The sequence below is a fragment of the Callospermophilus lateralis genome, chromosome 1, assembly GCF_048772815.1.
Source record: "Callospermophilus lateralis isolate mCalLat2 chromosome 1, mCalLat2.hap1, whole genome shotgun sequence".
In the NCBI taxonomy this organism is placed as follows: Eukaryota; Metazoa; Chordata; class Mammalia; order Rodentia; family Sciuridae; genus Callospermophilus; species Callospermophilus lateralis.
The window spans coordinates 145,695,748-145,815,578 of record NC_135305.1 but is presented as its reverse complement, the minus strand read 5'-3'; the positions used below and the strand labels follow the sequence as shown (position 1 = coordinate 145,815,578).

The 119,831-nt window shown below is 50.8% G+C and overlaps 2 protein-coding genes and 2 non-coding genes across 5 annotated transcripts; 2 read left to right on the top strand and 2 right to left on the bottom strand.

The window, feature by feature from the left end:
* Nucleotides 1–14,353: 14,353 nt before the first annotated feature.
* Nucleotides 14,354–27,998, top strand: Dao (D-amino acid oxidase). 2 transcript variants are annotated; one of them, XM_077105230.1, is made up of 10 exons: nt 14,354–14,547; nt 16,982–17,096; nt 19,361–19,437; nt 19,767–19,832; nt 22,465–22,519; nt 23,525–23,629; nt 24,668–24,750; nt 25,471–25,588; nt 26,447–26,545; nt 27,785–27,998. In XM_077105230.1, the coding sequence occupies exons 1-10, from the start codon at nt 14,354–14,356 to the stop codon at nt 27,914–27,916; spliced, it is 1,044 nt and encodes a 347-aa protein (XP_076961345.1). In that variant the 3' UTR covers nt 27,917–27,998. The 2 variants fall into 2 exon arrangements, with proteins under 2 accessions (XP_076961345.1, XP_076961347.1); XM_077105232.1 differs by having other exon boundaries at nt 22,465–22,526; nt 23,535–23,629.
* Nucleotides 15,412–15,487, top strand: Trnav-cac (transfer RNA valine (anticodon CAC)). Its single transcript has one exon. It is a non-coding gene; the product is annotated as a tRNA-Val (tRNA).
* Nucleotides 27,999–34,230: 6,232 nt separating the features above from the next.
* On the bottom strand, nt 34,231–119,026 carry Svop (SV2 related protein). Its single transcript, XM_077105228.1, has 16 exons — nt 118,819–119,026; nt 99,389–99,549; nt 93,478–93,563; nt 92,039–92,137; nt 86,760–86,831; nt 76,032–76,156; nt 55,589–55,652; nt 52,879–53,004; nt 51,026–51,154; nt 49,576–49,649; nt 47,572–47,648; nt 43,427–43,534; nt 40,154–40,265; nt 39,233–39,314; nt 37,346–37,435; nt 34,231–35,738 (listed from the first exon to the last, which is right to left on the bottom strand). Exons 1-16 carry the CDS (start codon nt 118,851–118,853, stop codon nt 35,532–35,534), a joined length of 1,647 nt encoding a protein of 548 aa, XP_076961343.1. The 5' UTR covers nt 118,854–119,026; the 3' UTR covers nt 34,231–35,531.
* Trnaa-ugc (transfer RNA alanine (anticodon UGC)) lies at nt 78,979–79,051 on the bottom strand. Its single transcript has one exon. It is a non-coding gene; the product is annotated as a tRNA-Ala (tRNA).
* Nucleotides 119,027–119,831: the final 805 nt, after the last annotated feature.

The window sequence follows — 119,831 nt, the reverse complement described above, 5'->3', positions numbered from 1 at the left end:
CAGCGCCCCCAGCAACATCTAGCTGATTGGCTCCTCCGCGGTGAAGCTCATTGGGCTGTTTCCCTGCCCTTTCAGGCCACGGAGCTGCTCATTGGGGGACTTTTTGGCTCCGCCCATGCGACCCAGCCAATCAGCCTCAAGAGCAAGAGGATTGTGGGAGGTGTGGAGGCTGGTGGTTGGGGAGTGTGGCTTGTGGGAAGCCGGTGGTGGCAGTTGGGCTCTGAGGGTTTTTTCCTGAGGAGCTGTTTTGTTTGGCGTGTGTGGTTCTAAAAATAAAGTTAGTTTCTTTTGACTAGTGGCTCCTGAATTGTGCCCAGCCAGACTGCAGCACTGAGAAGGTCGTGTGACAAGGAACTGAAGCCTCTTGTCAATGACCAGCACTAATCTACCAGCCATATGAGAGGCCCACCTTGAGAGCAGATCCCAGCCCCAGGCAGCTGTTAGAAGAGACCACAGACACAGATCCACCTTGACTGAAAACTTACTAGAGACAGTAAGCAGAATCCACTCTGCTAAGTTGCTCCAGGTTCCAGACCCACAGAAAATGTATGGTACCTGGTACTGAACCCAGAGACGCTTAGCCACTGAACCACACCCCCAGCCCTTTTGTTGTTATTTCCAGACAAGTTCTCAATAAGTTGCTTCAGGCCGCTTTAATTTTCTGGGGCTGTCCTCAAACTTGCAATCCTCCTGCCTCGGCCTCTCCCCAGTCACCGGGGCTCTATTGTTTTAAAATGCTAAATTTTAAGTGTAAAAACGCAGGTCAGCAAACAGCATAGGAAAAGAGGATCCCATCTTGGGGAGAGAAACATGAAGAGTTATAAAACTCTAGCAAAGAAAAAGCAGACATATTCGGAGAGAGGGAGAGGCTTTGCTGAGTGGAGAGACTCACTGTTGTAGATTTAGCAATCTCTCTAAATTAAATTAAATGCATTTCCAGTCAAAATCTCAACCTTTTGTGGGGTGGGTGCCTTTGGACGAGGGATGACTTACTAGTTGACATTTGCATCTGGTGGCAATCACCATTTCCTCTTAATTGAGCCATAGAAGAAAAGCTCTAGTTATTTGATTTTTTTTCAGTGATAATTTTTCATCTGATTTTTTTCAACTGATGTCGATCTCCCATCCCCATTCATTCTGCACTTGAGATTTCCAGAAAGGATCCACTGAGATCCTGAGGACTCTGCTGGATGGAGCTGGAAGTTGACATCAGGCACACATGACACTTGGGCCTGTCTTATTTCTGTTTGCTTTGACTAAGTCAATTTCTGATCATTAACACAGTTTCTTAAATGTATAAGAGATTTAAGGCTGTCCTTTGATTTTTGGTAACTCATGCAGAACTGGGATTATTGCTACCATGAAATAACAAATTTGGTTGGTAATTTAGTCATGTCATTTGATGTTTTATAGCTGAATAATGTGACCCGTCAATAAATTACACACACACACACACACACACACACACACACACACATTTTGTGGTACTCTTCACACTGGAATTGGAATTTAAATGCATTTTTGGAAGATTATAAGGAGAGCCTGATCAGTTTAAAGGTGACGTTGTAAAATGTGGAAGAATTTTTGCTACTTTTTTTTACAAAAAGAAAATTGAAAGTTCTCTCAGCCTTTCTTTGATTCATGTTTCAGATATAATGTTGTATTGCGTATTTGTGAAGAGCCCATCTTTCCTGAGATAAAGCTCTGCCTCTCACCTTACGCCACATTTGAATGGCTCCAAAATAGGCTAGACTTCAGCTCCTTTAAAGTTGTGTTCAAAAGGTTGACTTTCATTGTAAAGATGACTGTGATCTTAAACAGAGAATATGATACATAACTAAGTGAAGGTTCAAGATATAAACTCATTTTTCTTGGTTCATAGCTATTACGCAAACTTAATATGTTTCTGCTCTGTTAATTTCATTTTGTATTTTCCTTGTAATTTTTATAACTGCTGCAGTTAGTGCTTTGCAGAGGTTCTGCTTCTAAAGGAAAAACGGCCTGAGTTAATTTGAGCTAATAAGCCATCACCTACAGGACAGATATTATATAATGCTGACTTCCATAATCCTAATGACCCCAATTAAATGAAAGGGGTAACTGTAAAATTACAGACATGGAAGTTATAACCTGTCACTCCCTCTTTAAGACTGGTGAAACTGGCTTGCTGGTGTTTAAAACCAAAAATTGGCAGACCAAAGTCTAGGAAGTAAAAGGGCCAAGGAAAAAGCAGCCAGCATTTTAGCCCTTGCCCTCTAAGGTCAGCCAGCACACAGAGAAGGACCAGACCCCTTTCTGGACCTGCAGCTCTGGTGAGTCACCCCATCTGCTGGTCAAGGAGATTGAGAGGACCCTAGAGAACAGGAAGCCAACCAGTGCACATTCTGCAAAGAAGAGGGTCACTGGAGAGGGAAATGTCCCTGATGCTTCCAAGAGGAACCACATATGGTCAGCGGGACCCTGACACATCCTGGCAGATGGCACCACTGCTAGAGGAAAGCAAAAGGACCCAAGAGGCTTCACATATGTCCCCAAGAAGAATGATCTCTCAAGACTCTCAGCTGACTCTTAAGAGTAGATAGGAATAAAGTGAGTTTTGACCAACTCAGACTTAAATATCTGGCAGGAGAGCATAGTCTGAGCACAGTGCTACGTGGACATTTAAAAGGAAAAGGAGCTTTTTAAAATTTAACTTAAGATGTACACTTGTGTCAGCCCTACCAAAAGTAAAGAAAGCTGGAGGCTAGAAAGGAAGGGTTCTTGTGTGAGACGGCCTATTAATCATGATCACAAAGAGCTCTAGAGTTCAAGTTTGTCCTGAGTTCATTTGAGTCCAATCTCCTAGACCTACAAATCTTTCTAACCTCCTACATTGGTAAACTTGACCTGTTTTCCACTGGTATGATTTTGAGTTACTGCCCTCATGGTTTTTATAGACGGGCTGAAATACTAATTGCATTTGTGCTAACTGTTTACGAGAAAAGTAATGCTTTGCTGTCTTATTTATTCTTAGCATGATCCCTGTCCTATGTATGTCTTGTCCAGTCACTGGCCATCTGCCACTGGGGACCTCTGGGCTGCTCTGATGTTGAATGCCTTTAACTGTCCATGCCCCACTTGATAGAGAACAAGGACTTTGGGTTGCTTCCCCCAACTTTGACCGCTTTCATCAGGAAGCAGTTGGAGATGTTGTTGCCCATTTTTTCCCCATAGAAATGGAATGCAGAGATTGACAGTGGGAATGGTACCTGGAGTCCACTTTATGCTTTGACTGTAGCCCTTCTGCTCTGCCTTTGTAGCTTATTTTTAAAATGGATATGTTTCTTTCTCTTCCTCTCTTCCCCTCCGTAATCTCAGGGAAAACAGGATCACCTTTCTTCCCCATCCTAGGCAGATTTATCTGTCCCCGAGCACCCACCCACCATAGGAACAAAGTCATCCAGACTGTGGGGATGGCACCAGGAGATCTCAGAAACGACTCTCTCCCAAATTAACACGTGAATCACCACTCCAGACAGAGAACAGGTGGAATGTAGCCTTTGACTCACCTCTTTTTTTTTTTTTTTTTAAAGAGAGAGGGAGAGAGAGAGAGAGAATTTTAATATTTATTTTTTAGTTCTCGGCAGACACAACATCTTTGTTTGTATGTGGTGCTGAGGATCGAACCCGGGCCGCACGCATGCCAGGCGAGCGCGCTACCGCTTGAGCCACATCCCCAGCCCCTTGACTCACCTCTTTAAAAGCTCCCTATTCCTGCTGATGGGCAGGATCACAGCCTCTAAGACAGGAGTCACCTGTGTTCCTTCTTTGCTAGCAAAGCAATGAACTTCCTTTTCCTTTTTCTCAAAACCCTGTCATTGTTATTGGATGGACATCAGGGACAAGGACTGAGGTTTCTGCAACATGGCCAAGATGCTGAGGCTGGCTTTGAACTTGTGATCCTCCTGCCTCAGCCTCCTGAGCCACCAGGATTACAGCATGACCCACCGCGCCCAGCTTGCAATCTTCTTTATATCTTCTGCATTATATAAACTAACAGAGGCTGCTGTCATACTTAAAAAATTCATAATAAAGCTAATTTCATATGAGAGAGAGAGAGAGAGAGAGAGAGAGAGAGAGAGAGAAAGAAAGAACTTGGGACCTCAACCCCCCTCTCCAACCTGGGGTTCTGATTTCCATAGAGGATTCTCCAAGACTTGGCCCTGGCCTGAGTGTATTTCAGAGCTCCAGGAGGTGAGGAGTTTGTGTTTTTCACCAACCAGCCAGCAAGGGATCCAAATGGCCTTTGACTGGTCAAATAAACAGAGATTGCTTCCAAAGATCTGGGGCCTCCTGCTGTGATGGTCAATGAACCCTGAACTTGAGGGTGGTAGAGGGCTTGCTCTCCCCTGGCTCTCTGAGTGGGCCCCACACCCCTGGGGGACATGGCACACATCCCTTTCTCTATTTGCTTTCCTTCCTTCCTTCCTTCCTTCCTTCCTTCCTTCCTTCCTTCTTTCTTTCTTTCTTTCTTTCTTTCTTTCTTTCTTTCTTTCCTTCTTTCTCTGTCAGTCTCCCTAACTATAAAATGGATGGGTTCAACCAGGTCAGAATTCCTCACTCTGATAAAGATAAGGGGCCAGGTGCAGATGTGCACACTGAGGCTGAGGCAGGAGGACCTCAAGTTGGAGGCCAGCCTCCACAACTTATTGAAGCCCTAAGCAACTCAGTGAGACTCTGTCTATAAAGTAAACTACAAAAAAGGGCTGGGGAAGTGGCTCAGTGGTTGAGTACCCCTGTGTTCAATCCCCACTACAAAAAAAAGAAAAAGAAAAAAAGAAAAAAGAAAAAAGAAAAAGAAAAAAAAAAGAAAGAAAAGAAAAGAAAAGGAATGTAAGGGGATATCTGATATCCTGAGGTTTGGGTTGAGATAACAGTAAGCATGTCCTAAGTTCATTTTCCCAAATTAAATAACAGTACTGTACATGCCTTTTTGCACTCAGCTCAGGGCTTTCTGAAGCCACAGCCCCCCTCCAGGCCTGCAGCATAGGCACAGGTGACGGAGGCCACTCTGCATTCTTGGTTAAGCTCTTGGTCATGGTGACAAAGTGACCCAGCCGTGAATTCTGGCCAACTGGGGAAGAGACAACAGGTACAATCCTGGGTAATCTATTTGCTGGATCCGACAAGCCTGACCTGGATCGATAGCTGGGCCTCTGCTTCCACACAGTGGGGCTGGGAGCAAGGTCTGTCTGTGTCTCTGTCTCCTTCCTTCTGTCTTTCCCTTCCCTCCTTCTTCCTTCCCTCTCTCTTTTTGTCAAGTACATTAATCTTACTTTTAAACATGAAGTCGATACATTTTTGGACGTGCACACACTCCTGTAATCAACACTCAGGTTAAGAGACCTGTTTCCAGCATCTCAGAACATTTTCTCCCTCCTCTCTCAGACATAGTCACTTTCCCACACCCCCTATCATGGTCAGTTGGCTTTTCAAAAATAAAAAATAAAAAAATGGGAACATACGGTCTGGGCTTTTAGATGCCTGGCTTCTCCTCCCTGTAAGACTGACACTCGTTCTGGTTGTTGTATTTTCTTTTTCATCACTATGTAATATTCCTCCATGAGACTGTTTGAAAACACCACTGTTTGGCTGATAAACATTTGACTTTGCTTCTGGTTTGAGGCTAGGGATTTGTTTTTTCCATTGCTGGGGATTTAACCCAGGGATGTTCTACCACGGAGCTTCACCCCCAGCACTATCAATTTTTTATTTTGAAGGAGGGTCTCACTATGTTGCCCAGACTGGCCTTGAACTTTCTTTAATCCTCCTTTCCTAGACTCCCCAGTTTCTAGGATTACACGCTTACACTACTGTGACTGGAAGGAAACATTTTTTTCCCTTGGGAATTCTGCAGATTGAACCCAGAGCCTCACGCACATTAGGCAAGCACTCTACACCTGATCTACATCCCCAGCCCAGGGACATTCTTATACAAGCCTTTTGACCAATCTGTGTCTTCATTCTCTTGGGCATCTATAAAAGAGTGAGATGCCCGTCTTAGGGCAGGAGGATGTTTGGCTTTAGTGAATATTGTGGACACATTTCTGGTTTTCAGCACTGATGTGGGCATGATAATAACAGCATCTACCTTACAGGGCTGTTTTGATATTAAATGAGATCAGCCAGATAAGTATATAGAACTGGTACATGGAAATCACAAGACAAGCTGGGCATGGTGGCACACCTGTCATCCCAGTGGTTCAGGAGGCTGAGGCAGGAGGATTCCAAGTTCAAAGCCAGCCTCAGCAACCTAGCAAGACCCTTAAGCAATTTAGCAAGAAAGACCTTGTCTCAAAAACTAAAAAGGGCTGGGGATGTGGCTCAGCAGTTAAGCACCCTTGGGTTCAATCCTGGTACCAAAAAAATTTTTTTCACAAAATATAATGTGACTAGGAAGTGAGTGGGAAAATATGAAAAAAAAATATGGCTAACTTCTGTGAACTTCTAAGTGCTTCAAGATGTATGAGAGGCACGAGGAACTTGGACCAGGATCATTTGTAAAAATGATACATGGTCGGCTGGGGCTGTAGCTCGGTGGTAGAGCGTCTGCCTTGCACCTGTTAGGCACTGGGTTCGATCCTCAGCACCACGTAAAAATAGATAAATAAAGATATTGTGTCCATCTACCACTAAATAAGTCAATAAATAGATAGATTGATAAAATAAATGTTTAAAAAATACAATAAATATCATACATAGTCGGCTGGGGCTGGAGCTCAGTGGTAAAGTGCTTGTCTAGCAACTGTGAGGCACTGGGTTTGATCCTCAGCACCAGATAAAAATAAATAAGTAAAAATAAGGGTTTAAAAAATACAAGAACAGCTGGATCCAGGGTCCTAAACATGGACCTGAGGAACTTCCGGATCCGGGGGCCTAAACATGGACGCCTGAGGAACTTCCGAATCCTAGAGTCTCAACATGGATGTGCACCAAAGGAACTTCAGGATCCTAGAGCCTAAACATGGACGTGCAACTGAGGAACTTCCGGATCTGGGGGCCTAAACATGGAGGACTGAGGAACTTCCGGATCCAAGAGCCCACAGATGGACATGCACCTGAAGAAATTTCAGATCCGGGGGCCTAAACATGGACGCCTGAAGCATTTCTGAATCCCAGAGCCTAAATATGGATGCCTGAGGAACTTCCAGATCCTAGAGCCTAAACATGGACGTGCACCTGAGGCACTTCCGGATGCTTAGGCCTAAACATGGACTTGTGCCCGAGGAACTTCAGGATGCTATGGCCTAAACACGGATGTGCGCCTGAAGAACTGCCGGATCCGGGAGCCTAAATATGGACATGCATCCATTGAACTTCCGGATCCTGGGGCTTAAACATGGACGTGCGCCTGAGTTCCGGGGACCTAAACATGGATGCCTGAGGAACTTCCGGATCCGAGGGCCTAAACATGGATGTGTCCCTGGAACTTCTGGGTCCTTGTGCCTATAAAGGGCAGGGCGTGACTCTCAGAAGGGATGTGGCCCATGAAGGGGAGCCGAGTATGGGGACTGTTGGGGGGCAGGCTGAGCTGTCACACCCTGAACTTGAATGTGACGGTGGCCTCACTTCCCAGCCTTCCCCTGGGTGTCACTTCCTCCCCTTCCAGGCAGTGCCGGGGAGGAAGTGAGACCAGGGGCAGGGGCCGGACCCTGAGGAGGGACACCGTCTTTCTCCTCGCTTAGCCAGGCGCCCAGCCTGGCTGGAGACAGGGACGTCTTGTGACACTGGCTGCCTCTTGCATCCCTGCCCCAGGACCTCAGGGACCACAGATGGGGACAGTCGTTGATTCTCCCCTGGCTGCTGACTCTTAGCCCCAGGGTCTGCCCAGGGAGAGCTCTGTCTCCCAGAGGGTCAGGGGGCCCCTGTGACCTGCTGCTCTTTACCCACTGTCATCCTGGGCGAGCACAGGTCAGGACGCCAGACACTACTGACAGTGACATCTCCTAGAAGGGCGGCTGGGGACTTTGCTTCTGTCCCCAGGCCTCGGACCCGAATGATCCCCCCCAGAGACAGAAAATAACCCCACACTGCCCAAGACTTATTTTTAAGCTTTGGATTCTGAAATTTTCCTGCTGCCACCTTCTTTGTGAAGCCAGTTTTCAACAGAGACAACATTCCAGGGGAACAAAACAAAACAAAACAAAACATGGAGTCAGTCAAACCAAGCCGACACATCTGGTCCTCCAAGACAAATCTGGATCGGAAGGAGAACAGCCATTCTCAACTGGCAAAATCATGAAGTTCCCTTGTCCTTATTTTGTGTAAGCAAGATAAATAATCTGATGTTAACTCATCAAATTATTTTTGATGAGTGCTTGGCTCATAGGAAAACTGATTCTGTTTTATGGAATGAAGTGTTACCTGATTTTAAAATTTAAAATGAAGCCAATTAGGATTGTTAAATTACACTGTCACTGTCATAATTCTGTTCTTCTTCTCCTTTTTTTTTTTTTTTAGAGAGAGAGAGAATTTTTTTTAATATTTATTTGTTAGTTTTCAGCGGACATAACATCTTTGTTTGTATGTGGTGCTGAGGATGGAACCGGGCCGCACGCATGCCAGGCGAGCAGGCTACTGCTTGAGCCACATCCCTAGCCCCATAATTCTGTTCTTTGATAGCAGAAATAAATAAACATTTTTTTTTTTTTATTTTAATACAAGAACAATGATACATGGTGCAGGTGCTGGGGACACAGCTCAGTTGGTAGAGTGCCTGCCTCCCATGCACAAGGCCCTGGGTTCAGTCCCCGGCACCACCACACACACACACACACACACAGGATACATGGTGTTGTAAAAAAACATTCAAATGAGAAGTGAACGGTGGGCTTTACCCCGTCCTTTTTTTTCCTTTACTAGGCACTGAGTGTCCCGCGTGCCTTTTCTTAACGTCCTCTTGCCCCTGTTTTGGGTGCTGCTGGAGGTCAGGAGCCTGGACCAGCCCAGCTGGCCGGGGGAGGCCTCCGCAGGTCTCGCGGCCTCTCTGCGCCTCAGTCTCGCCCTCTGCGCGTGGAGCAAGGTGCCCGAGGAGCCCTGCGCTCCCCCAGTGCCAGCTCCGCCGGCGTCTCTGGGATACAGAGCCCAGACAGGCGTCCCCTCCAGTCCCTCCTTAGTGCTGTCTCTCCGGCGTCCCAGAATGGCACGGCCCTGGCCAGCCTGCCCGGGAGCCCCTGTCCTGGGCCTCTGGGGCTGCCAAGCTACCACCCCCACCCTACAGGCCGGGCCCACAGTGGCCCAGGGAACAACCCTCCTCCCTCTGCCAGGGTGGCAGCAGGAAGAGAGGATCGTCTCCAGCTGGCCCGGAAGACAGAGCTCCCTGTGCCCATCAGTCTTCCAAGAATGCCCCCCACGCAGCCCTCCCCCAGGCCTGTCCACAGGGGCTTGGGATCAGCCAGAAAAGTCAGGGACTTCTGTGAGACTGGGAGCGAGGGAGGCGTGTTCTCCCTGCCAGGCTGGGTCCAGTCCCCCGGAGCAGGCCCACCCCTTGCACAGTGTCCCATCCACGGCTCCGGACTTTGACCTTGCACTCCTGTCCTCCCCGGCAGGCGGGCAGACAACCCAGAATCCTGCAGGAACTAGAACCTGCACCCCCAGGCGCTGCCTCGGTTCTCCAGAAGTCTGTGGCACGTGGGGTGAGTGACAGGTGCACCTTGGAGCTGGGGGTTGGGCGGGGGGCGGAGGGATCTAATGTCCCAGTGTCAACAGACCAGACTCAACAGCAGCGCCTGACGCAGGAAGGGACAGAGCGCTTTGGGCCAGCATCTCCCAGAGGTGGAGCTCGAGCCTTGGAGTTGGGCTGGGATTGCAGGTAAGGAGACTCCCCTCCCGGGCTTCGGTTTCCTCATCCGGAACACAGGGCCTTACTCAGCTCTATCTAGCAGGACGGATCTGAACATTAGAGGAGGTGACTATAAAATGCTCAGGGTAGAATCAGGCGCTTAGCAAGTACTCAATTAATGATCCTTATTATTATTATTGTCTTTGGGAGGGGGAGTGGGTAGGCTGGTTCCATTTTGTGGTGGTTATTGCTGGGTTTTTTTTTTTTGTGTGTGTGTGTGTGGGGGGGTACCAGGGATTGAACCTGAGTTCAGGGCAGTTAACCCCAGAGCCACATCCCCAGCCCTTTTTAAAAAATATGTTTTTTTGAGAAGGAGTCTTGCTAAATCACTCAGGGCCTCTTTACTTTGCTGAGGCTGGCTTTGAATTTGTGATCTTCCTGCCTCAGGCTTCTGAGCTGCTGGGATAACAGGCGTGCGCCACCGTGTCCGTCTTTTTTATTTTATATTTTTAATAGCTTCGGTTCCATTTTAAAGATAAACTCTGAAAATACCAGTCTCATAAGACACAGCCACGTGGCCAACCTGGAAGAGCCGACTTGTGCTCACTCGTGTACCTCACCCATGACTCTGATTTTCACAGGACCGATCTTTCATGTTCATGAGCATGTAGCCACCAAAGGCAGAAGCTGCCTCAGAGGGCTTTCTAGGACAGGAGGGAGGTCTTCTGCAAACAAAGCCGAGACTGAGAGGCAAGCAGCAAGTGTCAAGTGCCAGCTGCCTAAATATTTCTATGACACAGGCAGAAAGCCCAGCTAGACCTGGGTCAGATCTGAATGCATTTCATGCAGGCGGTGTGACCTTGGGTGAATGTCTTCCCCTCTCTGAATCTCTGTCCCTCCTGTAGAATAAAGATGATACTAAGCCACGTCCCCAGTCCTTTATATATATATATTTTTAGAATCTGGGTCTCACTAAGTTGCTTAGGGCCTCACTAAGTTGCTGAGGCTGGCTTTGAACTCGCAATCCTCCCGCCTCAGCCTCCCCAGCTGCTGGGATGACAGGTGTGTGCCACAAGCCCGACCCACCTCTTGGAGTTGTCCAGAGGATTAAGGGGCTTGGGTCTGCACTGTGTCTTCATGTGTCTGGCAAGAAGTAGAATCCAAATTATGTTGGTTCTCCTATGGGTCTGTCCTTGCACAGGCATTATAATCAAGTGCACAGGCACACATGCACACACACACACACACACACACACACACAATAACTCCAGCTGCTTCACTTTCCTGGTTGAAGGAATTGGCATAAAATAGGGGAGAAATTCGACACTGTTAAAAAAGCACCAGCAAAACAGCAAGAAATGGTTGACTTCACATCCGATCTCAGCACCAAGTCCAGAAGTTCATTTCCTGGGGTTTCACCTGAGGCTGGGTCTGTAGGATCCTGTAGTCTGGGTCCCAAGTCTCATGAGAATCTCAGGCATTTCTGTTCACCCTCCACGCTGGAGGCTGCTGTCATCTGGTTCAAACTGGACTCATGGTGTGCATTGCTTCCTAAAGACAATTACCTTGGGATCTGTTTTGTCTTTGATTCTCACGGGCACACTATAAACCCCATCATGTTGCACTTCAGGGTTTTGCAGATGCAGGACTCTGAAACATGAGCTGTTTCTCCTCGCCTGCTCCACCTTGCAATTTTCTGAATAGCCGGACTTGCCAGCCGCGCAGCAGCAGTGTGTTACAGTGCTCAAAGACAGGAGTCAGGCTGGCCTGGCTTGTCACCAACGGGGTTTCTCAGGCCGTGAGCTCGCTTGACTGAATGTGTCACAAGGACCATACTAGATAAAGCACTTCAGATTCTTAGCACAAGCCAGGTGCCATGGCGCACGCCTGTCATCCCAGAGGCTCTGGAGGCTGAGGCAGGAGGATCGAAGTTCAAGGGCAGCCTCAGCAACTTAGCAAGACACTAAGCAACTTTGTGAGAACCTGTCTCTAAATAAAAATATAAAAAGGACTGGGGGTGGGGCTCAGTGGTTAAGTGCTCCTGGGTTCAATCCCCTGTATCAGAAAATAGAAAAAAAATATATATATATTTTTTAAGGATGCAGGGAACGGAAAACATAGTAGTAGGCCTCCATTTCCCCAACTGCAGAAGCTCGATGAGCTCATCTTTAAAGTTTTGCACAGGAGAAACCACCCTGCGCTGTGTTTGACCCTCTTGACCCTGGGCCTGTTCTTCCAGAAGGTTCTGGAAGCTGCCCGTGGTATTGCCCCTGATCCCGGTGTTGCTCTGGGTCCTCTCTTCTCTTTGCCCTACTTCAGTCCAAAGTCTCTTCATTTCCCAGGAGCCTCTGAAGCCTCCTCTAGCACCTCCCTTCCCCCCCTCACACGTTCCTATTTTATAAACAGCCCCTTTTTTTTCTCAGCCCTTTGCTGATTTCCTAGGCAGAGTGAGATGGAGAAAGGGCAGCTCTAGAGAGAGCAGACCTAGGATCCCAGCCCAGCTTGCCCAGGGCTCCCTGGACTGTGCTGCCTTTAGCACCGCAGGTGTGCATCCTGGGAACACCTGAGTCCTGGGCAAACCCAAAAGGTCGCGCATTCTCACTCCTATGGGTGACTTGCCCATAATCTGATAGCGGGTGTGTGCCGGGGCGGGGCTGCAAACCTGAAGGTGTCTGACCATGGCTCTGAGTTGTTACGGCCACCTCCCTTCCCCCCAACCTCAGATTTATCACAAGGAATTTGGAAATTGAAAGAAAGTTCCTTTACTCCTGAGCCTTTTTGTTATTAATGTACAAAAGCGGTCAGCTCTCCAGCGATTACGGAGGAATGGTCAGAAGGCCCAGAAAGGGGGAGGAACTTGGCAAAGGTAACTCAGCAGGCGACACGGCAGGTGGCACAGCAGGCTGGAAGTGAAGCCAAGTCGGATGCCTCTTTCTTCCTCTGGTCTCCTCTATGGCCAATGTTTTCTTTCCTCTGTTGTTGTCCCAGGGCTAGGGGACAGAGAGCGCCTGCTCTGTGTGAGGGCCTACTCTGTGTGTCAGGCACCATACCTAGAACTTCTGCAGAGGTTCCCATTTAACCCTCAGCACAACCCAGGAGATCGGGGTCACCCTTATTTTGCAGATGAGGTCAGCCATGTCTGAGGAAAAGAGGGTGCAGGGGAGACACAGCCACCGTGATAAGGTCTGTCCCCCCACTCCCTCCATCAGCCCCTGTGTCCAAGCTCAGGCTCCAAGCTGGAGGGAGAACCGTCTAGAATGACTCCTCTCTGTTTGTTGATTCTGTCTCCAATTTGGCTTCTGAAAGCCCGCAGGAGTCCAGTTCTTGCGGGTTGGAGTCATTTCCCCTCTTTTACAAAACTAGGCCATATTGGGAACTTCCTGCTATTCAGGGCCACAGGCTGAGCGGCCAGAGCCAAGGACCCCAGGAGGCCGGTTGGGAAGAAAGAGAGGGAGAGTGGACTTTGGCCCTCCTGAACACAAACAGTCCTCTTGTTCTGCCTCAGCAGAAGCTGACAGAGCAGTTCAAGGTCAAAAGCTAAACTTCAGCGGGGCCAGCCGGCCAAGCACCGCGAGTCAGGCTGAGTCTCAGGCCAGTCCGACCCTGGCCTGATGGACTCAGAGCCGCGCATGCGCACAGCCGGTGTTCACTCGGGTGGGACTCCAAACCCAGCAACACCACTCCTTGGCTGTGTGACTCCAGGTGAGTCACTTCCTCCTCCTGCGCCTGGGTTTCCTCATCTGTAAAATGGGACTAAGTAGCAACAGCTTCCATCTCAGGAGACTGTTGGGAAGCTCAGGTGACACGGTGCACGTGAAACCCTCAGCGCTGGGCTGGTGCCTGGCAGGTGCTTCACGAAGGTCACTAAATCACTTCTGCCCTGGGCACCAAAGTCTCATCTGAGGTACGGATGACTGAAACTTGAAGGAAGCCCACGGAGCATCTTGCCTGGGGTTAAAGGCAGGTAGGTGGCAGAGCTGAGGCCGAAGACTTGAAGCCAGACCCCACTGCGCTAACCTCTAGGCCACCCAGGACACTGTCATCCAGGGGCTCTGCCAGGCCCTTTGTATTCCCAGCCAAGGGATGGGACACCTGGCAGGCTTCCCAGAGAAAGCCCCACCACTTTCCGGCTTTTTGACCTCGAGCAAAGGCCCTTCCCCTCCATGCCTCAAAACCACGTGAAAAATGTGAAAATTGATCATCCTGCATCTTTGCGTCTTGATTACTGAGGATATTAGGGCTTGGCAGGCCTGAGTCACACGGGTGGCACATGCCTGTAACTCCAGGGACTCAGGAGGCTGAGGCAGGAGGATTGTGAGTTTGAGGCCAGCCTCAGCAGGTAAGGAAGACTCTGTCTCAAAATAAAATAATAAATAAATCAAAAGGACTGGGGCTCAGTGGTGACGTGCCCCTGGGTTCAATCCCCAGCACCAGACAAAGGAAAGGGCTTGGTGGCGCCGGGTGCCTTCCGAGCCTTCAGGAGACTGCGATCGAGGATGGCGAGCCTCACCCTTCCTTCTCGCAGGCGGCACGATGCGCGTGGTGGTGATTGGTGCCGGGGTCATCGGACTCTCCACCGCCCTCTGCATCCACCAGCGCTACCACTCGGACCTGCAGCCGCTGGACATGAAGGTCTACGCGGACCGCTTCACCCCGCACACCACCACCGACGTGGCAGCCGGGCTCATCCAGCCCTACGTCTCCCCGCCTGACGACCCCCGGGAAATGTGAGTGAGGATCCCAGAGGGTGGTCTGGGGGACCACAGGGGTGAGTCTGCACTCCCTGTCAGGGTGCCCATCACGGAGAATAAGTACCCTTGGAAGCTCTGATCCGGCATGACATAAAGAAAATACCTATGAACTGGGCAAACCCACGTATTCTGAGGCAAAGACAGAGGATAGTTGAATCAAGGAGTTTGAGACCAGCCTGGGAAACATAATGAGACCCTCTCTCATGTGCTCAAAAAAAGAAAGAAAGAAAGAAAGTGCCAGGTGCTGTAGCGCTTGCCTGTAATCCCAGCATCTTGGGAGGCTGAGAGAGGAGGATTGCAAGTTGGAGGCCAGCCTTAGCAACTTAGTGAGGCCATGTCTCAAAATGAAAACTAAAAAGATCTGGGGATGTGGCACAGTGGTAAAGTGCTCCTGGGTTCAATCTCAAGTTTAAAAAAAGAAGGAAAAGAAAAGGAAAGGAAATACTCAAGGATATTCCCTCTTCTCTAAACCACATACTGTGTGCTAGGAGGCTTTTGTCTCCATTCATTCCTGAGGTAGGGTCAGTGTCACTACCATATGCATTGACGAATCCAGAAAATTTCTGAGCAGGTGGATCAATGCAAAGGTCATAACTGGGCACTGTGGCACACGGTGGTAATCCCAGTAACTCGGGAGGCTGAGGCAGGAGGATCACAGGTACGAGGCCAGCCTCGGCAACTTACTGAGGCCCTAAGCAACTTAGCAGGACCCTATCTCAAAATAAAAAGGAGATGTGGTTCAGTAGTACAGTGCTCTGGGTTCAATCTCTAACACAGAAGAAGAAGGAGAAGGAGGAGTTGCAAAGGTCATTATATCTCTTTAGAAAGTACCATCCATGGGCTGGGGATGTGGCTCAGTTGGTAGAGTGCTTGCTTCACATGCACAAGGCCCTGGGTTCAATCCCCAGCACCAGAAAACAAAACAAAACAAACAAACAAAACACCACCACCTGCCCCAACAAGTGGACAACCCCTCCCCCTGCAGTGAATAATGTCTCAAACAAACCAATAAAATATTCTCTTGTGGATTCCAAAACCAGAGTTCCTGGTCAGTGGGCAGCAATTCAAGAGATCCTTCCCTCTCAGGGCTTTGCCAACCACTGACATGGCCCTTCCAAGGGCTTCTAAGGTCACTGCCAAGGTGACCTCCAGTGTTACCATTCTCATGGGCCAGTGTTGTGCAGAGTCTCCAGCCAACACACAGTCACATGGCCCCAGTACACGCAAGTGAATCTAGAAGCTGTAGTTGATTTTTAAACTTTATTTCTTATTCCAATTTGTTCTATACGACAGCAGAATGCATGACATTTCATATTGTACATATAGAGGACAATTTTTCACATCTCCGCTTATATACAAAGTATATTCACACCATTTGTGTCTTCAGACATGTACCTAGGGTAATGATGTCCATCTCATTCCACCATCTTTTTTACCCCCATGCCCCCTCCCACCCCTCTGCCCTATCTGGAGTTCGTCTATTCCTCCCATGCTCCCCCTCCCAACCCCACTATGAATCAGCCTCCTTATATCAGAGAAGATGTTCGGCATTTGTTTTTTGGGGGATTGGCTAACTCCATTTAGCATGATAGTCTCCAGCTTCATCCATTTACCTGCAAATGCCAAAATTTCATTCTTCTTTAAGACTGAGTAATATTCCGTGGTGCATAAAGCCACACTTTCTTTGTCCATTCATCCACTGAAGGGCATCTAAGTTGGCTCCACAGTTTAGCTATTGTGAATTTTGCTGCTATAAACATGGATATGGCTGTGTCCCTGTAGTATGCTGTTTTTAAGTCCTTTGGGTAGAGTAGAAGCTGTAATTGAGCTGTGTGCCCAGGGTGAGGAGAGAAGGCACGTGGGGATAGCAAGCTGATGTCTTCACAATGGGGGGGGGTCTCGGGGCCAGTCTGTATCATCGTCCCCCGAAACCAGGTCAGAGCCTCCTTCATGGGAACTCATCAGCTCTGTGAGCCCCAGGCAGAGATGCCCATCCCCTTCCTGCCTCTTCTCTGTCCCTTACTGGAGTGGAGGCTCAGCCTGTCTTCCCAGCGGCTCTGGAGGCTGAGGCAGGAGGATTGCAAGTTCAAAGCCAGGCTCTAACTTGGCGAGTCCCTGAGCAACTTAGTGAGACCCTGTCTTAAAATAAAACAGAAAGGGCTGGGATGTGGCTCAGTGGTGAAGCGCCCCTGGGTTTAATCCCTGGTACTAAAAAAAGAGAGGGAGACTCCATCCCATTAGTGGGGGAGATATCGGAAGAAGCGTAGACATTGGAGCAGCGCAGGCTTGTACCTAGTAGGTGTCTGGATTTTGGATGCCTCTCCACCACCTCATCATACCCCCGCTGACCTCTGAGAGTTATCGCCCAGCTCAGGACATCAGGTGACACTCCTCTGGGTGACCCTTGCAGGGACTGGAACCAGCAGACCTTTGACTACCTCCTGAGCCAAATCCATTCTCCCACTGCTGACCAAATGGGCCTGGCCTTAATCTCGGGCTACAACCTCTTCCGTGAAGCTGTTCCGGTGAGTGAGGAGTCCTAACTACAGATTCCAGGAGGCTGAGTCAAGGCAGCAGTCTTGGGTTCAAGCTGCGTCCACTTTATTTTAATTCATAATCAAAAAAATAATTTTTGGGGGGTGGGGGGAGAGCAATGGAGTCTGGCTCTGCTGCCCAGGCTGGCCTCAAATTCCTGGGCTCAAGTGATTTTCCTGCCTCAGCCTCCCAGGTAGCACGAACCTCAGGCATGTGCCACTGTGCCTGTCTCTAAAAATGCTTTTTAAAAAGCACAAACAGAATCTAACAGGCTCCAAGGGCACATGCCTATCATTCCAGCTACTCAGGAGGCTGAGGCAGGAGGACTGGTGGAGCCTGGGAGTTTGGGGCCAGCCTGGCACAGACAGGATGTAAGAAAGGAAGGAGGGAGGGAGGAGATACATATGTGTGTGGACGTGTGTGTGTATTATATATATAATATATAATTTATATATGTACATGTAAAACTTTTGTTCCACATTTTGTTATTAAATTGGCAGATACCCAAATCTCTGATGAACACGTGGATCTAGCTTTTGATTGGTACGGGCAAAATTTACATGTTCCAAAGTCATGATGTCATGTGTCCCCTGAAGTCTGGGGTCTCTACGATGTGATAGCAAAATCGGCGCCAGGCCCTGTCCTAACTCTTTGACAACCAGTGGCTCCTTTAATTTTTATAATAATGGGGAGTCAGCTGCGGACAAGAGGCTCAGAGAAATGGAGTGGTTCACCCGGAGCCACAGAACTTTTGAGAGAGAGTGCTAGGGTTTGAACCCAGGGGGTCTGTGACCGCGGGATGCCCACAGAGGGACAGCAAAGCCGTTCGGGATGGGCTCGGGCTGTTTGGAGAGGGTGAGGTGGCTCAGGCCCAGCCCTGGGAGCTAGCTCCCTCGTTACTCATTCTCCAAGTCTGTGCTACAGATCATTCGCCTCCTTATCTCTGGTGCTAGGATAATTGGCCTTGCGCTCTCTCTTTCCTGTCATGGGGCCAAGAGAAATGATTGTCCCAAACAAGAAAACGGAGTCTCCAGTCATTCGAGAGATAAGGTGGCAAATCTGGGGTTTCCACCCGGGAGGCCTGGTCCCATGTGCCCTCTGCCTTCTACTCTCACCCTCTGTGACTGTCTCTGGTGCCCCTGTTTCTCCCCCATTTATGACCTCTCCTCTGTCACTCACCTCCAGCCTCACCCTTACCCTGAGTGGAGTGGTTAAGAACCTGACTGTGGGCTCTGGATAACGGCTTGGTGGGTAGAGCGCTTGCCCCAAATGCACAAGGCCCTGGGTTCAGTCCCCAGCACCACACACACCAAAAACAAAACAATATCAACAACAACAACAAAGAGAACAATTTCCGGGTGCGGTGGCACACACCTGTCATCCCAGAGGCCCAGGAGGCTGAGGCAGGAGGACGGCGCATTCAAAGCCGGCCTCAGCAACTTAGTGAGGCCCTGAGCAACTCAGCGAGACTCTGTCTCTAAATCAACTACAAAAAAAAAAAAATAATAATAAGGCTGGGGGTGTGGCTCCGTGGTCAAGTGCCCTGAGTTCCATCCCTGGTACCCGCAGCCCCAAAAGCAAGAACCTGAACTCCAGAGTCAGATTGTGTGGGCTGAGGTCTCAGCTTCACCACTTACTACCTGTGTGAGCCTGGGCGAGCTCTGAGCCTCCATCCGTCCCTCTGTGGGATAGGAAGAGCATCCAGCTTTTCCCCGGCTGCGACTAAAGGACCCAACCAGAATAATGGCAGAGCAGGAAAGTTGACTTGGGGGCACTTACGGGTTCAGAGGTCCCGGTAGACAGCAGGCTGCATTCCTCTGGGCTCGAGGTGTGGCAGGACATCATGGCCGAGGGAGCAACACAGGTGACGGTCAGGAAGCAGAGAGAGACGGATTCCACTCTCCAGGTACAATATGTATTCCCCATAGCCACGTCCCCAGTGAGTCACCGCCCCCAGCCACGCCCCACCTGCCACCGGCCACCACTGACTCCATCAGGGATGACTCACTGGTTAGGTCAAGGCTGGGACCCCATCATTTCTCCTCCAAACCTTTGACGTCATCTCACACCTGAGCTTTGAGGACTCCACATCTGGACCGTGACCCCACCTCCGGGGCTGGCTGTAAAGATGAACTGGATCTCTCCGCGGGAAACTCGTGGGACCGAGCCTCGCACACAGGACTGCCTAAGGCTTCGTTATTTCTTTCTTACCGACTGTCACCAATCCTTGTCCCTCTTCTCTCCTGCTCTTAAGGACCCTGTCTGGAAAGACATAGTTCTGGGATTTCGGAAGCTGACCCCCAGAGAGCTGGACATGTTCCCTGATTATGGGTAAGGGTACCCCCTGGTCTCCTTCACAGAGGCCTCCAATCCCACCGCCTCCGGATCCTCCCCTCTCCCCACCCTGTGCCTGAATCCCCTCTACCAATGGCGCATCCCATCTCCATTTTTATATTCCAACGTCAGGGATGGCCTTTTCTGATAGAAAATAACTCTTTTCATTGAGCTCGAAAATCGCTCCCTCCCCCAGCCCCATGAGTGTCACCCCGTGATTCTTGGGGACCCACGGAACAATACTGACCCCACCTCCACTGGTCAGCCTTCCAGTCTAACTGGGGTTCTGACTTGCTGTTTCCTTTGGCCGGCGGCGGGGACTCCAGCTATGGCTGGTTCAACACCAGCCTGATCCTGGATGGCAGGACCTACCTCAAGTGGCTGACGGAAAGGTAAGGTCAGACCTCAGGCCGGCGGGCGCCTGCCAGGGACCCTGCTGGGGGACAGCAGTGTCATGGGGTTCCTGGAGGTAGAGACCGATTCCCCAGCTGAAGAAAACCCTTAGGCCAGGTGTGGGCGCTGTCCTTGGTTCTGATCACCACTGTCCTGGAGACCGTGGCTCTGCACCTGGCTGGGCACTGGAAACACCCGGGCGGCTTGTTAAAGCATTTATTTATTAACTACTTCATGGAAAGTTCTAGTACATTCCCCTACGTTTCTCAGGCATATTGACACCATTTTTCTTTTCTTTTTTTAATACAGTGAATTCGAGCCCAGGGACACTTTACCACTGAGCTACATTTTCAGTTCCTTCTTTCTTCCTTTTTAAAATTTCAAGACAGGGTCTCCATGAGGGTCTCACTAAATTGCTGAGGCTAGCCTTGAACTTGTGATCCTCCTGCCTCAGCCTCTCCAGGCAGGGTTGACATGTGTGTGCCACCATGCGATGCCGCAGTCTCTGGCTGGGCACAAATCACGAGTCTCCACACAGCTTGTAGATTCAAACAGCAATTCTTTATTCCCGAACTCACACCGGCCGTCTACAAACACGCTCTGGGGGAATCCACGTTCTCTGCCCAAATCCACTTCTCATGGGCTTCTGTCTCCCAAAATATACTGTCTGACCCTAAGCACTCAAGAGGAACTCAGCAGCAGGATACGCCCTATTCTAAAGGGGGAACACCCTAATCTCCTATTATGCTAAACCGCCCTATTCTAAAGGGGGAACACCCTAAACACGGATCCTGCCCTGGTCCTTGAGCAAGGTCACCTTTCAGAAGTCCTTCCACTAGACAGCATGGGAGTAAGCTGGCAAGGAATTTGTCATACCTACTTGGCTGATGGCTCCCAGCAATGCATGACTATGTTTACAACCTAAGACGCCTTCCCTCTCTCTCTCCCTGTCTCCCCTCTCACAGCTTTGGTCGGTGTCTCTAGAATGTTAACTAATATGGGTAATAATGGAATAATGGATCTCCCTGTTTCTTTCCTGACGTTAATAGCAATCTCATGGTGTTCCAAACTAGCAAACACTCGCTTGAGGAATACATCCACATTTATATTCACATATATTCATATTAAGAAAGATTTCATGTATTCCCTATAGTTTACTATTTTACTGAGTTTTTTTTTTTTTTAATTCTGGAACGAATGGTGACTTGTACCAAATAATTGGGGGAGATTCCTAAAAATATACATTTCAGGGGCTGGGGATGTGGCTCAAGCGGTAGCGCGCTCGCCTGGCATGCGCGCGGCCCGGGTTCGATCCTCAGCACCACATACAAACAAAGATGTGGTGTCTGCTGAAAACTAAAAAATAAATATTAAAAATTCTCTCTCTGTCTCTCCTCCCCCATCTCTCACTCTCTCTTTAAAAAAAAATTAAATTACATTACATTTCAGGATCCTACTTTACACTCATTGCATCAGAAACCCTGGAGTGGGGTTCAGAATGTATTTCACGAATTTCCCTGGGCCGGGTGTGGTGGGGCACACCTGTAATCTCGGCGACTCCAGAGGCTGAGGCAAGAAGATTGCAGCAATTTAGTGAGGCCCTCATCCCAGAATAAAAACTAAAAAGGGTTAAGGACGTAGCTCAGTGGTAGAACACCCCTGGGTCCAATCCCAAGTTCCAAAACAGGAAAGATGATTCTAGTTTCCAGCCAGGCTTGGGGACCATTGGCATGGTCACTTCTCCTAACCTGGGGACACTTATGATCCCCATTCAGCCTCTTCCAGAAGAAAATGCTTCCAATTTTTCCTTTTTTTTTTTTTTTAAAGTGATCTGTTGCTACAGTGTAGCTCTATGTCTTTATTTTTTATTTTATTTTTTTGTGGTGCCGAGGATCGTACCTCACCTGTGTGAAGCAGGTCTCTACCACTGAGCCACGACCTCAGCCCCCACTTTTCCTGTCTTGAAGGAAATATGCAGATGAAATCATCCCAGGGTCATCCTTCAGCTTAAGGATGGCTCACGCCCTGTTCTTTGGACAGCTTCACTACACTGCGGGTAGTGACAGATATTTTTCCTCAGGGACATTTCTGTCGTGTTGTGTGTTGCTGGGCCTTGAACCCAGGGCCTCACACATGCTAGGCCACCGCTCTGCCACTGAGCCACATCCCAGACCTCCTCTGGGACATTTCAAGGGAGGGGTGGGTGTCCCCAGCCTCCTCCCTCCTTGTGTCCTGCTTTTGTCAAAGGGGCATTTGGCACTGGCCCGACTCTGCCCCTCGTCCACCCCAAATCTCATCCCCCTGATGTCTCCAAGCCATGGCGGCCGGCAGAGAGCAAGGAGGGAGGAGGCTGAGCCCAGCCCTCACTGCCTGACTCACTGTAGAACCTTCAGGAAGAGCCTCTCCCTCCGCCATCCACCCAGCCAGGGACTTGGGCCGTGTCACAAGACCTGGTTTCCCAGGGGACGATTCCTGGCCCCCTCGTCCAGCACGGTGCTGGTGATCTAATTGGCCCTATTCTCAAAGAGCATCCGGTGGGACTCGTGTCCACAGACGTGTTCCCACCCCGCCCTCTGGGAGGCGGGCAGAGAACTGAATTCTAGCTGTTTCTGACCCGTGTGGTCGTCCCAGGCTGACTGAGAGGGGCGTGCAGTTCTTCCTGCGGAAGGTGGCGTCTTTGGAGGAGGTGAGCCGTGGGGGGAACCGGTGGGTGTGGGAGGGAAGAGGCCTCTGCTTCCTGCGGCTGGGCTGGGGGCCCCTTGACAGACTCCCAGAGTCCCCTGAGGCCCGTCCCCGATGCTAGTCCTTCTCTGAACCCCAGGAGACTCCATTCTGAGATTCAAGGAGGAATCTGCCCGGACATTAGTGGCAGGAATAAAGAACAGTGGAATCCTGGCGGCCAGGAGGTGGAGCCTCAGTGAGCTTCAGGGCTAGAGTGGGATCGGCTGCCCTCCCCTTCCAAGTGCAGGCGCTCGGTCGCTTCCTACGACACTGAGGTTGATGTTTCTGAATAGTCCAGGCCCTCAGCTGGGACCCGGATCAAAGGAACAGCACCACTGGGGATGACGGTGGAAGCAGCCGCCATCACCAGGCAATGACTGAGCACCAAGAGTGCTGGGCGACCCCACTCAGCCCTGGCACTCAACGCCTGGCACGTGAAAGGTGCTTAGTACATGCGGCTATCAGGACTGAGCACTAGTACTCAGTACTTGCGTTCTATAGTGAGGACCTTCCTGCTCTGGGCTGGGCCCTGATGGACCTTTGCGATCCATGGTCAGGGCTGAGCTGGGGTGCTCACTGCACTGTGTGTCCTTGACTGGACAGAGCTGGGGTTTCTAGCATCTTTCTGCAAACACCTTGGCGCCATAGGAGGCCAGATGGGAAGGAGTCAGAAGGAGAAGGGAGACATCGGCTTCCTTCTGCCTTCCTTTAGGGCTCCCAGAGGTCTCCCCACTCCACAGCCCCCGGCGCCCAGCTCCTTTATACCCAGAGCTGCCTGGGATCTCAGCAGCCTGTCCTCTGTGATGGGGGCAGCTGCGATAAAGGGACATTTCTGAGGTCACACTGTGGGTAAATGGCAGAAAGGAGATGCTGGGGCCACTCTTCCCCAGCTGTGGGTGGGAGGAGGGAGGAAGGCAGAGACAGGGTGCCAGGGTCCTCATCACCCCCCCACCCTGTTGGTTGCTGCCAGGTGGCAAGAGGAGGCGTGGATGTGATCATCAACTGCACCGGGGTGTGGGCTGGGGCGCTGCAGCCAGACCCCCTGCTGCAGCCAGGCCGGGGGCAGGTCATTCGGGTGAGTGTGAGAGTGAGACGCCCAGCTTCCGCTGACGGGACGATTGTTGTGCATCTTATTTCATCTCCACAGCTAGTGCAGGAGTGGGGAACGTGCGCCGGAGTGACCCAGACTTGGGGGAACTGGCGTGGTAAAGGAGAAGGGCCATCCTGCCTTCTCCACCCTGAATGCTCTTTCGGGATTTCTCTTTCTTTCCTCCTCCTCCTCCTCCTCCTCCTCCTTTGCCATACTAAGGATTGAACTCAGGGGTGCTCTACCACTGAGCTATACACAAGCCCTTTTTATTTTGAGAGAGAAAATTTTGATAAGTCTCTCAGGGTCTCACTAATTTGCTGAGGCTGGCCTCCAACTTGTGATCCTCGTGCCTCAGCCTCCTAAATTTCTGGGATTATAGGCATGCACCACAGGTGTGCCCAATGGACAATGTCTTCTTCATGGCAAAGCACGTGTGGATATGTTTGTAGGAACAGCTGCTTATGCCTGTATTGTAATAAAAATAGCAAATAGTTATGCAATGCGTACTAAGTGCCAGACATAGATCTAAGCACAGTGCTTAGATTATCCTTACCACCACCGTGGCCATCTTACAGAAGCAGCAGCTGAGGCACAGAGGGCTCAAGTGCAGGCCAGAGTTCACATGTGGTAAATGAGAGGTGGAACTGGGATTAGAACTCGGGCCACCTGGTTGAAGAGCCCGGGGACTGGTCATGGTCTCAAGCTGCCTCTCCCTGTGTGCGGGGCTGCCTGGGTGTAAGTGCAGAGTGTACATTCGTGAGTGTGCGGGTGCATGTTCTCCGGGTGACAAGGCTCTTCCTCGACACACAGGTAAGCACACTTTAGGGAGCAGGGCAGCTGTCAATCAGGGTGGGTCTGCTGCAAGGGACAAGCAGTTGGGTGCAGCCTGGGGCCAGGAGGTTTGTGGAGGGGGCGGGATCAGCCCAGCTACTCTAGTTGGAACTTCTGGTCACAGCCAGAAGCCATTCAAGGAAGCCCTTTGATCCTGCTCCCCTGACAGATGTCTCTGTTCCGAATCACCAGGTGGAAGCCCCGTGGATGAAGCACTTCATTATCACCCATGACCCAGAGAGAGGCATCTACAAGACCCCGTACATCATCCCAGGGTAATGATCGGCCTGCTCTAGGGCGGAGGAGGCGCCTTGCTGAGTGGGGCAGTGCCCTGTGAGTGGGACCTGGCAATCAAACCCCTGGAAGGCAGGGCTCGGCCTCACTCCGTCCGGCTCTTTCCAGGGTTCCTTGGATGACCCTAGTGGCGAGGCAGGGACCAAGGTGCTGGATAGGATGACAGTGGGATTAGGAGGGGTGTAAATGGGCAATACTGAAAACAGGAGGGGTGACTGGGGTCGATTGCAAGGACAGCATCCAGGGTGGAGGGGAGGATGTTAGTGAAGACGTGGCCGCGTGATGGCATGACACTTTTTGGTGGTGGCATGGCGTGACAGCGTTGTCCTGGTGGGAGAGGCAGTGCTGATGGGGGTTGTGTTGCTTGGCGTCGGGATGGTGGAGCGGTGACGATCGTGGGGTGATGGGGGGTGGCGTGGTATTGACGAGGACATCAGTCCTGTGAGTGGCGGTGATCGCGTGCGGGGATGAGTGGGTGCTGATGGAGATGACAACCAGCAATGACGTTGACAAGGGGCAGAAATGACAATTGCAAGGCAGTGCTCGTCGTGTCGGTAATGGTGGGGGCAAAGCATTGAATGGGGTTGATGGTGATGACCGTGGTGATTTGGGTGGTGACGATGGTGGTAGTGACTTAGAAACGAGGGCAGGAGGAGGAAGCTCACGACGCCCCATCTCCCCCCCCCCTCATTTTAATCCAGGAGCCAGACGGTCACTCTGGGCGGCATCTTCCAGCTGGGGAACTGGACGGAGCTGATCGATACCCAGGACCACGACACCATTTGGGAAGGCTGCTGCAGACTGGAGCCCACGCTGAAGGTCAGGTGGGGACAGGCCTCGGTGCCCTAGACCAGGCTCCTGGTTATTAAGACACTCGGAGACGGGAAGAGAGCCAGGCGGGTGGCGCACCCTGGAATCCCAGCGACTCGGGAGGCTGAGGCAGGAGGATCGCCAGTTCAAAGCCAGCCTCGGCAATTTAGCGAGGCCCTAAGCAACTTAGCGAGGCCCTGTCTCAAAAGAAAAAAGAAAAAAAGGGCTGGGGACGTGGCTCAGTGGTAAAGCACCCTGGGCTCAATACCCCGTACCCCCCCCCAAATAAATAGATAAATAATGAGAATAATAATAAGAGGAAGATGGGAAGACAGCACCCCTGGAACAAGGGCAGACAAGTGGACAGATGAGTTCCAGCAAGGGACTGTGGGACGCACCGGGATTTGACGATGTCTAGGGAAGTCCTGGCTTCAGGCCAATGAAGTCCAAATGGCCGTGGCTGAGAATTGTCTCCTCCTGAGGGGACACTGCCCAAGTGACCTCGTCTGTCTGCACAAGGAGCAGACGGGCCTGTTACAGCAAGCTCAGTTGTCCCATTGCCTACTAGTGGTGACAAGGGCTGTGACAGTGACAAAGATGGGGATGGAGGTGGCGGTGGGTGTTGATAGGGACGAAAGTGCAAAGAACGGTGATGAGGATGGTGACGAAGTGGGGACTGTGGGTGATATCAGGGCAGCGCTTGGTGGTGTCGGTGGCACTGAATGGAGACGGAGTGACAGTTGGCACCGGTGGCCGCAGCGATGGTGACGGTGGCGATGATGGCAGTGGTGGTTCGTTAGGTGGCCTAACAATGGCAGCAGGACAGGAAACCAGGCAGAGGTGAGCAGCTGGCACTTTTCCTTCCAGAACGCGAGACTCGTCGGTGTGGGTGCTGGCTTCCGGCCTGCGCGCCCCCGGATCCGGCTAGAGAGGGACCGGCTCCCTGGGGGACCTGCAGACACAGAGGTATAGTGTGCGCTCCTGGCAGGGACAGCAGCCCTGGGGCTCCTAAGAGGACTCTGCTGTTTCCAGGGAAAAGTCCCCCACGGCCTGAGGTCAGGGGCATGGCGGGGACGTCTCTCTGCCTATAATGGGGACACTGAGGCTTAGAATGGTCGAGGGCCTGTACGGGCTTCCTCGATGGCAGCGCCTCGGCTTGCTGGAGTCTGTGGCTGAGCAGAACAGGTGTCAGTCCCTAGAGGCCAGCCGGTGACACGAACAACCCTACAGTCCTCTGGGATCGGGACAGTTTGCCCCATGCTTAAGATGAGGAAATTGGAGCTCTGGGAGGTGCAGCCTCCTGACCCCGTCCCACGGCTGGTGAGGAGCCGGGCTGCGTGTGATTTGAACTTGACTCTAGGGACATCTCCCGATACCCATTTTGTCATTGCCCTGTCCTCTCTCTGGGGTCACTGTCACAGGGAAGGTTTAATGAAACCATGGGGGTTGTCCCAGGCTGAAGGGACGGTCCTGAGCAGGTGGCGGCTGGCTGCCACCAGCAAAGCCACCTCCCTATGAAGTCATGCTTCCTTCCCACCCCAGGCATACGGCGTGTGTCTGTGTCTGAGGGTCGTGTGCGTGTCGAGGGTCACATGTGTAGATACACAGATGGAGGGGTCACGTGTGTGTGCATGGAGGGGTGAAGTGGGTGGAGGTCTCTGTGTGTAAAGGCTTGTGTCTGCGGAGAGGTTGTAAATATACAGAGACGTTGTGTGTCCTGTGTGTGGGGGGGTCAGACATGGAGTTTCATTTCCTGTTGATGATTTCCTTCCTGGGTCCCCAGAGGGGATCAGCACATCACCCCGTACCCCTGCTTTTTCTCATGGTGGGTTGAAGAGCTTGTCTGTCGACGGGGAGGGTTCATCCATCCCGAGCAGGATGGGAGCAGATGGTGACTCAGGGTGCTTCCGACACTTGGATGTGGGGATCTCGCACCTCAGGTCTGGATGGGATTCTGCTTTTCCTGTACAAAGCAGGCCCACCCTCTAAGCAGAAGACAAGTCGGGGTTGACCTGCAGCTCCGCAGCGATCCCCTTCTGCTTTCCCAGGAGCCCAGCATCCCACCAAAGCCTCGGGAGAAGCTCCTACATCGGCTTTGCCAAGGCCTCCTGAGAAAACTCGAGTCTGCCAGGGCACTTGGGTGTCCTTAACTGTGCCACAACCACCCCCGTCACACTTAGTGACCTTCCCTCTCGCCTCTCCCAGGTCATCCACAACTATGGCCACGGAGGCCAAGGGATCACCATTCACTGGGGCTGTGCCCTGGAGGCAGCCAAGCTCTTTGGCAAGATCCTGGAGGAAAGGAAGTTGTCCAGGAGGCCACCCTCCCACCTCTGAGGACCACCTTCCCCCCAAGGACCCCCTGTTCCCCTTGGCCAACTAATCATGGCTCCTGGATTGGCTCTTGCTTACAACCTGCTCGTCCCACCCTGGATTCTTGCAGCAAAGAAGGCCGAGGTGACAGGAAAACACAAGGTCCAGTCCTGGAGGAGAGTCCAGCCTGGACGGGCGCCCCCTCTGGTCACTGAGGCCTCTCTGCTGCCTCTGGGTCTGATGCTGTGAAGGACATTTGAGGCTATTACTCCACAAGTCCCCAGAAGAAAGGACAGCTCAGAAAACTAAAGAGACCAGCTTCATGGAACCCCAGAAAATAGAGGCTAGCTGAGATGAATTCACTTGATTATTAACATTAACATATTAAAGTTTCTGGGAAAAGTCCTCCTGCAAAAACATTTACCTGACTCTGTTTAACCCAGTACCTCCTGAACCCGTCTGGCTATGAAATCCAGAACACTCACGAGTCCTGAGACCACACTTGAAGAAATGATGTAGCAGATGTTGCTGTAGGAGGTTTAGGTAGGACTGGGGTGTGGAGGAGCCAGAGGAGGTGAAGCAGGGAACTGGTAGCGCAGGACTCCACTGGCATCAGCTGTCCACAGAGTAGCCCCATGATCACAGGTAACCACTAAGGGGGCCACTGGGAGGATATCCCACAAGGAACCCCTTTATCGACTAAGCTCACCAAGCACCTTCCTTGTTTGTGTGCAGATTTAGCCTCTGGTTTATCTTGGGTCTAGCACCCTTGAGATGAAAAAGAGGCTGCTGGATGGCTTTTAAAGCCTTAAATGAACCTAGGAGACTAAATTAGTCAGGGTTCCCCAGAGGGACAGAACCCAAAGCATGGATGGACAGACAGATGAACGGATGGATGATGGATATGGATGGATGATGGATGGATGGAGGGATGGATGGATGGATGATGGATGGTAGATGGTAGATATGATGGATGGATAGATGGATAGATGAATGGATTAGATATATGGATGGATGGACAGATGGATGGACGGATGGATGGACGGATGGATGGATGGGTTGGTAGACAAACGAGAGGGGATTTGTTAAGGGAATTGGCTCCTGTGATTCTGGAGGCTGGGCCGTCCCATGACCTGCACACTAGGACTCTCAGATACTCATAGCACATTTCAGTCCAAATCTGAGATCTTCAGCACCAGAGAAAACGGTGGCCAAAGGTCTGAGGCACTGGGGCCTACTGGTGTCGGTCTAGAGTTCAAATGCCTGAAAGCCTGGGGTCCTGATGTCCCATGGCAGAAGAGCTTCCCAGGCCCGAGAGAGACAGAGACCGGAGAGAGGGAGAGACCAAGGAGGGGGGAGGGAGAGAGGGAAACATTTCCTCTGCCTCTTGTTCTATCAGGCGCCACTGTCCTGCATGGTCCTGTCACGCTCAGGGCTGACCTCCCCCACTGAGTCCAACACCTCACACCTTGGTCTCCTCTGGAAACACCCTGCGCTCTAGGTGTTTCTTAATCCAGTCCTGTGGATTCCTAAAGTCAACCATCACAGAGACCCTCCGCATCTTCTTCCCTAATTACCTCGTCCACCTCAGAGGTTGGCTTTTCACCTGTCTGGGTCTGTGGGAAAGCCCAGAGCCTAGGAAGCTTTGGGCATCTTGGATCAGTGGTACCCTGTGTGTTGCGGGGAGGTCTCCACTGGTCCATGGGATGCTACCCCAAGCTCTGCCCATGCCATCAGCGCCAGTCCCTTCCCATGTCATTTCACGGGGTTCTGCATGAGGCATTCTGCTGGACCATCCTAAGCCAAATTGGGTGAGACTGCCAAGTGGTAGGAGCTCTATCCTAACGACAGTGATTTTTATTTCAATAGCTGAAACCTACTGCCTCCCCACTGGGTAGCGGTCTCTGTGCTCAGCTCCTGTGCCCATAATTCTTCAATCCTCACAAATGCCCCGTGGGTAGCTCTTATCCCCACTTCGTAGGTTAGAGACCGAGGCACAGGAAGGAGCCCAAGGTCAAGAGTTGGGAAGGAGAAGAATGAAGATTCAGGCCTCCAAACTATGGCTCTGGTATCTCACTTTCAACCAGCACACAATAGTGAATTCCAAGTTGAGGAGAACATGGACAGTTACTGGGGACGTAGATCAGTGTAGGGCACCTGCCTAGCCTGCATGAGGCCCTGGGTTCAATCCGCAGCATCACAAAACAAAACAAAACCCCACAGTTACGGAGGCATTGGTTGGCTGGGCCTCTTGCCCAACTCTCTCAGCAAACACACTGAAAAGGAAGTAAATCTCCCCTCCTCAGAACCACATTTGGGACAAGACTAGGGGACTCCAGCAAGGCTCCCCAGAAAGGGGCGCTCCATGGCACTTAGAATGAGATTCAGAACTTAAGTGATTTCTTTCCCCAAGTTGAAATTCTTCAGGGAAAGTGACCCCAACTATTCAAGGCTACCTGGTCCATCACAGCGATCGAGGGCCAGCATGCCACGTATGAGGCCAGCAAAGTCCACGTTCAGACCCAGGTGACCCTCCTGTTCTGTTCTGTTCTGGGTTTTGTTTTGTAAGTGGTAAGAACTTCTTGGAAATAATGGCTTCCTCATGATTCTGTCCTAAAATGCAGAATAGGAAGGAGCATGAAGGAATTCTGTAACCTACGAGGTCCTAGAGATTGTGTCAACGTGGATTTCTGTAGTTTACCTAAAACTCCTCTCTTTCCCTTAAGGTGATCTTTCAGGGATTGTTAGCAGCTTGATGAATTTTTAAAAGATTATTCCTTCTTCATTGTCTTAACACGTTGGTTGAAAACCAGTTGCCATAAATGTGTAGGTTTATCTGGGGACTCTGAGTTCTATCCGACTTCCCTGTGTACTACACTGCCTTGATTACTGTAGCTTTGTAGTGCATTTTAAAATTGGGGAGTACGAGTCCTCTAGCTTTGTTCTTTTTCAAGCTTTTTTTTTTTCCTTTTTCTTCTCCTTCCCTTTCCTTCCTTCTCATTTCCCTTTTCTTTTCTTTGTGGTTATTATGGGTCTTTTGCATAGTTATGTGAGTTGTATAGTCAGCTTGCCAATTTCTGTAAAAACACCAGCTAAGATTTGATTGTGTTGAAGCTATAGAAAATTCAATGAATGTTGATTGATATCTTAAAACTTTTCAGTCTTCTCATGCGTGAACAGAGAATATCTATCCATTTTTTCGATGTTTCTTTCAGCAGTGTTTTGTAGTTGGAATGTCTTCCAATCCTTTTGTTACATTTGCTGTCCTCTTTGATGCTATTGGGAGTGGAATTGTGTTCTTACTGATAGATCTGGAAAGCATGCTGTTCAGCTGGCACGGTCACGCATACCTGTAATCCTAACCACTCGGGAGGCTGAGGCAGGAGGATCCCAAGATCAAGGCCAGCCTCAGCAACTTAGCAAAGCCAAGAATAAAAAATAAGAGGGGACTGGGATGTAGCTCATAGGTAGAGCACCCCTGGGTCAAAAAAGATAAGAGAAAAGGAAGTGCTCTGGCATGGGCAGGTGGGGCGTGTGAAGGAGCTCATCCTGTAATATCCTTGACTAATCAAGGATGGTTTTATGTGATGTTTAAGGTGCTCAAGGGTAGAAGGTAGTAAGTGACCACCAGGGAAGCCACTTTGTGGGGTCAGAAGGTGTTTCATGATGTCTTAGAGCTTCTGGGTTTGCAGCCTCGGTGCCTCCTCCGTCCAGTCGGGCCCAGGTCACATTTCTACAATGGTGTTTGGGCCTGTTCTCCTACCTCACTGCATCTCATTAAGATAAGGACCATGGCTGGGCTCAGTGGTGCACGCCTGTAATCCTAGTGGCTCAGGAGGCTGAGGCAGGAGGATCACAAGTTCAAAGCCAGCCTCAGCAACTTAGCGAGGCTCTAAGCAACTTAGTAAGATCCTGTCTCTAAGTAAAATATAAAAAGGGCTGAGGGGACCTGGCTCAGGAGTTAAGTGCCTCTGGGTTCAATCCCTGGTACCAAAAGGAAAAAAAAAGACAAGGACCATGTGCTATCATTTTTCGTCCTTGGTGTTGAGTTTCACATCCGGTTCCTGGAAGTTACTCCACACACAATGACCCTGTGCATGACATGATCCACAAGAGACTTTAATAACAGAACCAAGTTGGTATGTTGTTGTGGGTTTCAGACATCTGGCGGCTGCCTGTGATACTCTGATGAAAGGGCAGGCTGCAGCTGCCACATCAGTCTCTCTTGACTCCACTCCCTGCACCCAACTAAAATCAGCCCCAGGACCAATGCTCACATGGGCCAATCACCTTCTTTTCTCCAGAATTCAGAAGTGGGACACCCAGCAGCTGAGCCAGTGTCTGCAGAGCTCAGTTGTGAGGACAGGGAGTCCCAGGGAGCAGAAGCCACAGGCACAGTTAGGCACGCACAGCAGGCACGAGGAGATGGAAGTCAGTCTGCAGAGAGGGAGCTGCCTGGGCCTGGGGGCTCCCAGTTCTCCATTCCATCGCATGAGACCAGACCACACTTGACCACTTGCTTCCGATTCTACTTCCTGGGAAAATAAATTTGATGGCTGGCACTTTGACAGCTATCTTGTGACCACGAGGTTTCACACATAGGGTCTAATGGATAACATGCAGGGAATGACGGGGAGGAAAGGCACAAAGCAGCTGGGTCCTTGATGAGCTGCTGAAGCTTCCCTGGACTCTGCCTGATTTTGAGACTGTTGTTGAGCTGGTACTTGTGCCAAACGGTGTGCCAGTCCTTTGATGTCTATTAGTAACAACTAGGGGAAACTTTGTCATCATTCAAAGACTTATAGTGATTAACATTATTACAATATTGAATATCCCCAGGTGGGGTGGCGCACACCTGTAATCCCAACAGCTCAGGAGGCTGAGGCAGGAGGATCATGAGTTCAAAGCCAGCCTCGACAACTTAGCAAGGCCCGAAGCAACTCAGTGAGACCCTGTCTCTAAATAAAATATGAAAAAGGGCTGGGGATGCACCTCAGTGGATAAGCTCCCCTCAGTTCAATCTCTGACACACACACACACACACACACACACACGCACACACAATCTACACTCCTTTCAAAGCTGACCCCTAGATACTCTTTCATGTCACTGCCAGCAATGCCAAGGTCATTTATGTACCCTTGAGAATGCTTGAAATAAGAATCAAAGACCCTGGTTATGTTGAACGTTTTCTGACATTTTCTGGAATCCTTTCTAAAGTGGAGAGAAACAAATGACATTTCCATTAATGGAAACAGGAGCTTTTGAGAGAATTGTTTAAAATTAGATACAAACATCTTCAGCTTCCGGCCCTATGTATTTCAGAGACTTACGACTACTGTGACATTTCTCATATCATTCAATAACATTGATTTTTTTTTAAAGGGCAAGCCAATTAGACGGTAAAGAATTTTAAACTTTCTTTCTCTCAAGTAGAAAACTGATTCCTTCAACATAGTCCCTAGAAAATATTTCCTGCCTACCAAATACTCCTTCCCAGTCCCCAACTTACTGGATTATTTGAGGGGGAAGAAGGAGATGTGTTCCACTGGCAGTATCTGAGCAGCTGGAAGGCAAAAAGCAAAAAATAAAAAAATAAAAAATAAAAAAAATAAAACAAAACCAGAGGCTCAGGAGGCTGAGGCAGGAGGATCACGAGTTCAAAGCCAGCCTCAGCAAAAGCGAGGCCCTCAGCAACTCAGTGAGACCCTGTCTCTAAGTAAAATACAAAATAGGGCTGGGGATGGGGCTCAGTGATTGAGTGCCCCTGAGTTCAATCCCTGGTACCCATACCCCACCCCTGCAAAAAAATAAAATAAAAAGAAAGATTGTATTACCTAGGAGAACTCAGATGTCCAGAAATCACTAGCGCTCTAGCTACTTGGAGTTCAAGAAAATGTGGATGTCAGAAAGAGAGAGAGAGATAACGGTAGATCTGCCAAGCTGTGTGCTGTCGGACAGCCTGGACTGGGGGGGATTGCAGCCTATTTCTAAGGACTGGGGAGTGTTTGCAGCCCACCTAGGACCTGAGCCTGAAGAAGGCTCCACATCCTTAGAACCCAGGGTCATGCCCAACACACTCCCAGCCCGATGGTGCAGGTCAATCGTGCAACTTCCCCCTCTTTTTGGAAGAGTTCATCCTATCAAAACGCTGAGATTTCCTCGGATGGACAGAGTTCCCAAGACTGTCAAACTGAACGGCCACTGGGACACCATGACAAATGAGCAGGCTGGGAGCTCCGCCTCGTCCGTCACCGACGTGTTTTAATAGGAGATGAACGCACACATTGGGCTCCCTTGACATCGAGCAACGGGTGGGTCCTCTCTGGCCTCGGAGGGGATCCGGCAGCCTCCTCCCTCCGTAGTCCTCCGCCTTCTCCGTGGGGAAAAGGCTCCTGTCCACCAATCCTGGGAGGGATGCAGCCGGCTTCCTCTGAAGGCCAACACCTAGCCCCCAACGGCCTCCTTCCTCCTCCTCTGAAAATGCTCACTCTTCCCACATCCGGGCCTTCCTGCTCTTCCCGCTCCAGGATCCCCGCGGGGGGTGCCACAGGTGGGAGCCCAGGAGCTGCCTCTGTGTGGTCTGGACCAGCACAGCCCTCAACGGGGGGTGCCCACAAACAGGAAGGAAGGAGCATGTGCGCGACAGGGATTCCCGCTCCCCTGACCCCGACCCAGGCATGTCCTTTTGGTTCCCCTGCCCACTCAGCCCTCTACTTAGGTGCAAAATCCAACCTTGAAACCTGAGTGAGCCACTTCCTCTCCCCAGGAGGCACCACTCAGGCTGGCCCAGGGGGAGACCCGTACAGAACGCCCGAGCGTGGCCTTTGCTGCTGCTACAGGGGTGAGTCCTGTTTGGGCTTCGAGCTTGAATTTCTCCTCCTTTGAGCCTCAGCCCCCAATTTCTGGGCTGGGAGTGGGATCACAGCTTTCTGAGTTTGTCGTCGGGTGCAAACCTTGCTCTTCCCAGGGACACGTCCGGATGTCCTGGAGCCAGAGACACGATTCCAGAGGTGGCCACGTGGGGACACCGGGCTCGGATCCCAATGCAGGTGCACCAGCCAGCCTCCACTGGGCAGACCCCGGGGAGTCAGGGGGACCCCTGCTGACGGGCAAGAGAGCATTTCCCCAGTCTAAGAACAAGCCGCTCAGGCCACACACCTAGGTCACCTGTCATCTCAAAGAAGAAAGCCTGGGGCGGGGGGTGTAGGAGACACCTACTGAACAGGTCCAGTTGGTGGATGGCAAGTGTCACAGGGGTCTGGGCCTGGACGGTATCTACAGAGATCTTTTGGTGGTGGTTCACTGAAGGTGTGACAGGGTGACTCTGGGTGGCATTTGCTTGGCTGCCAGGACCCCCAGACTCACCTACGAGTGGCAGTTTTCCCATGCAGACCCACAGGTCGTTGGTAAGCCTTCCAAAAAAAACCTACACAGAAGCCCAAGAGCAGAGCCTCCCCATCCCGGGCGGCCTCAGTGAACACGGCAAACGGAGTCGAGACACAAAACCCTGTTAGTCCAGCCGTCTTCTCGGGTGAGTTCCCGACGTCGGCAGTGACCACGAGCAGCCCGGCTGGGCTCCGCCAGCTCTCCCGGCTCTGAAGCTTCCAAGACAGCAGCTCAGCTTCCCCAGCGGTCACTATTCCTGAGAGCCAGAGTTCGACCTGGCGACACCTGCACCGTGTGTCCCTCTGCCAACCATCTCCTGGCCCCACTCCCGGTGGCTAGACTCCTGGAGTCCTCGGCCTTTGGTCTCGATGGGCAGAAAACAGGAAGCCACGGCGGCCAGGAGGCAGCAGCCACTGTACACGGCCAGCGTCAGGTACACGGAGGACTCCAGCATCACCTGGGGAGGGAGACGCAGGTGGGTGAGAACATCCCCTCTGGCTGGCCATGGTGGCCCATGCCTGGCATCCCAGTGGCTCGGGAGGCTGAGGCAGGAGGATCCTGAGTTAAAGCCAGCCTCAGCAACTTAGTAAGGCCCTAAGCAACCTAGTGAGACTGTCTCTAAATAAAATATCCAAAAGTCTGGGGGGATGTGGCTCCGTGGTTAAGCACCCCAGGGTTCCATAGAAAGGAAGGATGGAAGGAAAGAAGGAAAGGATGGAGAGAGGAAGGAATCGTCACAGGCACTCTACAAAACAGCCCTGGGAGCTGAGCACTTTACCCCCATTTTACAGAGGAGAAAACTGAGGCTCAAAGAGGGTAAAAGCATACCGAGGGTTATACAGATAATAGGGATGGGGCTGGGATTTGAACTTGAGCACATCAAGCCCAAGAGTCTGGACTCCTCATAATTCTGCTCTGGCCTGTGCCAAGTTCCCAGCTTTACAACACACGGCAGGCCACGTGGCACGGCTGACTCCTGTTTCCTCATCTGCGGAATGGGCAAAAGGGCACTATCACGTGAGTGAGAGGACAGCTGGGAGCACCTGGCACTCTGCAGCCCCATGGCAGGTTCACAGCCAACATCAGCTAGGAGTGACGGGCAGTGGCCAGCAACAGCACCAGAGAAATACTGGGCTAACACATGTGTTGGAATTCCATTTATTTCAACCATCCAGAATAGGCGAATCCACAGAGACAGAGGGCAGAAGGAGAACTGATAAGGACTGGGGAAGGAGAGAATGGAGGGAATGGCTGTTTGAAGGGCAGAGGGCTGAGTGTGGTGGCGCCTGTCAATAATCCCAGCAACATGGGAGGCTGAGGTAGGAGGATTGCAAGTTTGAGGCCAGCCTCAGCAACTTAGCAAGGCCCTGAGCAATTTAGCAAGACTCTGTCTCAGAATAAAAAGAAAATAAAAAGGGCTGGGGAAGTGGCCAGGTGGTTAAGTGTCCCTGTGTTCAATCCCTGGCACCAAAATAAATAAATAAATAAATAATTTTAATTACAGGACTTTTATCTCAATTAAAACAGAAAAAAATGTTGGATATTCAAAAAGCAATAGACTTAGTGAGATCCCCAAAACTAAACAGAAATGCTTAGAGGCACACAGAGTTGCGAAATTGTGTAAGTATCCCTTATAATTCAGTTTTGAAAAGAGAGATTAGGACATTAGTTTCCCACGTTGATCCAGTTATTTTTCATCCCCAAAATTGGGGGGGAGGGTAGGTTGGTTGACTTTGCTGGCCTCACACTCCTGGGCTCAGGCCACCCTCCTGCCTCACACCAGGGCACTGATGCCCAGCTTATCGAAACTGCTTGGGGTCAAACCATCTGGCACTTGAAGGGTCTCCTGCTCAGAAGGACCTGAATTCCACTGTGGCCCTGTCTGGGTCCCAGCTGTGTGACCTCGGCGACTCCTCTGTCCCTCTGTGCCTCTGCCTTCCCACCTGCACACAGGCGGGTGGCAGGCCCACTCTCGTGAAGTGAACGCTGAGGGCTCGGAGGGACAGGGGCTGCTCACTGTGCCCTGGGCTCTGGAGCCCCCCCCTGCCCTCGGGTGACACCCACCTGAGCGATGAAGGGCGTGATGAGCGCGCCCACCCTGGCCATGCCGCTGCAGGTGCCCAGGCCCAGCGCCCGCGTCGCCGTGGGGTAGACCTGGAACGGAACCAAACGTGGGCTCAGGAAGATGAGAGATTCCCTCCGTCCCCTGCAGCTCAGGACCCATGTGACCACCCCCACGGGCAGGCCTGAAGTCCAGACACGCCCTCCAGGTGTTGCTGACACAGTTAAGGGGTGCGAGACTGGGGGCAGGGGCATCGCACCCCACAGTGGGCAGCAAGTTCAGCCAAGGCAGAGGCCCAGGGGTGGATGTGGGCAAGAACCCAGTCCAGGGCTCCTCCTGCCCCGGGAGGCCCCCAGAGACTCCTCTGTACCCACAGGGTCCCACCTGCGACTTCTCCCGAGTTCCCCTTAAGGGTCTGACCGTGGGCTTTCAAGGAATTTCACAAAGAGAGACGAGAGTGCTACACAGCTTCTGTTTACCCCCCGGGGTGGCCACGTGCACAGCTGTCCCTGGACCAAGAGAGGGGGACATGCATCTTTCAGGCCAAGATCGTCAGAAGGGGACACGTCCTCTCCACTGGCTTCCTCTGTCTCCGGGAAGACTCCAGGACCCTGGGGCAGGCAGGTTCCCGACCTCAGCACCCTCGGGGGTTAGGATGGGTCCTCCTCTCTCATGGGGACCCTGCTGTGCAGGGAGCTCAGCATCATCTCTGGCCTCTGATCCTGGCCCCAAGTTACAACAACCCCATGCATCTCCAGATGGTGCCAAATATCCCCTGGGGGACAAAGTCACTTGATCACTGCAGGATGGAAAGCTGCTCCCCAACCTAGATCACGCATACTGGACGGCTTCACAGATGAGGAACTCTTTTCACATCAACCGATTCCATGTTGGGGGTTATTTGTTACAGTTTCGCTGGGCAGTGCGGGTCAGATGGTCTTTGGCATCCATGCCAAAGAGCACAGAGCAGCCATGGACAGAGGTCCCTTGCCTGAGGATGGGTTAGAGCCCTTCCAAGTTGAAAACTCAACAATGCGCTTAATACACCTGACCTACCGAACACCACAGCGTGGGTGCTACTGAATAGCACAGGGCTTTCACTCCGTCCTAAAGCTGAACATTTAGAAATCAGGAATCATCTGTGCGGCTGGGGGTGTAGCCCAGGGGTAGACCGCTTGCTTAGCACATGCAAAGCCCTGGGCTCAATCCCTGATAACACACACACACACACACACACACACAGTGAATCATCTGTACATGAAAGGGTTTGGTGTGTCACAATCAAACTTGATTACCGGACACTGAGATTTAAATGTCAACTGTCTCCTTCCATTAAAAATCCCACCCAGCCTCAGCAATTTAGCAAGACCCCATCTCAAAGTAAAAATAAAAAGCCCTGGGGATGTGGCTTGGGGGTTAAGTGCCCCTGGGTTCAATCCCTGGTACTCCCCCACCAAAAAAAAAAAAAAAAAAAAAAAATTTCCACGCACCTCTCTCTTCACCCAACCAGCTTTGGGTAGTGACAGTCCCCTGGGCACCTGCACCTCACTGTACACTCTGGGGCGTTGGTTCCCCTAGGCTCTGTGCCACACCCGTGTAACCAGTCCCTTTATTAAACTCTTCTCAGTGACCGGTAGCCCAATGGGACTGCTCACACGCACCCACAGAGACAGCTTAGAAAGAGTTGTCCCCAGGGAGGAGAATGTGGGGCCCTTTCTCTGTGTTTACACAGGTAGGTGACATCTGGATTCTGCTGCTGAGCAGGTGTTTTTATGAAGGGTTTCCCAGTTGCCCTTTGGACCCCAGGACACATTCCTCGGGAGCATGCCAGGTGGCAGTTTATGGGGTCCACCGACCCCACCCCAGTCGTTCCCAGACCCTTCTCCTACCTCAGGTGTGTAAACATAGGCTGCTTGGAAGCCTCCGGAAATGAACGCTCTTGCAATAAAGAGTAACAGGGTGAGCACGTTTCTGGGGAAAGGAAAAAAAAGCAGGTGGTCAGGTATTTGTGTGTAGTGTGTGTGCACGCGTACACACACACACACACACACACACACACACCTGCCCCTCAGCAAAATCCTACCTTTCCAGGTGGAATTTAAACCCTGCAGATGGGCAAAGGTCACCTCCATCGAACGCACACGTAGACACACAGGGTAGTGACAGTCCCCCTGGGTATACATATTCCAGGACCCTCTCCAGGGTGCCAGGCTGAGACATGGGGACGTCTGTAGTGCCCGGTTTGGGGGCGAGACTGGATACAAATAATCAGCCCAGAGAGGAACTTAGGGGGTCAGGAATGGAGCCAGGAGCCAGCTGAGCAGGGAACGGACACGGGTATTCAGTATTTATAGGACAATCCTGATTCCCAACCCTGGGCGGTCCCACTCCATGTCCCGGAAGGCCAACACTTCCTGGTCCCAGCTGCATCTCGCCCGGCTTTCCATGGTCCATAGATCCCTCCTGGGGCTTGGTCTGGGCTCTCTCAGGTCACGAGAAGGCACCGACCGCTTCTAGAGGCTGAGGTTGTTGGGATTCAGGAAAATGGAGAAATGCCCGATTATCAGACTGGGTTTACTTGAAACGGGGTCAGTTCCATTGAACCAAGGGACGCTCTGAATCCCTGCGTAAGTGTGACAGCTCTGTGCGTGATCTCACTGGGAGAGGAGGGGAAAGCCTGGATTTGATGCTATCTGAGCAAATCCGGGGTAAAGGTCCCTGCTCCCCTCACCCCCGTCACAGACCCCAGCCTCGAGCCTGGTGCTCTGGGCAGCTGCCGGGCAGCCGTGAGTCTCCCTCTGGGAACTCACCTCCCGACACAGATGGACAGCAGGAGGCTACAGAAGGAGAAGATGGCGAAGCACAGGGCCATGGTCTTCTTGCGGCCCAGGCGGTCGATGATCCACAGAGTCACCAGGACGCCTGCCGGGGAGCAGGGGCATGGTGGGCAGCCTCTGCTGTGGATCCCAATGACCCTCCCTGCCATGCACACCCTGGTCCTCCCCTCCCCGTGAGAGTGGTCCAGAGCTAGTGGCTGGCTTCTAAGGACAGAAGAGGGGAGGGGAGGCCACTGCTGGGGTCAGGGTTCCCGAGACTGGCTTCGTCTTGCTGGCATCCCCCGCCCCCTCTCTCCCCGGCCTCTTCTCGCGTCCTTGGCTTGTTGCAGAAGGTGACCTGACAAAGAACCAGAGGTGACCTCCAGACAGCAGCCAGAGGATTTCGATGACAAGGGCCACGTGCAAGCAGAGTCTGGCCCAGATGGGCTTTCAGATGAGACCACAGCCCTGGCCGACTCCTTAACTGCAGCAGTGGGAGATGGGCCAAAGCAGAGGACCCAAAGGAAGCCACGACCCCCAGACGCTGACCCACTCAAGTGACTGGGAGATAATAAGTGTGGTGTTCTAAGCCACTAAACTTTGTGACACTTTGTGGCATGACAATAGGTAATACAGGTGCCAAAGAGAACTGGAATGGTAACGTTCACTGAATCCAGGCAGCAGAATGCTCAGGCTGGGAGTAAGAAACACCGCGGTTCTAAGGCGGCATCTGTCTCTTAACTTGCCCCGTGGTCTTGGGCTATTCCCTGGTCTACTCTGAACCTCAGTTTCTTCATCTGTTAAATGAGACTAAAAAAACTAACCCCCCCCAAAAAAACCCTACCTTTCCTAAATCAGTAGAGGCCATATTGCATAGTGATCATTATTACTACTAATGATTATGTTTGGGGGAAATACTTCTTGTTAGATCTATTATCATATTTAATCATCTAAAGAGCTCTCTAAATAAACACTACCAATAGTCCCATTTTTTACATTCAATAGTTGATTAATAGGGTGGTCAGGAACTGTGCTAGGAGGTTGGGATGTACCAATGCATTAAAAAAACATATAAAGCAATAAATAAGGAAAGAAGAATCTGCATTTCAGAGAGAAATCACAAGAACGGTGAGTGCTGAAAGTCATGGAAATGTCACACGCTGAACACCACAGAGTGGTGATTGGCAGGGCTGAGCCTTAACCTGTGAGCCTTCAATCTCACCTATTACGCCCTATGAGGAAAGGGTTTTAGGAAAGTGGGGGCGTCGCAGGGTTAGACTCTGGACCCTGCGCAGGGACGCAGTTCTTAGCTTTGCCAGCTGTGGGACACTCAGCGTCCTGGCTGGGTCTTCCCAGAAGTGGACGGTGGGACAAGGATGCAGGTGCCAGGGGCAGACTCAGGAGGTTGTTCACACAGGCACCAGGAGGACCGTGGGCAGGGGGATGAGGGAAGATGACCAAGAAGGTCTGTTTCAAGCAAGTCACTCCCGTGCCCGGCCATCAGAGCCGAGTTCCACCGGAGGACCTGGAGCCAACAGGACCCGCCCCGTGGACCCTCCTGCCTGGTGGGCAAGGCAGCCGGGTGTATACCCCAAGCCCTGCGGCCACTGTTGGAAGGCTGCTCCTGGGCATCAACTCTGCTCTTCCAGTTGCCCCCTTTGAGATACGGAGGCTTTTCACTGAGGTACAGCCCTGAGGCGCAGAGATGCAGAGACTGGTCGCCGTGAGCTGTAGGAACCATCTCCACTACAGTGGTCAAGCGTCATCACTTCTCCAAGTCTCAGCGTCTTCCCTCGTAAAATGGGATTAATTATACTACTTCACAAGATGACTGAGCTCGTATAGTAAAGCATTTGGCACCATTCCTGGTTTACAGTAAGTACTCGCGGTGGCGCATGCCTGTCATCCCAGAGGCTCGGGAGGCCGAGGCAGGAGGATCTCGAGTTCAAAGCCAGCCTCAGCAATAGCGAGGCACTGAGCAACTCAGTGAGACCCTGTCTCTAAATAAAATGCAAAATAGGGCTGGGATGTGGCTCAGTGTTTAAGTGCCCCTGAGTTCAATCCCTGGTACTTAAAAAAAAAAATTGATATTCTTAGTGTTGCAATTACTATTCCTCTTGAAGGAAAAAAGATACCTAACCTTTGTATCACGTGCGTTTTGCATTTCGGACGCCACTCCGTCCTTTCCCATCTTCCTGGTGTTGGTGGGCAATTCTCCCTGGGTCTCTTGTATCTCTGCATATCTCAGGAGCAGAGCCCTGGTTTCAAAGTGGACTATCATTTCACACCGTCATTGCAAGGTTGTCTGTATACAGCAAACAGCCTTGGAAGGTTCAGGTACTGTCTCCTTGTGGTGCAGAGGGCAGCTACGTTCACTAAGTAATATAATAAAGATGATGTCTCCCTTTGGAGCAAAGGATGGACAGACATCCAGCAGCCCATTATAAAAGATTTGGGTTTGGGGTTCCTCAAGGCCATGTTTGGGATATGGTTTGAACATGTCCCAAAGGTTCATTGTTGGGAGCTTGGCCCTCAGTGTGGTGATGTTGAGAGGTGGCGGGACCTTGAGGAGTGGGGTCCAGTGGGAAGCTGCTACTGCCCCTGCCCAGTGCCTTTTGCTTCTTGTCTTGCTCTGTCATCTCTCCCTCTCTCATGTGCTTCCACCACTGTCATATCACCCACCAAAGCTAACCCAATGCTGGAACCTGGTACTTAAGCTCCAGAACCTTGAGCTAAATAGACCTCTTTTCTTTATAAAGTAGCCAGTCTCCGGTAGTTTGTTACAGTAATGACAAATGGACTCACACACTCAGCCATGTTGCAAATCTATTGCATGTATAGCATCCCATTGGCTCTTCTTCATCATGGGTGTGGGACTTGGGGCAAGAGGAACTGATACAATGTGTCACTCATGTTGCTTTCTTCCAGGAGATTCCTGTCTTCTGCTAGCATGCATGAACCTGGGCAGCTTAACTGGTCAGGCTTCAAAGAATTTCTTTCTGGTTTTTTTTTTTTTTTTCCCCAGTGCTGGGGATTGAACCCAGGATCTCCCGTGTGCCACGAAGCCAAATCTCCACCCCTTTAAAAAATCTCAGCCCATCACAGTTCTTGACTGCTTGTAGCTAAGGGTTGAAAAAAAAAAAAAAAATCCCTGGCTTCCCTAGAAACGGGGACTTGCTTCTGGGTGGCAGAGGTGGCGCCCCCAGCTGAGTGGATGCCATGGTGTCAGGCGTCCCTGCCCGGCCGCACCCGGCCTAGGGCCCTCACCTGGGAACTCAGACAGGGTGGTCCACAGCAGGTCCATGTAGTCCTCCTCACTCAGGTACTCGCAGGCCAGACTGCACTGGGCTTCTACAGCCTTCTTGCGGCTGGAGACTAGGGAAAGAGGGGGACAGGGAGAGTCCTGTTGAGTCTTGGCTGGTCCCAGAGTCAGGCCAGTAACACTTGGTAAAAGCCTAGCAGATGCCCCCCCACCCCGTGACTAAAATCAGGAGGAAGCTTGGCGTCTCCCCTTCCTTAGTGTCGTCCCCTTTATTACCTTAAGCTGTGTCACCTGCTCAGCTGTCAACCTGTCAGATCCCTTAAGCAGCTCACAGCTGGAAACTAGCACAACAAGGCGGGTCAGCCCTGAGTTCCTCACTTACCTGGTCCCCCGTCAAGACCAGGCAAGACTCATGGCCTCCTGCTTCAGACACCAGCAGAGGTGCCTAGAGGTCTTCAGTCCTGGTCTCACGGGGACATGAGCCCACTCCCAGCCAGGGCGTTGATACCATGGACAGGAACCTGCCCCTTCCAGGGCCAGGTGAGCCTCTAGCAGCAAGTGGGAATCGCCCTCCCTCCCAAGGGACAAAGCCTCCTTCAGAACCAGAACTGAGGACAATCCGCCAGAACATAATTAATGAGTAATTAAGACAGCTTAATGACGAGACCTCTGGCCCTGACCCAGTTCTTCCTCTATTTAAACTAAAGCTCCTGTCAGTACCCGAGGACATGGCTGAGCTGCGGGGTTGCACTTTGCTCTCCCAATGTGACCACACTGATCCAAGTTCTTCTCCTTCTTTCCACCATGATTTTTTCCTGCTTGGTTTTGGGGAGCAAGTAGCCAGACCTGATTAGTTGGGACCCCTGAACCAGGCCTCTGGCAACAACTCTGTGCTAAAGGCTTTTCTGCAGAGCTAATAAAAGCCAATTAGATCTTTTTTATTTTGATTTTTGGTGCCAAGGTGGGGTGCAAAAGGCAGCCAGTGTCCACAGATGATCCGGTGGGTTGGTGGAGAAGATGGGGGCTGGCTGGAAGGGAAAGGCAATTAAATGCTAATACCTTCAGGACACCTCCCCTTCCTCCAACACACAGTCATGAATGAATGTCCCCAGGGCCACTCCCTTCCTGTCTGTACCCCTGGGAGGCTCCTTCCCCACCTTTTGGTCAAGAAGGCCAGATAAGAGGAGGATGGGACATAAGAAACAGGAAATCTGAAATCTGTAACAGGGACAGGACTTCCCCACTCCCCGGCACAGTTCTGGGTCCCAGCCCATCTCCAGAGGAGGCTACTACCTCTGTTCTGTCCTTTCAATAAAACTTTTTGCTCTTCCCTCAATATTTCTGTGTGTTCAATCTTCAACACAGGACAGGGTTGTTGGGGAGGTCAGGAGTGGGAATGGACTCAGATGTTGATTGAGCCTCCACACAAGAATCAGAAGGAGGGATTGGACTCAGGAGCACTTTACCCCTGAGATATACCCCCAGTCCTATTTGGAGGTAGGGTCTTGCTAAGTTGCTTAGGGCATTCCTAAATTACTGAGGCTGACCTCCAATTTGTGATCCTCCTGCCTCAGCCTCCTGAGTCGCTGAGATTACAAGTGTGCAACTGACTCTACCCTGCAATTAGATCTTGATTTAAAAATTGTTTTTTTTTTTGTGTGTGTGTGTGTTGCTGGAGATTGGAGCCCCGGCTCCTACCCTCCAGACCTCCATGGGACCCCACTGTCTAATCAAATCCTTCCACCAATAAGAAAAAATCTTGTTGTTGTTCTGAGACTTGAACCCAGGTCCTTGTGCATGCTAAACCCAAGCTCTACCACTGAGCTACAATAAACAACACCATTAACCAGGATTATGGAAGCTTAGTATCAGAAAGAGAACTGGGAAAGCTCTGAAGACAATTAGGAACCTGATTCTGTGGGTGGATGTACTTCCTGGGCTCCTCAGGGGATTGACAAAGGTCAATTTTAACCACAGGTGATATTCACCTCAAGGGCAGTTGGGAAAGGTTAATCGGGAGGCCACGAGGCCAAGCTGCCCCAGCGCACTGGGATCCTAGTAGCAAAAAGAAACACAGCGGAACCAATCAGCAACCATCCGCTCCCGCCATCGGCTCACGGTAACCAATCGCCGTCCTGGTCAAGCTCCTGTGAGCGCCTGAGGTTACGTAAAGGGGAGGTCTTGCTCTGGCCCGCCCCCTGCCCCGGCCCCTGCACCGGCCCTGTGCACCTGCCCCCCCCCCCCGCACCTGCCCCTGTGCAACTGCCCCCTGCACCTGCCTCCTGCACCTGCCTCCTGCACCTGCCCCGTGCACCTGCCCCCTGCACCTGCCCCGTGCACCTGCCCCCTGCACCTGCCCCGTGCACCTGCCCCCTGCACCTGCCCCCTGCACCTGCCCCGTGCACCTGCCCGGTGCACCTGCTCCGGCACCAGCCCCGCTGACCTGGCTGCTTAGAGTCAAACTGAACTTTGAAAGGGGTCGGTTTTGAGTCACAGCAGCCAATAGGAAAGGGCCTAGGGGACTGACAAGGACATTCCCGGGTTTTAACCCTCTCGGGAAAGTGACTTTAGACAACCAATCTGCTTTCCATTCCACTTTTGGTTCTCTCAGCCCTTTTCTACCCGGGGGCGCCTCCTGGGCGCTGTCCATGGGGATACCCTTTCATGGGGTTTTCCCCAACTCTACACCAAGAAAAGCAGATTAGATCTTTTTCATTCTTAGTTTTGTTACTGGGGATTAAACACAGGGGCACTTTACCACTGAGCCACATCCCCAGTCCTTTTTGTTTTTTTTAAAGATAAAATCTTACTAAGTTGCCTAGGACCTCCATAAATTACTGAGGCTGTCCTCCAACGTGTGATCCTCCTGCCCCAGCCTCCTGAGTCGCTGGGATTGCAGATGTGCACCACCATGCTCAGCAATTAGATCTTTAATTTTATTTAAAAAACAAAAATTGTGTGTGTGCGTGTGTGTGTGTATGAGTATGTGTGTGTTGCCAAAAATTGAACGGAGGGCCTCAGGCATGCTAAGGTGGAATCCTAACAGAGTCACATTCCTACTCCCTCAGTTAGATCTGAAACCTAAATCTGTTGCCCTTTGGTTTTCTGACACTTCTAAAAGTTTTCTCCTTGTATCCCTTTAGCGAAGCCCAAACCACTGGCACTGCCAGATTCATGAATTGCTGTCCACTAAAATAAACTAAAACGTTGATGTGCTAACCTCAGGACCCCCCACCGTGACCTAAAATGAGACTGTAATGTGGGCTCCATCATGACCAGATCACCTGGTAATGGTGGTCCACCTTATGCACTGAATATAGCCCTTGCTGCTCTGCCACTGCCACTTATTGATTTTTAATACTTTTTTGGGGTGTCCAGGATTGAACCCAGGGGCACTCCACCACTGAGCCCCATCCCCAGCCCTCTTTTGTATTTTATTTAGAGACAGCGTCTCACTGAGTTGTGTAGCACCTGGCTGTTGCTGAGGCTGGCTTTGAACTCACGATCCTCCTGCCTCAGTCTCTGGAGCCTCTGGGATGCAGGCGCGACTGGCTTACAATTTATTTTTGAAAAGACCTGTTACTTTCTCTTCCACACTCTCTACTGCTACCGAATCTTTCCCTGTCCCTAATCTCCCTGAAAACAGGGTCGCCTTTCTTCCCCAGCCAAGGCAGAGTTCCGTGTCCTGGAGCGCACACGCACCTCACTCCACAACAAAGGAATTCAGACTTGGGGGTGCACCAGAAGGTCTCAGAAATGCCCATCTCCCAAATTAACAAGTGAATCACAGAGAATGTAGCTTTTGAATCATCTCTTTAAAAAACAAACAAACACAAAACACCCCTGTTGCCCTTTGGGCAGAATCACAGCCTCTGCTGTGCAGTCCCCTGGTCTCTCCTTGGCTAACAAAGCAATAAAACTTCTTTCTCCTTTTTCTCAAAACAGTGTCCTCATTACTGGATTGGCACTGGGGACAAGGACCAAGCTTTCAACAACAATCTGGGTTTCTCTGCAGTATCTTGGAGGCCACAGTTTGTGCCAGGCCAGGCTGAGAGAGGACAGCCACTGGTGTACAAGGGAGCAGGTGCGAGCGCGCGCGCCTGCTGGGCGGGGGCAGGGGAGGGGCTGGCGAGGAAATCCCAGTACTCACTGCTGCAGACGTCCCCGGCCTGGAAGAGCTCCGTGGTGAGAAGAACTAAGCCGTAGTAAGAGAAGGCATTGGAAAACCTGCCAGGAGGGAGCAAGGAGGTGAAGAGCTCGGCAGGGCACCAGACCTCTCCCCCCACACCCTTGGGAAGGATCCGCGTCCACCCGCTTAGGGGGCGTCTGTGGGCCATGCTGAGTCTTTGAGTGCCTTCCTGAAGACCCTGAGCAGGAAGACGACAGGTACCAAGTGAGCAGGTGACGTCATCCAAGGAATCGATTCTGTGCCCTTTGAAAGGTCAGCAGCATCATACCCAGACACACGCCTCCCCCCAGGGCTGTCCACCCAACTGGCTAGCTGCTGAATAGGGAGGTGCTCTCCGCTCCAGCCAACCTCCTGAAAAATCTGGCTCCCTCCACACTTACATGGGCTTGGTGAATGGATTCAGCTCAGTGTGGGGGCCGCTGGACCCTGGCTCTGTGTATTATTTTTTTTCTCTCTCCTCTGTAACTGGCCACTGAGGGGACACTGCCCTGCTAATCATGACAGCAGTGCTCAAAGGTGGACAGGAAAGCTGGGAACTGGTTTGAAAAAGCACGTGAAGCCTGAGCCGGTTTTCCACACTGTCGATGCCATGGTGCTCACGACTTGGTACAAAGCTAGCTGACAGGGTGGCTGAAAGGTGATTCAGATGATTGCTCTCTGCAGACATCTCCCCATCAGGCCCCTTCCTATGGTTGTTGTTTAAGAAAAACTGAACAGAGTCAGAACTGGAAGTTCCAAGAATGGTCGACCAAATCCTGGTTCTCAAACTATGGACCATGTACCACCAGTGGTACCCAAGGCAATGGAGTCGGAGAGAACACTAACAGATCATGCATATTAACTTTTTTTGGGGGGGGGGTACCAGGGATTGAACCAAGGGGCACTTGACCACTGAGCCCCATCCCCAGTCCTGTTTTGTACTTTATTTAGAGACAGAGTCTCCCTGAGTTGCTTAGTGCCTCGCTGTTGCTGAGGTTGGCTTTGAATTCAAGATCCTCCTGCCTCAGACTCCCCAGCTGCTGGGATGACAGGCGTGCACCACAGTGCCTGGCTTATTAACTCTTATTGTGAAAATTCTCTTTTAAATTTCCTTTAGATTCTTTTGATTACATCTCAGTGTTGTGTGTGGGCGGATACATCCATAACATCTCCACTGCCCCCCAGTCTCTGTCTCTTAAATATAGAGACTCCTTGCTTCAAAGCTCAACATAGTTGCTTTTTACCATATTTAACTTTTTTTTTTTTTTTTGCACTGAGGATTGAATCCAGGGACACTTAATCACTGAGCCATATCCCCAGCCCTTTTTTTATTTTGAGACAGAGTTTCATAAAGTTGTTTATGGCCTCACTGAGTTGCTGGGGCTGGCTTTGAACTTGCAATCCTCCTGCCTCAGCTTCCTGTGCCACTGTGCCCAGCTTACTATATTTAACTTTGATAGTACCTTTTATCTATGGCCTGCAATTAAGGTGTTTTCCTTCAAAACAGATACATAAAATGTTTTTAATCGTTTTTTTGTAGTACTAAAGATTTCACCCAGGGCCTAACCTTGCTAGGCAAGAGATCTACCACTGAGCTATACCTCCAGCCCTTGTTTAAAAAATAAGATTTCCGTTTAAAAGATATCGAGTTTGAGCCTGGCAAGGTGGCCCACGCTTATAATCCCAGTGGCTCAGGAGACTGAGGCAGGAGGATCCAAGTTCAAAGACAGCCTCGGCAACTTAGCAAGGCCTTGAGCAACTTGGATGAGATGCTGGCTCTAAATAAAATATAAAAGGTGCTGAGGACGTGGCTCAGTGTTTCAGCACCCTGGGTTCAGGCTCTGGAACCAAAACCAAACCAAAAACAAAAACAAGATCTGCTGCCTGCGATGGAAGCATTCTCTGTGCATCACATTAATACAAAAGCCGATTCCAGGCCCGGTCAGTGGTGCGGGAGGGCCAAAGCAGTCGCCATGCAGCTCTTACCATATAAACCACAGCAGCAAGGTTGTCCATCTAAAGTGGGGTGTGAAAAGATCTTTCATCCTGCCTCGGTCTTCCTGTTTCAAGACAAGGACATGTGTTTACTGTCCCCCCTCCAGCTGTGTGAGGCTCTGGCTGGTGGCCTGACCCTGTGTACACCCCAGTGCTGGGAGGGAGCTTCTGTGGGCAGGACTATCATGCTGAGGACCCGGGACTCAACCGACCGCAGCCAGCCTCAACCCCCTCCAACTGGGACTGTGCAAGGTCCAGAAGGTCCATTCTGACCTGGAGCCTGCAGTCGGCCCCCACGAGGTTCCTCAGGGAGTCCCATGGACCCAGGGTGTGGGAATCTACTCCAAGGGTGTGCAAGCATTTCATGCACAGGCACGCACATGCGCCTACACACACACACACACACACACTTCCTCCTCCAAAGCTACCTCTAGGTCAAGGTGACAATAAGGTACCTACAAGCCAACCCACCACAGGACAATCCTCCGAGACAGATGAGCTAAATGACCCATTTGCCAATGTCATGAGATTCATGATTCATCGTATCCAAGAACTCATCAAGTCTTTGCTTTACAGTGTTCCCTTAAAAACACTCTAGGACCATGATCATGCTCTTCTTTGATGTAGTTCACGTACATGTTTTTCCTAGGAGCAGCTTGAGAAATGCTCACTATTTAAACATGGTAACAATGAAAACAGCACACAGATAATAGGTCACTTAGTTCACCTACAAGCCCTGTCTTCACAAATAAAAATATCTTTGTACTTTTTTTTTTTTTTTTTTCAGTCCTAGGGATTGAACCCAAGGGCATTCCACCACGGAGCCACATCCCAGCTCTTTTTATTTTAAGACAGGGTCTCACTGAGTTTCTGAGGCTGGACTCCAACCTGTGATCCTCCTGCCTCAGCCTCCAGAGCTGCTGGGATTACAGGCATGCACACTGTGTCCAGCTTTTATATTCTTATTCTTATTATTTAGTGCTGGGGATGAGACCAGGGCCTTGCCCGTGCGAGGCAAGCACTCTACCACGTCCCCCACATCCCCAGCATATAACGATGTTACTGCCCAACCGTGGCCCATCAATCACATTCACTAGCTGGACTTCATCAGTCCTGAAAGGCAGACCCGAAGCCGAGGCAGTAACAGGACCTTCAGCAGTTGGCACCTCCTACCATGGGCTAACCTGTCCGCGTAGCATTTTTACAACTTGGCAGAGGACGCAAAGATTGGAGTTGTCAAATTCTGCCTCTGCACCACCCCCTACTCCATGTGCACGCGCACACACACGCACACGCGTGAGCAGACCCCACCCTGGATACCTGGATACATGCGCCCTCCCACGTGCCTGCCCACACACGGACATGCGCACACGGTGTCCCCCGTACACGCTCCCCTGCACGCACACAGACATGCATGCCCCGGCCGGCCCCAGGCACCGACCTGCCTGGAGACGACGAGCTTCCCCAGCGGCATGGGGGCCCCGTTCTCGGTCGCTATCCTCTTTAAGGTGGCAATGGCCTTCTCCTGGTTTCCGGATAGCACATCGTACCGCGCGCTCTCTGGCAGCCACTGCAGGCACAGGAGACCCAGGCATGGCTGGTTAGGGGGGAACTTCCCAGCCCCCGGCTCTCATCTGAGGGTGAGGTCGCCAAACTGGGGACTCCGGAGCCACAGACCTGGCTTCAAATGCTGACTCTGCTATTTTATGGGCTGTGTGGTCCTAGGCAATGCCTTGACCTCTCTGTGCTTCCATTTCCTCCCCCATAAAATGGGGGTCATAAAAGATCCAACCACGTAAGGTTGCTGAGAGCACTAAATGGGATAATCTATGCAAAGTGTGTGGCTCGGAGCCCCCTGGATTATTGGAGTTATTACTGTCACCTCCTATTATTATTTGGTGCTGGGAGGGCTGAATTAAATTGTGACCACCATCAAAAATGTCACCCCCAATTCTCAAGGCACTATCTCACCCGTGTTGAGCATCATCTTGCAAACTCAGAGAAAGAGAGAGAAAAAGCCTAATGGAGTGCCAACTCCAAGTGGCCAGGTCAACCCCTTTCTGTCAAATGAAGTCATGGTAACCTGCTCCCGCAGGTACAGCAGAGAAAGCACAAGGCCAACAGCCATAAGATCTGGCTCAGATTTGAGTTCCACTGTTTACTTGTGGTAGGTCCTTTGACAAGTCCGCTGGACGCTCTGGGACTCAGTTTCCTCAGCTGTAAAGTGGGTTGTGGCAGAGATTAGTCAATGCCCACCAAAGTTCATGCTTCCTTTAACAAAGTGCAGAATTGTCACTGGATGTGGCCACCCAGCCATGGACTACATTTCCCAGCTTCCTTTGCAGCTAGGTGAGCCCATGTGACTTTCTTTTATCCAATAGCATGTAAGTAAAGTATCCTGGCACCAGGATTTTCAAGAATGAAGCCTGCAATCTCCACTTTCCCTTCCTCGTCTACTATCTGCATGTAGAAGACTCCAAAGCCCTGGAAGATGGCAGAGCCCCAAGCTGTAAAGAAAACCTGGGTCTAGAATCCCACTGGCCATCCAGAACGCTCATTTTCAACTGGTATGTTAGTGAGAAATAAACTTCTATTGTGTTAAGGTACAAAGTTTGTGGGCTTTATCTGCCCCCCTAGTTAATGTAGAGGTTCATCAGTCCTGCCTCCTGTGGTTACAGGGAGGAATAATAATACATGTAGAGGGCCTGGCACAGAGATGGCCACACAGTTAAACCCAGAATCATTAATACCCATTGTTGTTTCCATGAATTATTGTAGCATTTACCATACATGAGATCTGTTCATCTATCAGCTTATTTTGAGACTCCACTGGTAGTAAAGTGCTTTGTGCATGAAATGGGGAGTGTGTGGCTTGATCTCGCCATATGCAGCGCTAATTTGAGCTCCTGGATCCAGCCATGCCTGAAGCCAGATATTTAATCCTGTCATGCATCCACCCCTTTGTTTTACTCAAGCCAGTGTGAATTAGGTGTCAGTCACTTATAGCTTAAGAATTCCAATGAACCCTATCGTCACTGTTAAGTGTGGATCTGGCAACTATGGGGCCAATTATTCCCCTAACCCCAGGTGTCTTCCAGGAGAACACCCCAGAAGTGTCTGTCTGGAGGAAATCTATCACCCCGAACTGGGGCTACCTCATGCCTTGTTCCCTTATCTCATTTCCCGATTTCAAAAAACAAATTTTAAAGGTGGCCTTGGTGTTGTCCGCCACCGGCTTTCCACCAAATACAGTCAAGTGCGAGGCAGGGAAGGAGATCTCCTAAAGATACCTACGAAGCACAGAACGGCAAAGAGAAGGAGCGGGACGGCCGACAGGATGAGCAGCCAACGCCAGCCCAGGCTGGGCATCACGAACACCGCCAGGATGACCTCGAACACCGTCCCGAGGGCCCAGAAGACCTGGCACAGGAGAATCGGGGTCAGTTGTGAGCTGGGGAGGGGTCCCTGGGGTCAGCAAGGTCAGGATGGCCACCTTTTCCTGCGGCCCAGAGGGCTGGGCTAGGGCCTTGGGGCTGTCCACCTTCCCAGGGTCCTGCCCACACCTATGGTATTTGCATGGTATTTGCATGACATTTGCATTGTATTTGCATATCCTGCTGGATGCGCAGCTTAGCAGCTCAGGCTGAGCGGATAATAGGCTCAATATTATGTGATGTCAGTGGGCGCATTGAGAGGTTTTGGGTTTAGGGTTTTTCCTTTTTTCTTTTTTTGCAAAATACGTGTAATATAAAATTTCCCATTGTAACTATTTTTAAGAGTATGGCTCAGTTTTATGAAATACTTTCAAACTGTACAACCAATGCACCGTCTGTCTCCAGAACTCTTTCCATCTTGTAAAACAAAAACTTTACATCCATGAAACAGGAGCTCCTGGCCCTCCCACCAGCCCCGACGCTCACTATTTTATCATGACTTTGCCTAGTCTAACTACTCATCGAAGTGGAATCATACAATATTTGTTTACTTGTTTCTGGCTTCCTTCACCGAGCGTCATGTCCTCAAGGTTCATCTAAGTTGTAGCACACATCAGAATCTCCTTCCTTTTTAAGACTGAATAATATCCTATTAGGCTGGGTGCAGGGGCACACACCTATCATCTCAGCGGCTCAGGAGGCTGAGGCAGGAGGATGGCAAGCTCAAGGCCAACCTCAGCAACTTACCAAAGCCCTATGCAACTCAGTGAGACCCTGTCTCTAAATAAAAATGCAAAAAAGGGCTGGGGATGTGGCTCAGTGGATAAGTGCCCCTGGGTTCAACCCCTGGTACCAAAAAAAAAAAAAAATCCGCCTGTGTGGATGGACCACATTTTTCCTCTTTGGCATCCACGGATGGACCTGTGCCTGGCTCCTGTGTCTCAGCTATTGTGCGTGATGCTGCCACTCACAGAGCATGACACACGGACACACTGTTCTGTCATCGGGTCCGTCCACCCCCCTTGCCCCGTGGTGCCCGGCATCCTGCACAGGATGGGCTGGTCCCTTCCTGTGGGCTTGCTCCATGTCTCTGCAAGTCACTGCGCACCTCTTTGCCCCAAAGCCATCCGCAGTCTTCCCTGAGTGCAGCCCCGGGGAGCCCCTAGGAGAGGGAGGGCAGGAGAGAGGCTGAGGCCCCTCACTCCTCTGGCCCCCTCCCTGCAGCGCTGGCTGCACCCCTCAGGGGGTCACGGCCCCTCTCCAGAGCCTTCACCAGACAGCACTCTGGGCTGCTAACTACTCTGTCCCTTTGTCCTTACAGGCCCTGGGTGGTGACACCCTGCAGTAATAAAGGGTGCCTTCATTACTGTCCCTTGCTGGAACCCCTCTACAACTTCAAACGCCTGGTCCTTAACCAGCTCCGTGGTGGCGCACCCCTGTCATTCCAGCAACTCCTCCGGAGGCTGAGGCAAGAGGATCACAAGTTCGAGGCCAGCCTCAGCAACTTAGAACGCTTTAGCTGCTGGATCACGGGAAGCTCTGAGGGATCCTGAGAGAGAAGGGGGTGTCAGGTGACAAGGGCTAGTTGGAGCCCAGGATCAGGGGGACCCAGATGCATTTCTCTATTTAAACAACTGGTTCATCCAGTGTAGACCAGTGACTCCCACCCCAGCTGGTCAGGAGCGCATGGTGCCAGGATGGATAACCTGGCCTTGGGGTCACATGAACAACACTGTCGTTGGGGTCACAGTGACAGAGGAGGTCCCAGGGGCTTCAGAATCAATACCGTGGACGTCCGTGTCCAGCAGAGGCCAATCAATCCCTTTGCCCCTGTGTGGAGGGCTGTTGGAAAGCCGTGTGTTTGCCCTGAGATCCTTCAGGTCATGGTTGGAATTGGGCCACAAGCCCAGGAAGCAGGAGGGCAGGTGGGACTGGCTGGACCAGGAGAGTTTCAAGGCCCCCCCAGCCCATGGGGGTGACCAAGGACAGAGATCACTCACAAGATGTGTACCAGTCTGGGGAAAACCAGGGGTGGTGGGCGATGATAAGAGCGGGGGACAGGAGTTTGGTCCATTCAAGGTGTCATTCAACGCCTATTCTTAGGTAAAAGCCATTTCCAATTGAATAAGGACATACCACCTGACTGCCACCATTTTTTTTAAAGGGACAGTTGATTTAATTTTCCTGTCAATCATAGAGTGTGTCCAGACTGCAGAACAGCCCGTCAGAATCGATGTGGGGGGTCCCTCTGAGTCTTCGCCTACTGAGTCTGTTAATTTTTTTAAAGTCCTTTTCCCTTGTCCCCTGTCTCAGAATATCTTTTTTTTTTTTTTCAAAGAGAGAGGGGGAGAGAGAGAGAGAGAATTTTAATATTTATTTTTTAGTTATCGGCGGACACAACATCTTTCTTTGTATGTGGTGCTGAGGATCGAACCCGGGCTGCACGCATGCCAGGCGAGCGCGCTACCGCTGGAGCCACATCCCCAGCCCAGTCCCCTGTCTCAGGACACCTGTGAATCACCTGCCAGAGAGCCAGCCTCTTCTAGAGGCCCATCCCCCACCCTCCTTACCTCAATCAGCAAAATACACTTGGCCCTGGCTTTCATGGGAAGGAACTCGGCATACAGTGTCACCCTGCAAGCAAAGAGAAGAGAGTGAAGGTCAGGACCCGGCGGGACGACTGCTAAAGTTTCTGAGATGACGTTCCTCTGTGGATGATCATGGTTTCCTGCCAGAATGTCCTGGGATGGTGACTCACAGGGGTGGGCCCTGAAACTGCATTTTTCTTTTCTTTTTCTTTTTGGTCCTGAGGATTGAACCCAGGGGTGCATCCCCAGGCCTTTTTATATTTTATTTAGAGATAGATTCTTGCTAAGTTGCTGAGGCTGGCTTGGAACTTGCGATCCTCCTGCCTCAGCCTCCCAAGAGGCTGGGACGACAGGCGTGTGTCTCCAGGCTGAAGGTGCATCGTTCACTAACTCCCTAAGTGATGCTCAGATTTCTAAGCACATCCGCTCGGTCCTACCTGCAGCCCAGTGAGCCTGGGGGAAACGGGGTACGGGGTCAGGTCAGGCCTCTAGCCTCGTGATCTTGAGGAGTTCGGCCTTTTGTTCCGGAGGACGCCCTCGTCCTCACTCCATCGAGGCCTGGCTGCGTTTTCTTGGCTGCAACGCCAGATACAAGGCTGGGTCTTCCTGGCACATCGTGTGAGGGGCATGTGACGTCAGCCCTCCCCATCACTGGGGACCTTAATTTTCATCCGGACACCAAGTTGGTGTCTGACAAATTTCTCCACCTACGCAATCATTCTCCCCCCATTTGGCACTAATAAACACATTGGGGGAATATTTGGAGGTCGAGCCAATATCCAGTATTCCCCACCGGCTTTAGCTCACGGCTGCTTCTGCCTGAATCACCTCTGACCACGCTGTGTTCCAGGGTTTCTGTCATTCCTTTTACATCTACTACTTAATGTCCTACTAGTCCTACTACAGGGGAGTGCGCTCCCCTCTCCTTCTCATCTACCCCTACCGTCCCTCCTCCTCTGTCTCCGTCCACCTCTCTCTGTCCTGAGCAGTCTAGGCACTATCTATTCTCTATCTACCTTCCTCAGCCTTCTGGCATGCTGGGCCCAGAAGGAGAGCTGCCCACCCTGCCTTCCCCTTCCATTGGCCTTCTCTTCTCCACGTCTCCCACCCACGTGGGGTGTCTCCCGGCCCCTCTTAAAGAGTGGGGGTGGGGTGGCCAGGTTCAGCCACTGGGGCCTGTCATCCCAGGGCGGGGGAGGCTGAGGCAGGAGGCTCCTGAGTCCCAGACCAGCTTTGGCAACTTAGCGAGACTCTGTCTGAAAAGAAAAGAATAAAAAGGGCTGGGTTCATAGCTCAGTGGGAATGCACCCCTGGGTTCAATCTCCAGTACCTAAAAACCAAACCAGACTCCCAGTGTATTAACCGGAAATGGTTCTACCTGTGTCGGAAGAGGGAAACGAAAGTAGTGTTTCCAGAGAGATGGAGCCACCTAAACTGGGCCAAATATGAGTCCAACAAACCTCAAGGAGCCCCTCCCACCGACCCACACCTCACTTTACCTTGGCTCCATGTGCACACCAAGAGGTGACAAGAAACACGCGCCGGGGTCACTGGGGGTCACTGTGGTTAACCAGAGCATGTTGGACACCCCGGGAGGTGGGCAGACTGTTCGGTGGAGCCCAGACCACCTCTGACCACGCACCCCCTCCCTTGACCTTTCCCCCACCCTTTTACGGCTTCTCCCCAGGACACGCCCCCTAGTCATGAGGACAGGAATCCCAGCCTCAGGTTTCTGGGGACCTCAGCAATGCCACCGAGATTGAGGCACTGGTTAAATGCCACCCTCCTGCCTCAGCCTCTGCGTTCTGACCAAGGGCTCCTCTGTCCAGAGCAGGGAGAATGTTCTCCAGCTTCAGAGGAAAGTTCAGACCAGAGGAAAGCAAATGCCTCTAGTCCTCCTTCCCAGGACCCATTTCTGTTTGTCCCCCTTTCTGCCTGGGGTTTGCTCTCTGTTTCCGTCTCTCCATGTCTCAGTCTCTCTGTCTGAACTCTTAGCTGAGATCGCTCCTAAGAATTTTAAGCTGAGCTGGGTGTGGTTGTGCAGCCTGTAAAGCCAGCTACTGCAGAGGCTGAGGCAGGAGGATGGCAGGTTGGAGGCCAGCCTTAGCAACTTGGTAAGGCCTTGTCTCAAAATAAAATAAAGTAAAAGGACTGGTGATGCAGATCAGTAATATAGTGCCCCTGGGCTCCATCTCCAGTACAAAAAAAAAAGAAAGAAAGAAAAAAGAAAAGAAAGAAAAGAAAAAGAATTTATGCCAGGTGTGGTAGCACATACCCATAGTCCCAGTCACCTGGGAGGCTGAGACAGGAGGATCAGACATCTGGAGAGCTTTAGCCCACAAGTGTGAGACTAGCCTGGGCATCATATCAAGACTCCAATTTAAAAAAATGAACCCAATTATTAATTTTTTAAATTTATTTTCTGGTATTGGGGATGGAACCCAGGAGTGCTCTACCACTGAGCTACATCCCCAGCCCTTATTATGTTTTTTTTTTTTTTTTTTTTTTTTTGAGTCAGGGTCTCGCTAAGTTGCTTAGGGCTTCACTAAGTTTCTGAGGCTGGCTTTGAACTTGGGATCCTCCTGCCTCAGCCTCCTGAGCTGCAGAGATGACAGGTGTACACTACTGTGCCTGGCCCCTAAACAGAATTTGAATCAGCGGATGTACTTATTTTTAAGACTTTTGAAATATATTACTATCCCAAATTGTTCCAATTTCTATTCGTTCTAGGACCTCTCTTAACAGAAACCAGGGTGAATCTCATTTACTTGAGCTCTAAGAATTGAGAACAAGTTTAACAGATTGCAATGTTTATCCTGTATGACTCCTTAGAAATTTTATTCTATTTTCCAAGTGGTGTGCTTATGTTATTTTTTTAAAAAATCAATAATTAAAAAAAAGAGAAACATTTCACCTTTCCTCATCAAATTAACGCCGAACTACCAACGAGGCAAAAATGATATCGAGGATCTGTTTTGATGACCTCTAGCATAAAGTCTTTGGGATACTGGGGATGAACCCAGGGACACTTTACCACTGAGCTACAACCTCAGCCCTTTTTATTTTTTTATTTTGAGACAGTGACTCACTAAGTTGCTTAGTAGGGGCTTTGTTAAATTGCTGAGGCTGGCCTTGATCTTGCAATCCTCCTGCCTCAGCCTCCCGAGGAGCTGGGATCTCAGGCCTGCGCCTCCACATCCGGTGCTCCGACATCCCATTCTTAACCAGTTCCACATTTGCCGGCCCAAATTCCAACTGCCCATCCCTGCCGCTCCTTCCTGAGAACTTTCTCTCTGGTCCTTAAAGCCTATTTTGCCAGCCTGCGGGGCAGGCCAGCAGTGCCCCGAGAATTGACATCCCAGCAGCCATCCTCAGGGAGTTCCCTCCGTCACCCCTTCAGAGGGCCCATCTGGAGTCTGTGTGGCAGAATCCAAGGGAACTGCTTGCTCCTGAGCCCTCTGTGTCGGGGTCGGCTTTCACGAGAATTTGGGACTCTTTCCCTATTCCTGTCATTTCAGTGCTGGGCAGGGAACGCAGGAGGCTGGAGCACCCAGGCAAGCGCTCTGCCACCGAGCCACACCTGGGTCCCTTACTGCGGGCTCCAGGAGGCTGCACACTTCCCCACCTTGGAACTGATGTCACCGTTTACTGACCCACTCCCCCCATCGGCTTCGTACAGAAGTCATTTCCGATTTTGTTGTTGTTTTTGTAACTTAGGTCACAAGGAACAGCTTTTCCTATCATTGTTGCGCCCCACATTCGGGATGTTGTATTTATAGCCGTGCATCATGGAAACGAGCTGTTTGATCTCCCTCCAAACTGTGGCCATGAGGACGCCCACAGGACAGATGAAAGGACTCCGGCCTGAGATTTCCGCACGGCCCCGGGCAATCAGAGACTTGCCATTTCCTTCTTTGGTGGAAAGAACAGAGCAAGGACGGGTTCACATGAAACTGGGAGGCAGATGTCAAGGTCCAACAGGTGGGCAGCTACCTGGATTTTTTTTTTTTTTTTCCTGGACCAGGGATTGAACCCAGGGGGCGCTTAACCACTGAGCCACATACATCCCCACCCTTTCTATATTTTTATTTTGAAACAGAGTCTGAGTTGCTCAGGGCTTTCCTAAATTGCTGAGGCTGGCTTTGAACTCGCGATCCTCCTGCCCAGTCTCCCAAGCAGCTGGGATTATAGACGTGCCTGCACCACGGCGCCCGGCTACCGGGCCTTGCGCATGCTCATCACGCATCCCATCCCTGAACCGCGCCCTCAGCCCCGGGATCCCTCATCTGCAAGAGCAGCTCCCACCCGAGCCGGACGCCAGTAGCTGCCGGTTTCCCAGCGCAGTCACTTCCAGAAACGGCGCTCTGCTGGGCCACACGGCGCCCTCTGCTGGACACAAAACACCACAGCCCACCCACCCACCTGCATTTTGCTTACTTTCATGAGAAGATACTTGCAATTAAGGGGATTATCATTTTCTGATGCTTATTTGCATTTCTAAATTTTCTAAAATGTATTGTTTGTAAGGAGAACAATCCATAATATTTCTCTCCCTTGCTCGAATGAACGTTGATCCCCTGCTGATGCTCCTCCATGCACAGAAAGTCCACGTATTTGCATCCTAAACGTGACCTTCTGACGGCGCGCTCTCCAGCCCCGGGCAGGACTTGCTCACCGCCGTCAGCGCTTTGGCACTGGACAGATCTGGATTTGAATCCAGTTGCCCCTGGCTTGCTAAGTTGTCCTGGTGTCTCCTCTGTGCCACTATGCAGTGTGACTTTGTGACTCTTTGCATCAAGTCTCTGTCAAGGCCAGGACGTGGCTCAGTGGTGGGACACTTGCCTACCAGGTGCCAGGCCCTGGGTTCCATCCCCAGCGGTGGAGGGGAAAAGGGTCTAGTTTTCCCACCTTGAGCCTGGGCTGGCCTTGAACTTGCTTCTACGTCTGAGCTCTGAGCCTGCATTCTCATACATGAGGATGTGGGAGAATGCCCGGTTGGTGGCCAGCACGTGACCAGCACCTGTCATCATCACTGTTGGCATCAGGACTATTAATGCTATTGTCATTCTTATGAAAAACATGAGGTATGACGAGGACAGAAACTAATTTCAACAGTGGTGTCCACGGGCCGGGGGGCGGGGGCCTCTGGGAGGTGCCTGGGATCAGATCAAGTCAACAGGGTGGGCACCCATGATTGAATCCTGGTGGCTTGATAGGGAGAGAGGCCAGAGGACACACACCCGTGTCCCCGTCTCCACCTTGGGAATCACCTTGGGAATCTTCTAGCCACCACCAGACACAACCCTTTAGCTTGGACCTGAACTATGAGCCCAAACAAACCTCCTTCCTTTATAACTCACCCAGCCTGTGGTGCTGTGTTCTTGCAACAGAAAACAGACTAATGAAGTTATAAAGACTTCTGGTTGTTGGGCTTTAAGATATATATATTCAGAATATCTTATCCATCTGGTTTTATGAGGAGCTGATATTGGGGAAGGCTATTTAAATTACGGAAACGCTTAATTACATTTAATTTCAACTGAATATCTTCAACTAAATGCTTAATGAACTTAGGGGAGCCAATTTTTTATAACTAGACAAGAACACTCTCTAATTAAGACATAATTATTTTTTATGCAAATGACTAGTTAAAGTGCACGGGAGCCAGGGGTCTCTTGGGTACCTAAATATATCTTCTGTAATTTTGTTTACAGTTCTTATTTGCCCTCCTCACAGATGAAAGAGGCATCTAGAAGAGCAGTTAAGAGAATAGGTTGATCCCAGTGACTCAGGAGGCTGAGGCAGGAAGATCACAAGTTTGAGGCCAGCCTCAACCACTTAATGAGACCCTGTCTCAAAATAAAATTAAAAAGGGCTGGGGACATAGCTCAGTGGTAAAGTGCCTGTGGGTTCAATCCCCAATACAAAAAAAAAAAAAGGAGAGAGAGAAAGAGATTGAGGGAGAGAGAGAAAGAGATTGAGAGAGAGAGAGAGAGAGAGAGATTGATTGAAAATAGGTTTTGTGGGTCAAGCAATATTTAAAGCTATGCTCTGCCACTTACTAGCTGTGTGACCTTGGCTCTGTTACTCCTTTGAAGTTCCCGTTTTTCTTGCCTGTAAAATGGAAATAATATCTCTGTCTATTAAGTGAAAGTGAGTTTTTGAATGGTGTATCTTACAATACACGATTCCGTCCCAGGAATGTAGTAATAGCTCAATAAACGAACAGAAGGGCTAAAATAGTTCCAGTACATGAACAGCTAAATGGGAAGCGTGCTATTGCAAACCACGCCTCTGGCCTCCTCCTGTGTCCTGGCAGACATTCCTCAGATCTTGGAATCAGCAAAGCTTGTGTCTTTTTCTAGGCTGCTGAGTTGAATGATGGCTGGCTGCCCCAAGGGAGCCTCCAGGCGGGGGCTGGTCACTGGAAAGACCTAGTGGATTAGAGGCTGGGACTTTCAGCCTCACCCTGTCACTCCTCGACCTCCAGGGAGGGAGAGAGTTGGGAGGTCCGACTGATCGGCAGTGGCCAAAGATCCATCCATCATGCTCCTGTAATAAGGCCTCCTGAAAGCCCTAGGGGACAGGGTCAGCTGGCCAAACCTGTGCGGATTCCTGGGGTGGCACCTGGAGAGAGCCCAGAGCCCCTCTCCCCGGCCTCCACACCTGGTCCTCTGCGCCTCTTCCCTCTGGGCCTCCTCAGTGTCCTCTGTAAGTCTTTTACAATGAACTGCTAAATCCACGGGTTTCCTCGAGGTCTGTGAGTCGCTCTAGCAAACCAAGCGAACCAAGGAGGGGGTTGTGGGAACCCCAGTTTACAGGCAGTGGGTCAGAAGCACAGGTAAAAGAACCTGGTGTTGCCAGGCACGGTGGCACACGCCTGTCAGCCCAGCAACCTGGGAGGCTGAGGCAGGAGGATCGCAAGTTGGAGTCCAGCCTCAGCAACTTAATGAGATCTTAAAAAACAAAACAAACACACAACACCAAACATAAAAAGGGTTAGGGAGGTGGCTCAGGATTGGGTTCAATCTTCAGTTCCAAAAAAAAAAAGAGCCTGGGGCTCGTGCCTGGCATCTGAAATGGAGAGGGGGGCAGTCCGTCCCCAGGTAGAGAGGGTCGGAAATGAATCGAACTGAATGGGAGGGCACCCAACTGGAGCCCACTGACGCAGCCTCGTCACTTGATGGGCTGGGGATCCACGCACACCTGGTGTCAGACGCCTGTGATGACCAACAAGTTCTTGGTAATAAGATGGCAACCGCGATGGGACTAACTGACGGGTCCCTGCGACCCCACGGAGGCCACATCCTCCCTCCTCCAATGGAGGACCCAGGACAGGACTCGGATAGATCTGAGCGATTCCCGACAGCCAAGGAGGGGTCAGGGTATGTGCCGAGGAAGGACCCCCTGGGGCGAGTAGGTTGGGGACACCTGTCCAGACCCAGGGTCATGCAGCAGGGGACACAAGGTGGAGGTTCTGTCCTGAGCACAGCCCCGTCCTGGGGGTGGACTGGGATGAAGGAGGGGCAGGGCCTGCCTGGCCCAGCTGCCCCCCAGGATCGGCCGAGAGAGGACGGAGAGCTGCCTGGCCCTCTGACAGGACCCCCGGGTTTCCTGTGGGCACATCTCAGGTGTTTCCCGCCTGCGTGTCATTCTGCTGTGGGGACAGACCTTGGGGGCTCCCCCTGGGGACGTGAGAGCCACCTGCGTTGTGGAGGTGGGCCCCCTCTCTCTTGGTGCTCTCGCTTCGACGCACTGGGCCACGAGTTTGTGGCGATGACAGCTGATTGCACAGACACTAGGGGACTCGATGGCTTCAGCAACAGTTCTATGACAAAGCCATCGGCTCGAGGGTCCCCAGACTCCAAAGGAAAAGAGACGGTTTCTCCCTCCAGCCCATTTTGGGTGACCCAAGGTGACTCAGGTCTACATGGAGCTGTCAGGGTGACTGACCCAGAGTGTCAGGTGGCCTCTGAGGGAACCGCATCAGAAGAGCACACCCTTTTCCTGGGTTGGAAGGACCTTCACAGGAAGTGGCCCCTCTGCACCTCCAGCTACCCAGCCTTCCTCCGGGTTCAGTTTTGGGCCCATTGGTGACGCTCTGGGAAGGAAGGCCCACGAGCAGCCCATCGCGACCCAAAGCCTCTCGCGGCCATCCACTCCTGCTCCAGCCACCCCACCAGCCTCTCACAAAAGGGGTCCCGGAGAGAGCGCTGGACAGAATTCAACCAAAACCCATCAGCAGCCACGCAAAGCGGCCCACACCTGTAATCCCCCGCTCCTCAGAAGGCTGAGTCAGGAGGAGCCCAAGTTCGAGGCCAGCCTCAGCAACTTGGTGAGACCCTGTCTCAAAATAATAAATAAAGAGGGCTGGGGATGTAGCTTTGTGGTAAAGCGCCCCTGGGTTCCATCCCCAGTACCACGAAACCCCAAACCAAAACCAAACCATCAGTATAAGCTGCCGAGTAGTAGATTCAGTGGGAATCCTGGCAACCACTCTGGGTTTTTTTGGGCAGAGTTTTCTCCTGCACTTTTTTTGGGGGAGGTGGGGGATTATAAGGGATTAAACCCAGCAGGGCTTAACCACTGAGTCACACCCCTAGCCCATTTTTTATTTTGAGACAGCGTCTCACTAAGTTGCTCAGGGCCTCACTAAGTTGTTGAGGCTGACCTTGAACCTGCAATCCTCCTGCCTCAGCCTCCGGAGCCTCTGGGATGACAGGTGTGTGCCACCCCACCTGGCTCTCCTGCACTTTCTTAACGAGCTCATGATAACATCTTACAGCCTTTCCCTGGTGAATTCACCTTGGGGTTCTGCATGTTTAAGTTGATGCTCTTGTTTTATCAGCTTGCCTGACTTAAAAACTTCTTGTACAAACACCTGAAGATAATCTCTAAGATAACTGCAGATGCAGTCAGCAAGGATGGGTTTTTGGCCCGTGTCCTGCCCTTAAATCTGTAGGAAGTTTAATGTAAGTCAATCTCACAAATAGTTCATTTAAATTTATTGGCAAGATAAAAATAAAGATGTCTTCAGAATTGTAAGCATGCATTTTGCCTCAGTCATTGGCCAATCAGGTTAGGGTTATTTCTGTGAGATGTTTAAAATGGAATGATCATTGCTTTCTATGTTTCCAGTACAAAAACTGTTAGCGTTTTTCTTTTTCTTTTTTGGTACCAGGGATTGAACTCGGGGGCACTCGACCCCTGAGCCACATCCCCAGCCCTATTTTGTATTTTATTTAGAGACAGGGCCTCACGGAGTTGCTTAGTGCCTCCCTAAGTTGCTGAGGCTGGCTGTGAACTTGTGATCCTCTTCCCTCAGCCTCCCCAGCTGCTAGGACGACAGGCATTTTTCTTTTGACAAAAAAAAAAAAAAAAAAAACAATTTAAAAGTGTTGACTATGCTGTCTGATATCTCAGTTTTCATGAATAAATCCGGTAAGTATATAAAACAAGTATTTATAAACATATGTAGTAGAAATAAACATCTGAGTAATTTGTAAGTTAAAATACTTTTCAGCATTTAGTATGGATGTCTTTACATCAATTGCTAAATACAAATTCAAGTACTCTTGGCTTCTTAAAGTCCAAAAGAGGAATATGTGTGTGTGTGTGTGTGTGTGTGTTATGTTTGTATTTATTAAATATGTTTCATAAGATGTTGATATGGATACAGATTCAATGCAACCCCCATCAAAATACCAACGACATCCTTCACAGAACTAGAAAAACAGTCCTAAAATTCATTAGAATGGGCTGGGGACGTGGCTCGGTAGTAGAGCGCTTGCCTAGCATGTGTGAGGCATGGGGTTTGATTCTCAGCACCACATATGAATAAATGAATAAAATAAAGGTCCATCAACAACTAAAAATATATATGTGTATATAATTTAAAATTTTAAATATATATATATATATATAAATTCATTTGGAAGAATAAATGACCCAGAATATCCAAAGCAATTATGCCCCAGAGCTATGGTAACATGAACTGTGTGGCACCAGCATAAAAAACAGACACGGAGACCCAGGATGAGGAACAGAAGACAGGAGACCAGCCCACACGGACACCGCCAACTGATCCTAGACAAAGACACCCAAACAGACTCTGGAGGAAAAACAGCCTTTGTAACAAAGGGTGCTGGGAAACCTGGTTCCGCAGTTATCATGTAGAAAAAGGGAATCTGGACGCTTCTCTCTCACCCTGCACAAAAGCCAACTCAGAATGGGTCTGAAAGTTCCAACTTATACCAGAAACTATGCAAGTCCAAGAAGAAAACCCAGGCTCAACACTCCAGCTTTAGGTACAGGGCACGGCTTTCTCGATAGGACCCCTAAAGCTCAGGAAATAACGCCAAGAGTTAACCAGAGGGACAGCGTCCAATTAAAAACTTGTACACCACCAAGGGAACAACTAGAAAGGTAAAGAACACACACAATGGGAGAGAATCTCTGCCAGCTCCTCTTCTAACAGGATTGATATCTAGAATAAATAAAGAACTCAAAGAAACGTTACACCGAAAAAATCAACAACCCTATTAATAAAGGGGAAAATAAATTAAACAGACACTTTTTCAAAAGCACAAATAGCCAACAAATACATGAAAAGGATTCAACATCATTAGCAATCAGATTCAGATCCAAACTACACTGAGATTTCATCTCATATTGGCGGGAATGGCGGTCATCAAAAAACGAGTGATCATAAGTGCTGGCGAGGACGTGGAGAGAAAGGAGCCCATTTGCACTCTCAGTGGGACTGTAAGTTAGTACAACCGCGGTGGAAATCAGTAGGGAGGCTCCCCAAAGGGTTAGGCATGTAACCACCTCCTGACCCAACTGTACCCCATCCTGCAGAAATGAAGTCATTGAACTCTAGTGACACCTGCAGACCCACGTTTATAGCAGCACAATTCACAAGAGCAACCAGACTAGGGGTCCATCGACGTATGAACGGGTAGAGAACATGGGGTATGGGCACACAATGGAGTTTTATTCAGCCATAAATAAAAATGAGATCATAGTGTTTTGCAGAGGAAAGTGGCTGGAACTAGCAGCCATTGCATTAAGGGAAACAAGTCAGACTCAGAAGGTCCAGGGTCTGTGTTTTCTCTAAGATAGGGAAGAAAAAGGAAAAGAAAGGTGGGGGCAGATCTCAAAGGGAGATGAGTAGAGGAGAGGGAACAGGGGGTGGCAGGTGGAGAGGGAGGGGGAGTTCTGGGGAGCGATAGTGATCAGATTACATGATTATATGGTGTGTGCATGTGTGAGTATGTAACAACAATCCCATCAGTATGTGCCACGATTACGCACCAGTTAAAAAAAAAAAAAGGTGAGGAATACCATGTTGGTATGTGAGAAAGTGTTTAAGACCTAGGCCCAGAGGCTCACTCATGTAACCCCAATTATTCAGGGGGCCGAGGCAGGAGGATCTCTAATTCGAGGCCAGCCTGGGCAACTTAGCAAGACCTTGCCTCTAAATAAGAAATAGAAAAAGGCTGGGGATGGAGCTCAGTGGTAGAGTGTCAGCCTAGCATGCAGGGGGCCCTGGGTCAGATCCTCCGTCCCCCCGCCTCCCCCACACACAGAAAGATAAACTAAAAAGAGTTCAAGCCTGCTTTCTTTCAGGGTCCTCACTGAAAGTAAGATCACTAAGTAATCTGTGTTTTGATGAAAAAAATTATTAGTATTATGATTTTAGTACTGGGGATGGAACCCAGGGTGCTTTATCACTGAGCCACATCCCTGGTCTTTTTTATATTTTATTGGGAGACAGGGTCTCATTAAGTTGCTTAGGGCCTCGCTAAGTTGCTGAGACTGGCCTCAAACTTGATATCCTCCTGGCTCAGCCTCCCAAGTTGCTGAGTTTACAAGAGGGAGTCCCCAGGCCCAAGTTGATGAAACATTATTTTTAAGAAAAGTATTTTATTGAGAAAAATGTTAATTTCATCTGTATTCAGACGTTTTGTAAGTACTGTTTCAAAATGAAAAACCTAAGGAAGAAAACAAAGTAGGAACAAGCTAGCAACCAGGGAAGAAAGACAGACAAAAAAAGTTGTAAATTGAGGATTTTTTTGTTAAGAAAGATTAAGAAGAAAAGAAAATGCATTTGGAGGAGATAGGATTTTGCAAGGTAAAATCAGATTTTTATCCCAAAACAGAAAAAAAGAAAGCCAAGGCAAAATAGTAAAAGGTTAAACAAGATTTGTTTTGTGAAGGACAAATGTTTTTAAAGAAAGTTCAGTTTGGTTGAGTTGGCTAAAACTATGAAAAAATATTTAGGGGCTGAGGTTGTAGCTCAGTGGTAGAGCGCTTGCCTAGCATGTGTGAGGCACTGGGTTCAAATCTCAGCATCACATAAAAACAAATAAATAAAGATATTGTGTCCATCTATGACTAAGAAAAAATATTTAAAAAATTATTTATAGGCTTTTCTAAGATTAAAATTTAAGCTGGGCATGGTGGGGCATCCTTGTAATCCCAGTGATCTAGGAGGCTGAGGCAGGAGGGTCTCCTTCAAGGTCATGGCCTCAGGAACTCAGTGAGATCCTGTCTTACAAAAGGGCCAGAGAGGGTCTGAGGCTGTAGCTCAGTGGTAGAGTGCTCACCTAGCATGTGTGAGGCACTGGGTTTAGTCCTCAGCACCACATAAAAACAAAGATACTGTGTGTTCATCTACAACTAAACAAATGTAAAAAAAAATAAAAATAAAAGGGCTAGGGATGTGGCTCAGTGGTAAAGCACCCTGGGTTGAATCTTAACCACCAAAATTAAGTAGAAATTTAAACAGGGGTTGGGATATAACTCAGCAGTAATGTGCCACTGGGTTCAATCCTCACTACCAAAAAATCAACTAATTAATTAAAGTTAATCAAATTAAATGCACTGATATAAAACCAGACTCTACTTTCTTTTCTTTTCTGGCTATGGATTAAAGGCAGCGGTGCTCTCCCTCTGAACTCTATCCCCAGCCCTTTCTAGTCTCTATTTTGAGAGAAGGTGTTACTAAGTTGCTGAGAGTGGTCTTGAACTTGTGATCCTCCTTCTTCAGTCTCCAGAGTCATGAGGGTTACAGGTGTGAGCCACCACACCCAACCTCACAATCAAATTAATGTCTAAAGCAACAAGGTTTTCTTAAAATATTTATTTACTTTTGGTAAAATTCACAAAAACTGAGATCTTGCATTTTACGAAGGTAATTTTTTACGTTTTCTGCTGACTTTATTGGGGTTTTGATTACTTAGGGAAACAGTCTTAAAGTGTCATGGTTTGCTAAAGCATCTACTTGTTTTTTTGTTTGTTTTTTAAAGAGAGAGAGAGAGAGAGAATTTTAATATTTATTTTTCAGTTTTTGGCGGACACAACATCTTTGTTTGCATGTGGTGCTGAGGATCGAACCCGGGCCGCACGCATGCCAGGCGAGTGCGCTACTGCTTGAGCCACATCCCCAGCCCCGCATCTACTTGTTTTTAAAGTCTTTTTAAAAGAATATTTATTTTTTAGTTGTTGTTGGACACAATACCTTTATTTTGTTTACTTATTTTTATGTGGTGTTGAGGATCGAACCCAGTGCCTCACACAAGGGAGGCCAGTGCTCTGCCACTGAGCGCCAGCCCCAGCCCCAGCCCCAAGCACTCTTTTTTTTTTTTTTTTTTTTAAAGAGAGAGTGAGAGAGGAGAGAGAGAGAGAGAGAGAGAGAGAGAGAGAGAGAGAGAGAGAATTTTTTAATATTTATTTTTTAGTTATCGGTGGATACAACACCTTTGTTTGTACGTGGTACTGAAAATCGAACCCAAGCCGCACGCATGCCAGGCGAGCGTGCTACCACTTGAGCCACATCCCCAGCCCCCCAAGCACTCTTAAATATAGTTTTCTCACAAAGCTGAACTCGTCTTACAAACAAAGTGGTCCTTCTTGGGGTATCTCTGGCAAAAAGTTTGGTATTACTGTAAAAGGATCAGGTTTCTTGGTTCAAATCTAACACACAAACTGAATCTGTTTGGCGCTTGTAAATTTCACTTTGCAATTTTCCTTTTAAAACTCCATACCTGTTGCTTCTCAAAATTCCTCAGGAGAACAACGAAGAAAAGAACAGGACTCCGTGTTCTGAGCTGCTGCCCTACCAAAGGATGGGATTGAACATAACAAAGGGGGGCGCTGGACGCTGATCCCTAATCCTCTGTCACTTCTCCTCTAATGTGGGACCAGATGGGACCAATGACCGACCGACTGGGGCAAGTCCAGCCTGGCGACAAGGGACAATAAAAACGAGACCAGGGGATGAGACCAGGGGATGGCTACTCAGCAAGGTTTACAGGGACAGAAAGGAGGGAATGTACAGAGGTAGCAAAACCAAACTGCAGTCACCTGTGTCAACCTTACAAGATAAACAGAGCCAAGGAGATGTAAAGGAAGGATTCTTTCATGACTGCCTGAAAATAACTCTCAAAAGAGACCGCACCAGACCACGAGTTGGCACACAGGCCACGTGACCATGTACAAAGGTACTTCTGATAACCAGGTGACCCGCGATGGCGCTCAGGCAAAGGAGGAATAAGCCCAGCCCAGCATCCACCTGTTACCCTTGTGATCAAACTGCCTTGGACCTCTTACCCGCCCACGGGAGGACCCTCTGCAGCAGTGAGTACAGCTGTCACCTGCGCCGCGACACATCTCAACAGGTGAGATCATTAGTACCCGAGACTTTAAAGCTGGCAATGTCACTCGGCGGGGGCTCGTTCCCTGGCCCTTGGGAGGGGTCCCCCTTCCCATTTCCAAGACGTTGGTTTGCCTCCCTGTCTCGGCTCTGCCCTCTGGTTTATAAGGCCCTTCCTATTCTAGGACTGAGAATCCGGTTTCTATTTTTAAGGTAATAATCTGCTTCGGCTGCCCAGACCCAGTGAAGGACATCCCACGTGGCCTGTCCATTTTATGAAGCACCAGGGTCACATGGGCTCTCAGAAAAGGCAGCCGGGCTCCAAGACCACTGTCCAGTCCTCCCTGCGCAAGAGGTTGAAAGGGCTGTCCCGGGCAGGGCCTGGTTTCTACCTCTGGTGGGTCCCCTGATGGCTGTGTGGCTCCTTCTGCTCTTTGGACCACGCATCCTCAACTGTTTGATTTCTGTTAGGAGCAGAAAGTCGGAGTCTATAAAATTACAAATGATGTCGACTCGGGGGATAAAAATAGCTGTGCCTGCAGCCGGTGATCATGAGACTTATTTAAGGTGAGCTAGGGGAAACCTTCACTCTTCTGCCAGGTGACACCCAGATTCAGCTTGAAGGAGTCACAGAAGATGGACCTTCACCCTTTATCACACCTCAAGAACGGGGAGTGAGCCCGGTGTGATAGCGCACTCCTGTCATCTCAGCGGCTTGGGAGGCTGAGGCAGGAGGATCTTGAGTTCAAAGCCAGCCTCAGCAAAAGTGAGGCCCTAAGCAACTCAGTGAGATCCTGTCTCTAAGTACAATATAAAAAGGGCTGGGGATGGGGCTCAGTGGTCAAGTGTCCCTGAGGGTGGATACATACCCAGTGCGTATGTACCTCACCTGGCCTGCCTCCTACCCCTCCCTGAGTTCATCTTTGAAAAGAGGGTGCTGGATGCTGGAAGTTCCTTTACATGATCATCAGCTGACACCAGCCAGATCCCAAACGGCCACCAAAATGACCTCAAACCTCCTTACAATCCAATTTCCATACTAAGTGACACAAGGACCAGCCACCATGACAGGACGCATCAGAGCAAGAAGAGGGGACGCCCGAGTCCCGGGAGATCCCGACCTATCCCAAGAAGAGACATGAAGGTTCCCCTCCTTCACCAGCCTCTGCCCCCCATTCCCTTTACCCTTTACCCAGGACACCCCCACCCCGGCAGGTTGGGAAGTCTTCTGGGGGCTGGGCCCCACTTCTCCAGGCGTTGGGTGCTGAAGGCTTTGGGCCCAGCTCCAATTTCATTTTTCGGCTTCAGGACACGGGGTGAAAAGAGATCTTGCATTTGGGGGTCTGCCCCCCCAGCAAGGGGGACCGACCAGCTGCTGGTGACGCTGTGTGAGCAGAGCAGGAAGAGGTGGGTTGCTGCGGTTTCCTTTAGGTCATCTGAGGGAGGCAGACTCGGGGGGCTGGAGGTGCAGGTGAGCTGGAGACCCTCACCTTACTGGTCAGGGGAGGCCCTCGCCACTGCTCTGTGTCCTTTATTTCACTCCCCTGGGGTCCTCCCTCCCTCCCTCCCGGGCACTCCCAGACTCCGAGGCCAGACTCTCTCTCCCCTCTGTGGTCCTTCGCCTTTGGTGTTTGGGGACATGGTCCTTCTTTGCGTCAGTTCTTCTCCCTCTGTAATCCCCCCCGCCGGAAAGCGTCCAGAGAGCCCTGGGCATTTCCGTTCAGCCGATGGCATCCTCTTCATCCTTTCCCGAACCATTGAAAGATTCCATTCATCACTTTTTGCCGTTTCCAAGAAACGTGTATGAAGAAACAGAAAGCGAGCCACTCATCCCACCTTCCTGCACGTGGTTCCACACGGGGAAGAAAATCCAGTGACTCTTTGGAGGCCCCTTCTGCTGCATTCCTGAGCCTCCCCGGGAAGGGACTCCGATGACTGTCCTGTGTGCACATCCCTTCCAGCCACCGGGAAACGCTGTGCCCTAGTGGATGCACGGCTCCTGATCCACGCCTGCAGGAAGTCCTGGAGTTGGGCCAGCAGTGGGGCCACTGGCTACCAGCCCCTGCCAGTCCTGGTTCATGGTGGTGGCCCTGTTCCCGGCCTCCGCTTTGAGGTCCAGTGTTCTTTAAACCCCTTCCAGATCCAGGAGACCATGTGAGACGCGGCGTCTGGACGGCCCTGGAGCAGGGGCCTGAAGAATGGAGAGATGGGGACCAGGGCCACTCACTGTCCTTCTCGCCTCCAACGGCCCGAGGAGCCTAGAGGTTTGCTTGTGTCTTAAGTCCACATGGTCGCGTCTCCCCTCCTGCACATGATGACACTCTGCATCCGTCACTCCTCCCGGGGACACTTGGACTCCTCACCAAAGCCTGCAGCAGATGAGCCACTTGCCAACACGTGCCGAGCGCTCTCCCTGCCCCCCCCCCCCACCCGCCGGCTACTTGACATATGCTGTCATTTAAAATCCTAAGAGACCCCGTGAAGTGGCTGCGTTTGTGTCCCCTTGTTAAAAACGAGGAAACAGAGGCACAGAAAGGTTCAGGGACTTCAAGGTCAAGCAGCTATTAAGTGGCAGAAGCAGGATTCGGACCCAGCACTCTGGCTGCAGAGCCCACCGGGTGACCAGAATTGACACCACCCTTCTGAGAGTCTCTCCCAACCTTTCCCAAAGGGTATGCCAGGGCTGGCACGTGACCACGGAGTCAGTGGTCCTTCACAGATCATGCCACCCTGCAGCCTCAGAAGACACGCTAGGGTTAGGTTAGGGTTGGGTGCCAGTGAGGACAGGGGACTGTCCCCCAAGACGTAGTCCACACTTAAGTCAATGGCCGTTTTATGGCTGTGTTCCCAGGACAAAGAACACTTGGGTCTGGAAATGAAGGGGTTGAAAGTAGGACTGACCTTCACTGCGTCATTCCGAGTGACCCACTTGGGGGATCTGAGCATCTTCTAGGCTCTGGGGGTCTAGAGGCCTTGGCTCGCGGGGAGGAAAAGCTTCTTCCAGAGGACACCCCCAGTCTCTTTAGAACCTGGGTGTGGAGGCACGCGCCTATGATCCCAGTGACTTGGGAGGCCGAGGAAGGAGGATTTCAAGTCCAAGGCCAGCCTCAACAACTAAATGAGACCCTGCCTCAAAATTAAAAAATGAAAAAGGGCCAGGGTAGAGTGCCCCTGGGTTCAGTCTCCAGCACCCCCTCCCCCCCCACAAAGTCCTTAGACTTTAAGCAACAGCGCCATCCAGTGACCTTGGGCTCCTTTTGTCCAGATATGAACAGGCGAGGAAAAGGGTCACCATTCACTAGCCAGAGAAAGTGATCCCAACCAGGCACCACGGTGATGAGGCTGGACATTTCCCTGCCCAGTTTTGACTGACTGATTGATTGATTTTGGGTACTAGGAATTGAACCCACGGGTGCTTAACCACTGAGCCTCCCCAGCCCTTTCTATTTTTTATTTGGAGACAGAGTCTCACTGAGTTGCTTAGGGCCTTGCTAAATTGATGAGGCTGGTCTTGAACTCGCAATCCTCCTGCCTCGGCCTCCTGAGCGGCTGGGATTACGGCATGTGCCACCCTGCTCAGCTCCGTGCCTGGTTTTGTTGCTAAATGAACAAGTGCAACAGTTATGGCCAGGGACTCTGACCCCTCAGGCACGGAGCCTCAGTCACCCCGCCAGGTAAACCATCGCGATCAGTGAAGGTACTGGCCAAAGCTGAGGGGAGTCTAGACTGAGTGACAGAGGAGGGGACAAAATGGGCATCTCGGCAGCTACAAGACCAGCAGCAAGAGCAGGGCCTGTAGTTTATCCTATTAATGATCCTGTGTCAATCTCCGCAGGAAGAGAGAACAGCCAGACCGCGGAGAGACCATGAGCTTTTGCTATAGAACAGGTTGATCAAGAGACGCAAGGGGTCGCCAGAGGTGGATGCCGTGCTGTGCCACACCAGGTTTCATTCCTTCAGAAAGAAGGTGGAACGACAGAATTCCTCACCCCCCACCCTTCATCCTACCTGCCCCTGCTAGATCAGGAGTCCTGAAGTGCCTCCCCTGCTCAAGAACACTCAGTGGCTCCCCACTGCCCCCAGTCAATCCCTTTGGGACAACATTCAGGGCGTTTAGCAAGCCTTCCCTGGCCTACCTGTCTGACTTCAGCTTTCGATTCTCATAGCTCTCATCCCTGCAGCTAACAAAAACTGGGCCAGTAGCCTTCCCTAGTCACAGTTATGGCTTCACGTTTTCATATAGTTCCCTTCACATAAAACGTTCTACACCTTCCCTAAATCCCCTTTTGAATGTCCAGTCCTTTACATCCTTCAGAGCAAGGCAGCAAGCAGAATGGTCAGCATCCAAACTCTAGAGTTACAAGACCTGGGTTCACGCTCTAGCCACTTTAGGCTGCTATCTGAACCAAGTTTCTTGACCTCTCTGTGCCTTTTTACTAAGAGAACTTAGTTCTTTCAGTTACTAAGAGATCTTACCTTTTAGGGAAAATTGAGGGATTAAAAGAGGTAATCTGGGCAAATTGTTTAAAACAGCACCTGTCACAGAGTAAACATGAAATACTGGATAATTGTGGGGTATTTTTTTGGAGGGAATGGGGGGACGGGGGTGGGTGTCCAACATACTTTTTTCTGTAACGCGCCACACAGTAAATAGCTCAGCTTTTGAAACGATTTGATTCTGTTGCTGAGGCACACAAACAGCCACAGACAGTAGGTAAATGAGGAGTGCGGTGTGTTCCAGTAAAACTTTATTGATGGCACTGGTCAGTAGGTTTGCCATAGTTGCTAAGCCCTGTCTGGCCCCTGGATTTGGGCCCAGCAAGAGTGCAAAGCCTTCCCTCACTCCCCAGGAGAGAGTAGCCTCTTCCAACAACCCTGAGTATTCTCAGTACCTTAAACTCCAGAGCAACCACCAGACAGTCCCCAGAGTGGTCCCCTGCCCCGTCGTGAGGAGGTCAGAAGGGCAGGGGGCCACTCTCGTGGTAGTGACCAGCTTGGGTGCTGCAGGCAGACCACCCGGGTTCTTAGTGACAGCCGGGCAAGGGATTCACCCTCCGAGTCTCAGATGGCTATAAAGCGATAGCACGTACCCTCTGGGCACCCCTGTGTCAACTCTAATGTCCAGACAATGCCAAATCTGTTCTTTTTATTATGATGTCACTTTTGTGACCTTCCAGCGATTGTGTGGTTGCTGTCAATCATCACAATGATGGTATTCTATTGCTGTATCAGTAACCCTGCTGTGGCCATCTCTTCCACCCCCAAGGCCATGACCACACCTATAGCTGTCCCTTGGATTCTGTGGGGAATGGTTTTAACACACACATGTGTGTGTGTATGAGTGTGTGTGTGTGTGAGTGTGTTACCAGGGATTGAACCCAGGGGCATTTCACGGCTGGTCCATATCCCCAGCCCTTTTGATCTTCTAACTTGAGACAAGGTTACACCAAGTTGCCCAGGCTGGCCTTGAACCTGTGATCCTCCTGCCTCAGCCTCCCAAGTGGCTGGGTTTCCAGGTGGGCACCCCCACGCCCGGTCATCTCCAGATGACTTACGACATCCAATACGAGGTAGATGTGATGGCATTGGCTATGACGCTCTACTGTTTAGGTGACAATGACAAGGAGAAAGTCTGTCCATGTTCAGTATATACATGCAATTTTTTTTTCAAATGTTTTTTAATGCACGATGCGGAACCCGTGGATGGGGAGAGTGGACCAGTTGACTGGCGACCCGGCTGGATGGTGGAGCTGGGTATCTACTTACGACTGGGGGACCCCTCCGATCCCAAAGCCCACCAGGCCTCGGAGCACCAGGATCCAGCTATACACAGGCGCAAAAGCACTGAGGATGCCGTAGTAGAGGGTCCAGAGCACGCTGATCTTCAGCCCCTGTGGAGAAGGAAGAGGCCAGGTCACCAGGGCTTCTCAGCACGCCCAGGTGGCCTGGGCTCAGGAGCTCTGGCTGGAGCTCAGAGGTAAGCACTTGCCTAGCACAGGTGAGCCCTGGGTTGGATCCCAAGGACCACACACACACACAAATGATAATAGTCGGGCTCGGTGGTGCACACCTGTCATCCCAGTGGCTGGGGAGGCTGAGACAGGAGGATCACGAGTTCAAAGCCAGCCTCAGCAATAGCGAGGTGCTAAGCAATTCAGTGAGACCCTGTCTCTAAATAAAATGCAAAATAGGGCTGGGGATGGGGCTCAGTGGTTGAGTGCCCCTGAGTTCAATCCCTGGTATTCCCCTCAAATAATATTAATCAAGCTCCCAATAAGGGAAGGCAGTGTAGCTCAGTGGTAGAGCAAGGTGTAGCTTCTGTGAGTCCCTGGCTTCCATCCCCAGCACCCATCCCCCAGAAAAAGCTGTAAATAGGATCTCAATGAAGAATCATCACCCACGTTGGCTAAGAGATGCCTGGGGTTCTCTGTAATGGGTAATATCAATCCTTAAGGGCATAGGGAGAAAACTGTGGCCATTCTTGATTGTCCCATTGATTGATATTTTATGCCAATCATGGCCCAAGGGTGTCAGCAACTCCACAAGGCAGGAGACAGGACAGACCCGTCCTGTGTGTCATGGTATCACAGAGGTCCTGCCCACCCCAACTGGCACATAGGTGAGACTGTTAACAATGATCTGCACCTGGACCTTCCCACGGAGTCACGTAGGGACAGGGCTGGGGGGACACACAGCTCACACACTGGCTTTTCTAAGAAAGAAATTCCAAGTAAAGCAAAGGAAGTTTTACTTTCTTTTTTTCCACAACAACTTGACAACATCATTCATTTCAGAAAACCAAATTGTCGGTGACGACACTAGGTAAGATATTTGCGTCACTAGAGGATGGCTTCAGTATTAATCTGCACCCAAGGGCTTCTTTATGAACAGAGGGAAGCGCACTTTACTGCACAAAGCCAAAGATGATAAGAAAAAGCTTAGAACATGTTAGGGTAAATCCAAACTCACTTATAATTAGGGGCAAATATTGACCAGTTCCTTGTACCGTCTAGGTCAAGCTCTCTGTGAACACTTGCATGTTGAAAATACATCTTATTTTATGTAATGACCTTTAATTTTTTTTTCCCTCACTTGCAGCATTAGAACTTGTCACTTTTTTAGAGTTTATTAATGACTGGATTATTTTATCTCCGAAATCAATATCTAGGTTGTTAAAAAGGCATTTACCATAGTTTTAATCTGGAATGTCCTCCAAGGGTCAGTATGTGAAAGGCTGGGTCCCTAGGTTGGCAGTACTGAGGTTGTGGAACCTTTAAGAGGTGGGGCTTAGCAGGAGGTGGGGCTTAGCAGGGGTGGGGCTTAGCAGGGGTGGGGCTTAGAGGGGGCCCAGTGAGAGGTGGGGCTTAGTGGGAGGGGGGCTTAACAGGAGGTGGGGCTTAGCAGGGGTGGGGCTTAGCAGGGGTGGGGCTTGGGGGGGCCTAGTGAGAGGTGGGGCTTAGTGGGAGGTGGGGCTTAGTAGGAGGTGGGGTTTAGTGGGAGGTGGGGCCTAGTGAGAGGTGGGGCTTAGTGGGAGGTGAGGCTTAGTAGGAGGTGGGGCTTGGCAGGGTGGGGCTTTGTGGGAGGTGGGGCTTGGCAGAAGGTGGGCTTAGGGCGGTTTAAAATCTTTGGGGGTGTGGCCTGGAGGGGACTGTGGAAGCCTGGTCTCTTCCTCTTCGCCTCTCTCTCTTTCTGCTTCTCTGCCATGAGGTGACCAGCTCTGCTCCACCAAATGCTCCCCATCATGATGGGCTGCCTCGCCACAGGCCTAAAAGCGAGGGGACAAACTGACTCGGCACCAAAACCCCTAAACTGTAGGCCGCAACAAGACGTTTTCTTTCTTTCTTTTTGAGCCCCATCCCCAGCCCTGTTTTGTATCCTGTTTAGGGACAGGGTCTCCCTGAGCTGCTTAGTGCCTCGCTGTTGCTGAGGCTGGCTTTGAACTCGTGATCCTCCTGCCTCAGCCTCCTGACCCTCTGGGAATTACAGGCGTGGGCCACCCGGCCTGGCAACCTTTTCTTTTTATAAGCTGATTTATCTCAATTATTAGTGGCAATAAAGAAAAGCAGACTAGGGGCTGGGGTTGTGGCTCAGCAGTAGAGCGCTCATCTGTACATGCGATCCTCAGCACGCCATAAAAAAAAAAAGCCGACTAACACAACATGATTGAAAACGTTCGTGGCCTTTTAAGCAGCAGGGCACTGTGTCTGTGCAGGCTGAGACCCACAGCGGGTCACAAGGCTTGAGGACGAACATGGTGCAGATTCCTGGAGCATTAATTACTCTGAGAGAGTGAAACAAATAATGGTGAATGTAATTTAAGATACTATCTTTATATCACTGCTGATTTCTGCTCTACTCCTTTTTTTTTTTTTTTTTAAGAAAGAGTGAGAGAGACGGAGAGAGAGAGAGAATTTTAATATTTATTTTTTAGTTTTCGGCGGACACAACATCTTTGATTGTATGTAGTGCTGAGAATCGAACCCAGGCCGCACGCATGCCAGGCGAGCGTGCTACCACTTGAGCCACATCCCCAGCCCCGAAATATTATTCTATGCTTCTGTATATCAGTCTTTTGTTCCAATAAATACGTTATCCCCAAAGTTACGTATATGAATTATATTTTTGAATATATGTATTATCTTTGTTCTCAGATAAGATGTTAGGTCAGACAATGTAAAGGAAGTTGTATACATTTTTTTTTTTTTTTTTTTTTTTGTGGTGCTGGGGATTGAACCCAGGGCCACGTGCATGCAAGGCAAGCACTCTACCAACTGAGCTATATCCCAGCCTGCTCTACTCTTAAACTGAATTTTAAGACACTAAAACGGAAATCTCTGCCTAGAGGTCCTTTTAAAATGGTTATAATGAATAGAAAATTTAAATCATTTTGTATCTCCTTATAAGGAAGTTGTTTAAATTTTGTTTCAGTACCTAGGGCCTTGCACATGCTAGGCCACCCTTCAGACCACCGAGCTATAGCCCCAGCCCCTTACATTTTAATTTATTTATTTATTTTTTTGCAGTGCTGGGGATTGAACCCAGGACCTTATGCTTTCTAGGCAATTGCTTTGCCCCTGAGCTACACCCCTGATTCCTTTTTTTTTTTTTTTTTTTTAGTTGTAGTTGGACACAACACCTTTACACCTTTATTTCACTTGTTTATTTATTCATTTTTTTGTATGTGGTGCTGAGGATCAAACCCAGGGTCTCACTGTGCAAGGTGAGCGCTCTACCGCTGAGCCACAACCCCAGCCCCCCTGATTCCTTTTTAAAATTTTGTTTTGAGGCAAGATCTTGCTAAACTGCTCAGGCTGGGCCTCAAACTTGCCATTTTTCTCTCCTCATCCTCCCAAGTAACTGGGAAAAAGTTCTTTCTTTTTTCTTGGGATCTTCATTCTTCTAAGTATGTCAAAAAGAAAGTGTCCAGCAATGCTGACCTGCTTTAATACCCGTTCATCTCTTTCTCTCCCCCTCTCTCTTTCGAACCCAGAGCTTGCCCATAGTAGGCACAATTTCTACCACTCAGTTACATTGGCAGCACCCATCTCTTTTTCAGGGAGAAGGCGGTGGGGTAATGGTGAGTGGCTAGAATTTAACAGCACTGCCTGGTTTGCATTATATTTATTTCTGCAGATATTTCTCACTCAGGACTGATTTTCCATTTAGGATTCTCCGTAAAGTTTCCTTGTTTTGGGTACTGAGGGTTAAACCCAGGGGCACTGAACCACTGAGCCACATCCTTCGCCCCTTTTTTATTTTGAGACAGGGTCTCGCCAAGTTACTGAGGCTGGCATTGAACTTGCAATTTGCCTGCCTCAGCCTCCCAAGTTGCTGAGGTTATAGATGTGGCCACTGTGCCTAGCTCCTTTTTTTTTAAAAAAAAAGAATTAATTTAAAAAATTTAAAATTTTAACTTTAATTAATCAATCTATTTTTTTTTTTTTTTTATGCAGTACAGGGGATGGAACCCAGGGCACTTTACCACTGAGCCACATCCCAGAGCTTTTTATCTTCTACTTTTGAGACAGGGTCTCACTAAATTGTCTAGGCGGGCCTCTAAATTGTGATCTGCCTGCCTCTGCCTCCCAAGTTGCTGGGATTACAGGTGCACACCACTGTCACTGTGATGTCTCATTTAATTTTTTAAACAATTTATTTGTATGTGTTGCTGAGGATCGAATCAAGTGCCTTCACGAGCTAGATGAGCGCTCTACCGCCGATCCCCAGCCTCAGCCCATCATTTAATTGGTTTTAAAAGCAAGTCGATATAAAGAAAGACAGTAAAGGGCTGGGGGTGTAGGTCAAAGGTAGAGCACTTTCCTGCCGTGTGCAAGACCCTGGGTTCTATGCCCAGCACTAACTATAGCAGTGGCCCACTTTATGCTTTGAAGATAGCCCTGCTTCTCTGTCACTGTGACTTTGGTGTGTGTGTGGGGGCAGGGTACCAGGGATTGAACTCAGGGGCACTCGACCCCTGAGCCCCATCCCCAGCCCTATTTTGTATTTTATTTAGAGACAGGGTCTCACTAAGTTGCTCAGTGCCTCACTTTTGCTGAGACTGGCTTTGAACTTGGGATCCTCCTGCCTCAGCCTCCTAAGCTGCTGGGATGACAGTTGGACACCCCACGCCCAGCCACTGTGACTTATTTTTTAAAGGGACATGTTTCTTTTTTTTTTTTTTAATACTTAAGTTTTAGTTGTAGTTGGTCACCATATCTTTATTTTATTTATTTTTCTGTGGTGCTGAACATTGAACCCAGGGTCTCGCACCTGCTAGGCGAGCGCTTTACCACTGAGCCACAACCCCAGCCACCCCCCCCATGTTTCTTTCTCTTCCTCTCTCCCTTCTCCTCCCTAATCTCTCCCTGCTCCCCAATCTCCAGGGAAACAGGATTACCTTTCTTCCCCATCCCAGGCAGAGTTATCTGTCCTTGAGCACACACCACCAGAGGAATGAAGACGTTGGGGGTGGCACCAGAAATGACTATCTCCCGAATTAATAAGTGAATTACAGCTCTAGCCGAGAACTCTTGGAATGGAGCCTTTGAGTCACCTCTTTAAAAGCCCCCTGTTCTGCTGATGGGCAAAATCCCAGCCTCTGGGTCAGGAGTCCCCTGTGTTTCTCCTTTTCTAGCAAAGCAATCAAACTTCCTTTTCCTTTTTCTCAAAACCGTGTCCTCATTATTGGATTGGCATCAGGACAAGAACCAAGCTTTCAGGAACAGCATCACACCCCCCCCCCAAAAAAATAGTAATAAATAAAAAGATACAAACATAGAAGACTAAGTGACAGGAATTCCTGATAACACTTCTGCACCCTGAAGCCATGACTGTGGGACTGCTTCCTGCAGTCCTTAATCCTTGATTCTTTTCTTGGGGCTTAAGTTAATTTAATTGGGATTTTCTTCCTTGAAACCCACGGAGTCTTACATCAGACAGGGGACATCATGAGCAGCAGAGAAAACAAGAGGAAAGAAAAACAAAGAGAAGACAGAAGGGGAGAGAGGGTGTGTGTGGAGGGTGCTCGGCAGAGGCTGCGCAGAGACGGGTCCGCTCGGTGGGCCTGCCCCCAGCTCTGCTGATGCCTGGGCTCTCTAGCTGCCCAGACAATGGGGACACGGAGGCCACATGCAAGTACAGTCACAAGATTTTCTCTGCCACTGTAGGAATGCGCCAGGGGCCGTTCTGCTTGACCACAATTATGCTGCTGGACGTCTCATCTGACCTTTACCATTGACGGCTCCCCCTTCCCCCTCCCTGCCCTTCTTCTTCTATATACACACTATTTCTGTTTTTCATTCTATTTGTTCATTCACTTTGGTGTTCCTGGGGCTGGACTCCAGGGCCTCGCAGGGCCAGGCAAGCCCTCTCCCATCCTCAGCTCCCGTGAACCTGTCTGGGGCAGCCCCTCTATCCCAGGTTGTAGAGGCAGCTACCCAACATGATGCGATCATGAATTTGCTCACTGAATTATCTGTTCAATATGTATCTCTTGAGTACCGGTTGTATGCTACTGATGAAGATTCATAATATTCATTCATTTGTGTTAATGAATAAATATTCATTAATGTATCCCTTCATTTATTCAATAAACAGATACTGAACACTTGCTGTGTGCCCAGCACTAGAGGGACTGATATATATTATTAGTTCATTCATTTGTTCAGTATGCATGTATTGAGCGCCTGCTGTGTGCTTGGCACTAGAGGTATTTATATATATATATATATATATACACACATCTCATTCATTCATTCACCCAGGAAAGATGCTGTGTGGGCATCTGCTGTCCCTATTACGTAGGGAACTTGAAAGCTGCAGAGCCTCTAACTTCACAGAACTTTCATTTGCATTTTTAAACCACAGTCACATCCTTGTACTGGGTCCTCAGAGCACCCCTGTGGAAAGAGATTATTTTCATTTCTGCTTTTCAAATTAGCATAGAAAGGGCTGAAAGAGTTGAGTGACTTGCTCAAAATCAGCAAGCTGCACAGCAGGGCCTGGAGCCAGGATTTCCAGCCCAGAATGCAGTCTGAATGAGCCACTCCCCCTTCCGCGGCCTTGGATGGCCACTCCCCTCCTCCAGGACCTTGCATGGCTCCCTATTACCACTGACAGAGAACACAAAGGCACCACGCAGGTGTAACAGACGGAGGCCAGGGGTGGCCTAGGGAAGTGGGAAGCGAGTTACCGACTCAGGCTCTAATCCACTCCTCCTCCACAGTTACCATGACAGAATGCTGGTCTCTGGCTATGAGATAACCCAATTTTCAAGAAAAAAAAAATATGCTGTTTATTTTTATGCAAAATAAAATGTTTTTGAAATGGAGGCAACTTATTCAAAATCTTCTAAAACACTGTGAGAGACAAAGAAAACAGGGCTGGAGATGGATGGAGCTCAGAGGAAGAATGCGTATAGCATGCTCAAGGCGCAAAGCCAAGTCCTAGGACACACGGCAGGGGGCCACGCTGGCCCGTGGGTCACCAGTCAGCGACCTGTGGTCCAGACAGCCTGGTGGTGCCCGGGCCCAGCCTGCACCGTGCTCTTTTCCAATCAATCTCAAGGGAGAGGAGCACAGCCACATTCTGAATTTTTTCCCTTTGAGCCCCAAACTGTAAGTGGCCGTCTCGGGCCTCAGCACACTCTAAGGATATTCAGAGCATTCTTATGGAGTCCTCCCAACCACCTCCATGCGACGCTATCAACTCCGTTTTGCAGATGAGGAAACAAGTCCAGAGGAGAGGTGCAAACGTGCCCAAGGTCACAGTAACGGGGTGTCCACCCAGAGCTCCTGCTAATGCAGGAATGTTCAAAGGTGAAATGACTGATGGGGAGAGCTCTGACCCCAGCCGTCCACCCAGCTTGAGAGACTGCCTGGGTGGTAGCTGCAAGCAGGTGGGGCACCCTGAGCTGAGCAGCTGTCCCCCACTGGTCCTCCCCCATGACGCTGCCTCACTCGGGCCCAGAGCAGTGGAGTCGGCCCACCACGGACGGAGGCCTCCCAAACCCTGAGCCGGACTGTCCTCCTCGAAGAAGTCCTTACTGCCAGGTATTTAGGTCCCGGCGACAAAAAGCTAATTAAAACATCTAGCTCAAGGGGGCCCTGGGACGTGACCCCTAATGTGCTTATCTCACTGACCGCAAGGCCACACGTCCAGTGTCACTGTCACCTTCACTGTTCCGTGGCCGCCACAGACCCCCAGCCTGCGGAAGCTTCTGCAGGAACCAAACTGGCCCCCAGAGTCCGAGCCCATATGTGACTGCCCGGCAAAGTCACCAAGTGGACACCTGGCGGGAACCTCCCCGCTGGGCAGAGGCAGATGAGGACAGCCTCTGGGAGGCCACGCTGGCCAGCTGCCCGGCCCGCCCCGGTCCTGGAGCAGTCCTGGGGGAGCGTTTTCTAGGTACAGCCTGCTCCTGGCTCCCCAACGCTGGGTAGCACCCTGAGCTCAGAGCAGGCACAGCGGGTGTGGAATCTAGCCAGCTGGTCAGGAGAACTGGGGGGACCCCTGGGGCAGCTCTTCCAAGCCTCGTCTATTTGGGATGAATGAATGTCCAGCTGATCGCTGAATTCTGGGGGATAATTCACTTCTGTCTGGGGGCAGCCAAGGTTGGGGTGAAAGACGTGGATTCTGGAAGCAGAACAGACCTGTATTTCGAGTGCTTTGCCATTAATGGGCACCAGGAACTTGGCAAACAACAGAATAACAGCGGACATGAATGAAACTACTTCTCTGTGTCCAGAGCTTTATATGCAGTGCCGTTTACTCCTTGCAACAGCCCTACGTGACAGGGAGTTATCATATGACTTACAGATGAGGATAGAGGCACAGAGAGGTTGGGTGACTTGCCCAGGGTCAACCAGCCTAGCTGGGATAGGAACCCAAGCAGTCTGGCTCAAGGCCATACTTTTTTATAGCAATATGCTATTAGTTCACTTGTCAAAATGAGCCATGTAGGTAAGTCTTGGGATGAGGGCTGAGCAGGCCAGAGGACGGAGACCGAGGATGAAGAGCTAACTCTTCATGATACTGCACCTTGGCTCAACTTCGGCACATGAACATCCTGCCCTGGGGCATCCTCTGTGATGTGGGGTATTGGGCAGAACCCCTGTTTTCTGCCCACCAGATGCCAGTAGTGGCTCTCCTCCCACCTGTGATAACTAAAAATGTCTGCTGACATCGGCAAGTGCTCCCCGCTGGTCTAGACGGGCCCAAGTCCAGATTCAGTGAGATCCAGGCTCGACTTTTCTGAGAGGCCCCCGCCTGGCCCCACCACACTCTCTTCTCCTGTCTTCTTTCTTGGGTCGGGGTTGCTCTCTCCCCTCCTCCCTCCAACCAGAAAAAGGGCGCAGCTGTCACTCGAACCCTTGGGACGCGGGACGTGGGCGGGTGGAGGCCAGAGGACTGAGGCAGGGCATCCCTCCAGGCAGCCTCGAGAGGCCTTACCGGCCACCCTGCAGCCCCGGAACCAACCCGGGTCCTCTGGCATGATGGCCCACGCCACCTCCCAGCCTGTGACCCTGGCCCTGCCATGGCCACTTCGGGCAGTTAGAGGTGGCCGTCTCCTGGTGTCTGCCGGCCCAGGGTTTCCTGCCCAGGTCCAGGGGATACAGCTGGAGCCTACTGCTCGCACAGCGCGGCCCAACATCTGCTCATTCACTGGGTCCACACAAATGCACAGAGCACCTGGAGATCTAAGCCACCAACGTCACGGTGAAGGCCACAAGATCCACCTCTGTGACAGGACCGTGTGGCTTTGGGCAAGGTGCCCGTCCTCTGTGCCTCAGTTTCCCCTTCAGTAAAGCCGGAGTGGTCGCACAGGTTGAGTGTCCCACACACCCGGGGACAGAGTGTTTCAGATTTCTTTCTTTTTTTCAGATTTTGGAATATTTGCATAGGTTCTATCAGCTGAGGGTCTCCTGATTCATAAATCCCAAATGCTCCAAAGCCCTAAATGTTGGAGAGCCAGGCCAGCACACAAACATCCCATATTTCCAGACCTTGGAGTCTGGGGTGAGGGACCCCACGGAAGCACCAGCTCCCTGACTGGATATGAGCTGTCGCAGGAAGCATGCGTGGCCTGGTGCCGGCGACACAAGGCCGTGACGTTAGTTACAGTGGCAGTTTCCCATCACCTACCCACTATGTCTCCCTTTCCTAACAGAATTCCACGTTTGCTTAGGTACCTGACCCGTGCCCAGCCCAGGAGGTCATTTATAAGCCTAAGCCAGTGGTTCTCAAAGAGTGGTCCCCAGACCAGCAGCAGCAGCATTGCCTGGGAACTTGTTAGAAATGTTACAGTTGCCCTTTCACGGTCTGCGGTGCCTGTCCTTGTACAAGGGGATTCACGCTATCGCTCCACATTGCACTGGAGACGGTACAGGTTCAGTTATAGTCTTCTTTATATAGATGAGGAGGTTGATGCTCAGAGAGGTCAATTCACTTGCACAAGGTCACACAGTCAGAAGTGGAAAAGTGAGACGGGAAGCCAGGTCCACCTGACTTCCAGCAAATAATCACTGGGCTACCCTGCCTCTGGAGGAACTGCAAGCTGATGGAGACGGACCAAGAAAGAGAACAATAAGGCCATCAGGGAGTATCATCACAGAGCGGGTGCTCTTACAGTGGTGCCTTTACAGAGCTCCTTACTCCCCTGAGGGCCAAGTTCATGGTCAGGAGGACAGCAGCTTCGCATGCCGGCAGAATCAAAGACCCAAACGCAGTGTAACAAAATAAGAGCAACAGAAAAAACCCAGGGGACAATCCTAACAGGCAATAAAACTGCAAGAGCTCGGTGGGGCCGCCCACCTGCAAACCAGCAACGACCCGCTCGGGACACGAGTAGGCCCCCCAGCCACGTGTGACCTCATGGTGGCCCTAGCACTGCGTCTCCTCACAGCCCACCAACGTGGAGGAGTTGCTACCCGCCAATGTCACCCACTGCCACTGCGAGGGACCCGGAGGACGCTGGCAGAGAAGAGGGTGCCTTACTGTTTTCCTGCCGTACTGGTCTGAGATGTTTCCCCAGAGCGTGGAGCTGGACATCATGCCTACAAAGACCACCTGTGGACGTAAAGACAGTTTCTATTAGCGACCCAGAGCAGGAGAAAAGGAATGACCACCCAAACCCACAACATGGCACCCTGGAAAAATAATAAGCCGAGCCCAGGCGCGGGGTGGGGTGGGGGGGTTCATGCCTGCAATCTCAGCAGTTGGGAGGCTGAGGCAGGAGGATCGTGAGTTCAAGGCCAGCCTCAGCAATTGAGCAAAGCTCTGAGCATCTCAGTGCTCAGATAAAAAAAATATAAAATAAGGGTTGGGGACGTGGCTCAGTGGTCGAGCGCCCCTGGGTTCAATCCCTGGTCACAACAATGAGCCAACGCTGTGAACCTACCAGGGGCAAACGCCTTCTCTGTGCTTCGCATGGCCACCTGGGGCTCTGGACCATTGCACAGGGCAGGTGTTACTGAGAACCCTATTTTTCAGATGAGGAAACTGAGGCTCAGAAAAGGGAAACCACTCCACCAGGGTCCCACAGGGGTAGGTGTCGGCAGCCAGACTGGCCTTAGGCAGTGTGGCTCAGAATGGGGGTTTTGCCAGTTTCTCACCAAAGAAATGTCTCCTGGTGCTAAGAGAAGAGCCAGGGCCGCAGTGTGGAGCTTGGCCGTGGGCAGGTGGGGGCCGGGCGGGGGGCAGACCACCCCTCCGGGGGCGCTCACTGCACCAAGAAAACCCGGTGTCACATGAGTGATCCTTGGATGGACAGGGCCACTGAGGTTTGAGGGATCACCCCCAATCGATGGATGGGGCGCTGAGGCTCAGGAAGGCTAAGAGACCTGCTGGGTATCCCCCGGCGGCTGACTGAGGCCTCACACCCTCCCCACCACCTGCCAGACACCGTGCTGACGGGTTCACACAGCTCGTCCCCAACCTCGCGGCCCGAGAGGTGGTGCCGTTAGTGCCCATTTTACAGACAGGGCAACTGAGGCCCAGAGAGAACATGCACCTTCTGACGGACCCCAGAAGCCCTTCTCCTGGCACGTCCTAGGGTGGTGGGCTAAAAACAGGGCGTATCGTCCTCGCCCGGTATCCAGGGGAGACTGGCTCCAGGACCGTCTGCAGACACCCCGACCCGCAGACACTCACTGAGTCTCTTACGTAACAGGGCACAGAATTTGCTGGTGACCTCTGCCGCGCTCCCGTATCCTCCAGGTCACCTCTAGACGACACGTAATCCCTAATGCAAATGCCAGGGGGACAGCTGCCAGCCGACCCTCAACAGCCTCCTGAGACCGACTCGGGCTCTGAGCTGCTCCCTGCCCGGGTCCCTTCTCCGTGTCTCCCACTGCAGAGTGCACTGAGGGCCACGCAGACCCCCCAGGATGCCTCAGAAGGGGACAGCAACAGTCAGTCATCTGGGTTCCAAGGCCTTCACTATTATTTTTTACTTGTAGATGGACACAACACCTTTATTGTTTCATTATTTTTCTATGTGGTGCTAGGGATGGAACCCAGGGCCTCACACGTGCTAGGCAAGAGGCTCTGCCCCTGAGCTACAGGCCCAGTCCTACTTTAATTTTTAACAAAACAGAAAGATGACCCAATCGGGTGGCCAACAAATTAGATCCCTAAAAGTCATTTTTCAAAAATGATAAAGGTGTGCTCTTTAGTATGTGACTTGGAAGTTGTTTTAAATTCTCAAGTGGCATTAGTTTATTGAGTTATAATGGGATTCCTGCACATGTCTAAAACTTCTTTCACATGAACAAACTTTTCACATTCAAATCCATTCAGTAAAAATGACAGATAGAAAAAGTGTTAAAACCTGGGTGACTTTAGCAATAAATAATCATCCAAGAATGTACAAAAATATTTGAAAAACATTTCATACCACTCATTAAGGGGTATAGTCTCAATAAAAATTTACTTATGTTTACTAATCATCTATTGCTGGGCACAGTGGCAGAGGCTTGTAATTCCAGGAGGCCGAGGCAGGAGGATTACAAGTTGGAGGCCAGCCTCAGTAACTTAGTGAGAACTTGTGTCAAATAAAACATGAAAGGGGCTGAGGATGAAACTCAGAACCCACGGATTCAATCCCCAGTATCAAAAAAAAAAAAAAAGATTATTTGTCAAAATTAATTACATCTTGTTGTTGATCTACTGTTGTTACTAAAAATTGCAATGACAAATCAATGTAGGAGAAATACTTTAATGCTCAGAGCCTTCTCATCTCAGAAAATGAGAAACAATCATTTAATATTTAGATTTTTTTGTGAGGGGTTTACTGGGTATTAAACCCAGGGGCACTTGACCACGGAGCCCCATCCCCAGCCCTATTTTGTATTTTATTTAGAAACAGGGTCTCATTAAATTGCTTAGGGTCTCGTTAAGTTGCTGAGCCTGGCTTTGAACTCGCCACCCTCCTGCCTCAGCCTCCCGAGCTGCTGGGATTACAAGTGTGTACCACCACACCTGGCTTTATATTTAGCTTTGTCATAGAGAGTTATGATAGAGCGATGGATGTGAGATTCTCAAGTGCAAGAAAAATCGCATGAAGTTAAAATTATAGGGAAAAATGAAATAGAAACACTAATTCAAGAAGAAAACTACAAGGGCTGGGATTATCACTCAGATATTGGTGGACGCAGTCAGAGGGAGAGCATTGGCCCAACCTGGACAAGGCCCTGGGCTTAATCCCCAGCGTCACAACAAACAAAATACCCACAAAAATACAATGCAAAAGTTCTGAATTCTTCTGAAGAACTTCTTTGTGCATTTTTGTTTGTTTGTTTGGTTTTAGGATTTTTTTTCCCCAACCCCTGGGGATTGAACACAGGGGTGCTTCACCATGGAGCTACATCTCCAAGCCCTTTCTAAAAAAATTTTTTTTTTTTTTTTTTTTTGAGACAGGATCTTGCTAAGTTGCTGAGGATCTCACTAAACTGCTGAAACTGGACTTGGACTGGTGATCCTCCTGCCTCAGCCTCCTGCCTCAGCCTCCTGAGAGGCTGGGATTACAGGTGTGCGCCACCCGGAATGGCTTCTTCATGCTGTTTTGAAACAAATGATGGTGGGTATCAGGCAAGTATTTCAATTCCATTGGATAGATTTTAAAAACTAATATGATAACTTTATTTCAATTTTTTTTATATTTCAACATACTGGAAATGATATATAATCTGCATTCTTTTTCAATTTTTAAATTTCATTATCTTTTGCAGTGTTGGGGGTAGAACCCAGACCAGGTGTGCATGCCAGGCAAGCGCTCTACCTCTGAGCCCCATCCCCAGCCACTCCTGGCCATCCATTATCCGGCCAACCATTTCCAACTCTAGTATTTCTTTTTCAGGAGTGTGGGGGGGTATACCGGGAATTGAACTCAGGGGCCCTTACCACTGAGCACACCCCCAGCCTTATTTTGTATTTTATTTAGAGACAGGGCCTCACTGAGTTGCTTAGGGCCTCGCTTTTGCTGAGGTTGGCTTAGAACTTGTGATCCTCCTGCCTCAGCCTCCAGAGCCACTGCCTCAACTTTGGTATTTCTTAGGGCAACAATGACATGCACGTCACACCCTCCTGACGCAGGCCCACTGCTCTGACTTTCCCACAGAGAACTCAGCCACGGGGTTCTGGCTCTACCTAACCCACATATTCCAACTCCACATCACAAGAAAGTCGTCCAGGGCGGTGGCTGGGACCGGGGCCTCTGAGCCTGCGGGGCCTGAATTTCAAACCCGACTTGGACTCTGAACAGACCATGCGACCTGGAGCAAGTCAACGCGTTTTCTAAGCCTTGCTTTCCTCACCTATAGAAATGGGGGCCTCCTGGGATCTCTTCCACAGGACAGAGGGGGTCAAAGAGAAAGTGTGCAGAGCCTGGCACACAAGGGGTGCTCCGTAAACCGTGGCTGTCATCAACCCGTCAAAGCAGATAAAAAAACAATAGACCAATGACAAGACAGAAAAGCCCTGCACTGGCACAGCAGAGGCCTGCAGGGACTCTCATGGCTCTCCCCTGGCCGGGCGCCAGGCCTGGGGAAGTGTTCTGTCCCCCATCTGCAGAGAAACAGGCCATCAGGCAGCTCACTGGGGCCACATTTCTAGGAGAATAAACCGCGAAAACACAGGCGGCTGCTGAATGGCAGGACCTCACTGGGGAAGGCGCCCAGGCCACTCCAAAACTGTTATCTCTAAAAGATAATGGAAAGAATTAAAAAATAAAAGGTCTAAGCCAGCCAGGCATAGTGGGGCAAGCCTGTAACCCAGGTGGCTCAGGAGGCTGAGGAAGGAGGATTTTAAGTTTGAGGCCAGCCTCAGCAACTTATTGAGACCCTGTCTCAAAGTAAAAAGGGCTGGGGATGTGGTTTAGTGGTTAAGTGCCCCGGGATCCCATCCCTGGTGCCTAAAAACAAAAACAAAAAAAGACTCCTGGAGGCTTGGGAGGTTGAGGCAGGAGGACTGTGAGTTCAAAGCCAGCCTCAGCAACTTAGGGAGGCTCTAAGCAACTCAGTGAGACCCTGTCTCTAAATAAAATATAGAATGAGGCTGGGGATGTGGTTTAGTGGTTAAGCAGCCCTGGGTTCAAAACTCAGTACCTCCCCCCACCAAAATAACAAACCCAAACACCCAAGCAGCATGCTGGGGTGCAGTCACAGTGACCGCTCTCTCTGCCCCAGCCAGGCCACGTGGCCCTGAGTAAGTGGCTGGACCTCGCTGAGCCTTGTTTTTCTCAGCTGACAGTGGTACCAGCTCCCAGGGTCACAAGGACGTATACTGTGCATACACTCCAGACAGTGTGGCTCCAGCCATTCACGGGGGGCTCCATAAGCACTGGCTTTGAGATTTTCGTTATCACTCTCATCTGGTCTGGCGTCCCCCTTCCTTGTAGAGGGTCTGCCTCACCCTCCTTTAGGCCCTTGTTCCTGCGAGCAGCTCTAACCACCGTTTATTGAGCAACTAGGACATGCAGGCACTGGGTTCTTTCTAGTCCTCAAGTCGCCTCCTGTGAAGGAAGCTGACATCTCCTGGTCGTTTCAGGGAAAGTGAGGCTTGTCGGGTGTACCTAACACGCACAGGTGGTTCCAGGGTCAGGAGCACTGAGAACCAGGTCTGGGCCCCCGGGTGGACAGATGGACACGGCCCAGGGCTTGATTCCTTTCTGCTGAGCCCTTAGCAGCAGGGGGTGGGGACATCCCACGGGACACCCCAGGGGAGCAGAACTGCACCAACCAACCGACCACAGAGAGAGGGGGCCTGGGGCTGCCTACCGAGGTCAGCAAGGCCACCTGCCAGCTGGGGAGCCGCCACTCGCAGTGCAGCTGGGGCGCCAGGATGCTCAGGATCATCATCTCCATGGCGTCGGCCATCTGCAGAGAGCAAGGGAACACCGTGAGGCCAGGAGGCGGCCCCGCACCCGACGGGGTGGGCTAGTCTGTGACCTCAGGGAGCGGGTGGCCGCCCATTGCCCCATGAACCCAAACACCCAGGAAGCCCAGCGGCTCAGCCAGCGAGATGCCATGGTGGAACTGACAACACTGTGTGTGTTTCCCGCATTTAAAAAAATACTCCCCAGATGAAATGAGACGATGCTATATATTTCTAAAATCTGAGAAAAACTTTTTTTTTTTTTTTTTTTGGTACCAGGGATTGAACCCAGAGGCACTTAACCACTGAGCCATATCCCCAGCCCTTTTTTAAAAACAGATAGTTTACTTAGAGACAGGGTCTCCTTGAGTTGCTTATGGCCTCTCTAAATTGCAGAGACTGGCTTCGAATTCACCATCCTCCTGCCTCAGCCTCCGGAACCACTGGGATTACAGGTGTGCACCACTGCCCCCGGATTGGGAGAAACATTTTCACAGAGGTAGAGAGACAGAAATCTTTTCTTCTATGGTGCAATTAAAAGATTAGTTTCTTTGGGGCCTAGATCATTTCGTTCACGTAGGATTCCGTATATTTAATAAGCACGAGCCTTTAATACATGAAACCATACTCAAGTAATCAAAAATCTTGGTGACTTTCCGGGACTAGACCGACAGGATAATAAGGAACAGAGTTTTAGAGCAGACTTGTACTGTCACAGGGCTGCAGTGTTTAAGGAAGCTGCTCTTCAGATTAGTGAAATGATGTGGGGGAATCGACCATCAGTTTGGAAAACTCTGCAGTTAGACGGCGTCTCACCCCAGTCACGAAAGTCCACGGCAGCAGGATTGAAGGTCTAGCTGCGCTCTTTGCCACAGCCACGGGGGGACGTTAGCAAGGGACTGTGAGCCCCTTGAACTAGAGGGCTTTGGGGGGGTGGGCAGTACTGGGGATCAACCCAGAGCCTCTGCACAGTGAGGCCAGCGACGGTCAACGTGATGATCTCGGCCACGTCCCCGGCCCATGAGCCGCTTTGCCTGTTTTCCTAGGGAGCCAGCCCTGGTGGACATTACCGTCTCCTGGAGGCCCCGAAGCCCTAAGGGGAGAGGACCGCTTGGTCAGCTGGGGGCTTCAGCTCTCTCTTAGGGGGTCCATAGCCACTCCCAGCTCCTCCCTAGCCCAGAGCTGGACGGTCACTGTCACCCCACAGAAGCCTCACTAACTGGCACTCAGGCAAAGACCCTGGGAGGCGGGCACTGTGTCCGTCTTGCAGGCCAGGGGACCCGAGGTGAGCGTCGCGGGGTTCTGGGAGATGCCGGTGAGCCCCTGCCCCCGGGATACTTGCCCACGCCAGGCCAGTGAGGACGGACAGCTTCCACTGAAACTTCCCAAACCCAATGGCTTCCACCGCATCTTCCACCATGAAAGTATCTGGGGAGGAGAAGGGGAACGGAGGAAGGGTCAGCGCACCTCGCGTTGGTCCCTGTGTGGGGGTGTCGGCGATGGTCCCCAGCCAAGCTGACGAATCGCAGCACAGGCTGCTTCTAGAACTTGCCCCAGCAGAAAAAAATTCTAGCAAGTGTGAAAAGGTGTCTTGCTATTGTGACATTATTTATAGCAGGGAAAATAGAAACCCAGAATGTCCACCCGAAGAGGGCTGGTTAAATAAATTATTACATATTATATATAAATTACTAAGTGTTCACACTATGAAATATGACCTGTTAAAAAGAATGCATAGAGCTGGACGCTGTGGTGCACACCTGTATTCCCAGGGGCTCGGGAGGCTGAGGCAGGAGGATCACGAGTTCAAAGCCAGCCTCAGCAAAAGCGAGGCCCTAAGCAACTTAGTGAGACCCTGTCTCTAAATAAAATACCAAATAGGGCTGGGGGTGGGCTCGGTGGTCAAGTTCCCCAAGTTCAACCTCCATACCCTCCAAAAGAATGTATAGATAAAAAAGATGTACATATTAATTTTTGGGGGGTACTACGAATGAAATCCAGGGGTCCTCTACCACTGAGCTATATCCCCAGGCTTTTTATTTTGAGACGGGACCTAACTATGTTGCTGAGGCTGGCCTTGAACTTTTGATCCTCTTGCCTCAGCCTCCCAAGTCATTGGGATTACAGGTGTGTGTCACCGGACATGGCTCTATTATTTTTAAAAAATATATTTTTAGTTGTAGATGAACACAAAACCTTTATTTAGTTTATTTAGTTTTTTTAATATGGTGCTGGGGATTGAGCCCAGTGCCTCAGGCATACTAGGCAAGCGCTCTATCCCTGAGCCACAATCCCAGCCGGGGTCTGTTAATTTCTAAAAACAAGCTAGACAACATATATGTATAATAGGCATAGAGACGGGAACATAGATGTCTATGTATATCTACAGATATGTGAGACTCTAATTTAGGGTTTTATTTTTGTCATCCTCAGATAGGGGCAGGGTAGAAGCATCAGACCCTTTACCTTTCTTCCTTTTATAATTTATTACTTAATAGTCAGGAGGAAATCAATGCTTCTATTTTATTTAATTTTTTTTCTGGTGCTGGGGATGAAACCCAGGGCCTCATGTGTGCGAGGTGTGTGCTCTACCGCTGAGCTCTGCCGCCCGCCAAATGGTTTTGTAAAAGCAAAATTCCATCTGCACCGAGGTGGAAAGATGTCCACCCTCTGTGGCTACGTGGAAATGCAAGCCATGGAGGGGTAGGTGCCGGAAGAGCTGGTTTGTGATAAAAATTAGTTTTGTTCGTATCTGTGTGTGTGTGTGTGTGTGTGTGTGTGTGTGTGTGAGAGAGAGAGAGAGAGAGAGAGAGAGAGAGAGAGACAGTGTGGACTGTCCACAGCGTCATCTTTGCGAACCCCCCTCACTTTCCTACTTTGGACATTTTCTTTCCATGTTATAGAACCACAGGTTATTTTTGTTCCCAGAAAGAAAAAGGAAAAAGCATGACTGATAAGCAAATAAATAAATACCCAACGATCGAGCTCAAGAGGGCATGCTGGCTGAGCCCTGGACAAGGGCACTGGACAAGGCCGGGAGTGGGAAGGAGCCGTGGTCACGGAGGGGACACCAGTGCTGGTCTCTTAGTTCTGAAGAGCACTGGGCAGGTGACGTGCTCCCCTGAGGGCAGGCGGGGGACAGGTAGGTGGCACCTCTCTACTCTCTGCTATCGTTCAGATCTGGAATGTCCCCAAAGGCCCCTGTGCTAAAGGCCCAGTCCAGCCGAGGGGCTCCTGGGAGGTGTGGACCCCTAGGAGTCTCCCCCTAGTCACAGGAAGTGAGGCCACGGGGGGGGGGTGAGGCCACCGGTGCCCCAGGGACCCCGCCACACGACCCCCGGCTGCGACTCCAGAACAGGAGCCACAGTGCCACCTTCCTCTCAGTACGTGAGTCACCCGGTTATTTGGTTGTAGTAACAGGGAGTTGACCTTTTTATTTGTGAATTTAAAATGATTCCAAGATAAAGTTCATTAAAATCTAAGAAACTAAAGGAGGATGCCGGGTGGCCCTCCCTTGGACATCCCTGGGGACCTGGGGTTCTCTTCAGTCCCTGCCCGGAGTCCCCGTCTCTTTTGGAATTTCAACCCTGAGCCTCTTATTATGGTGACCATGATTTTATGGAGGTCATGATTGTCTCCAGGGTGTGAATTGGTGTTTAGCACACCGGCAGGTTCTAGTTCCCCAGAAAAAATGCTGAGCAGAAAGTGGGGTGCGTCCTAGGACAGCATCGATTTTTTTTTTCAGTAGTGGGGGCTGAGCTCAGGGCCTTGTGCGGCTAGGCAGGAGCTCCCCTCCCGAGCTTTGTCCCCAGCCCAGGATGACAACAGGAACAGCACTAACGTGGGCGTTGCTGAGAGCGCCTGCGTGCCAGGTCTGCACCAAGAACTCACTGTGCCTTGGGTCACCAAATGTCCATCACAACTCTAGGACTTAAGGTGCCACCAGCCCCATCCGGAGGGGGATGGCACCTGTCCAGGTGGCAGGCTAGCGGATGGTAGGCCGGGAGGCGAGGGCAAAGCCTCTGCTCTCGACTCCCACCATGGCTGCCTCCTTGGATCTGCTAGGAACAGGTCCTGGGTTCCACCCTCCTTGGTTGGGAGACTGGGGCACTTAGGAAAGCACGGAATGTTTTCGTCACTCAGCGTCAGGTGGACATGGGAGTCTGACACCAGGTCCCACGTTCCATCTTGGGTCCCTTATTGGACCCTCCTGTGTTCAGAGGCTGCACAGGGTCATAGGGCTATGGTGCCTGGTGGCTTGGGTGTAAATCCCAGCTAATTGGCTAATTCCTAGCTGCACAAGCCTGGGGAAGACCCTGAACCCTCTGTGCTCCAGTTCCTTACTGTAAGGACGGGGATGATGCTGACAGTGCCAACGGCCACTGCTCTGAGGATCGAATGGGAAGCACAGGCAGCTGCTCAGAGCAGTGACTGGCAGGAGAAAGTCCTCAGCCAATGACAGCTGCTCCCACACCTCTGTCATCATCACACCATCATGGTCATCACCATCACCGCCATCACCATCATCACCTCCACCATCACTATCACCACCATCATCACCATCATCATCACTGCCATCACCATCATCCCACCACCACCATCGCTGCCACCATCATCATCACCATCATCATCACTATCCCCACCATCACCACCACTAACACCATCATCACCTCATCACTATTGCCACCATCATACCATTATCATCACCGCCATCACCATCATCCCACCACCATTATCACCATCACCATCACTATCACCACCATCTACTACCACCACCAACATCATCACTACCATCACCATCACCATTATCATCATCACCACTTTCACCAACATCTCACTACCACCATCACCACCACCATTATCATCACCACTATCATCATCATCTCTATCAGCACCATCAGCACCATTATCATCACCACCATCATCATCACAAAGTCCCATTGCCACCATCATTGCCACTGCCATCACCACCACCACCACCATCACCACCACCATCACCACTATCATCACCATCATCGTCACCATCACCACCACCATCACCACCACCATCACCACCACCATCACCACCATCATCACCACCATCATCACCATCATCACCACCACCATCACCACCATCACCACCATCATCACCATCATCACCACCACCATCATCACCATCACCATCACCATCACCACCACCATCACCACCACCATCACCACCATCACCACCATCACCACCATCATCACCACCATCACCACCATCATCACCACCATCATCACCATCATCACCACCACCATCACCCCTCCATCACCACCATCACCCCTCCATTACCATCATCACCACCACCATCACCACCACCATCACCACCATCATCATCACCATCATCACCACCATCACCACCACCATCACCACCATCACCACCATCATCACCATCATCACCACCACCATCATCACCATCACCATCACCATCACCACCACCATCACCACCATCATCATCACCATCATCACCACCATCACCACCATCACCACCACCATCACCACCATCACCACCATCATCACCATCATCACCACCACCATCATCACCATCATCACCACCATCACCACCATCATCACCACCATCATCACCATCATCACCACCACCATCACCCCTCCATCACCACCATCACCCCTCCATTACCATCATCACCACCACCATCACCATCATCACCACCACCATCACCACCATCACCATCACCACCACCATCACCACCACCATCACCACCACCATCATCACCATCATCACCACCAACACCACCACCATCACCACTATTATCATGACTACCATCTCTTACCAACGACCCGTGCTGATGAGATGAACTGGGTTCAAAGGAGCTGGCTGCAACATTAAACTAAGAAAATGGTGAAGAACTCACGCAACACACAGACATGAGGGTGGGACTGCTCTGTGACCTTCGAGGTCAGCTTCCATGCTGGAAAGTGCTGGAAAAGGGGGGCATGCACCTGGAATAAAGAGACCTGGAATCTCTTTATTTTTATAAGGGAGGACACACAAGGGATTTTCCATAGAATATTCTACACCAAATAAGGCAGGGGATAAGGTTTCAAAGGTGGAGTCGTGCTTCATGGTGTCCTGTGGTCAGAAGATGGACATTTTAGCAAGTCACACCCACCTCAGGTGCTGTGTGGGATCACAGGCAGAGCGAGAGGAGAGGCACTTGCATTGTGCAGCCCAATAGGCGTGCAATGCCAGTCTGTCCTCCCATATGGCTACTATGAGCATAGCTCACACACACAGCCCACGAGTGGCTCACGACAATGATCACCACTGTCATCACCACCACCATCATCACCACCACCATCATCACCATTATCATCATCACCATCACTGCCACCATCACCATCACCACCACCATCACCACCATTATCACCACCATCACCACCACCACCATCACCACCATCACCACCATCACCACCATCCCATCACTACCATCATCACCCTCACCATCATCACCATTATTGCCACTACCATCATCATCACTACCATCACTCCACCATCACCATCACCACCATTATCACCACCACCACCATCACCATTATCATCATAACCATCACTACCACCATCACCATCATCCCATCACTACCATCATCACCCTCACCATCACCACCATTATTGCCACTACCATCATCATCACTACCATCACTATCACCATCACCATCATCTCCATCATCATCACCATCACCACTATTAACACCACCACCATCACCATCACCATCATCATCACCACTATTATCACCACTACCATCACCATCATCATGACCATCATCACCACCATCATCACCATCACCCCTACCATCACCATCAGAACCATCACCATCACCATCATTACCACCACCACCACTACCATGATCACCATCACCACCACCATCATCATCACCACCATCATCATCACCACCACCATCCCCATCACCATCCCCATCACCACTGTCCCCGTCACCATCCCCACAGCCCCACAGCCCCATTGCCATCCCTGCTGCTGCCATCGTCAGCAAGTGTCATGCAGTGATGTGACTGGCAGGGATTGTGATGCGACCCTGTGCTGAAGTGAGCCACGGAGAGCAGCCTCCATTCCCAGTGTCACCCCTGGGCCCTCGCTGTGCCCCCCAACTGCCCCTCCACGGGAACCTCCTGAAAGCGCCACCTGGGGAGGCCACCTGGACCTCGGGGCCCCTGCCCGTGGCCCGGTCTGATGCCCGAGTGGCCCGGCTCGCTCACCGTCGGTGGGATTGGCGAACTCCTTGGGCACGGCTGCGCCATCGTCCAGCTCGACCGCCTCTAGGCCCCCCCGGACCCCTTCAATCTGGACCTCATGCTCTCCGGAGGCCGCGTCGTCCTCTGACCTCGCGCTCTCGCCCGTGCGACGGAACTTCACCACCCTAGGGAAGAGAGCAGATCCCGTCAGCATGGCCAGGTTGCGTCCCCAGTGGCCTCGCCGCGCAGCCCTTGGGCCCAAGACAGGTGAGACGCCTTCCTCTCCTGATTTGGAGAGGGGAGCAGGTGGCAGGTGGCTCTTCTATTCAGCGGGACGAGGTGAAGAAGAGTGACAACTCCCAGTTATTCTACTAGGGCTGGTCAGTTGGCCAGGCTGCGCACTGCACAGTGCCAGGCTCCGTGAGACCTGAACACTGCTGAGCAGTATAGCGCAGTCACTTGTTGCTTCACACCAAGGACACTGCTGGGAAAGTGTCACTAGGTTGTCTCCTAGTTGGGTGATCATGACAATGAACACTCACAGACTAACACAGATTCTGGGCAACACGCTTGCAGAACTACCGTCACATACTAAGCCCATCGCTGGCCAAAGGGGTGACAGGCTCTTCACCATTGTATATTTGTTTCAGAATCTGGACTCGCCTGCCCCTCCGCGGAACACCAGCAACAATCTGGTCACCTGAGGTTTACATGAGACCACAAAAAGTTTCTTGCAGTTTTTTTTTTAATTTAAAGTGGATGCTAACATTTTTTAATTGAGAGAATTTACACTACAGGTCAGATTTCCAGATAGAAGGCTATCAATCTGGTCATCGGGGTTCACACTGTGCAGGAGAACCGTGGCTAGACATGGGCGGTGGTGGACCCTTCAAATGGGACATACACTCCACTATGACCACAGTCTCCTCTTCTCCAAATAATCTGCAGCCCTGAGTGTCTTTTGTCACTCACCCTTACACGTGTCCTGCCTTCCTCTCTCATTGGCACTTTGTCCCATCTGTCTGGCCCAGTAAGGCATGTGAATTGAGGCTCCATATACCCCACTCTCGTGAAATTCACTCCTTCAAACTTGGTGACTCTGAACAGCAGTTTCTTCCTCTGGGACTGAGAGGCAAAATTACCTGCCTCCTTCAAACTTTTTATTCCAAAATACGAAACTCGCTGGCTGCCAGACCCTTGATGGTGCCTGAGACAACTGCAAGGGCAGCCAGGTATATCAGGGCCTCACGGCCTCCCAGGAGAAGATGATCCAATGCGTAACGCTCATTTTTATAATCATTTCTGGAAGAAAGTTTGGTGTGTCAGGGGCATGAACAGCCGAGGGGCTGTATGAGCAATAGGACAGCAAACTTGATCAGTGTCTTAAACAGGTTAAAGAAAAAGAGAGATAGCTGGGCCCGGTGGCACTCATCGACTCAGGAGGCTGAGCGGGGAGGGTCACAAGTTAGAGGCCAGCCTCAGCAACTCAGGGAGACCCTGTCTCAAATGAAAAATAAAAAGGGCTGGGGAGGTGACTCAGTGGTAGAGCACCCGTGGGTTCAATCCCAGTTCCCCAAAAGATAAGAGTGTGTGTGTGAGAGAGAGAGAGTGAAATCTAAATACAATAGTGCTACTATTATTAATTCACATCATTCCATGTATTTAAGCAAAGAACAACTAGTGCTCTGGCACAGAAAGTGTTTACGTCAAAGGTGCAGGGAATTTTTTTTTTATTAATTTGTACCAGGGATAGAACCCAGGAGGGCTTAACCCCTGAGCCCCATCCCCAGCCCTACTTTGTATTTTATTTAGAGACAGAGTCTCACTGAGTTGCTTAGTGCCTCGCTGTTGCTGAGGCTGGCTTTGAACTCACAATCCTCCTGCCTCAGCCTCCCGAGCTCCTGGGATGACAGGTGTGGGCCACTGCACCTGGCCAAGTGCAGGGAATTTGTTCTGCTTGGGAACTTCTTCTAGAAAAGACAGATGAGAGATCAGAGATCATGTCAATAACTGCAGCTCTGCTCTTCATCAACAAGGGGCTTAGAAAGGGACCCGGCTGGGACAGAACGGCTGAGGTCAGAGGCTGGACCAGAGGGGCGCCCCATCTACCAGCACCGCCGCCCAGCATCACAGGGTGGGTTCCTCGCAGACGCACGTGATGTCTTGTGCGCTCACTCGGCACAACAGCGGAGGCCCCAGGGGTCTCGTGACTTGTCCCCAGGCACACAACTCAAGAGACGGGGAGCCAGGACTCAACCTGTCTGTCTGTCTCAAAGTCTTGAGTTCCCCACCGACGGGAGGTACTACCTCTCCAGACCTCCCACGGCTCTTTGGCTATAATTATTTTCATAAAAACGTTTTAACTTGAGGGCTGGGGACATGGCGCAGTGGGTAGAGAGCGTGCCTCATATGCACAAGGCCCTGGGCTCAATCCCCAGCACCACACACACACACAAAGCTGTAATCCGAAATATTTCTAGAATATGAAATTATGCAGGTGATAGAGAATAACTCTGCTCCTACTGTCCGGCATAAGGTTGAGCCATATGCAACTGTCACTGATCAACCATGATTCAGTTGAAGGCACCGCGTCTCTTTCCCTCACACCTTCAAGGTCATAGTCTTCCTGGGGTCTTTACCTGCCTCATTTTTTGTTTTATTTTTTTGGTCCTGGGGATTGAGCGTAGGGGCTTGTAACCCCTGAGCCACATCCCCAGCCCTTTTTACTTTTTATTTTGAGACAGGGTCTTACTAAGTTGCTCATGGCCTTGCTAAGTTGCTGAGGCTGGCCTCAAACTTGTGATCCTCCTGCCTCAGCCTCCCCAGCCGCTGGGCTTACAGGCGTGCACTATTGCGCCTGGCCGCATATCTTCCCTAAAGAAATGTCTACTCAAATAGACATTAAATTGGGCTGTTCGTCTTTTTCTCTGGCTGAGTTGTAGTTCTTTGTATATTCTGGACATTGAATGCTTACCACAGAGATGATTTACAAATATTTCCTCCCATTCTGTGGGTTTTCCTTTACAGTCTTAATTGTGATACACAATTTTGATACACCAAAGTTTTGTTTTTTGATGTGGTCAAATTTGCTTGCTTTTACTTTTCTTACCTGTGCTTTTGTTGTTATGTGCAACAATCATTGCCAAATCCAATGTCTCCCCTATTTTCTTCTAGAGGTTTTATAGGCTACTGGGGATTGAACCCAAAGCTACTTAACAACTGAGCCACACCCCTGTTTTATTTACTTATTTTGTATTTTATTTAGAGACAGGGTCTTGCTAAGTTGTTAGAGCCTCACTAAGTAGCTGAGGCTGGCTTTGAACTTTTGATCCTCCTGCCTTTGCCTCCCAAGCTGCTGGGATGACAGGCATGTGCCACAGCGCTGGGACTCTATGATTCTTCTTCTTTTTATTGTTTGTGGTACTAGGGATTGAACCCAGGGCACTCAACCACTGAGCCACATCCATAGTCCTTTATATTTTTTATTTAGAGACATGGCCTTGCTAAGTTGCTTAGGTCCTTGTTAAGTTGCTGAGGCTGGCTTTGAACTCACAATCCTCCTGCCTCAGCCTCCCAAGCCACTGGGATTCCAGGCATGCGCCAATGAGTTTTGACACCAGGATGAGTGAGGTCTCCGATTCAGGTCTCATTTTTCATTACTGTGTTTGGCTGCTGGTGTCCTTCGAGTGTCTGTATGAATTTTAGGATGGTTTTTCTATTTTGCAAAAGATAAAACATGGCTTCTTGGGAAATCATTGACTGAGGTGCTCTTCAGAGGAAACGAGCCGGGAATGGGGTGGGGGGCAGATAGGACAGGGAGCCGCTGGGCAAGGACGTGGCTTCTGTTGACATCCAGACTCAACCTGGGAGCCCTGGCGTGGGGGCTGGGCTGGGGGGTTTCACAGGGTCAGCACCCGCTGGCCCCATGCAGAAGGCCGACCTCCCAGGCCAGATGGCGGCTGTGAGCCACACCAGTCCACAGTGGCAGCAGCTGGGGGAGGAGCCAGCCCCGCAGAGGGACTCTGCCCTGGGCACCACGGTATCTGCGGCAATCAAGTTCCCGCCGAGTTATACACCAATTAATCCCAAAGCACTCTGCAGGGGTGGGGGGATGATTAATCACTGACTTTCCCCCTCAAACTTCCTAGATAAAAGCTCTCATCTAGTCACTGAGCACGTGCCAAAAGCCAAGTCCTACCTAAGCCCTTTCTATAATCTCCTATTAACCTGACAACCAACCGATGGGATTCCATACTATCCCGATACTCATTTTGCAGACAAGGGAAAAGATGCTCAGAGAGGTTAAGGCGCCGGCCCTGGGCCACACAGCCTTCGGGAGCTGAGATTTTAGCCTGGGTGCCTCAGTTGGAGTCACTGATTTGGTGCCTCTCCCAGTATGTCTGGGGAAGGAGTGGACCCTCTCCTGAGCTGACCTGCAGGGCACGCTGGCCAGACACGGGAATCAGGGGCACGGCTCAGTTCCAGCCCGGCTGACTGCAGTGGCCGGGCAGGGGTTCTGGAAGCGGGAGCCTGGGACCCCTGCTGGACTGTTGCAGCAGATGGCCGCGCCCCGCCCCCATGAGATCCGGATTCAGTGCTGGGCATTTCTAAGTCTCCAGATGTTGCTGATCTGGGAGCTGCTTCTGTGCATCAGGGTCGGAAGGACTTGATGCCCTCTCCCGGCCCCCCACTGGGGAGCAGTCACGAGGGACCTGCCAAGGGACCTGGCCCTGAGAAGCCATGCCCACGGGGCTGAGCTGGGGCCCAGAGGACCGTCCCTGGGTCTGGAGCTTGCATGTCTTGCAGAGGGAAGAAGATGAAGTATCTCAGGACCGGCCTCTGCTCAGCACGTGCCCAGCCAGAGCCCCAATTGATGGGGTTTGTGTTAATTTTGGGGAGGGGATGCTGATGGACACAGGGGTGCGCCTATCGTCCAGCTCTCAAATACCACTGCCCACTGTTGCCCCCTCGCATTTGCCAACATCTGGGGAGTAAATGCTTCCCCGGTGGCAATTTCAAGCTACCAATGGTTAAGTAACAGGCTCCAAAAGTTCCTGAATATTTAACCACCAGTCTGCTCTCTGGCGCTAGTGTGAGAAGGTTCTAGTACATCACTGTTAAAAAAAAAAAAAGTTCTCAAAACGGACTCATGCCACAACACAGATGAACCCCCAAAACAGAGTCACACAAGCCAGTCACAGGAGGCCCCGGAGGAGATTCCACTCACATGAAATGTCCAGGGTAGGCAAATCTGGAGAGAGAAGAAGTAGAGGGTCACCGAGGATCAGAGGCAGGGGACTGCCCGGGAGTGGGCAGCTGCTGCTCAGTGAGTCCAGGATTTTCCTTTTATTTTTATTTTTTTATTATTTTTTTTAGAGAGAGAGAATTTTTTAAATATTTATTTTCAGTTCTCGGCGGACACAACATCTTTGTTTGTACGTGGTGCTGAGGATCGAACCCGGGCCGCACGCATGCCAGGCGAGCGCGCTACCGCTTGAGCCACATCCCCAGCCCCGTCCTTTTATTTTATTTTATTAATATATATATTTTAAGACGTTGATGGATCTTTATTTTGTCCCTTGGTTTATATGTGGTGCTGAGAGTGGAACCCAGGGCCTCACACATGCTGGGCAAGTGCTCCACCACTGAGCCCCAGCCCCAGCCCCCAGGGGTTTCCTTTTAAGGTGATGAGGATGTTACAAGACTAGACAGAGGTGAGGCTGGTACCACATTGAGCCCGTGTTACATGCCGCCAACTGTACATGCTAAAATAGTTAAAGAGATTGAACTAAGAGGCACTCAACCCCCGAGCCCCATCCCCAGCCCTATTTCATAATTTATTTAGAGACAGGGTCTTACTGAGTTGCTTAGCGCCTCTCTTTTGCTGAGGCTGGCTTTGAACTTGCGATCCTCCTGCCTCAGCCTCCCGAGCTGCTGGGATGACAGGCGAGCGCTCTGTACCAGGCTAAAATGATACATTTTACGTTGTGTGTATTTTGCCTTCTAGAAAGAAAAGGAAACAAAACCCCTCAACTCTTGGCACTGCCAGGGAGGTTAGTGGAATTCATTTAGCCCACGCGTATTAATTGAGCACCTGCTTTGTGCCAGGCTCAAGGGTGCTGCTGGGATTACGAGGTGAGCCAACTACTCAGACTCCTGCCTGTAGCGCTCACCCTCTCCTGGGAGGGGACAGGGCTTAAGACATAGGTAGCCATCTGCCAGCTGGGGGCACACACAGGCGGTCCAGCTGCTGGGGAAGCTGAGGCAGGAGGATCACTCGAGCCCAGGAGTTCTGGGCCAGCCCAGGGGAAGGGAAAAAAGGTATACATGCGGAGAGAAAGAGGAGCACCATGCAGGTGTCTTGCACGCGGTGAGAGATCCTGCGAATACAAAAGGCTCCCGTTGACAGAGGGTGACATTCCAAGTCTGGAACCCACTAAGTAAGGGGTGATGTGAAACAGGCTCCAGAGGGGGAGCTCCCGTGAGCAAGGGCCCCCACCCGAGGAGCAGCCCCCACATCAAAAATATCCGTAGTCCCTCCCCCTTGGTAGGCACACAGGACGGAAAGGTGGAAGACCCTTCGGGGAGAGAGGGAACTATTTACCCACATCCTCAATTCGTTTTTAAGGATGAAGGGAAGGCCCATGGACCGGCCCTGACTCAGGATAACATCCCAGAAGGGCAGGACCCTGTGGCCCGACCCCCTCCCTGAGGACTCCGGCTAGCGCATCCTCCCTGCAAGGTCCATCCACGGCTCCCTACCTCCTTCTGGGACCGAGAGCAGCCACGGTGGCCTTTTTGGAAGGTAATTTGAGATGTCTTTGCGCCCACCCAGAATCGTCCTGCGCTGGCGATGCCTTAGAGGGACAGAGACAAGATGGCACGGGCTGGCTTGAACGCGGGACAGGGACAGATGGGGTCGGCCACGAGCCAGGCCCAGGGCTCCGTGCTCCGTGTGGACCATTTCATTGGCTCTTCTTCTCTCTCGCTGTGTCCACTCCACAGATAGGGACCCTCAGCACGGAGGAGCTGGGAGCTTGCCTGAGGTCACACGAGAAGTGGCCTAAGCCAGGCTTTGGCCAAGCACCCTGACTTCAGAGTCCCAACTCCAGCCACCCTGCTGTGTCCTGTCCTGCTGCCACCATGCTGCTTTGGTTGGCCTTGGTTGTCACAGTACAAGAACGGGGGACAATCAGGAGGCGAGCGGTCAGATTACGGCCCATGGGTTAAGAAAATGCGTCATGAATCCAAGAGCCAAAGGCGTGACTGCCTGAGTGTCCCCGGGCAGATGAATGGAGTGACAAAATGTGGCTTCTTCATATAATGGAGTATTATTCCCTGCTAGAAATACAGGATTTCTTTTTTTTTTTTTTTTTGGTACCAGGGATTGAACCCAGGGGTGCTTCACCACTGAGCCACATCCCCAGCCCTTTTTGTATTTCATTTTACTTATTTATTTTTAAAATATTTATTCTTAAGTTTTAGGTGGACACGATTTCTTTATTTTATTTATTTATTTTTATGTGGTGCTGAGGATCGCACCCAGGGCCACACAAGTGCTAGGCGAGCACTCTACCACGGAGCCACATCCCCAGCCCCTTTGTATTTTCTTTAGAGACAGGTCTCACAGAGTTCCTTAGGGCCTCACTTTTGCTGAGGCTGGCTTTGAACTTATGATCCTCCTGCCCCAGCCTCCTGAGCCCCTGGGATTACGGGGGTGTACCACTGTGCCCGTCTGAATCAAGGAACATTTGACACATCCCTGAACCTTGAAGGCATTTTTCTTAGGGAAATAAGTCAGACACAAAAGGACAAGGTCCAAATGTGATTCCTTTCATAGGAGGGGACCCTAGAGTAGTCAAATTCAGAGACAGAAAGCTGAAGAGTGGTCCCCAGGCCTGGGGAAGACGAGGAATGGGGAGTCGGGCCCAACGTGAAAGATGGAAAGACTGGGGAGGGGTGTAGAGAGGGCGGCTCAGCACTGCTGAGGGTGTTCAGATGCCTCTACTGTTTAAATTTGGAAGATGGTCGATTTCATGTATTTTTTCCATAAAGAACATACACACACACACACAAGGTGATCCAAAGGCCAACGGGGAGGAGCGCTGAGGTCTGTTATGAGATGTGCTAAACACGGTCCGGTGACTTGGTCCTTGCTACCCAAAGACTTCACTGTGGGCTGACTCAGAGGCCCCGACACCCCCGGGAGCTTGTCAGACATGCAGTCTCAGCCCCCAACAGACCTACTGACTCGCCATCTGCACTTCTTTGAGGGGGGGTACGGAGTGAACTCAGGGGCGCTCCACCCCTGAGCCCCAGCCCCAGCCCTATTCTTTATTTTATTTAGAGACAGGGTCTCCCTGAGTTGCTGAGGGCCTCACTTTTGCTGAGGCTGGCTTTGAACTGGCGATCCTCCTGCCTCAGCCTCCTGAGCCACTGGAATGACAGGTGTGCGCCACCGCACTGGCGCCATCTGCATCTTAACTATGCCCGAAGCAATTTGCAAATAGCTGAAGTCCATCCAGAAAGATGCTCCTGAGAAGTCAAAGACGGTTGTTGCTTCTCTCTTTCTCCTGGGGAGGAGGGCTGCCTGGGAACAGGGAATCTTGAAGGAAGCCACATTTTCTGCCTTTTCTTTTGGGACCATCAGGAATATCAACATTTTAAACTGGGGCATCCATTGCATTTATTATCAATATATGAATAACAGCAGGGTCGAGTCACTGAGCTCTCGTTCCTCCTGTGGCTCTGTGCTCAGCACGTTTATAGGGGCCACGTAACTAGGGCTGGTAGGACCCGACGTGGGGTTTGAGCTTGAAGAACCGACCCGAGCACCGTGGGCAGCGAGCCTGCGCTGGCCGCCCTTCCACCAGCCTCCTTAAGGTCCCCTCTCCACCTTGACCTCCACCTTGACCTCCACCACCTCAGCAAATGTGCCTCTGAGCAGCCGGCTCGGCCCCCCGCAGGCTCTGTTCTGGCACACCGCTCGCTGGGAGCCAGGGCGACATTGCTTATTGAGGCCTGTCTTCAACACAGCGCTAAAAAGAAAGGACGCTCAGGCTACATCTTGAATCCGTTGGGTTCCTAAAAGTATTCATCAACGACACGGGCCGAGACTTCCCCGGGAAAAGAATGGAAAATGAAAGAAGGAGGAAATGGCGGTGGCATATGTCACCTACCCGAGGGCTTCTACAACAGCCGGGCGCACATATTTCTTGGCACTGGTGATACGTGTCACATGGAGAGCTGATAGTTTACCAAAATAGCCGGGAACATTCACTTTACATAATTTTGCTCTGTCGGGGAGAGAACTTGAAGAAAAAGCTGTCAACTTAAGAGGTCTTGTTTACCCCCTCAGGATCTTAAATTAGGTCCTGTGACTCGATTGGGGTATTTAGATAAGGAAGTTTTTCTCTTCTCATTGGGATTTCTGGACTGGATTCCTTTAGTTCATGGCTCTATTCGTTGGAAAAAGTAGCTCACACCCAACTGTGACTGTCACGGAGACAGGTGATTGACCTAGGAAAGGCGAGAACCCAGTTCTGGCAGACAGACAGGGCTTGAATCTCCCTACTTATGCCATGTAGTTGCTGGGTGACCCCGGGTGGGTTACTCCACCTCTCTGAGTTTCCAGTTTGGTGGTTTTCAGTGCGGATAGTAATTGCCACCTCCCAGGGTTGCTATGGAGAATGAAGAGGTCACTGCATGGAGTGTCATGGAGAAACCGGCCCAGCTGCTCTGCTAAGTGCTCACTGAGGACTGACTATGTGCTGGGTGCTGGGAGGAGGCACATAGTGGGACAAAGTGGGCTTGGTCCCTGGCCTTCTGAAGCAGGTGCTCCAGGTGCTCCAGGTGCTCCAGGTGGGCAGGTGCTCCAGGTGCTCCAGGTGCTCCAGGTGGGCAGGTGGTGGACACGCAGGGAGACAAACCCAAACTTGTGCATTTGTAAATGAATGTTCCAGAACAGGAAGGAAACTGGGGGTGGTGAGGAGCAAGATGAAGGACCCCTGGAGATGGACCCAGAGAGTTCCCGGAGAAGACGGGGGTCCAGGGGACAAGGACGGTGACACCCAGAGTGGAGAGAAGAGCTAGCCGAACGGCCAGGGGGTGGACCGAGGAGCAGAGGTCGGAGAGATGCTGGACCGGGCCGCGCTCCAGAGCCCACGGGGGGCTTCTGGGCCTCACCCTGAGACCGAGGAGAGGGCACTGGGGGGTTTTAAGCATCAGTGACAGAGAGGAAGGTGGCCAGAGCCGGGCACACTGTCCCACAGGAGGAGGAGCAGAGGTGACAGCGTTGGTTCAGCAGTGTTTCCGGACGGCGAGTTGGAGCGATTTCAGCAGGGTCGAGGCAGGGGACGCGCGGGCGCACAGCACCTGGTTCCGGGGTGATTAGGGCAGGTGGGGTGTGACCCGGAGCTGGAGAGCCCGTCAGGTGCCCGATAAGGGACAGGGACCTCTGGGGACATGAGCTAGTGTGCATTTCAAGACACACCGGCCTATGAGCCGCTGGCCGTCTCTAAGAATTAACGGACCCTGGAAGGAGCTTCGGGGCTTCTCTGGAATCGGACGCCTACTGATGGGTGAGGTCAGGTGCCCGGGGCGTGGAGCAGCAGACCCTGCCAAGGTCACTCACCCGTGGACTTGGGCGTGGACCTGCACGGTTCAGGGAGGGTCCTCTCAGGGGCTGGACCTCTGTCCTCTTTACCTGAGGCTCTGGGCCAGGAAAGAAGGGGCTTGTTCCACGTGGACCCCCAAGAACAGAGCTTGAACTTGTGGGTGTCGGAGAGAAGGAAACAGATCTCAACTCAAGGACAGAAAGTCCAGAGATGAAAAGGGCCATGTGAGGAGGCAGGGGACTCCCCTGCTTGAGAGCCATCCTAGGAGACCAGGAGCCACCCAGTGTGATCTGTAGGCGTGGCCTCAGCCTGCCCGGCTGAAGAGCCCCCAGAGGTGCCAGCAATATCTTTGGTTTACAGATGAATAACCGGGTTATTTCGATGATCCTGGGTCCCCTATAAAGTACATAGTGTCCCAGGACCTGCCCAGTAGCTGGAACACCTGTGGTCTTAGCCAATCAGCCAGGGCTCCTCTGATGGCAAGGACAGCCCCAGGGAGGGGTACAAGGTGGCTTCCTGGGCCACGCTCCAGGCTTGGTGTCTTCACATCTCTGCCGAGTTGGGCTCCAGAATCGGAATTTTCATAAGACGGTGACAAGTCGCTACAGAACTTTGAAAGTCACCGCTTGCTGCCCTCCTGCGCTGAACTGGGGAGATGGACTAGGAGAGGTCGGATGCCACGTCCTTTAAGGTCCCCTCTGCTCCTGAGTGTCCAGAAGTCTATGATTCATGGCGATTCTCGCTCCCTGTGGACTTTGTGGATTTGTATTTTCCCGCCTCCGGCATCGACCTCAAAAGCAATGGCCTCATTATCCAGATAATGGCCCACTAGCCAACGGAAGGTAATGATCCCAAACAAATCACAGTGACCGTTCACAGAGCCCTGAGCATGTGCCGGGAGGGGGCTCTGCTGAGCAGGTCAGCAACATGGATTGAAGGAAAATGTTCTCCCTGATAAGGGGGGTCCCACGGCCACCCCACCTCACAGATGATGACACTGAGGCCGGGAGCAGACAAGTGACTCACTTCCTGCCTCGCTCCTGGGACTTGGTCTTTCACTACGGGAGCAGCCATGGATCGTGGAAGAAGCACGTGTGGCCAAGGAAACGGCGCCGGGGACAGGTGGCCGTGACCCTGAATGGAACCAGGCGCCCGTCACAGGGTTCACACCCTCAGTCTCTTAGAGCTGAAAGTGCCCTTCAAGGTGACCCAGCGACGCAGATTGTGCCTCCACCTGTGCTGGGACGGACCCCAGGGCCCTGGTACCCTCGAAGGCACTCCCCACCCAGCCACCCCTCAGCCCTGACCTCCAGCCCAGAGAAGACCCCATGGCTGTGCTCGAAAGCCACTGTCAAGGTCAGCGGGCCCTGAACAACTCTCCCTAAGACCTAAGGGGTCTCTTTGCAAAACAGACTTGCTTTGGCCTCAGAACTGCGTCCCCTGGAGTGAAGCTGGCCCGACTGAAATGTGAATGTGTTTGGGATGAAGGGGTGAGTCTCAGGGGAATGGCAGCCACCTACCCTCTTCCTGTGTCTCTGTGCAGCAGTCTCCTCAGTTAGAAGAAACAGAACCTGGGTCTGACTCTTCGAGAACTCAAACACAATCCTTTCCCTGGTTCACCTGGACCCAAAGAGTTTCCCTGGGGCAATTTCAGAAATAATAATCAGGTAATTAATGATGTATTATTCACAATAGCAAAAACATGGGATCAACTCATGTGTCCAACAGTAGATGAATGGATAAAGAAACTGTGGTATCTGTAGGCAATGGAATATTATGCAGTCATAAAAAGGAAGGAGATCTTATCATTTGCTGCAATATGGACAAACCTGGAGGACTGTGTGTTAAATGGAATAAGCCAAACGCTGAGAGACAAATATAGCATGCTCTTACTCAAAGACAAAAATCTAAAAGAATTGAACTCATAGAAGGAGAATATTGGCTTTCAGGGGCTTAGTGGGTGGGGGATTTAAGAGATGTTACATAAAGGGAACAAAATTTCAGTTATACAAAAGATGTGAATTCAAGAGCTCTGTCGTACAACATGGTGTCTATAGTCAATGACGAAAATCCGTAGACCTGAAAATTGCTAAGACAGTGCATTTTAAGTATTCTCAGTTCCCCAAAATAAGCACATGAGGTAAGACACGTATTAAATGACTTAGCCATTTGGCAATATATTACATATTCCAAAACAACATGTTGTACATCATATATGATTCTGTCAATCAAAAATATTAAGAGTCACGTAAACAGTAAGTCAAATTGCCATTCTCCCAACCTCCCCCACTTTTTGGGGGGGGTATCAGGAATTAAACCCAGGGGCACTCAACCATTGAGTCACATCCCCAACCCTTTTTATATTTTATTTAGAGACAGGGTCTCACTGAGTCGCTTAGGGCCTCACTAAGTTGCTGAGGCTGGCTTTGAACTCGCGATCCTCATGTCTCAGCCTCCAGAGCTGCTGGGATGACAGGCGTGCACCACCAAGTCAGGCCATCTGAACCATTCTTGAGCATGCAGTTCTGTGGCATTGAGTATATTCACATTAATCACATTATTTCACAACTACCACCACCATCCATCTCCAGAACTCACTTCATCTCACAAAACCTAAACTCCATACCTACTCAGTATTAACTCCCCATCCTCTCTTCCCCCCACCAGACCCTGGCAGCCACCTTCTATTTTTCTGTATCTAGGAATGACTCTCCATACCTTGTACAGTATTTGTCCTTTTGCGACTGGCTTATTTCACTTAGTGCAATGTATTCAAGCTTCGTCCAGGCTATAGCGTGTGTCAGAATTTCCTTCTTTTAAAAGGCTGCATAATATTCCATCGAATGGATATGCCATGCTTTGCTCACCTATTTATCTGTGGATGGACAGAAGCTGTCTCCATGTTTTGGCTATTGTAAATAATACTACTGTGAACATGGGTGTGTGAATAGCTCCTACTACCCCAACTTCGGTCCTTTGGGGTATACAGTTGTCCCTCATTATCTGCAGGGTCCAGGACCCTCCATGGACATCCAAATCAGTGGATGCTCAATTCCTTCATTTGAAGTGGTGTCGCATTTGCATAGACTACACGATCCCCCGACACCTTTCCAGCCCCTCTGGACTATTTACAATGTCTAGGACAAAGAAAACGCTAGGTAAACATTGCTATGCTATGTTTTATGGCGTGATAACAAAGAAAAAGAGTCCGTAAGTGTTCAGTACAGACACGATTTTTTTTCCAACCGTTTTTGGTCCATGGTTGGTTGAACCCACGGACGTGGAACCCACGGATATGGAGGGCTGATTGTATATCCCAAAATGGTGTGGCTGGATCATACGGAATTCTATCTTTAATTTTTTCCCAGCATCTGGGATTAAACCCAGGGGCCCCTTACCATGAAGTCGCACGCCTGGCTCTTTTTATTTTTTTAAATTTTGAGACAAGGTCTTGCTAAGTTGCGAGGCTGGCCTCACACTTGCAATCCTCCTCCCTCTGCCTCCCAAGTAGATGGAATGAAGGTGTGTGCCACCCGCCTGGCTTGTTTTTAGCTCTCTGAGGAGCCTTCATACAGTTTCCCACAGCAGCCACACCAGATATTGTCCGCATCCACCAAGAGTGGGCAAGAATTCCATTTCTCCACTCCTTCCCCCCACCCTGCCCCACCCCTGCTATTTCCTGGTTGGGGCTGGTCTGAGTTTGGGGTTTTAGTGTGAGGCAGGGTCGACAGGGTAGGCTTCTGGGGGAAAGTGGCATCTGAGACCCAGTGAAGGAGAAGCAGAGCTCTCCGGGCAGGCGAAGGGTGCTGCTGAGGCAGGAGCCTACCTGGCCTCTTTTGGGAACAGCAAGGAGGCCAGATTGGGAGGCCTCGTGGGAGGAGGGAGTGTGGGAGGAAAGGGGGGAGATGGGAGCCATGGAGGGTTTGGAGCCAGGAGGGCTATGCTGCTCCAGCTGCTGTTGACAGTGGACTATGGGGCCAGGGAGGTAACAGGGAGACCACTGCGGTCAGTCTTGGTGAGAGAGCATGAGGACTCCAACCAGGAGATCACGGTAGAGGCAGAGAGAGGGGTCTAAGTGGACCAGATGGGCAGGATGGTGTGACCATCAGGTACAGTGGGGAGTTGCTGAAAGAGGAGAGGGGAGGAGAGGTCAAGAGTTCAAGTTCAAACGTGCACCTTCGCGTCACATCCAACAAGGTTCTGCAAGGGAGTCCAGAGCGTCAGGGGCTCGACGGCCCAACCGAGCTCAGAGGAACAAACCGAGGGTGGACCAGCACCTCCCCTGAGCCCTGACCGTGAGCCAGGCCCGTGCTGACAGCTTCCCGGCAGTTATCTCCCGGGCCTCACCGCAGGGAGACCAGCAGCAGGCCGCAGGTAGCTGGAGCCCCGGTCTTCACAGGTGACACCAGCCTTGGGCAGAGGCAGTCACTCGCCCAAGGCCACCAAGATGGCCATGTTTCACTTCTGTTACTGGCCGAGTCCAGCAGAGGTCACGGGGAAGAAGGTTCATTGAGATCCGGAACTTGAGCTCCATCTCGAAAGAGGGTTTGTAAGAAGGGGGAGAGAGTGAGGTCCCTGCTGTCCTCTGCAGTCGTCCCTTGAGTCACTGCCTCATTCGACTCCACTGGCCGATCCTGAGACCGCCAAGGGCTGTTCCTCTTTAGGGCTTTCACCCATATTCCCCCTCCATGGGAAATACTCAGACTTTTTTTTTGGTACTGGGGATTGAACCTAGGGGCACTTTACCACTGAGCCACATCCTCAGTCCTTTTATTATTTTATTTTTAAAATTTTTGAGACAGGGTCTCTCGAAGTTGCCCAGGGAGGCCGTGAACGTGCGATCCTCCTGCCTCGGCCTCCCGAGTCCCTGGGATCATGGGCGTGTGCACCACTGTGCCTGGCTCATCCTGTCCCGTTTCCCAGATGACTCCTATCTCTGGGGGCTCAACTCAAACGTCACTTCCTCACGAGGCCTCCCCTGATCCTCCAGAACAAGCCTCCTCGCACCGTGTAGTGAGAGCTCTTCAGACAATTCTCATAGCTGTGTGCAAAGACGTGTTCCGTGTCCGCCAGAGCAGTGCTGGTCAACAGAATCTGCAACTACGGGAATGCTCTAGACTTGATGCTGCTCAAAACAGTCGCGACTAGTCACTTGTAGCCATTAAGCTTGTGAAATGACAGCCAGCTACGGTGGTGCACGCCTGTCATCCCAGCAGCTGGCGGGGCTGAGCCAGGATCCCAAGTTCAAAGCCAGCCTCAGCAACTTAGCAAGGCCCTGTCTCTAAAAAAAATATTTAAAAGGGCTGGGGATGTGGCTCAGTGATTGAAGGCCCCTGGGTTCAATCCCTGATATCAAAAGGGGAAAAATAAAATAAAAGCATGTGAAATGATTGAGGGACTGATTTTTACATAGTATATTATGCTATTAAATATTTCACATGAATTACATAATTGAAACTAATTTAGGCTTCAACTTAAGTAACCACATTTAGCTGGCAGCTACCATATCAGACACTGCAGCTCTAGACTGTGATATCCTTAAGGGCAAGGACCATTCGGTCTTTTTTTTTCTTTTTTTCTTTTTTTTTTTTGGTACCAGCGATTGAACTCAGGGGCACTGGACCACCGAGCCCCATCCCCAGCCCTATTTTGTATTTTATTTAGAGACAGGGTCTCACTGAGTTGCTTGGTGCCTCACTTTTGCTGAGGCTGGCTCTGAACTCATGATCCTCCTGCCTCAGCCTCCCGAGCCACTGGGATGACAGGTGTGCACCTCCACACCCAGCCCATTCTGCCTTATTTAGCTGTAGAATCCTTTGCACTGAGGATGGTACCCAAGGAATCCATCCATCCATGCATTGATGTGGTCTCTGAAAAACTTGCTTTCAAGAAATCATTCTAGAAAAGAGGGACCTAAAAAGAAGTCTGACTTACACAAGGGCACATAATAAGGCAGAAGTGCGTATAAAAAAAACTCTCAGCTGCCTGAATCTTGTGTACATGATCCCGTCCCCGAGTGAATAGCAGGTGGAAGACAAGGGTTATTTGCAGTCTCAAATGAACCACTCCAGAGCTGTGTGAAGGTGCCCCCAAATGCAAGGAAGGACTGTTTTCTTAGGCACCTTATCCCCTTTCCCCCCCTTCCCATAACCCCATAAACTACTTAGTGGCTTATAATCTATTAACACTTGGCCTCCCACAGGACCGAGTCTCTTCCAAAGTCCACTCTTGCCAACCCTCTCTGAGGCACTCTGAATTTTTTTTTTTAACCATATTGCTCTCAGGAAATCTGTTGCCTGCAATCTGTGCATAATATATGTAGGGTGTGGTTTAAAAAACATCTAAGTCGTGATTTGTAACCCACTCAGATTCGCACAGCTGTTTCTTTAGCTTACTCTTTTTTTATATATATATAAATTGAGGTCAGCACATTGCAGGACTAATTTTGACTTCATTCAAATGTAGTTTGGGGTTTTCAAAGTACAATTTGGGGAGTCCAGCATTAGTGAACCTAGAGATTTTCTTTTTTATACATGATTTTTCAGATGTAATAATAGCAATAGCTGATAAGGTGTTGGGTGCTTTGTATCAGCCAAGCATTGAGCGTTCTTTATCTTATTTGACCTTTATAATAATTCTACGATTCAAGTATTACTATGATTGATATATATATATATTATTATTATTATTATTATTATTAATTAATTAATTTATTTATTTATTTATTTTGGGGGGTGCTGGGGATTGAACCCAAGACTTGTGCATACCAAGCATGAACTCTATCACTGAGCTACACTCCCTACCCCAAGATACTGATGTTTATACCCAGAGAAACTGAGTATCAGAAAGGCTGACCCACTCCAGTAGAGTGACCCAGATGGGAAGTGGCAGGGTCAGGAGTCGGACCCAAGTCTGTCTGCTCAGAGCCAAAGTTCCCTGGCAGCACACAATCTGACCTCTCTAATAGACATTATGTCTATCAAACGTCAGAAAGGGGAGGGGAAACGTGGAGGGAGAAGATGGTAGAAATGAGATGCACATTATTACCCCTACGTAAGGGTATGACTGCATGGATGGTGGGACTCTACATCATGTACAACCAGAGAAATGAAAAGTTGTGCTCCATTTGAGTTTTTTAAAAAATAAAATTATTTTTAAAAAATTCAGAAAGAATAATCAAGAGACAATTCTGGGGATAGAACTGGGGTTTGGGAAGAGGGAGAATCACTCTCATTCTTGTGTTTCTCTCTGGGCTTTACTATATTTATATATGTTATATAATCTATGCATATTTAAAACCAAATTAATTTTTTATTTTCAATAAGTAAAAAGCCTCTTCCTCTTTTCACTCTGTGAGTGTGTGTGTGTGTTGCTGGGGATCAAATGCAGGGCCTTGTGCCTCCCCAGCAAGTGTTGCTCCATGAGCTCCACCCCCACACCTATTTTTACTCCTTTTAAATTGAGCATAGAATTGTTGTGATGATATCTCTATATTAGCAGATTAAATATACATGCATCTTCTGCAAAGTTCACATGGTCTGACATCGTTTGAAAACGTATCCCATTAAATCTGGAGTTCCAATATATATTCTTATTCCAAATACCATGATTTTTCTTTCCATTTTTTTGAACCATCTTTTACTTTAGGATAATAGTTGGGTTTTTGACCACGCTGTTTATTTCCAATGAAAGTGGCATGTTTTCCTTGAGCGATTTGCACTCAAGACATTTACATTTTTTTATATAGTCACATCTCGACCTCTGGACCTTATAACTAGGCATCCTTCAACATCTATGAAATAAGGCTCTATATTCATAAGTCATGAGATTTGTGGACCAATTCATAAGCTCAAAATTTAAATTAATAAAGATTTTACATGAAAATTAATTTTACACTGATGAAGAAGGAAACATTACAACCCCTTTCAGTACTCAGAGCCTCGGAGAGCTGTATCAGTCACACTAAAAGTCACTTGGGAGAATTCCTGGGTAGCTCAGAGGAGAATACACACCATTTTTTAAAGAAAATACACTCATGCTAACCATCACGTAACCTTTCCATGCTTTTACCATCCAAACGGCCAGTGATTCTAAAAATCAAAACAAAACCCTCAGAAATGTTCTTTTTAAGGACCCCTCTCCTACTCTTGGAATCTGCTTAAAACGCCTCACGCTCTGCAGCAGGAAACATCCTAGCCCCTCTGCAAGGCCCTAGCCTTCCCAGTGCTTGGCGCACGGTCCCCCAAGAGCCCTGGAGCAAACGTGGTATCCCTGAAAAATTCCCATCCTCAGGAAGAATGCTGCCGGCTGTCTCCAGGGTGAGTCCCTCTCTAGCTGTGACATCGGGCGACCGTGCCCACAGCCCTCCTCATTCACACACCCCCACGAACCACAGGACTTCGCCCAGAGCCTCCCCTCGGGGAAGGAGCCCTGGCTTCTCAGAAACCAGCCCGCGACCTCCTCTCCCGGCTTCCCACGACACCTTGCAGGAACCGCGGGGACCGCGCGGCGTCGCAGGGCTGGGGAGGACCGCTGTCGCGGCACGGACCCATCCGTGCAGCCCCCATTCCCCAGCAGCAGCGGTGACAGCAGAGACCTCAGGGTCCCTGGAGCATCCGGAGCGAGTCAAGGAGAAAACCCGAGCCCACGGCTGCTCTGCGCAGGAAACGGACTGAGTCAGGGACAGCGCGCGGGGCTGCGGGGAGGGAAAATGGCTCGTCTCCTCGGGCCTCTGCGCTCGGCCGAGCGCGCTCCCCCTCCACCCGGGAGCCCCGCGGACAGGTCCCCGCCGCAGGTTTCGCGGTGACCCCGCCTGCCCGCGCCCGGGCCCGCACTCACGGCAGCTGCCTGAGCTGGAACAGGTCCTCCTCCATGTCCGCGCTGCGCCAGGACCAGCCCTTCTCATGGCCCTTACATGGTCGTGGCGACGGCGAGCGCGCGGGGTGTCGGCGCCGGGAGGCTTCCTCCCTCTCCCTCGGGCGGCAGCTGCTCGGGGGAGGGAGCCGCCGGGGACCGGCCCACGAGACAAAGCCACCGCCGCCGCCGCCACCGGGAGACCGCGGCCGGGTGGGCGGAGAGGCGCGGGCGGAGGGCGGGGCCAGCGGCGAGGGCGGGGGCGGGGAGCGCGGGAGGCGCAGCCTGCGGCCGGGCGGCGCGGGACCCCTGCGCTCCCGGCCCCCGGACCAGGGCGCACGCCTCTCCACGCCTTTATTTGCAGGGATGCATGCACTGATGCGGTCACGATGGCATGCCTTCACGAGGCCCGGGTTGCTGTAATCAAGGCAGGGTAGGATTTCTTTTTTAAACGTATCTACTCATTTAAGCACTGCTTTATGGAGCACCTGCTGTATGCCAGGCATGGCGATAGGCACGTAGAGTGCGGTGGAACAAATTGGATGGATCCTTGTCAGCGCGGAGCTGAAGGTCTAGGGGGGGTAATGTGTGTTTAGCCCGCCAAAGGCAACGCACGAATTCATTCCACAAGCTTTTGGGGGCGTTTCTACAGCCTTGGCTCTGCGGGGTCCCTGCCTTCAGGGCTCTTCTGGTTGAGTTCAGAGTTCCCCCTCCCACTAGAATTCCTGCCTCCCCTTGTAACTCAAGCTCCATGAACTTTCAAGGATGCGTCTTAAGCACCTAGAACAGCGCCTGGCTCACAGAAGGTGCTGGGTAAACATGTGTGGAGTGATTACACAGAACAATCTCATGGCTCCATCCCAAACCCGATGGACCCAACTCTCTGGAGGCGGGGCCAGAGCCTGGGTATTTTTTTTTAAAGCTCACCAACAGCCCAGAGTGAAAACCTCTGGTCTAATGTGAATAAATGAAGAGAAAAGAAATTACACAACAGGGAA

Coding starts and splice junctions, on each gene's coding strand:
- Dao (XM_077105230.1), top strand. CDS start 14,354: ATGCGCGTGGTGGTGATTGGTGCCGGGGTCATCGGACTCTCCACCGCC. Junction 24,751..25,470: donor ACCCCGTACATCATCCCAGG/GTAATGATCGGC, acceptor ATTTTAATCCAG/GAGCCAGACGGTCACTCTGG. Junction 25,589..26,446: donor GACTGGAGCCCACGCTGAAG/GTCAGGTGGGGA, acceptor TTTTCCTTCCAG/AACGCGAGACTCGTCGGTGT.
- Svop (XM_077105228.1), bottom strand. CDS start 118,853: ATGGAGGAGGACCTGTTCCAGCTCAGGCAGCTGCC. Junction 86,832..92,038: donor AGGTGGCCTTGCTGACCTCG/GTAGGCAGCCCC, acceptor TTACGTCCACAG/GTGGTCTTTGTAGGCATGAT. Junction 43,535..47,571: donor GGCCGGGGACGTCTGCAGCA/GTGAGTACTGGG, acceptor CTCTTTCCCTAG/TCTCCAGCCGCAAGAAGGCT.